Raw genomic sequence first — 144,179 nt, 5'->3', positions numbered from 1 at the left:
TCTCCCTACTCTGCTTGATTGCGGACTAGACTGATGAGCATGGGTGCACCTGGTCTTATATAGACCTGATGACGCCAATCACTGTAATGCCCACAACCAACATGGCTACGGCATTACAGTGTGTGGCAGACAATCACTGCATGTTCATTGGCTCTCTAAAGAGCGCCAAACAGGCAGGGAGGGGACCCGAACTCCCGCCTGAGCAACCCGTAAATACTTGCAGAGCTTGTCGAGCACAGTGATGCTGAGCAGTGGCGAGCACGTTCGCTCATCCCTAGTCGCTACAAGCACCATTTTGCTGAAGACCATTGGGAGATGAATATGCGCAGGCGCCACCTGTGGCAAGAGCGACGCTAGCGTGAACTTTTAAAAAGGAGGCAGGTACAAATGCAGAGGGGCCACAGCAGAGCAACAAACCCTTCCCAGTCCCACACCAAAGTCCCACCCTGATGCACGAAGAGGATATTGCACCAAGCCATCTAACGTGAATTAAACAAAAACCAGGATGCGGATTTCTTCCCTACCACTATCTATTAAATTAGGATAAAAGCGTCATTACGGCCATTCCTTTATTTTAACATACTAAATTGTGATGACAGGTTCCCTTTAACCCTGTGCACCTCAATGTGTCCCCACATGAGTGATACTCTGTTTAAATAGGTGAATTTAATAATTTTTATGTTTTTTTTTAAATTATTATTCCTGTGTGGGTCTGTGCCTCTCTGTCTCTCACACTCTGCTCATTCCTTCCTCCTACCCCTCATCTCTCCATAGACTTCAATAAGCAGCTGTAATCTGATCCCTCAGTGAGCTGGCAGTTTTTCAGCAGGATAGATTTTAGGTGTTTATTTTTAGAGTAAAAGATGATTTCAGTAGTAGAGGAAGTGAATAGAAAAGAAGCAGAATACTCTGATAAGATATATTGCAAAATGTCCAATGATCACTTTTGCTATTAATTTATGAAAAGTTTGCAAAACAACAAACTGAAATATATCCTGTTCTGCTCTATGTGGTGTATCACTCCTATATAAGAAGTTCAGAGCTGCAGCAACAAAAGTCCCTGGAATATTCTGTGTTTCTCTTTTTTTTAGCAACAAACAGCCTTGAGATTCCAACATTCATTAACACTATCAGCATCTGTGAAAAGCCCTATCTGCACATTGTTATGTCTTCTCAGTAATTAAAGGAATACTGCTGCTAAAGGTGAAGCTCCTTTATAGAGAAGCAGTAATGATGTCATAAGCAGAACTGATAAGCAAAGTAAAGTCAGGAGCAAAGAACAGACAGTAACAACAGCTCTATCTGCTGGGACTGCAGGAACTGGAGCTGCACTCGATAAATAGCACCTAAGTGTTGCTAATTACAGTAATTGGGTTATTGAGTTCCTGGTAAAATAAAAAGTCCCAAAATGTAAGGATGTTATGAACAATCACATTGTTACCATGATCCAATTAATTGTTGATGTGTGCAAGCGAAACTGAACAGAAACAAGATAATCTGATGGATCTGTAAGAAAATGAAGTGGGGTACAGAAAGGCACAAGTCAACCCATAATAAGGGCAAACAACCAATACATGGGAATAAAAAACTTTTATTAACCAGTTCATGACCCTGATGAGGGACATTTTGGGGGTTTATCATACATGGGCTTATATATAATGCCTCCATAATTTTTTTCTGGTTCAGATTTTTTTCACGATACATTCGGCTTCATTTTTATGTCATTTTTGTAATTTTTTTTTTATGATATCGAAGTGAAAATGTAAAAAAAAAAAGGAAATACGTGTCTACTTTCACTTTTTAATTTTTACAACCTCAAAGTACTGTTAAAAACGCATTCTAAATTACTTTCCCCTTTCTGTAAAAAATATTTTTTATTATTTTTTATATTTTTTTGATAGGGACAAGATAGAAACTGCCAGTGTCTTTTTTTGTAGTTTAGTTTATTTATTTATGATTTCTGTAATCACAGTGCCCCCTAAAATACCTTTTTTTGGGGGTGGGGGGCATTTTAACATATCTATACAGTTTTTTTTGGCTGATTTCCCTTGTAACTAGGGCTGATCTATTAGCCCCAGCTACAAAGCAATTTCAGCCTGCAGGCAGCAGAACAAAACTGTTTGGGTTTCCTAGGACTCAGTAGCTCCTGTTCCCTCCTTGCTCCCTACATAAACTAATAACATGTTCACTGAGTCTGGAGGAGGAAGCAGGGTAAGTGCTTCTGTGGCACCCCAGGGGTCCGGTTGCCACAGTGGCATTGCCTCCCTCAAAAGAGGTAATGCCATGCCTGGAAGCAAGCAGGGATTCCCTAGTCAGGGATACTAAACATGCAACACTTTCCTGGCTCCAGACCAGCAAGGGGAGTCCCCTCCCCTTGGCAACTGGATCTGGAGGCGGGGTTAGTCTTAGTCTAGGGTCAGAGAGTTGAGTCTAGGATGTCGAGGAGACAAGAGCTAGGGACTGGAGCTGAGGTAGCTCGTCCTAGCTAGAGAAACACAGAGGACCGGACACCGGAGTCCGAGGCTGTGGGGCAGAGAAAGCGCAGCTGCAAATACCGTAGGGCAGGAGATTGCAGGTCTCCTGGCCCCATCAGACGCCCGGAGGCTCAGCAGCACAGAGGGACAAGCACCGCTACGTGGGAGCAGCGCGTGAGTAAGGCCCGAGCTGCCTGCCATACGGGTGAGCACAGAACGTTACACTCAGGGACGTGGGCTATAGCACAGCTACAAGCAGCAAAGCCAAAGAGTATAGTGAGAAGTGGAGGCCTACAACTTCACCTAGCAAGGAGGACTCTATGTTTGCTTCCAGGCTGACCGGACTCTTACCTCTAGCCAGTACCCCAGTCCAGGCTTGTCTAATTGTCATCAGTAAAGACCCTGGAACTGCACTATACTGACTCTGTGGTTATTACTGCACTACAACACCCTGCACAACCACCAACATCCACACCCTGCCCTGAAGCTAACTCTTCCTGTGGGGAGTCATAACATCCTTGCTGCAATACCACCAGCTTCAGAGGACTGTTCCGCAGCGGCGGCCCCCTTTAGCCGCATTCCACAGGTGGCATAGTCGGACCCTTTAATAAAACCTATACATATAACTTCCCTTGGATTGACCGCCCTGGGTCACGGACCGGGTCACCGCCACAGTGACTACAACCCCCAGCATCTACCGGCCCGGCACCGGGTACCCCATGGCCCAGGGGGAGCGTCACTTCCTAATATATAAACAAAGCACTAGTTCAACATTGTGTATACAGTAATTGAGAAGGAAAACATGGTGATTAACCATGTTTATCTTCTCTTGTGGAAGTCTCGCTGTGTTTGACAGCCGACTCCCGAACCCCAGCTGACAATCTTGTGACAACTGCTTAGGCTGGATAAATGTCTATGGGGAGTCCAGAAAGAGATAAAAAGTGTAAATGAACAACTTATATTAAAAATAATTAAAAGTGGCAAAAATGTGAAAAGCAACTGACGCGCCCCCTGGGCCGTGGGGATACCCGGAACTGGGCCTGTTGTAGATGTTGGGGGTTGTAGTCACCGTGGCGCCGCTGCGGACCAGTCCACTGAAGCTGATGTTACGTGCAGCGAGGTGATGTGACTCCCCACAGGAAGAGTGTAGCTTCAGGGCAGCGGGAAAGGATGATGATGGTTGTAGTGCGAGGTATCAGTAATGACAACACAGAGTCTTTGCAGTGCAGTCCCAGGGTCTTTACTCACAGTTATCTACTTCCAAGTTACATACGTCCAGGCAACTTCCCACGTCGTGCTGTGCGTACTCAGTGAGGGGCTCAGTCCACCCTCAGATAACTCCAGAGCACTTCTCAGGACCCCGTTCAATGTACCTTCCTCTGGCCTCTTCCTGCACCTCACACCCAGCGCCACTTCTATCCGGTACACTCGGGCCTTAGCGGGCGACCTATGTCCCGTCCCCTGGTCCTATGTGGCCCCTTCTTAGGGCCACTGGTGTGGATTATGGTTACAGCACGTTAGACACTGTAACCGCCGGTTCCTAGCTGAGCCTTCAATGTTTCTCCACTAGTTGAGGGATCCGGTTCCCTATTCTGGCCTCGACCCCTATACATCCTGGTAGCAGCGGGCGTATGGGTGGCCTTCTGCACGGCCCGTACCCCTAGGGTCCCTTCTGGATTTCTGGAGCCTTCCTGCCCCTTCTCTCTCTCCCAGGCTCAGGCCTCCTGGATAGACCCGCCCATGGAGCAGAGCCTCTGCTCCTGTCTGCACCTCAGTCTGACTGACTGGACTGAACTGAACTGCGCACTGTCCTAAGATGGCTACTCTCTTTTATATCTCTCACTATGTGCTCCCCTTAACTACTTCCTCCACCCATCCACTACATAGTTCCCCCTAACTAGGTGGTTCCCCCCACTCCAGCCAAGGATCAGGGACAGTTGTGCTCTCCCTTAGGAGCATTGTCGCCCTGTCCCCCTGAAATGTGGTGTAGTGAATGCAGTGTTAGGGTCCTGAGACATACTCCTTCCTTACCTGAGAGTGAGATACCACACCTCTGGGTGAGATGCAATACCTCTGTGGCGACCGAACCCTCAGGGGCGCCACACAACCATCTAGGTCCCCGCATAAAATTGTATGTGGAAGCCCAAACCATTTCTCTAAGTGGTAAAAGCCCAGTCTTGGCATTTCAGCTTCTGTGTCGTGCTCAGTGGTGGTCGAGCTCAGCCTCCTCACCTTGGCTGTAAAAAATGCAAGAGGCAATAGGGTCGTGTATTTTTTTTTAAATATAATTAATTGAATGGTCTTGGGGGTAGCATATTATGAACCGGGAGTGGGGGGTGAGGAGAGCACATGATTTACTGAGATTGGGGGGTGGGCATTGCATATGATGACCTGGGAGTGTGGAGTGAGGAGAGAACATGATGAACTGGGAGTGGGGGGTGAGGAGAGCACAGGATAAACTGGGATGGCTTGTGGGGAGAGCACATGATGAACTGGGGTGGCTTGTGGGGAGAGCACATGATGAACTGGAGTGGCTTGTGGGGAGAGCACATGATGAACTGGGGGTGAGAAGAGCACATGATGAACTGTGAGTGGGGAGAGCATATAATGAACTGGGAGGGTGGTGAGGAGTGCACATAATGAACTGGGAGTGGAGGGGTGGGGAGAGCACATGATGAACTGGGACTAGGGGGTGGGGAGAGCACATAAGGAACTGGGTGTGGGGGGGTGAGGAGAGCACATGATGAACTGGGGGGTGGGGAGAGCACATGATGAACTGGGAGTGGGGGTGTGTGGAGAGCACATGATAAAATGGGAGTGGGGGGTGGGCAGAGCAAATAATGAGCTGAGAGTGGGGGGTGAGGAGAGCACATGATGAACTCGGAGTGGGGGGTGGGGAGGATATGATGAACTGAGAGTTGGAGGTGGGGAGAGTACACGATGAACTGGGAGTGGGGAGTGCAAATAATGAACTGGGAGTGGGGGTGGGGAGACCTAATGATGAATTAGAAGTTGAGGGGAGAGAGCAAATGAAGAATGGGAGTGGGGAGAGCAAATTATGAATGGGGGAAAGTGACTATAGTTAGTGGGGGCACAGTGGCGGATTTCAATTTATATTTGGAATGGTGGGTTGCATAATAATTAATTCTATATTAATGGTGCGTGCACATCTGTATTCAGCTGCATAGTGTAGACGTTGGGGAATGTGCTCTAGATAACTGTGTGTTATTTCATGCAGAGATGAGTCCTAGCTGGAATAAGTGATGGCGGTCTGCGCTGGATGAAGAAGAAAAGCAAAGATGAAGGACTTCAAGTAGAGATGTCACTGGTGAGTCAGGGAAAAAATATATATATATTTTTGTACCGTGCTAGCCAGTAGATAGAAAAATATTTAGATTTGAGAGTCCTCAGCGGTTGATAAATTTTAATGGCTAATTGAAAATATGGTAACAAGTTGCAAGCTTTCGAGACTACTCAGGTCTCTTCATCAGGCTAGTATAACACAAAATCTGAAGAGTCACATATTTATACACAATAGGACACAGAAATAATGCAATAGATGAGACAGGTGATGGAAAGCACAGCTATTATTATGGGAGAGATAAACAGTTCTGGCTATAAATATTTTAGTAGTTAATAGATAAGGAGTGTGAAAGTTTTATTGTCCTGTGACTTGGTCCAGGGTTGTGATGACCCCACAGGTCTAATGAGTACATTCCTTAGTTGATGTAGAATGAATAATAAATAATAATAATAATAATAATAATAATAATAATCATAAATGTCATTCTACATCAACTAAGGGGGCAAACCTGATTAGATAGCAGAATAACAGCAATAATATAATCATAATACAATACTGTATGATTCCCAAGTTGTGGGACATTACACTGCTGATCATAGGAGCTTACACTCCACAGAAGAAAAAGAGGACCTCACTGACCATAAGAGCTTACACGAATTCATGTGAAACTGCGACTTTCCTCTGCAGATCAATCTCCTAATCTCCACTAGAGGATCCTCTTGTGGACCTGAGCTTTAACACAAAAATAGGTCCTAAAGTTTCAGCAAAAAACAAGCCCTTTTATATGCAGTAAGGCCTTTGGTTTATGTTTTTTTTTACATATAAAGCTGGGTTCATATTGCCATTTTTTCCTATGGGCAGTGGCTCCATCTGGGCTTACGTCCGAACACCCCGCAAATTGGGATTTGGCTGTATGCCCCAACGTGACAATTGACTATAATGATGTGGACGGAGTCACAGTGTGGTCTTGTGTGCATCATTTTTGGTCATCTATGCCTGGTAGAAGTAGGCATCAAGCACAGTCTACTACATCTTGTTGCCCACCTCCAATAGGCATAAACGGTAAAAATAATTTTACATTTAGAGTGTCCAAATAGACTAGTTTACCAATTCAGTCCACACCAAAAATATTCAGCAGCTTATTTTGAGATGGAGAGGTGTTTCCAAGTTTATGACATGTTATTTTAGTGAAACAATGGTGTTGCTTATATGGCACCTAGCACCTCGCATGTTCAGTATACATGTCTGTGGAGATTGTGGGTTGGTTCATTGAAGAATGAGAGAAATAAAGTTAAAAAAAAAAATCTTTTTATCATCCCGTGATTCCAATATGGGTATGAACAGGGTCGGCCACTTGCCTGGTACATGAGGACTTCCAGGAAATCCCATGACATTCAAAAACATCAGAGCTATCAGCTGTTTTTTCCTACGGTGGTGGAAATCCCCTACAGTGTAGTAATTTTCCACATAAATAGGACAAATGCCATCATATTTATTATATGTATCCATAATATGCCAGATACTGAAGGATTAAAAGGAGCCTTTGCTCCCACTATGTGCATTATGATGTGCAGATGGGTTGGCTGAAAAGGTTCAAGCAAGTTTACGATAAAAAAAGCAAAACCTACACACCAAAACACTGGGGGAGATTAGATCATGTTCTCACATTTTTGTAGGTGCCAAAATTGCAATACTAAATACTAATCTGCTCTGTTTATTGCACTTTTGTTGCACTTTTTTACGTGATTTTCCCTTTTTTTGATGTTTTTGGTTCTGATTTGAATCAGCATTTTTTTTATTCATTTTAATGCAGAAACTCTGAGATTTTGTGCTTAAAAATATGGATACATTTCATACGTACATGTTATATGGCTCCCCATAAAAGTTTAAAGGGAAAAAAATGCTCCTCCACCCAAAAAAATGCACAGTTCCACAGCATATATAAATATGCAGTGGGAAGCAGTTTTACTGAAAACACATCCACTTTGCTGGAACTGCTAAACGTGAAAAATGCATTGTTTATGTGATGTGAAAACATGGCCTTAAACACTTTTGGCTTTAGGTTTCTGGCAGAAAAAGAAATGCAAATTTTAGCATGTGCGTATACTGCACAAAGATGTCACCTTGTTTTTAAATGAGCTCAGCAATTTTCCAAACACATAAATTGAGAGAGCTGCGCATGCGCGGCCACCTGTCCATTGAAAATGGCAAAAGATGAGACCCTATTCTTGAGATAGCTTTGGGGTTAAGTGCTAAAAATGTTCCACATGGGAACAAACCTTTACACTGTTTAGCATTCACGTGTGTTTTTTCTCCATTCCTTGGTGCTAGTCAGCATTTGGCTATCTTTCACAATTTGAGTGTAGAGATCGTTTTTTTTTCATATGACCAGACTTTCAAAAATTGGAGTTGGTCAACAAACCCTACTCACGGACAAACCACGAGGTCACTGTGTAGTCAGAAGGTCAGAGGTAAAAAGCCAAGAGGGTACATCATAGACAGAGGGATGAGACAAAGGCGTAGTCAGGTCACAGCCCGGAGTCGGAATTCCAAAAAGGTAGGGGATCATGATAAAAGGGCTAGGTAACGCAAGGTCAAAGGCAAATCCAAGGTCAAGCAACAAGGATCAGAATATATGAGTAGTAGCAAAGAGCACACACACACCTCTTTAGCAAAGCTACAGTTGGCAGAAATCTATAGATGGAGATGGAAAAGATTCCAACACTAGGCAATATGGGAAATCTAAAAAATTACTGTGCCATAACAACAAATAAGCATAATCATTGGGACCTAATCTTCTAAAAAGTCATCCAAATTGAAAACAAAAATAAAAAATCTTCTATTGGGTCTTATTTAATTGGTAAGCCCATTTAATAGCTCATTCTTGTCAGGTTTTACAGACTTTTACAGCAGATAAAATTATTTTCTAAAGGGAGTAGACTGCTTTTTTTTTTTAAATAGATGCAATACTCAATTTTTCTCAATGTTACCTCGTCATGATGCTCATCAGGTCCCAATTTTAATACCCAGTCCATGGTGGCTTCTATTTCCTGCTTCCAGAAATGGAAGGGAATGTCGTCTATCCCAATCAACTGGTCAAAATGATGAAACATTAATGAAAGTTTGTTTTGAGCAAATCTCTGCTAAACATCATTGTCATTGACTCATCTTGGTGAGCAAAAACATAAAATATTAAATTTATCTACAAGGTAAAAAAGCTCCCAAAACATATATGTGACGCGCCCCTGGGCCTGCTGTGTCGCGCAGCGTCTCGCGCACGGGGGCTTACCCGGAACCGGATCAGATGAGGGTTGTAGTCTCCGAGTGGCGGGGACCCGGTCCGTGCCCAGGGAGTCAGCTCAGTGTGTGGCAGTCTTGATAGATGTTATTTGAGTGTCGACTACGCCACCCGTTGATTTGCAGCTATGGAGCTGCCGCTGCAGGGCAGACCGCTGAGGCCGGTGTAGAATTGTGCAGCGTGATAGTATAACCCCCAACGGGAGGGGTATGGCCTCAGGGCAGCCGACGTGGAAGATGAGGGTAGCAGGAACCACTCAGAGACGGTGCGGTGTAATTCAGGGTCTTTACTGGTAACAACGATAGACCCTCCCGGAGTACTTGCTAGCGAACGGGGCCTGGTCAGTCCTTGAGCAGATGGGATCTCCCCTGGCCAGGCGGAGTTGTAAGCCTCCCAAACTGACTGTACTCTTCTGGCTACCTTGCTAGAAGCGGATATAAGTAGCCCACGTCCCTGAGTGTACTGTGTGGTGCTCACCCGTATGGCCGGTGACTCGGGGCCTTCTAATGGCTTCCGCTCCACGATGGCGGCGCTGGTCCCACGCGTGTGACCGTGCCTTCGGGTTTCTGGGCCTGAGGACCTGAAATCCCCTGCCGGTCGGCTTCTGCTGCTGGGTAAGAGTTAGTCCCCACAGCCTCGGACGCCGGGTCCGGTAAGAAAGCTTCTCAGTCAGGGCGAGCTCTGCAGCTGCCAGCCCCTGACTTGTAGTAGTATTGCTCCCACTGAGCTTCTGCTGTTTCATCCTGTGACTGTTTCTTGTCTCTACTCTCCTTGACTGACTAACCCTGCTTCAGCCCCGGGTTTATATAGGGGAAGGTCTTCCCCTCCCAAGACTGGGCAGGAGGTGTGGCATGCACAGGATCCCTGGCCAAGAGACCTCCCACCTGCTCTCAGACATAACATTGCTTGTTACTGTGGAAACCAGACCCCTGGGGTGCCACATTCCCCCCTAGTGAAATTTAGTACTCCGGGACTAAACATATTTTAGAAAAACATAACAAGATATAACAATAACAATACAATAAAGAAACACATAAAGGTGGTCACGGCATGTCCGTAACCGGGTGCAGTCTTTGAAGAAACAAAGGTGTCCATTTCACCAAAACAGGGAGACGTAACCAGGTAGCGGTCTGTCCTACCCCGAGTCCTTAACAGTCTCTAGTCCATCCTGGGTTACGCTCCAACTAATTGTACAAGGATTCCCGGTAGATCCACCAAGGATTCCTAAAAATAACTAGAAACACAAAATTATACACAAGCAACAATACACAGGTAAACATAAATAAAACAATTTATACACTTTAAATCCTCCAGCGTGCGGGTAACTGGCCTCTAGTGGCCCTAGTGGACCTACGGAGCTGACTGTCTAGCCCTGAACTACAGGGTGTAGGAGCTGTCAAGGGTAAACTGGGCAGCTGTCTACCGGCTCTTTGGCTCACTAGGGATATGGCAGGCTCACTGCAAGCAGAGGGTTGATCCTCCTGGTCTGCGGGTGTGGGGTCTTCTGCCTCCTGGACCGGCTGTTCTTCCAGCTCTACCTGTTGCTCCGTAGGTGCTTGGGATGCTGGTTGGAGGAAGGTGAGTACGGGTACCACAACTGCACCATTGACTTGAGTCCAAGACCGAGGGAAGTCTCCGAGCACAGTACTAACCATATCTTCCCTTTCCTCTACGGGTCGATGGTCTTCTTGTTCCTCTTCAGGGTTCCTCAGTTGTTCGGGACACTTCTTCAGGTGGTCCCGGGATACAATGGCTGTAGTTTCCCCTCCGTCTTTACTGATGGTACAAAACTTCGGGTTCTCGTGGCTTGAGGGCAGTACGGTGTACGGGTCCTTCTCCCACTGGTCGTCCAACTTGTGGAGCCGTCTCTTCCTCTTCAAGACCTGCTCTCCGGGTACCAGGGGAACAGCGGGAGCATACTGGTTGTAAGTTTTCTCTTGTCTTTCCCTAGCCTGACAGAGACTTCGCTCCACGCTCTCCCGTACTCTCCGGTACTGCTGCTGCCTCTCTGTGTCCCAGTCTGCTTCTGGTGAAGTGTCCTCGGGTGTCAGGACTCCCATTTCCAGGTCAACAGGTAACTTACCAGGTCTTGCCCTCATTAGGTAAGCCGGGGTACAGTTGGTGGAACCTACCGGGATGTGGTTGTATAGGTCCACCAGATCGGGCAGCTTCTCAGGCCACAGACTGCGTTCTTCCAGGGGCAACGTTTTCAGAAGATCCATTACCACCTTGTTCATTTTCTCACAAAGTCCATTAGTTTGCGGATGATAGGGTGTCGTCCTTATCTTCCGGCAGCCATACAGAGTGCAGAATTCTTGGAAGACCTCCTCTTCAAAGGCAGGTCCCTGGTCTGTCAACACTTGGTCCGGGTACCCGTGTGGACGGCAGAAATGCTGCTGGAAGGCTCTCGCTGCTGTTCGAGCTGTTAAGTCCTTGACGGGGACGACAACCAGGAACCGGGAGTAGTGATCCACGATGGTTAGTGCGTAGACGTAGCCACTTCTGCTTGGGGTCAGTTTTACATGATCCAAGGCTACCAGTTCCAACGGCTGCCGGGTGACGATGGACTGCAGGGGAGTCTTCTGGCTGGCACGGTCCTTCCTTCTTAGGTTGCACGGGCCACAGTCTCTGCACCACTTCTCAATGGTTCCCCTCATGCCTACCCAGTGGAATCGCTCGCGCAGCAGGAACTCCAGCTTCTTCCACCCGAAGTGTCCAGCTCCGTCGTGGTATGCCTCCATCACCATGGCTGCGTCTCTTCGTGGCACCACTACTTGCCAGAGTAGTTCATGCGTCCGGGAGTTAACCATTCTGCGGCACAACTTCCCCTTGTAAAGGAACAGTCGACTCCTCTCTGCCCATAGTTGTTTGGCTTCCTCCGGAGCGTCTGGTTCAAGGCAAGCCTCCTGGCGAGTCAGCATTCCTTCACCAGTCGGACGGCAGGGTCGCTGTCTTGCGTTTCCGCCCAGTTGTAGTGAGGTAAGGGGTTCAACGTAGCAGCCTGCTTACTCCTTACCTGGTGGGAGTACTGGATAGTCCCATGACGGTGGAACGCAGGGAGTTCAACTTCTTCCAGTCCCTCCGGATCTTCTCCTTCGTCCGGCAGGTTGGGCATCCTGGACAGGGCGTCCGCGTTGGTATTGGAGCGTCCGGCCCGGTATTTGATTGTGAACTCGTAGTTGGACAGACGGGCCATCCACCTCTGCTCCAGGGCACCGAGTCTTGCCGTGTCCAGGTGTGTCAACGGGTTGTTATCCGTGTACACGGTGAACCGGGAAGAAGCGAGGTAATGCTTAAAGCGCTCGGTGACTGCCCATACTACGGCCAGGAACTCTAGCTTAAATGAGCTGTAATTCTCGGGGTTCCTTTCGGTGGGTCGCAGCTTTCAGCTGGCGTAGGCGATTACTCGTTCCTTCCCCTGCTGGATCTGGGACAGTACGGCTCCTAGCCCGATGTTACTAGCGTCGGTGTAGAGGATAAAGGGCTGGCTATAATCCGGGTACGCCAGGATTTCGTCCCCCGTGAGGGCCATCTTCAGCTGGCGGAAGGACTCTTCTTCCAGCTCCTCCCATTTGAAGGGCGGCTTCTGGTTCTTGGCCTTCCGGGACTGGCCTATCAGGAGGTCCTGCATAGGTGCTGCCTTTTTGGTGAAACCGGGAATAAACCTTCGGTAGTAGCCTACCAACCCGAGGAACTGCCGCACTTCTTTTACGCTGGAGGGGCTTGGCCATTCCTTAATTGCGGTGATCTTATCAGGGTCGGGAGCCACTCCGTCAGCGCTCACCACGTGTCCCAGGTACTGCACCTTTGGTTTCAGGAGGTGACACTTGGAGGGTTTCACCTTTAGGCCGTAACTCGCCAGAGCTTCGAACACTTCCGCCAGGTGTTTCAGGTGGTCCTCATACGTCTTGGAATATACGATGACATCGTCCAGGTACAACAGGACCGTCTCGAAGTTTCTGTGGCCCAGACAACACTCCATTAGTCGTTGGAAGGTTCCTGGTGCGTTGCAGAGTCCGAACGGCATGCAGGTGAACTCGCTAAGTCCCATCGGGGTGGTGAATGCGGTCTTCTCCCGGTCCGCCTCTGCTACAGGAACCTGCCAGTACCCGCTAGTGAGATCCAAGGTAGAGAAGAAGTTAGCAGATCTTAAAGCAGCCAATGACTCCTCTATCCTTGGTAAGGGGTACGCATCCTTGTGTGTGATACCGTTGATTTTCCGGTAATCTACACACATCCTCATGGTGTTGTCTTTTTTTCTGACTAAGACTAGTGGAGCTGCCCAGGGGCTACAGCTATCCCTGATCACCCCAGCCTCCTTCATGTCTCTAAGCATCCCCTTGGCGTGTTGGTAGTGTGCAGGGGGTACGGGTCGATACCTCTCTTTTATGGGAGGATGGTCTCCCGTGGGGATGTGGTGTTCTACCCCCTTGACTCGCCCGAAGTCTAACGGGTGTTTACTAAACACTCTCTCGTACTCTTGAACCACCCGATAGACTCCCTGTTTCTGATGTGAGGGAGTGGAGTCAGTACCCAAATGTAGTTGCTGACACCAGTCCTCCATTGTTTTCTTAGAGCCGTTACCTTCCTCCGGGTGAGATGGAGGCAAGGGTTCCACAGATTGTATAGCATTTTGGTTAATGGTATATAATTTGGCTAGCGTGGCATACCGGGGCAGGTACACTTCCCTCTTCCCGATATTGATTATGCGAACGGGCACCCTCCCATGGCGTACATTAACCACCCCCCGTGCTGTCAAGATGGTGGGCCTACTGTCTGAGTAAACTGGTTCTACCATTGCCTGGTAATCTCTACCTCTCAGACCAATAGCTGCCCGGCACCAAATCATCATTTCACTTTTTGGGGGCATGGCAATAGGAAAAGGGTCACACATTCTTACGCTACCAATCTCACCGCCGGAGAGTTCCCCCTGTTGCCGTCGCATCAGTGCCCGGATCTCTTTCTGGAGCACCCGCTGCTCGCCGGAGCTGGCGTTCTTGGCAACCTGCTGTAAAAGGAAAATCACCTCTGCAAGACAATTTTCAATTACATTAGTTCCTAGAGTTATTTTTGGGTGACTCTCATGTTTGTCAATATCTACAATGATCAGTCCCTGTGCTGCCAGTTCGACTCTACCGATTTTGATGGTCACCTCTTTAAATCCGATCTGTGGCACGGGCTGGCCATTGCTGGCGATGATACTCAAGTCGTCGTCAGGGTAGCGGGTAATATCCGAGTCATTCCAGTACTGCTTAAAGAGCACGTACGGGATGGTGGTGACCTGTGACCCGGTGTCCAGTAGGGCACTCATGGGAATGCCATCCAGTACCACAGGCAAGACTGGACGTCCTCCCACATATCTGTCGCGCCAGTTCGATGGGCCTGGTGATATTTTTCCTGGGGGTTGGCCCTCTACCCCAGGTTGTGCCCGTTTAAAGAACAGTACCTTGCCATATGTCCGGGTTGATTGCAGCGGCGGCAGATGGGTCGTCCGTCTTCGCTGTATCGGTCACTGGGTCTTCCTCTGGCCGGTGGGGTCCTCCTTGGTCGACGCCACGGGATGTCCTCCGGTCCGGATGCCAGCTGGATCTTCCCTGGGGTGGAAACCTGTAAAGACTGCACAGTTCGGGTTAGCGCAGCAACGCTCTTAGCTAGCTCTTGGACCTGATGGTGTAGGTCTGGAGCCGGGTCATTGTCCAAAGCCTGCGCATCAGCTCCCACAGGCCCTGCCGACAAGGGCGCCGCCTCCTGGTGGTAAGTGATAGCTGGGCGCCTGTGGGTCACAACGCCACCCGGTGCCGGTTCTCGGAGCACCCGGATGGCTCTGTCCTTGAACTGTGCAAAGCCCAGATGGGGATCCTGTAAGGCCATCGCCCGCAACTGGGTTCGGTGGGCATTACAATATAGTCCCTCTATAAATTGTTCGGTCAACAGCCTGTCCTCGTTTCCCACTCCATCAGGGTCGGTCTGCTTAATGGCCCTCAGGGCCTCTTGTAGGTTTAGTGCATAGTCCCTTATACTCTCATGCGCTCGCTGCTTGCACCCGTAGAATCTAAGCTTAATCTCGGCTGAGGTGCGGGTATCAAAGGTATCCTTCAGCCGGGTTAGTATCCCTGCGACAGTCTTCCTCCCGGGTGGCCAGGATTTTACTTCCCTTTTGGCTGCCCCGGTTAGTTGGGCCACCAGGATGCTCACTTTTTGCTCTTCTGTGAGGGGGTACACCTGGAAGAGGCTATCCAGCTTTTCTCTAAAGTCATGCAGGGTATGTGACTCCCCTGAGTACTGGGGTAGCCAAGCTGCTCCCGGGATATAGGGCATGGTGAAGGGCATAACTGCAGCAGCGGTGGCGCTGGCGGGGGTTGAGGCAATGAAGCTCTCCTCTGCATCCGACATCTTCCTCCCCCCTAGTGGACCGTGGCCTACCTTGCGATGATCCTGTTCCGTAGGCCGCGGCTCCGCAGTAGATCGTCAGGGTTGAGGACCTTCCGTCGCGCTCCGGTGACGTCGGCGTCTGCTGGGCTCCTTCCAGGACCTTACGCAACGTCCGGACGTGAGGCGGGGCTTCAGTTCTCGCGCGCTTTCGGAGTCCACGCCCCTCTTCTTCCCGCGCGGCGTCCTCAAGATGGCGTCCAACGGCGGGAAAACTCCACGGATGGCGGGAAGAAGGCTGAAGATGGCGCCGGATGGCGGGAATCTTCACCGATGGCGGGAAAACTTCACGGATGGTAAGTTTTAAAAGTCTCTTTTTCAGGCACGCAGTACCCGGTGGTTGCGGGCACGAAATCCTGCCGACTACGCCAAAGTTGACGCGCCCCTGGGCCTGCTGTGTCGCGCAGCGTCTCGCGCACGGGGGCTTACCCGGAACCGGATCAGATGAGGGTTGTAGTCTCCGAGTGGCGGGGACCCGGTCCGTGCCCAGGGAGTCAGCTCAGTGTGTGGCAGTCTTGATAGATGTTATTTGAGTGTCGACTACGCCACCCGTTGATTTGCAGCTATGGAGCTGCCGCTGCAGGGCAGACCGCTGAGGCCGGTGTAGAATTGTGCAGCGTGATAGTATAACCCCCAACGGGAGGGGTATGGCCTCAGGGCAGCCGACGTGGAAGATGAGGGTAGCAGGAACCACTCAGAGACGGTGCGGTGTAATTCAGGGTCTTTACTGGTAACAACGATAGACCCTCCCGGAGTACTTGCTAGCGAACGGGGCCTGGTCAGTCCTTGAGCAGATGGGATCTCCCCTGGCCAGGCGGAGTTGTAGGCCTCCCAAACTGACTGTACTCTTCTGGCTACCTTGCTAGAAGCGGATATAAGTAGCCCACGTCCCTGAGTGTACCGTGTGGTGCTCACCCGTATGGCCGGTGACTCGGGGCCTTCTAATGGCTTCCGCTCCACGATGGCGGCGCTGGTCCCACGCGTGTGACCGTGCCTTCGGGTTTCTGGGCCTGAGGACCTGAAATCCCCTGCCGGTCGGCTTCTGCTGCTGGGTAAGAGTTAGTCCCCACAGCCTCGGACGCCGGGTCCGGTAAGAAAGCTTCTCAGTCAGGGCGAGCTCTGCAGCTGCCAGCCCCTGACTTGTAGTAGTATTGCTCCCACTGAGCTTCTGCTGTTTCTTCCTGTGACTGTTTCTTGTCTCTACTCTCCTTGACTGACTAACCCTGCTTCAGCCCCGGGTTTATATAGGGGAAGGTCTTCCCCTCCCAAGACTGGGCAGGAGGTGTGGCATGCACAGGATCCCTGGCCAAGAGACCTCCCACCTGCTCTCAGACATAACATTGCTTGTTACTGTGGAAACCAGACCCCTGGGGTGCCACATATGCACGGCTTGTGAAGATCTGAGTTTGTGGGTTTTTAATGATCACCTAGGCAGGTGAACTATGCAACAATATTTTATTCATTTCATCCATGGTAATACAGCAATTCCAGGTAAATGTCCAAAATACAAATGCCTCAATCCACAATCCTCCATATGACAGATAAAATGATGGAAGCACAGGTATCCAGTAGCACAGTCGTTTAAGAAAGTTTAAATCCCAACGGCATATCTCCCAACTGTAGCACGTTTATCCATAACCCAGGTCCTCAGTCTCAATCCTATTCCTTTGATGTCCTTCCACACCACTCCCCACTAAACATGTGGCTTCTTTTTCGTTCACAAGGATCAGCCCCCTGAATGGGCAGAACTGCTCTCACCCTCCCCCCGAAGCTAACTGTGCAATAGTGGAGGTATTTTTCTCAGGTCAAACCCATCACCTGGGTGCATGTGAGACTCCCTGTGGTGACGACTCCTCTAGATCTACATTAAACACTCACACAATGGGTCTAGTCCCTGTTTGAACAATGGTTTAAGGCTCCTGAGATATTAACAAGATTAACAGAATTTACATTTATCTTTAGCAATTTCTTGTCAGGCCTTATGTATACATAAGTTCCAGCCAGCATGTCTTTCTCTGCTTACTGTCACTGAATGGAAACATTGATTCTTGAAGCTGAACACTTTACAAGTAAAATTAGTGCACATAAACTGACGAGAAAGCAGAACATTAATAAAACAGAGCAAGCAAATCTCTAATAAAAACACTAATAATATTGACGAAAACATAGCTCCGTGATGGAAAAGTCTCATAGTCTTTAGTTAGTGGGCAGCTCCTCACACGGCTATTCATACGGTTTGGGTGGAAATCCAAATTGTTGCTTTTCATACCGTCCTGTGCTCTTTTTTTTCTGTCGTCATCTCTACCTTTCGCAGACTTTTATCTTCTTGTCTGCTTTACAGGAACATGTCCACAACTTGATGCTGCCACCCAGAGGATTTCTCTAGAGAAGGAGTGAGTCTCATATTTTATGGTCTCTTAATAGCTTTCGATCTCCAATTGGAAAATATTCACAGAACAAAATATAGATGGAGGTGTCCACATGATCAAAAAGAGTCACGGGAAAAGAGAATTTTATTCAATGCACATTAATAGAGAGCTGTTCATATAATGTCCAACCTACAAACAAGGAGTAAAAGACAGCTAAGGTCAACATCGGAGGGTCTCAAGTGTAGTGGATTTATAGTACAAGGTTCACAAAGGTCTCATAGAGGGTGCATCCTTGTGATGGCAAGGTCCCTAGGACTAATCCCAGACCATAGTGCTGTACAGAGTTAGGTAATTCCAGACCATTGCACGGTTTACACATTGGATGTACATGCTGGAGCGATATTAAATCACGATGTCACTAGAAAATATGATTCCCAATCAAAAACCCTATTTTGCCCTTATTCTGGCACGATAAATTTTGCAAGAAATGGTGCCGCTGCTCCCCAATGGCCGACCCTGCTACTCCATATCTGGGCACTTAATATACAATAAAAAAATCATATAGATACTGTAGCAAATAATGGTATACATGCATGACCCAGTTGGAGCACTTTTTGTATTTTTCCCCACTGGATCTCCTGCGGAACCTCTTATTTATGGAATGGATGAGGTTCACTATACTAGTTGCACTAGTTTGAGACACCAGGTTGCCTTATTTGTCTCTAACTCCACTTTGCTATGGTGACATCATAATAACTTTTTTTGTTTTGATTTCACAGAGTCCCAGCCTTTATAATTCACAAAAGTCCAAAAATCATTAAAACTTAAGTTTACCATTAAAACAACGATCTAATATAATGCATGCACCTAAGTATTAAATAGATGAAACTCCCCAAGGCCGGGATACTTGACGGCGGATCAAAGGTTGGGAATGGGCAGCTGTGTATATGCCTGATTGGTCGATGAGGGTGCGCCCCTAGTCTTTGATTGGTCGGTGGGTCAGTGGGCAGTACAAAGAAGGAGGTGCGGTATCCCGAGCTGCCAGCAATCTTGTGTGCACATGGGTCTATTAATCTTGTGAAATTTAATCCACTTGGATTCATTGTTAGCCCTTGATGAATTAAACCAGTTAGAGGGGTTGTATTATCCATACCGGCACCCACCTGGATTCAGCACAGGCTGCTCGGTGGTCTGCGCAGAGATGGTAAGCGCTGTTATAACCAGTGATTGGCTGTCACAATCTGAGAAGCACATCATCATAAAACACCCAATGACACGCTGCTCAAGTCACCTGACCGCTGCAGCCAATTACTGGACACACCGGTAAGTCAACTAGTGGAACGGTGCCATCACTGCTTCCCATCTCTGTGCACATTGTGGATCCAGATAAGTGCCAGTAGATGAATGTGACCAATTACATTTTACAGTTAATTATTAATAAACTAATTGTCAAACTTAATTGCGCCACTATTAAGTTAAATAGTCCCAGACTTTATGGTTACACCAGACGACTACATATATCTAGACCCCAGACCCAACTTATCCCCAAGGCACAAACTCCCTAAATTAAAGTGAATCTGTCATCAGGTTTTTGCTACCTAATCCGAGAGCAGCACGATGTACAGACAGAGACCCTGATTCCAGTGATGTGTCACTTCCTGGACTGCTTGAAGTTTTAATAGAATCACAGTTTGATCAGCCGGAGATTATCAGTAGAGGACTAGTAAACCTGCTGCCATGTTGTCCTCCATATACATCATCTCTGTATAACCTCAGCCCCACCACTGATTGGCAGCGTTTTGCTTATGCACAGTGTACACAGAAAGCTGCCAATCAGTGGTGTGGGCAGGGTTATACAGAGCTCAGTAGTCAGAGAACTGCTAGATTTGCAGCAGAGATAACTGCAGCAAATAGGCTAGTAAGTGATACATCGCTGGAATCAGTTTCTCTGTCTCTATATCATGCAGCTCTCAGATGGAGCAGCAAAAAGTTGGTAACAGAGCAAAGCAGTGTAGCAGATTTGGGTATGTCAGGTGGCTCAATGTTAATAGTGGTGAGGATGCTAATGCCTGAAGCTTTCTGTAAGGCCAAAGAATAAAGAGCATGACCTGAGAAGTAGGAGCATAAATATCGTGGTCACAGAGGAAGAGGGCTGGAGGGGGACATTACTGCTGGAAGGGACCAGGAGGGGACATTATTGCTGGAAGGGACCAGGAAGGGGACATTATTACTGGAAGGGGCCCAGTATGGGGGACATTTTACCAGGAATGGGCCCAGGATGGGGGACTTTATTACAGGAAGGGGCCCAGGATGGGGCACTTTATTGCAGAAAGGGGCCCAGGATGGGGGACCTTGTTATAGGATGGGAGGGCATTATCACAGGAAGGGGCCCAGGATAGGGAACATTTTTACAGGAAGGATACAGGATGGGGGACATTATTACATGGGGATCGACTAGGCATGCTATGGCTCAGGTCCGAGTTTTGCACCGTGGCCCATCAGATTCTAGTTACGCCACTGCTCAGAGGTGTACGTCCAATTATTATGGGAAACCCAAGCACAGAGGAATAAAAGAAACAGAAGGGGAATATAGGAGCTAGCGCTGGAGCAGGTGAGTGACACAGATACTAATAGACTTCAGAGGTAATCCAAATATTATAAATTATTTTGTTGGTGCGCTGCCAAACATGAAAAAATAAAATGTTAGAATTTTTTCATTAATTTTACATTTTATTTTTTCATTTTAATTCTTTTATTTTTTTATCTTTTCATTTTCCCTTCTTTTTTTATTTTGGTTTTAGAATCAATTTTATACTCACACATTTTGAAGGTTTTATACATATTTTTAACATGCTTAATTTGATATCTTTATGTAACTTATATAAATAATTATAAGCTATTATTTCTATTATTCCCAACAAATGTAGCATTTAAACAGCGCTCTGCGTGACCACTGTACAGTGGCATGTAAAAGTTTGTGCACCCCTGGTCAAAATTACTGTTATTGTGAACAGTTAAGTAAGTTGAAGATGAAATGATCTCTAAGAGGCCTAAAGTTACAGGTGACACATTTCCTTTGTATTTTAGATAATATAACTGTCACCTGTTAATTACTACAGATTCTATCTTTCTGATTTGTATTATTTTACAGCTTTTAAGATTCACTTACAATATAACCTTTAATGGTATGTTTAAAATCAATAATTATACCAAACTCTGGACATAATATTGGAAACAAATAGAAATTTCTTCTAGGTCCACTAATAGGTTTTAAATGCCCACATGTACAGTCAGAAGTAGTGTTGAGCCACCCCCGTAGTGTTCGAGTTCGGTTCGGTTCGTCGAACACCCGTGTGTTCGTCGAACTGTTCGTCGAACACCTTCGAACACCGTTAAAAACAATGGCAGGCAAACAAAAACACATAGAAACACATAGAAAACACCTTCAAAGGTGTCCAAAAGCTGACAAACTGCTCAGAAGACATAACTAACACATGGAAAAGTGACAAGTACATATAGTCATGCGAAAATAAAAGAGGTGGAGGAGTAAAAGGAGGGGGAGACACAGATATAGGCATGTCATGCCCTTCTAAAATCCAAAAAGTGAGAAGCCGACACGGCCAGTCCGCTCCTGCCCGTGCCACCTCCGTGTCGCCGGGTTTGTGCCAGAGCCGCGGTGAACCCTGACGGCCAGCCCCCCTCTCCCAATACTGGTGCCTGTCCGCTGGTGGGTCGAGCGAGCCCCCCTGTGGTGGAGGCAGCTCTAAGCTTTTTAATTTAAATTGTCTCTCTAATTTGAATGAATACACTTTAAATCCATTTACAAGGATCTATTGGAGGGCAAGTCTCATGCCAGCAGCCGCGTAATTCCAGCTCCAGTAGCGTCCACTAAAGCTGCTGCAGTTAAAAAGCTTTTATAAGGATCGAGCTCGGCTGTCCACTGCAAGGCATCCTACTGCCAGTCCCAGCCCCTATGCCTTGGGGTGCCTCCTGATGCTCTTCACTAAGTATCCCATGGTCCCGAATCATTTCCTTTGAAAAAATTAAGTGTCTAAACTACAGGTGGTGTAGCTTGCTTAACAGCCGGGATAATCCGCTGACTAGCAGACACTGCTACTAGGCACAAAGTATTTCCTGGGCTAGATGCAGTTAAAAATTTGTAATTAGATACTCTCGTTGGATGCTGAGAAAGCATTCCATAGAGTCTCCTGGCACGCCATATATGATTCTCTTAAAAAGCTTGGGGTAGGTGTCTAGGGGACCCTTTTATAGCCAAAATCACGGCCCTGTATCGCAATACGTCACCTAGGCTGAAGATAAATGGAACTGTAGCACCCTGAGGGCTCGGTTGCTACAGACGTATTGCACCTCACCCAGAGGTGTGATATCTCACTCTCAGGTAAGGATGGAGTGTGGATCAGGACCCGACACCTGCATGCATTACACCACATTGCCGTGGGGCAGGGCGACCAATATGCCCCTGAGATGGGCACGACAGTCCCTGTCCCTGGCTGGAGTGGGGGGAGGGAACACTGAGGAAGGGGAACCCTGTAGTGCAGGAGCAGGGAGGAAGCAGTTCCTGGGTGCATTGAGAAGGGAGTATAAAAGGTGGGCACCATCTTAGTTCAGTGCAGAGAAGTCTGAGCAGAAGTGGCAGGGAGCAGGGGCTCTGCATGAGCTCTGCTCCGGAGGCGGGCCTAGTAACAGAGGCCCAGGCCTGGAAGAGGGAGAAGGAAGGAAGAGGAGCGGAGAAGGCTCCAGGAACGAGGAATGAAGGGATCCCAGGGGTGCGGACGGGCGAGTCGCCACCGCACGCCCGAATCCACCTGCGTGGAGGGGTCAGGCCAAAGGGGGAGACCGGTCCCCGAACTAGTGGAGGCAGGAAACGACCCTCAGCTAGAAACCGGAGGCTCTGACATTTTATGTGGCGCAGCCCCTCGCTACACCCGCTAGGAAGGCACCACATAGGGTCAGGGAAACTGGCGCCAAGTTTACTAAGAGGAGGCCCGAGGCAGCCGGACAGAAGTGTTGGTAAGAAAGGCCAGACAAAGGACACACAAAGGGGGTCCTGTGAAGTGCTCCAAAGTTATCTGGGAGTTGTCTGAGCCCCTCACCTGGTGAGCACAGTACGACGTGGGCAGCCGTTACCTGCAGACGTGGTCTGGATAATAAGAACTGTGAGTAAAGGCCCTGGACTACATCACTGACTCCGTGTCGTTACTGCTGCTGCCCTGCACCATCACCCCCATCCTCCGCATACACTGCCCTGAGGCTATACTCCTCCCGTGGGGAGTTATGCTACGCTCTGCTGCACCCACAACACCAGCCTCAGCGGTCTGCCCTGTAGCGGTGGTTCACTCTGACCGCAATCCACGGGTGGCGTAGTCGGACATTTAAACATCAAAACCACATAAATAGTTCCGCCACTGGTTTGACCACCCTGAGCCACGGAACCGGGTTGCCGCCACGGAGACTACAACCACCAGCATCCACCAAAAAGGGTCCGGCTCCGGGTGTCCCAAGGCCCAGGGGGCGCGTCAGAACATTTTCATCACCTTTCACAATCACCAATGGGACAAGGCAGGGATGTTCTCTGTCCCCTCTCTTATACATCCTAGTGACGGAGCACCTGCTCTCATCAATTCGCCATAACCCCAATATTAGGTGGATTGAGGTGGGAGGCACCGAGTACAAGTGCTCTCTATTTGCTGATGATGTCCTAGTATATATCACTCAATCACATATATCCATCCATGCTGTTATGGCTGAAATAGATCACTTTGTTACATGGTAAAATTTTAAAATCAATGCAGCGAAGTCTGAGGCCCTCGATGTCTCCCTCCCCAAATCCATATAGGATTCCATCCAGTCCAACTTTCCCTTTGCCTGGCCCTCACAGGGTATCAAATACTTAGGAATTCCTATTCATAGAGACCTCTCCCATCTATGTTATCTTAATTTTGGGCCCTTTATTGAACAACTCCATACAGACCACGGTTGGCAGGTTACAACTGTAAGATTCACTACGTGAACCGTTGGTGTTTTGTGGAAAAGCACATGTACACTGCGTTCCAAATTATTATGCAAAAAGTGTTTAGGAGTGATAAGGGAAGAATTTGTTTGTTTGTCAGTTAAACTCATTGATGGTGATGTGTGTCAGGGCTCTTTATATCACTGTAAGCAATTGCAGACACCTGTGCTAATTAGTTTGGCAGGTGTGTCCAATGAAAGGCAAGACTACTTAAGAAGGCTCTCTCACATTATTAAGCAGCCTACATTTTCTGCCAAAATGGGAAAGAAAAAGGATGTGTCGGCTGCTGAGAAGCAACAAATTGTGGAGTGTTTAGGTCAAGGCATGACTACAATCAACATTGTGCGATGATCAGGATGAAGTGTCTTGGCAATCAAGAAGTATGTAGCTGATTCACAGTACACACGTGTGCGTGCTGATAAGGGCAAATTGAGGACTCTTTCCTACAGGCAATTACGTCAGGTTGAAAGAGCAGCGGCCAAAAAGCCTTGTCATAGCAGCAGACAAGTTTTTGAAGCTGCTTGTGCCTCCAACGTCCCCCGAACAACAAGATGCAGGGTCCTTCAGAGGTTTGCAGCTGTGCATACGCCATCCTGTCGACCTCCTCTATCCACTTCACACAAGCAGAAACGGCTCCAGTGGGCCAAACATTACATGAAGACTGATTTCAAAACAGTTTTGTTCACGGATGAGTGCCGTGCAGCGCTCGATGGTCCAGATGGATGGATTGGAGGATGGCTGGTTGATGGACACCCCACGCAAACACGGCTACAGCGCCAACAAGGAGGAGGTGGAGTAATGTTTTGGGCTGGAATCATGGGGAGAGAGATTGTCGGCCCCTTTAGGATCCCTGAAGGCGCTAAAGATGAACTCCATAATGTATGTGGATTTTCTCAAACAGCACTTCCTGCCATGGTTCAAGAAGAAGAACCGTGTATTTCACAGCAAGATCATTTTTCTGCATGATAATGCACCATCTCATGCTGCACATAAAACATCTGCATCTCTGGCTGATATGGGCATAAAAGGGGACAAACTTATGGTGTGACCCCCATGCTCCCCTGACCTCTACCCCATTCAGAACCTTTGGAGCATCATTAAAAGGAGTGTCTATGATGGCGGGAGGCAGTTCACATCTAAGCAACAGCTCTTTGAGGGTATTCTGTCCTCATGCAAAACAATTGAAGCAGAAACCATCCAAAACCTGACAAATTCAATGGACGAGAGAGTTCAGAAGCTCCTTTCGAACAAGGGGTCCTATGTGAAAATGTAACATCACCTAGAATAAAGTTTTGAGTTGAAAACTGTTTGATTTCAGTTTCTAACAACCTGCTAATGCTTATCATTTCAAAAATGACCATTTTTTTGGTCTTTATTAAAATGAAAAGGTTGATCGAAAAGTTTGGGGGATCTAAGAGTGTGGCAACCCAGTAGTCATGATTACTTCGAATTCTGACAATATGAGGGTCATGCTGCAGGTAGTGCAGCAAGAAGGCACTTATGTGTCTTGCGCATCTCGGAGCCCCAAAATTATTTTCCGGGCTAGATGCAGCTAAAAATTATTTTTAATTTTAAATCTGGTGAAGCTTTAGTATAGATGGCCTAATAGGATCAGTGCTGCACACTGCTACAAAGCCCAAATTATTTTCCAGTCAAGATACAGATAAACATGATTAGTAATTTGAAAGCTTAAAACGGTTGGTAGGGTGATTTTAACCAATCATCAAGCTTTTACTCTCCCCAGGATGACACAGGGGTAGAAAAGTCGTTTCGGATCCATGATTTGTTCATCTTTATGAACGTGAGTCTGTCTACATTATCAGTGGAGAGCAGCGTGCGCTTATCTGTCAGCACACCACCAGCAGCGCTGAACACACGTTCAGACAGAACGCTGGCTGCGGGGCATGACAAGATCTCCAAGGCGTAAGTGGCTAGCTCCGGCCATTTATCCAGATTGGAAGCCCAAAAAGAGCAAGGGTCCAGTGACACAGTCGTGGCTTCAATGTTTACTTGGAGATACTCCTGTACCATCGTCTCTAGGCGTTGACTATGTGTCAGACTTCTTGTCTCCTGTGGCCTTGCAAAGGATGGGCTAAAAAAGTGGTGAAATGATTCCGCAAAATTGATGTTACCAGCAGATACTGTGGTTCTGTTACGGTTTGAGTGCTGAACACTTGACGGTCCCACGGTTGGCAAGTTGGAACTGTGAGATTCACTACGTGCACCACTGGTATTTTGTGGAAAAGCACATGTAAGATTCTGCAACAGTCTCTGCTGATACTCCTGCATGCGTGCATCCCTTTCTATGGCAGGAATAATTTCTGCAAATTTACTTTTGTACCGGGGATCTAACAGTGTGGCAACCCAGTAGTCAGGATTATTTCTAATTCTCACAATTCGAGGGTCATGTTGCAGGTAGTGCAGCAAGAAGGCACTCATGTGTGTTGTGCATCCAGGAGCACCAAGTCCCTGTTGTGTTGGTGGCGAGGTAACAATCATGCTTCCTTCCTCTGTCCTCTCCCCCCAACCTCGCACAACAGAAATGTGATCAAGGTCTCCCTCATCTGATGAGTCTTCCATCAGTTCGTCCTCCACTTCTTCCTGGGCTCCTGCACCTTCCTCACCATGCTACCATGCGCCCTGGTAAAACCATCTCCCCCACCCTGCCGCCTTGGTGCTGCCGACCGTCTGGACCTTGCAGATGTTAGCCCTTCCGCATACAACTCCTCCTCCTCTACTTCCTCCACCTCCTCTTGTGCCACCACCTGACTCCGAATTCTGTTTAACATGTGCTCCAGCATGTAAATCACCGGAATAGTCATGCTGATAATGGCATCGTCAGCACTAAACATCTTCGTCGCCATTTCAAAACTGTGCAGAAGGGTGCATAGGTCCCTGATCTGAGACCACTCCTCCAGCGTGATTTGCCCCACCTCTGAATCTTGTTGGCCCAGGCTATACGTCAGAACGTATTGCACCAGGGCTTGTCGGTGCTGCCACAGTCGCTGCAACATGTGCAGAGTTGAATTCCACCGGGTAGGCACATCGCATTTTAGCCGGTGAAGTGGCAGGCCCAACGACTTCTGTAGAGATGTAAGTCGCTGAGCTGCGGGATGCGAACGGCGGAAGTGAGCACACAGCGACCGTGCCCTCTGCAGAAGGCCATCTAGTCTGGGATAGTGGGCTAAAAATTGCTGGACAACCAGGTTCAACACGTGAGCCATACAAGGCACGTGTGTGACATTGCCCCGGCGAAGGGCCGCACCCAGGTTTGCAGCATTGTCGCACATGGCCTTCCCTGGTTTCAGGTCCAGTGGAGACAACCATTCATGAAATTGGTTCTCCAGAGCTGACCACAACTCCTCAGCTGTGTGACTCACATTTCCCAGACATTTCAATGTAAAAACCGCCTGATGACGTTGAGCCCTACTGCCAGCATAGTAAGGAGGTGTGCAGGATCCCTTCTGCGCAGTTAGAAAGCTTGTGGCATGACCAGACAGGCTTTGGGTGCAGGTGGAAGACCGAGAGGAGGTTGAGGAGGCAGAAGCAGTGGAGGAACTTTGACATAAAGAGGATTGACGCACAATCCTCTTCATGGGACGGCAAGACTTGGACAGCAGCCCCTTGTCCTGCTGTCACCATAGTTACCCAGTGCCCAGTCAGCGACATGTAACGCCCCTGTCCATGCCTACTCGTCCAAGTGTCTGTGGTGAAATGCACCCTGTCACACACAGAGTTTCTCAAAGAAGCGGTGATGTTGTGTGCGACATGCTGGTGGAGCGCAGGCACACCTTTCTTTGAGAAGTAGTGCCGACTGGGCATCTGGTACTGGGGCACTGCGACGGACATAAGGTCTCGAAAATCCTCTGTGTCCACCAGGCGGAAAGGCAGCATTTCTGTAGCCAAGAGCTTGCAGATGGTGAAATTCAACCTCTTAGCTTTCTCATGGCTAGGAGGAAATGGTCTTTTACTTGTCCACATCTGAGGGACCGAGGGCTGGCTATTGTGCTTAGACGGGGTTGATAAGGGTGTCCCCGGCAAACTGCCGGTCTGTGAGGAAGATGCAGGCGGACATGTTAGGTTGCCTTGATCCAAAGGTGGTGCTATCGATGTCGGACAGCGCTCAACACCAGCTGGTGTTCCCACCTCCAAAGAAAATGATGACCTGCCAATCACGCTGGCTGTTGCGGGTAAAGAGGTGGCAGGTCTGCGCCCCAAAACAGGTGTGACTGCTGTCCCCCCAGTCACAGAGGATGAAGAGGCCGCGGATGCACAAGATATGGCAGACGGTGGTTGGCCCGGCCGGCTAGGCCGCATTGTAGCACACTGAGCTTCCCACTGCAACTTATGCTTCATGTCCATGTTCCGGTTCATGCATGAAGTACTCAAACTATGTATTTTTTGGCCTCTACTTAGCTTTTGCTGACAAATGTTACAGATAACACAAGTTGGGTCATCTTTATCGATCTGAAAAAATGCCCAGGCTATGCAAGGCTTAGCACCCATGCGACCTGAAGAGCCACCACGACTTGTGGTGAGAGGCAGAGTTGTGTTTGAGGATGCAGTTGTTGATGTGCTTCCAGTACTACGTCTCTGTCCAGGAAGGCGCAACCTGACCTCGTCGTCACTAGCATCTTCCTCGACCTCCTCTGCTGACCTCATCTCTTGGCTGACTGTGGGTTGACAGTAAGTGGGATCTCCAACCTCATCATCATCACCCTGTGTGTTATCACACCCGTCGTCCTCAGAGCCAACCTGTTCCTGCCCTGACAAAAAACTAAAGTTGTTGCTCCAATCAGGTATTTGAGTCTTATCATCGTCTTATCATCGTCTTCCTCATTGTCTCCACCAACAGGAGTTACAGTTTGGGAATGAAGGTCTACATTATGGTCAGAACCTTCTGCGTCTGGTCCTGGATCCGACTCATAAAGATTCTGGGCATCAGTGCAGATCATTTCCTCGTCTGGATTCACAGAAGCGCTGGAGTCGACCTCTGATTCCCAGGCTATAGTATGAGTAAACAGCTCTGCAGACTCAACCATCTGTTCTACCTCATACTCAGACGGGCAGCTGGAGATTTGGGAGCTGTGAGGAAGCAAGTGCGATTTGGGTGACACCTTTGAGGACTGGAGTATTTGTGATGTTGAAGTTGATGTGGAGGAGAGCCCACTTAAAGGAGCACTTGATATCCGTTGAAGCACCTGCTGTTTTTGTGCCTCATCTGGAATTTGTAGCGATTGGCGTGGCCGTAAGAAAGGGATCTTATCACATTGTCCGCTAAAAGAAGTAGACATTTTAGTTTGGCTGGAAGATGGTCTTTCTTCTGCAGATGTTACTGTTGCTTTAACACCTACCCCACGGACACAACCTTTTTTCCCCTTCCCAACACGCCTATTCCCCTTTCCACCAGCAGCAGGCCTTTTTCCACTCATTTTGGTGGTTAACTAATTCACAACTCTGGAGTTGTTTGCACAAAAAAACAATGGATGGTAACCGAGCAGAGCTGAGTGGCCAAACTGTGGTATTAGGCCAAAACTATTGGCTGGGTTAGATGCAGAAAAAAATTATATTCAATTTGCAACCTGATGGAGGTCAGTATAGATGGACTAATACAACAAGTCCCACACACAGCTAGAAGCCCAATATTTTTTCAGAGGTAGATGCAGAAAAAAATATATTCGTTTGCAACCTGATGGAGGTCAGTATAGGTGGACTAATAGAACAAGTCCCACACACTGCTAGAAGGCCAAATATTTTTTCAGAGCTAGATGCAGAAAAAAATTATATTCAGTTTGCAACCTGATAGAGGTCAGTATAGATGGATTAATAGAACAAGACCCACACACAGCTAGAAGCCCAATATTTTTTCAGAGGTAGATGCAGAAAAAAATATATTCAGTTTGCAACCTGATGGAGGTCAGTATAGATGGACTAATACAACAAGTCCCACACACAGCTAGAAGCCCAATATTTTTTCAGAGGTAGATGCAGAAAAAAATATATTCAGTTTGCAACCTGATGGAGGTCAGTATAGATGGATTAATAGAACAAGACCCACACACAGCTAGAAGCCCAATATTTTTTCAGAGCTAGATGCAGAAAAAAATTATATTCAGTTTGCAACCTGATGGAGGTCAGTATAGATGGATTAATAGAACAAGACCCACACACAGCTAGAAGCCCAATATTTTTTCAGAGCTAGATGCAGAAAAAAATTATATTCAGTTTGCAACCTGATGGAGGTCAGTATAGATGGACTAATACAACAAGTCCCACACACAGCTAGAAGCCCAAATATTTTTTCAGAGGTACTGTAGATGCAGATAAAAATTATTTTTAATTTGCAACCTGATGGAGGTCAGTATAGATGGATTAATAGAACAAGACCCACACACAGCTAGAAGCCCAATATTTTTTCAGAGGTAGATGCAGAAAAAAATATATTCAGTTTGCAACCTGATGGAGGTCAGTATAGATGGACTAATACAACAAGTCCCACACACAGCTAGAAGCCCAATATTTTTTCAGAGGTAGATGCAGAAAAAAATATATTAAGTTTGCAACCTGATGGAGGTCAGTATAGATGGATTAATAGAACAAGACCCACACACAGCTAGAAGCCCAATATTTTTTCAGAGCTAGATGCAGAAAAAAATTATATTCAGTTTGCAACCTGATGGAGGTCAGTATAGATGGATTAATAGAACAAGACCCACACACAGCTAGAAGCCCAATATTTTTTCAGAGCTAGATGCAGAAAAAAATTATATTCAGTTTGCAACCTGATGGAGGTCAGTATAGATGGACTAATACAACAAGTCCCACACACAGCTAGAAGCCCAAATATTTTTTCAGAGGTACTGTAGATGCAGATAAAAATTATTTTTAATTTGCAACCTGATGGAGGTCAGTATAGATGGATTAATACAACAAGTCCCACACACAGCTAGAAGCCAAATATTTTTTCAGAGCTAGATGCAGAAAAAAATTATATTCAGTTTGCAACCTGATGGAGGTCAGTATAGATGGATTAATAGAACAAGACCCACACACAGCTAGAAGCCCAATATTTTTTCAGAGGTAGATGCAGAAAAAAATATATTCAGTTTGCAACCTGATGGAGGTCAGTATAGATGGACTAACAGAGAAAGTCCCACACACTACTAGAAGGCCAAATATTTTTTCAGAGCTAGATGCAGAAAAAAATTATATTCAGTTTGCAACCTGATGGAGGTCTGTATAGATGGATTAATAGAACAAGACCCACACACAGCTAGAAGCCCAATATTTTTTCAGAGGTAGATGCAGAAAAAAATATATTAAGTTTGCAACCTGATGGAGGTCAGTATAGATGGACTAATACAACAAGTCCCACACACAGCTAGAAGCCCAATATTTTTTCAGAGGTAGATGCAGAAAAAAATATATTCAGTTTGCAACCTGATGGAGGTCAGTATAGGTGGACTAATAGAACAAGTCCCACACACTGCTAGAAGGCCAAATATTTTTTCAGAGCTAGATGCAGAAAAAAATTATATTCAGTTTGCAACCTGATGGAGGTCAGTATAGATGGACTAATAGAATGATGCTATGCCCAAAAGATTTTACTTCACTAGGTGCAGTAAAAAAATTGGTATTCTATACACAGGTGGTATATCTTGCAACACAGATAGGCTACTCCACTGACTAACACACTCTGCAATAGGCCAAAAAGGATTAGCTTTGCTAGATTCAGCCAAATGCTGTGAAAAAAACTTGCACAGCACTGGCACAGACCTGCCTGGCAAAAACTGATAGGAACTGATGTAACCTAGTCCTGAAAAGGACTCCAATTACAATTAGTCTTTACTCCCACAACCTATCTATTTAAGAGCACAGACCTGCCTGATAAAAGTCGTAGGAAATGCTGTAACCTAGTCCTTAAAAGGACTGCAATCACAACTATTCCCTACTCCCAAGCTATCTGTATATTTGTGCGAAAATTGGCTTGAAATTAACAAGGTATAGCGCACACAGCAACAGCGGTGCCGTCTAACACGCAGCTGCAGCAGTGAGAAAATGGTGGCGACGGGGAAAATGGCTTGGTCTTATAGGGCAAGGACATGTGACATACACTGCCAATGACACATGCCCTTGCTTGTGTGAAAAAAAGCACTTCGCTCCGTGTGTGCGCTGCTGATAGGCTGACAGATTGCACCTCCCCACTGTAAATGCGGGAAAGAGAAAAAAAATGGAGATCTTCATTGTTCCTGCAGAGATCCATCCCCTGCCCCTCCCCCCACCCCGCTGTACACTCAAACTGCGTATTAACATTAATTTTCATCATTACTGAGAAAAAATCCAGTTATGATTTTGGTGCACGAACAGTTATCGAACATAACCTCGAACAGCCGAATTTTTCTCAAATTGTTCGTGTTCGCCGAACGGCTCGAACACCGCCCAAAACAGCTCGAATTTGAGATTGGCGAACAGTTCGAGTAGAACAACGCTCATCTCTAGTCAGAAGGCCCTATAGGTGCTAATTATAAAGTATAGGCACTCCTAGTCCGAACACCAGAACAAACAATCGTGTTTACAGGTGAGATCACCTTAGCAATAAGTACCACAGGTAAGAATGACAAATAATAAAGTGTTTCAGTGCATAAAGTACTGCAAAAAAGTGTCAATCTCACCCATTTGGTCCATAGAGTGTTTCATTGTCGGACAGATTCTGGAGACTTCAAGGGAGATGTCAGAGTCTCCTGACTCTGTTAAATCTTTCTGAATGTCTTTTGCAGTCAAGCAGGGATTCTGATTTGCCTCTTGCTTGGTCTTCCAGACCTTATCTTGACCTCCACTGTTCCTGGTAACTGACATTTCCTAATTACATTTTGAACCGAGGAAAGGGCAACTTGAAAATGCTTTGCTATCTTCTTATAGCATTCTTCTGCTTTGTGGGCCTTCACCATTTTAGTTTTCAGAGTGGTAGGCAGCTGCTTAGAAGAACCCATGGGTGCTGTTTTTGGCAGTACCAAAGTATGGCCCTCAAACACTATGTCCCATAGTGTTTGAGGGCCATACTTGGGTTCTGCCCTTGTCAGGGAGGGAGCCCCTGCAGAGGGCATGACAGGAACGATAGACTCTAACATCTGTGCCGGAGTATCCTGAATCTTTCCTACATGGCAACCCTCTATGGACTAAATGGGTGAGACTGACACTTTTTGTGCACTGTTTTATGCACTTTGACACTTTATTATTTGTTCTACTTACCTGTGGTATTTATTGCTAAGGTGACCTCACCTGTAAACACAATTGTTTGCTATCTGTTGTTTAGACTAGGAGTGTCTATACTTTAGAATTAGTACCTATAGGTCCTTCTGATCTTTGTATTTTAGGCAAAAAAAAAAAAAAAAAAAAAAATATATATATATATATATATATATATTGTAATTTTTTACATTTTAAAAATTACAAAAAGGAAAATGGCCCGATGCAGAAGTTTGGGCACTCTTAAAGATTTGTGTGCTCAGATAACTTTGACCAAGTTTTCAGACCTTAATTAGCCTTTTAGGGTTATGACTTGTTCACTATCATCGTTAGGAAAGGCCAGGTGATGCAAATTTCCCAGCTTTATAAAACCTCCTCTAACCTTGTGCTAAAAACAGCAGCCATGGGTTCTTCTAAGCAGCTGCCAAGCACTGTGAAAATGGTGGAGGCCACAAAGCAGGAGAAGGCTGTAAGAAGATGGCAAAGCGTTTTCAAGTTGCCCTTTCCTCAGTTCAAAATGTAATTGAGAAATGGCAGTTACCAGGAACAGTGGAGGTCAAGATAAGGTCTGGAAGACCAAGCAAAATTTCATTGAAAGCTGCTGATAGGATTGCTAGAGAAGCAAATCAGAACCCCCCCCCCCCCGATCTGAACATCATTGAATATCTGTTGCTAGACTTCAAAATAGCAGTGCATGCAAGACGCCCCAGGAATCTCACAGAACTATAAGAATTTTCCAAGGAAGAATGGATGGAAATCCCTCAAACAAGAATTGAAAGGCGCACCAACAAAACAATTTATTGCGTTTTCTCCACCGTTTAACTCATTATACCTCGGATCTGATTGGTGCTGCACCTCACTCCTTCACTGCCACATGCTATACCTGCACATCAAAGGATTTGCTGGCCACATTAGCGCTACTCATTACAACTATAATCCAAATATTATGGAATATTCAGTATCTGAGGAACTCAGCCGATCCCATGAGAGGGGCCCTCACCCATTAAAAAAGAGATATTCCATCAGTTCTAACACTGTCTCATCCTTACTAATCTCTGAATAATATTAGCAATACTCTGTGTAGCCTAATGAGGAAAGTGAAAAGAGGATATAATCGTAATAAGTCTTACAGAAAGTTGGCTGGACAGGAAGTTCAATTATAAAAATAATTCTTTATTTCGGCTTTCTCTTTCTTCCCACAGCAGAATGAAGAAATGGAGCATCTGCAATCAGTAAGTTTTCTCATGGGTCTGGTTGTCTTGGACCTGGGAGCTTTATCCATAGGTAAGTCTTCTCTATCATTACAGAATATAGTAGCGAGGGTTACAAGTTTTAACTGAGTCTCATAAAAGTTGGTCAAAAGTTTGAGCCGCATCACTGCTAAAGTATTTTTACACTTCTGATGGTCGAAGAAAAACACGATATAGGTAAAATTAGTTCAAGATTTATATTAATGACGCGCATCGCGCTCCCCGTCTTCCTGGGGAGGAATATACAGCAATGGCATCTGCCAGAAAACCTAGAAGGAGAAGGCTGAAGAGGAGTTATTTTATAACTCTTTTTGGCCAACAGAATTTAACAAAATGTCAGCCAATTGGTGGAATCTCCCCAAATTTGTATTTGTTAAAATCTGAAATATTGTGGAAATTCATAGCGAAATCAATTTCTTTACAATTGTTTCGATCATCTCTAGTTTGTAATAATGGACAACTTACAACTTAACGTCTTCGATTTCCTTGCTGAGTTGTTTTCTTGTATGTACACTAAGGGCATTAAAATGCACAATCTGTTTGCCAACACTGACTACTAAGGTTATGTTCACACTGAGTCTTTTTACTGAGTTTTTAGATAGGAAACTGAGCAGAAACTCCAAATTTTTGAGAAGGTTTTGCATTTTGAGGAGGATTTGGAGAATTGACATTGAGTTTCTACTCCAAACCTCAGCAAAAAGACTCTGTGTGCACCTACTCTCAGTTTGTCTTTGACATCCTGTATCTTAGTGAAGAACGGTAAGATCAGGAGGACAGGGTCATTCAATTTTGGTGCAACGTGTATGTCTCCAACCTGCCCTAGATCTTAAATGTGAGAAAACTCATTATATAGATGTGACCGTCTTACAAGAGGTTCATATGGAAGAAGCTAGTGTGAATTGTCTACATTATCTGTGGATTCACTCTTTTTTAAGAGTGTGGGGGTAATGATGGATGGGGTGCCACTATGAAATCCATCGTAGATTTTCATGGAATACAACACCTGCTGCCTGTCTGCAGGTTTGCACTGATGTTGGGGAGAGTTCGAGCTGACAATCTCCAGTCTAGTTGTTGGATGGGGTTGAGGTCATGTTCTTCCCACCAAACTCCCCCAACCATGTCTTTATGGACCTTGTGCACTGGGCATAGTCTTGAGAAAAAGAAAAAGATCTTCTCCAAAAACTGTTTCCACAAAGTCAAAAGCTACAATTGTCCACAATATCTTGTGCTGAAGAATTAAGATTTCCCATCACTGGAAATAATTGGCCAAGGCCGAGCCCTGATAACAAGCCCACAGTATTGCCCCACCTCCACCAATGGGGGCACAATGCAGTCAGGCGGGCTATCATAGCTCTCACCTTAATCCCATTATTACATTTATGATCTCTATGCATAGCCATTCTATTCTTTGTCAGGATAGCTTTGGGTAATTTTACCTTTTCCTGGGGCAAATTACTGAATTTGTCTACCAGTGCAGCCGCTGAAATACTTTCTCCTGCTCATAGTACTCTGTACTCCAACATCTAGTGGTTAGGTTAGGTTTGGTAGATTTATGGAGAGGATAAACAGAAGACAATGGATTGTTCTTCTTCCCCTTTTCCTATGACTGACCTTCATGTATTGACTTGATTCTCTACAACCATAAAACTCATCCAGAGTTCCAGAGAGTGGAATACTTTGCATGCTCAATATCACTGAGCATTTCCATGGATTAGGGAGATTTCCTCCTTCCATCTCTCATAGATACTTTCACCCCTTATGGTTTACCCTAGTCTCAAGTTTTAGATAAAATCATGCTCCTAGAGTCAAAATGATTTACCACACCATACACCCTGACAAATAGACTTCACGCCTACGATGATTGTTCCTCATTCTGCAGGATGTCCATTCTAGTGTATGTCGAGGTGTCTTGATCCTAATAGAGTCATCATCAACTCAATTAATTGTTTCAGCTCCCCAAGTGGGCATTGGTCGAGAATGATTCATTTTGCTGACAAAGATTGGAAGTTAGCTTTGGGAACCCCTACTTTTGGAGTCCCCCAACTAAAATAAAAGGGATATAAAAACATATGGCAAGTTGCACTGAACTGTTTGGCTACGCCAAAGGGTGCCACGAGCGTCTGTGTTTGGTTGGAATAGTAATTTTGTGCCTCAGGCGATGTCACAATACACATGACGAGTGATAGTCATAAAGGCACAGTATGATTGTGTTTGAAGATTACAATAGATGGCTTTTTATACTTAATAGTTGCAATATGCTCTAGGTGACGCTCTTACACTTGTCAGTTGCTATTTACACTTGGTAGCGCAGAACACTTGAACATTCTGGAAACCCGTTTCAACAGTCTTTCACGCACAAAGACTTCAATTCCAGGCAGACCAATGTTTATCTCACAAGACCGCAGGTCAATGTTGTCTTCAATTGGCAAACATGACTTAAAAAAAAACATCATAGAAAAAATAGCAGCCATGCTTACAATACCATGACCAGACACAAATGCGCAACAGGATGCTGCAGCTCCCCCATGACCTTTATCATAAGGAACTCACAATGTTGATCAAGAGGAGCTGTTAATGTGTGATTGGTGAGGACATGTTGCAGAAGTGGAGTTTTTCCAAGGGTGGGCGATGGGACTTTGGAAGATTCGAGGGGTGGAGGCGGAGCTGGGGTGGAGCCTGGGCTGAGTCTTAAGGGGGCCTGAAAATTTTGCCAGTGCGCGGAGCCCTGAAATTCCTGGTGGCAGCCCTTCTAGGCAGCCCTTCTAGGCAGCCACCCCACGGATGTTTGGTGGGTTAGTAAGTGATTGTTTTATTAGTATTTTGCTCCTATGCAGCCCCCGCCTTTATCATGGGGGACCTGCTGCCTCTAGTAGTGTATTTGAGTCAGGACATGGTATTGCAAGTATTGCTGCTATTTTTTCTGTGATGGTTTGGTTGATTTTTGTCCTTTTTTCAGTGAATTGTTGGCAAACATGACTTAGCAAGAATAAACACACAAAAAATAACTTTACTAGCTTTCCAGTAGTAGTGGGTTACGTAAGATTGAGTCTAATACAGTCCAAACCACCTTAGCTTTTCTCTGGATTGTCAATATGGTCAACTCACTCTTCCTGAAGCTAAGCCTACCCCAGTGCTCTACTCTAAATTGGTAACAATTCCACAGTCAGCTCACCATCTGCTTCCCAGTGATGTTCTACAAGCCTTGTTTGGTGATACCACAATGACTAGGCCCCTTGCACCCCATTTTCTGGACCACCAGCCTACCAATATTTTTACAATGAACAAACCCACTGCAGACCTCCAGCCCACTGATATTTTCACAGTGGACAACTCTGCTCTGACCTCCAGTCTATATACATTATAGTAATGGGCAAGATCACACCTCCTAGCCTTGGAACTAAAACTACTGTTCACAGCTCTACAGGTAAATGGGGGTTCCAATTAGAAATACCTACCCATAGCTAATGCACAGCACATCCACAAGACTATAACACCAAGAAATATGTTTTCATTATGATATACTGTGCATACACAGACAACACACATAAAGCCTGTTGCTCGTAATACAGCTCACTGTTCTCCGGAGCCACAAACTCTCATTTTTGCAGGTGTATTTCAAAGGGGCTACAATGGAAGACTACTACAGAAATCAGATGTCTTGCTTTGCACTGAAGAGGGGCAACACCCCTAAACACGTATCTGCAAATGGAGTTTCTGGTTTGGCATCTTATTGTGTGACAAGGCTCGTTAAAGGGTCGATATTGACTTTTAGGATTGCTACAGGATTGCTAAATCCAATAGGTGGCACCAAAGATCAAGTCCTCTTCCTTATGAAGAGTCTATTTGCATTTATGCAGTTGCAGCATCCTTTACTAAATCCTCTGAAGGTCCTGATTTGTCAGGCCATTCTTTGAAAAGTGCTTCATATCTCTGGCCTATTTCTATCCATTCATCAGAAAGAAGGGTCCCCAAACTGCTTTCCGGTTTCAGCCTCACCCTGACTCGCTTTCTGCTTTCAGCTCTTTATATAGGCTCTCTAGTTTATGCAGCAGTGACATTAGAAATATTACAGTTAAACTGAAATATATATATATATATATATATATATATACACATATATATATATATACACTCTAGACAATAACAAGAAAGACAACAGTAAAGACATTTAAACAGAAATAGTCACATTGGTTATGGGTGGTAATGGTCTACCTTCCCTAGCACCATAGGCTGCACTGCCAATCTGATCTCTCATCTATACCCCTAAGAACTACTGATTACTTATCAACTTTCCAATACTTTTTCTAACTTTTTAGATGTGGTGAGGGTAAGAAGAGGCCGACTTATGGTTCTGAAGTGTGAGGCTGATCCCGGAGACTCATTACTATCATTTACATGGAAGCTTCATCTATATAATTCATCCTGTGTAATATCATATAAAATAGAGAAGGATAATACAAAGACGTCATACAGCTCCTGCAGCGCAAGAATGAGAAATGACCATTTATCACTGACGATCAACAATACTGAAATATCTGATGAGGGGACGTACACTTGTGAAGTTGTAAATGATAAAGGCACATTCATCAGAACTTCTTTCCTTCAAGTTTTAGGTGAGTGAAAATGCAAGTTGTTCCTTTTTCTACAAGGCTGTTATGTATATGTAGGGGGCTGTTGGGCGATGAAGACGTCGAGTTGAAGATGGGGTTAATAATATGTGTTAATGGTTATTTATGTGATAAAAGTGTTTCTTGTGTGAAATCCCTATTGACGATTATTGTATGCCAGTGCTCCTATAGGCTTTGCCTAAGGCTGTCCCTGGGATGTGGGAGGTCTGCCCAGTAGGGGGAAACATACAATAGAGATAGGGATTTAGTACATTACACTGCTTAGACACTAGGTATTAATACAGGGGTTACATCATTAGCTGGGAGGAATTACAGCCTTAGAGCGGTTTTTATAGAAAATCATTTCCTGGTTACAGACAGTCTAGTTGGGGGAGAGTGAGTAGTGAGGAGCATTAGGCAGTGTACGCCTGTTGTTAGGGGAGGCCTGTGTCAGGTCACCTCAGTTCTGGGTTTAAGACCCGAGTGCACAGAACTGGGGTAGGTTCTGTTCCATATACAGAGAGAAACGGAGTGTGGAGGACGACTGAGCAGATAGGAAAGCAGACTTCATCAGCAGTTTCAGCAGTGAAGAAGTGTTTTACTAGTGCAAGTTATCAGAACAGAATGAGGACACATTTGAGAGAGAATCTGGACTCTGGCAATGTCCTAGGCTCATGGCTTGTTAGAGGTGCTCAGTGCGAGGCCTCTGTTTCCCTAGAGGGGAGTTTCTCAGCCGGGTCGCAGAAGATGTAGAAGATGTTGAGTCTCAGGAAGGGACGAGAACAAACACTGGAAAGGCACATTACCAAGGGGGCTTCACTAACCAAAGAACTTTTCTTGATCAGTATACTGCAGCCGTGTATGGAAGAATTGTACAGTAAAAGTAAGTATATTAACCTGGATCTACGATCTCCTGTCTTGCTTGAAGTCATTGTCAGTCCTGGTTCAGGGGACAGTGTAACAGTGAGTACAGAAAATCCTCCATTGCAGCACACACTCCAGTCTCAGTCCTTATCACACAGAGTGATGGTGTTATGCACACGCCCGGGCTAAGCGGCGTGTGCGTGTGATTGGTAGTGATTCCACTGGACCGTGCCGGAGAGTGAATGCCTGGAGGGGCGTGACTAGGTATTCACCCGATCCGACCAGGGTCGCACGACGGCATACGACGCCAGTGCACCAAGGAGGAACCGAGCAGAGGGACCAGGTGCTACTCCAGGACAGACCCCGGACACGGCTGTTGACCCACACAGGGGAATACAGGAACAGGCTGGTAGGCTGGCACACAGACTGGTGGGTATAGGCAGGCACGACTGGTATGCAGGCAGGCGGGTATGCAGGCAGGGGGGTAAAGGCAAGCACAGCTAGAGTGCAGACAGGGAGGCACTAGCAGGTAGGAACACAGGCGGGATAGGACCCAGTACACACCGGGACACAGGAACAATACAGGCAAAGGGGTACAGGCAAGCACGGCTAGAGTGCAGACAAGGCTGAGCAGGGAGGACAGGGCTCTGTTCACACGGAACAGACAGGAAGGGAAAGACAGAGCCAGACACCCACAGGGTACTTGCAGTGAAGTAGCGAGTGGACCACAAACTCACAAACGGGAGTACAGAGACAACTGGCAGGAGTTAGGTACGAGTTCAGACTCTGCAGAAAAAGGAAGGGAACGGACATAGAGGCAAAAACAGGTAAAGGATAGGAGAGAGTTCAGACTGGAACTGAGTGTACGGAGGAGACCGACACTGCAGCGGGATACAGGAGCGGGTCTGGGAATACTGCCCCCAGAGAGGCGGGACGAACAGGCAAGGAGCGTGTTCAGACAGGACAGACAAGATACAGGAGCGGGTCTAGGTAATCGGCCCCTAGAAGGCAGGAGGAACAGGCTAGGAGCGTGTTCAGACAGGACAGACAAGAGAACACAGAAAGGACTCAGTTCAGACACGGGAACTAATACCGAAAAGCAGGAGACATACAGGACTCAGTTCAGACACGGGAGCTGAAACCGCAAAGCAGGAGAAATACAGGACTCAGTTCAGACACGGGAGCTGATACCGCAAAGCAGAAGACATACAGGACACAGTTCAGACACAGGAGCTGATACCGCAAAGCAGGAGACATACAGGACTCAGTTCAGACACGGGAACTGATACAAAAAGCAGGAGACAAGAGACGGGACCTGGCACCTTCAGAGTGCAAGCACACACTGAAGGAAACACTATGCTCAGGCAGGGATAGAAGGGAGCTGCTGAGCTATATACCAAGTGACAGACAGCAATAGGCTGAGGACGCACAAGGGGTGTGACCCACAGCAGGTACAAAAGGCAGGAAGTGATCGGGCGCCGCCCTTAAGCAGCAGAAACAGACACAAACAGACAGCATGGAGGGAAGCCAGAGAGACATTCTGGACAGGAGATCAAGTGCGCCCTCTTGCACAGTGGGAGATGGACCACCATGCAAGGACGCCGCCAGGTATGTTACAGTACCTCCCCCCTTACGCCCCCTCTTCTTCAGGCCTGCCAGAATCTTCTGCAGGGAATTCGAGGACCAGTCGTTCACTGGGTTGGAGGGGGACAGAGACTTAAGGGTAATCTCTGCTTCGAGGTACATCTTGTCAAGCTCACAGGAAGAAATAGACGGGTTATCAGGTACATAATGAGGAAAAGTCACTGTCTCTTTGTTATCTGGTGGTATCCCGGAGGATTCAGGAAACAACTGGAGGTCCTCCGCCGGGTCAGAAGAGTGCAGAGGCTCAGAGAAAACAACTGCTTCTGAGTACACTAGGTCGGACTCACTGGAGGAAGCAGGCGAGGTATCGGGTACCGAGTATAGGAAAGTCTCTGTCCATTCACCACCAGGTGGCACCCCGAAGGGTTCTGGAGACAGCTGGCGGTTCTCCGCCTGGTCAGAGGGGTGTAGAGACTCACGGGTAACCTCTGCTTCAGAGTACACTAGGTCGGACTCACTGGACGAAGCAAGCGAGGTATCAGATCCAGGATATAGGAAAGTCTCTGTCCATTCACCACCAGGTGGCACCCCGAAGGATTCTGAACACAACTGGAGGTCCTCCGCCTGGTCGGAGGAGTGTAGAGACTCAGGAGTAACCTCTGCTTCGGAGTACACTAGGTTGGACTCACTGGACGAAGCGAGCGAGGTATCAGGTACAGAGTATAGGAAAGTCTCTGTCCATTCACCACCAGGTGGCACCCCGAAGGATTCTGAACACAACTGGAGGTCCTCCGCCTGGTCGGAGGGGTGTAGAGACTCAGGAGTAACCTCTGCTTCGGAGTACACTAGGTTGGACTCATTGGACGAAGCGAGCGAGGTATCAGGTACAGAGTATAGGAGAGTCTCTGTCCTTTCGCTACCAGGTAGCACCCCGAAGGGTTCAGGAGACAACTGGAGATCCTCCGCCTGGTCGGAGGGGTGTAGAGACTCGGAGGTAACTACCACTTTGGGGTACCCATTGTCAGGCTCACAGGACGAAGCGGACAAGGTATTGAGTACCGGGTGTAGAGAAGTCTCTCTCCATTTGTCATCGAGTGGTATCCCGGAGGGTTCAGGAGGCAACAGGGGATCCTCCGCCAGGTAGTAGAGGTGCACAGACTCTGAGGTAACCACAGCTTTGGAGCATCCTTGGACATGCACACCGGTTAAAGAGAAAGAAGCATCTGATGCCGGGTGCAGGAAGTTCTCCTGTGTGGAGTCTGGATGGGCAGAAGTCTCTTCGGCCAGGAGAACTGGTGCACTACCCACGCACATTACCCATTGGGGTTTCTCCGGGATATTGGGAAGTGAAGCTTCAGTAGGGACTTCAAGGTTGGGGTCAGGAGGTCTCAGGGAGGACAGACCCTGGCGTGACGGCTTGCCTCTAAGTCTAGCACGTCTGGACTGCCTCTTGAGGTTGAGAGAAGTATTCCGGAAAGCGTAGTCACCCTGTGAGGATTCTGGGTGGGCAGTAGTCTCATTGGGCTGGAGGACTATTGCGCTACCCACACACATTACCCGTCGGGGCTGCTCCGGGATATTGGGAAGTGAAGCTTCAGCAGGGGCTTCAGAGTTAGGGTCCTCGAAGACCATACGAAAGGCCACCAGGAAGGCCTGCAGGTCAAGGATGACAGGATCCCATGCTTCCCATAGGGGGGTGACCCATTTCAAGGCATCACCCGCTAGGTAGTCAATCATAAAGGCCACTTTAGCCCAATCGGAAGGAAAATAGAGAGGGTAGGCCTTAAAGTGTAGCATGCATTGCTCCACAAATGCACGACACTGTCTTGGATCCCCATAGTAACGTGGCGGATCCGCAGGAACGAGGGCTGATAGATCCATCTGGACGGGTGCGTAATTCGCCTGGAACTCAGCTAAAGGGGGGAAAAAAAATTTATTTATTTATTTTAATGCATGTATTCGCTGGAAAAACTTCTCAAAGAGCGAAGGCCGTGGGGCTCAACGGGAACCATGGCCTGAGCATGCTGTTATGCACACGCCCGGGCTAAGCGGCGTGTGCGTGTGATTGGTAGTGATTCCACTGGACCGTGCCGGAGAGTGAATGCCTGGAGGGGCGTGACTAGGTATTCACCCGATCCGACCAGGGTCGCACGACGGCATACGACGCCAGTGCACCAAGGAGGAACCGAGCAGAGGGACCAGGTGCTACTCCAGGACAGACCCCGGACACGGCTGTTGACCCACACAGGGGAATACAGGAACAGGCTGGTAGGCTGGCACACAGACTGGTGGGTATAGGCAGGCACGACTGGTATGCAGGCAGGCGGGTATGCAGGCAGGGGGGTAAAGGCAAGCACAGCTAGAGTGCAGACAGGGAGGCACTAGCAGGTAGGAACACAGGCGGGATAGGACCCAGTACACACCGGGACACAGGAACAATACAGGCAAAGGGGTACAGGCAAGCACGGCTAGAGTGCAGACAAGGCTGAGCAGGGAGGACAGGGCTCTGTTCACACGGAACAGACAGGAAGGGAAAGACAGAGCCAGACACCCACAGGGTACTTGCAGTGAAGTAGCGAGTGGACCACAAACTCACAAACGGGAGTACAGAGACAACTGGCAGGAGTTAGGTACGAGTTCAGACTCTGCAGAAAAAGGAAGGGAACGGACATAGAGGCAAAAACAGGTAAAGGATAGGAGAGAGTTCAGACTGGAACTGAGTGTACGGAGGAGACCGACACTGCAGCGGGATACAGGAGCGGGTCTGGGAATACTGCCCCCAGAGAGGCGGGACGAACAGGCAAGGAGCGTGTTCAGACAGGACAGACAAGATACAGGAGCGGGTCTAGGTAATCGGCCCCTAGAAGGCAGGAGGAACAGGCTAGGAGCGTGTTCAGACAGGACAGACAAGAGAACACAGAAAGGACTCAGTTCAGACACGGGAACTAATACCGAAAAGCAGGAGACATACAGGACTCAGTTCAGACACGGGAGCTGAAACCGCAAAGCAGGAGAAATACAGGACTCAGTTCAGACACGGGAGCTGATACCGCAAAGCAGAAGACATACAGGACACAGTTCAGACACAGGAGCTGATACCGCAAAGCAGGAGACATACAGGACTCAGTTCAGACACGGGAACTGATACAAAAAGCAGGAGACAAGAGACGGGACCTGGCACCTTCAGAGTGCAAGCACACACTGAAGGAAACACTATGCTCAGGCAGGGATAGAAGGGAGCTGCTGAGCTATATACCAAGTGACAGACAGCAATAGGCTGAGGACGCACAAGGGGTGTGACCCACAGCAGGTACAAAAGGCAGGAAGTGATCGGGCGCCGCCCTTAAGCAGCAGAAACAGACACAAACAGACAGCATGGAGGGAAGCCAGAGAGACATTCTGGACAGGAGATCAAGTGCGCCCTCTTGCACAGTGGGAGATGGACCACCATGCAAGGACGCCGCCAGGTATGTTACAGATGGTAGCAGCACCGTGTGCTCCCCTCTACATATATATTTTCCTTTATAGGAGCATCTGTGAAATTGCATTGTGACATAATGTGTGTATTAAAGATGCACCCCCATCAAATTTGTTATCCTCTTAATATATTGCAGTAATCATATTATATGGCACTGTGTACTTACAATTGCTAATTTCCCCCTGCTACCCAGTTAATTCTTCTCTTTTCCACTAAGTCTATGACATCAAGTGATTAAAAACAGACCAGCTGAATCCATCTAAGCTCTAGGTAATAACAGGAAGTCTCGTTTCCCTGCATGAGTCATTATTAGAATTTCAATTCTTCATCACTGCAAAGTTCCTGATAGGGGGAGGAGCGGAGCAGCTAGGTCAGGAGTTGTGTTATGAACATGTACACACTCACACATGGGAAACGCTGCACCTACACAAAACTGGTCCTTGTACAGACTAGAAAGGCCGTAGCCACATAACTAAAAACACCACCATGGACCTATCTCAGCAAAAGGTCGTTAAGGGGATTCTAGCAATTCCTTAGGAACCAGAGGGGAGGATGCAACACACTGCCAACTAGGGGAAAGGAAAGTGTAAAGAGAGATACAAAAACTCAAGGTGAGAAACTAAGACACATAGAGTAGAGAGGGAAAGTTAGGGAAAACCAAAAATAAACAACAAGTATAACCTCCAATTGTACAGTGGTACAATGAAAAGGTGCCTTGTGGGAAAGCAAAGAGACGCACTGCAAGAATACAACTGGACATTATCAAACAAGGTAAACCCCTTTGCTGAAGAGATGGAACTCCTCCTGAACACACATCCACGAAGAGTTTAGCCAGCAAGGAAGTGCAGTGAAGGGTGGACATATAAAACCCCACCCAGAATGTGATAGGACAAACCAAAAACAGCAAAATGAAAAACACCTGGAGAGGAGCAAACCAAGAAAGGAAAACAAAGACAATAGAAACTACCGGCATATTGATCGGGAAGAATGGACAATATCTCAGCATAGAGAGGAACAACCAAGTCAAATCTTCAAACTGACCTATGAGAAGTTGAAGAGAAGGTGGAGCTTGGCTGCCAGGGACTTTGCAGTGATTAAGAATTGCAGTTCTAATGATGACGCATGCAAATATACTTCCTATTTCTATATAAAGCTAGTTAGAAGGATTCAGCTAGTTAGATTTTAACCACATGATATTATAGACCTAATGGAAAAATGGAAAAGAGCAGAATTAACTAGGTAGAAGGGCAAAATGAGCAATTTTAAGTACTAAGTGCTATATAATATAATGATTGCAATATACAGTATTAAAAGGATAAAAACTTAAATGGAGTGATTCCTTAAGTACAAGGACTTGTACATTTTTGATTGTTGACCTGCCACCCCAGCATCTAGTGGTGCATGCTCTTCTAGAGTCACACCAATTTGGGTATTGGTGTCATATCTGGACAAGGAGTGGCTATTTTTTCAACGTTCTTAAATTCTTCTCGGACTTTCAGATGTGGCGACCACGAGAAAAGGCCGGACGGCTCATCTGAAGTGTGAGGTTGATCCCGGAGACACATTACTAGCAGTTACATGGAAGCTTCGTCTATATAATTCATCCTGTGTTTTATCGAATAAAACAGAGAAAAATAATACGACAACGTCATACAGCTCCTGCAGCCCAAGGATGAGAAGTAATCACTCATCACTGACCATCAGTAATACTGAGATATATGATGAAGGGATGTATATTTGTGAAGTTGTAAATCATAAAGGCACATTCATTAGGTACACATTACTAAATGTATTAGGTGAGTAATATCCTATAAAATCAAATATTGTGGCTGTCATTGATGGCATGTTGAGGGTCTAATGATTGTGGCTTGGTTCCCGTGCTATGTGTCTCCTTTTTTGTCCCTCCTTCCTTTCTTGCATGTGTCTCTTCTACCGACAAAAAAGAAGTGGCAATGTAAAATAATGTGATTGATTTGTTCAGTTTAAGGTTCAGTGTCAGCACGAGGCATGGTTTTGGTGGCTCAGTGGTTCACCATGCTGCCTTGCAGTGCCAAGTCTCTGGGTTTCAATCTGAACAAGGACAACATCTGCATGGAGTTGATATGTTCTTTCTGTGTTGCTCCCCAGATGCAATTTTCTTTCAGGTGCACATATGTATTTGTTACATCATGGTGTAAGTGAGATGGTATATGAGCCCTTTGATAGGCACTATTAGATTATATGGATCGGACATTTAATGCAGGATATAATTTATATGCATATGAATAATCTATGCCTGTTGGATAAATTGACAGCTCAAATTTTTGCTCCGATTCATTGATATAATCTATAAAAGTGGACCATACCAAGCCAACTATTTGTCATTGGACTCATTTATGTGTAGAATATACAGCCATAGGCCACCACAATAAGGGACTGGGCTAGGCATTCCCACTGTGATTTTCCCACCTCACTACTGACTGGGTTTTGTGGGTCACTCACTACCTATTGATGGTGACCTTGTATGCATTTATTAATGCACGTTCTTCCAATTATCTATTTTTAAGAGTAATTTTCAATAAATATTATATTTTATTTTCTATTCACACCTTTTCCCCTTTCCATTTTATACTATTAGTTTTGAGGACCCACTATCAATCTCTATAAAAAAAATGCATGTTCAGTTAATTTCTAATTATCATTAAAGGGTACCTCTATTTTAATAGGGTTCTAAGAAGTGTAATGCAGCGGCATTACTGTAATGATCCAGTGTGTATTTTGGCTGAACATGTTCCTTTCCCTCAGGTGATTGGTCACATGACTGTGACATAGCTCAGATCCTGTGTGCACAGAATGTCTGTCTGATCACATGACTGTGACATCAGCAAGGTCCTGTCTGTGTGTGTATGTGTGCTACAGGATATATAAACCCTGGGTGATTTGAGACAGGTGTGTTGTGTGAAAGGCATGAGGCCTGCTCCGGTGAGAGAGGCGTGAGGCCTGTTCCCTGTGTGTGTGGGACACCGTGTGTGAGTGAGAGGCCTGGGGACTCCTGGAAGGTGAAGCCTGGATCTTGTGACTAGATGCCAGTAAGCCTTGGAGAGCCAGAGGCTTACTAAAATAAGCGTCCTGGAAGGCAGAGCCTGGATCTGTGCGTATGAGAGATGCCAGTGGCCTTGGATGGGATAAGGGCTGGAGAGCACGTGTGGTAAGCCCTAGAGCCACAGTGGTGGCGGGACAAAGCGGACTGAAGCAGCTACAACCCCTCAAAGGTAAAACACTGCTTGATATGGACATTGATGTGGACATTGATATAAGTGACTTTGTTGAGGGATGTAACTGGAGCCAAGAGGGCCTGTCTGCTAGTTGCAGGGCTCCTGGATATTATATGTGTAATATGCCGGTGAGCCACTAAGATGGACTGTGTGATCAGCAGCTTATGAAGGTTAATAAACTGCTGGTTGGTGAAATATTGGAAAATATGGCTGGTGTGCGTTAATTGACCCGGCGCAGCGAGTATCCCCCAGGATGATGACTAGCGCTGCCTTACAGAAGTTACATCCTTCCTTGTGGAGGGTCACATGCTTGTGTGAGGAGACTTATAGGCCATGCATTACTTCTCTGGGAAACTAAATATGCAAATTGCCTCTCCAGAGAGAAAGAGGTTTTGATCTCTAGTACTGCCTACTGGAAGTAGCAATCCTAAAAGCTAATATTGGACCTTTAACCAGACCTTACCCCTTAGATGCCAGTCAGAGGCCTGCCATCCTGCCAAATAAGACATCTTTCATTGCACTGATAAGAGGCAAAAACCCCAAAACAAGAAAATACATGCATGCAAACTGAGTGGTTTGGATTTTATCCTAAGTCGTGTGGTAAGGTTCGTTAGAAGGTCAATATTGGCTTTTAGGATTGCTACTTACAATAGGTGGCACTAGAGTTCAAGCCTATTGCTCTCTGAAGTGGAAATTCACATATCTATATTATTAGAAACCAATTATTGTGCAGGAGTGTGCATGTAAGGGTCACACTGGCCAAGGTGTTCTGTCTTGACCTCAACAACAGTGACTTGGGTTTCTCTGTGTGTGATGTAATTTGCTGCTCATGTTTCCAGCTTGGGCCACAGCCCCTCAGATGACTCCGGAACCCCATAAGTAAAGCGGTTATAGGAAGTTTCGCCCACAGCAATTTGTCCCCAGCAGTTCGTCCCCATCTATTCGCCCCCAGGTACATTTCGCCCCCGCACATTTCGCCCCTATCATTTCGCCCCCAGGAAGATTCGCCCCCCGCACATTTCGCCCCCGCACGTTTCGCCCCCAGAAGTTTCGAACTGGGGGCGATACGTGCCGGGGTGAGATGTGCGGGGGCAAAACATCCTGAGGGCCAAATGCTAGGGACGAAATGTGTGGGGGCAAAATGTACCCGGGGGCGAATTGCTGGGGGCGAAACATCCAATTCCCAAGTAAAGCAATAGCAAGGAAAGATTCAGTCCATTTTGTAAAAATAAGTTGCACGTTACTGATGTAACTGATGCAACATATGTACAGTAGGTAGTGTGGTGGGCCGCTGGGGAGGCGTCAGATGTTGCAGAAGGGCCAGCAGGGGTGTGTAGGCTCACTGGCAGCAGATAATGATGTCACGGTAGCTGAAGTGGGTCGCTGAACCCCTCAACACTTCCCTCGTGTCCACAACAATTTCAAAAGCGGGAGGTGGCACTTTTGGATGGTATAGGACCCCCCGGGGGCACTCCTGTAGCGGTGGTGTCTGGGTGCAGGGTTTGGAGTGCCCATGATGTTTGTGCAATCTCAAGCAGCCAGACACGCAGGTGAACTTGTAAACATAACAATTTTACTGAAGGCGGTAACGGGGTACAGTCTCTCTTACAGGCAAAGTTCACAGTATATTGTGCATACGAAAGTAATAGTTTTCTCCGCATGAGAAAAGCAAGGTTATGGCCTCTCAGGGCGGCTGGAGAAGAGTTCTCTTCACTTGCTGGTACAGGAAATGCTATGCACAGTTCAAGAAATATTACACTGATGGAGGGACCTTCGCAGATTGGCTCTCTGTGGAAAACGCACTAAAGTGTGGATGTGCTCACAGTTTTAGCCCACCGTTCCCTCTCGCAGGGGGTAGGTTTAAGCAAAGTCGGTGGCGTGGCAGCAATGTGGATCTGGTCCTGGCTAGAAGCGATCAGGGTAACCAGAGAGCAGGAGAGTCCATGTACAGCTTTCTTTCTCCTGACTGGAAGACACTTCACTCTTTTTGTGAAGAAGATTATGTGAGGAAAAATGGTCCCGTCAGCGTAGACTGGCATTGAAAACACTTCTCTGAGAGAATAAAGTCTCTTCTCTATCTCCGTTAGGCAGCAGGAGTCTCCCATAACTGGTCTGTACAGGTGTTCAGTCAGAGTGTGGCCTGAGCTGGGAGGCTCCTCACAGCTGTTAGTATGGCAGCTTGTTGTGTGGAGATTAATCATTACTTCATTTACACACATTGGCCAGCAGATGGCAGGAAAGTACAATTACAATGCAATATATTATATCCCCTAACTCAGTACACACAATGGAACAAATCTAGTACCCCACTACAACTGTCTCATTTAGCAGTAGTAGAACGGGTACTGGGATGCCACAGAAGCAGGTACAAAGCTTGATTTTCACATCTTCTCTTCTATGCAGAGGCACAGGCATAACAGTCACATCACTTAATAGTGTTTCAGCAATATGGCATGTATGGCTAGAAAAGACCATTCCACTTTCTATCCTTCACTAACAACAGCCCACTTTCAGTAGTGCCTATGCCCTGGCCTTGCAAGTCTTGTCTTGATCACTAACACTCTCAGGTCCGGCCTACACATTACCTCTTCAGCCCCACTTCACTAGCTGTCCAGGGTCTTCAAAAACCCACAGTTCTACCTTCCAGGCTCCTGGCCATAATCATAACAGCTGAGCTCTCCTTTCTTGTCTTTTCCTCTTCCCAGGATCCAGGATGATCTGGTTGTATTAAAATCCAGACTTCTACTTTATCTAGTACAGTAACAGGGCTTGCTACTTCAGAAAATCTCCTCCTTGCACACATACCCAGTATGTGGCCTAGTCTGTCACGCTCCCTGTGACTGACTTCACTTCGCTACTAACTGCTGACTCTTCTAACCAGGAAGTAACTCTCTTCTTACTTCCAGAAACTCCTCCCCACTGCAGATCTGGTTAACTTTAACTCTTATTTTTATTCTGTGCCTGCAATGTTACTTCTTTAACTTTTCCCTAATGATTTGCAAAGAGTAACAATGCCATGAATAGTTGCATCAAACATCACATACGGGAATGAATTAGTATAGCATATGTAAGGGGAAAAGATGGAGCCTCTGAAGAGTCCCTGCATGATGTGACATTAGTGAGGAAAGACTGCCATCTGCTGGCTGGATGAAACCAGGCAGAACTAATTTGCACCAGAAGAATTGCAGGAGGAACGAGTTCTTGTGCCAGACCTGGTCAGGTGCTTTTCATGACAAGAGTTCCTGGATATAAAAGCCCTGTGCGCCAAATTGCAGGAGGCTTTGGTACCAAGAGAGCACAAGGTTCAGATGTGCACAGGAGAAGACTCTGCAGCCAGAGTGACAGGCCACAGCAGAAAGCGTGTGCCAGGGTGCTAGCTGCTTGCAGACAGGACCCAGATGACACCAGATAAGATCCGGAGCCTGGACTATGCCGGGCAAGACCCTAGGACCCAATCTACGCCAGTCCAGACTCAGAGTCCAGACTGCGCCGGTCAAGGCCCGAATCCCAGACCTGCGCCGGTCAAAATACTGAACCCTGGCGACGCCAGTCAAGATCCGGAGCCCAGCCACCTTCTCCCCAGATCCGAGAGACAGCCGTCGTTGGTCAAGCACTGAAGACCCCTGAGAACGCTTGCGGTTATAGAAGGACTACACAAGTGACCTGGCCTGTCGCTTCCAGCACTGACGTACAGTACAGGGGTCAGGTTAAGCTAGGACAGCAGACAGGGTGAGGGTCATTTGGATAAAAGGAGGCTCAACATGCATTGGTAGCCTTTGTCAGGGGGACTTACGGCCTAGCGGCACAACCCCACGACCCCCACTAGGGCCTTTACTTCAGGTGGAGCCAACGTAGTAGCTCCCACCGAGACAGGTTTATCACCCCTGTCAGAGGACCACTAGTATAATCCCTGACAGACTTTTCTGCCGTTCTAATTGTATTTTAAAACTCATTATATGTTCTGCATTGTATAATCTACTTGTAATTACCCTGTTTACACTGTTTAACTGTTTCTTAACTACTGCAATTTCCCGCAATAGCAAGGGAAATAAATAGTTCTCTGACTGTTCCTGCCTCATGTCTATCTGTGCGTTGCATCCGGTTACCTGCTTTACACATACTACAGTAATGAAATCTCAATATCAACATCTTTCGGGGGTCAGCCCGGATTGGCCACAATCCTTGTTGCAGGATGCTTATACCATTTCACAAGGAGCATCCTGCTCTGTTTTTTATGACCTTTCATCCAGGAATGGAGTCAGTGCTGGAGAATGTAATGTGGTCCCATTGTGCTAGACTTTCTATTGGATACAAAATCTAATGAGGCAGGGGACTCAGCCTTCAGATGACCCTAGACATGACCTCCGAAACAAAAAACAAAGTCCATACCTTCTAAATGATTACTGAGCATCTAAATACAAGCCCTACACCTCCAAATAAATACAGACCCCTGAACTAATACAGACCCCCAGATGACACTCTTTCTAAATATACTTGTAGATCCCAGATGAAACTATCCCCAAAAAAACATAACTCAGACTACACATGGAATATATCACATTTTTAACAATCCTCTTGCACCCTGGATACCAGCACAAAAAAAGTCCCGATGCCTGGACATGGGAGTACAATATTAAAAAAGATGTGGCACCCATCATATTTTCCCCTCCCTTTTTTGCCATGAGTCTTCTGGACATTTCTGAAGTGTTAGCAATGTTATACACATGTTACGCACAAATATACACGATATAAACACATTAAAGAAACATACAAACTTTTTACACACACCTACTGTATATGGGCACTGAAACATACATTACTCACACATGCATATGTGACACCCCAGGGGTCTGGTTGCCACAGTGATAGAGATATTATGTCTGAGAGCAGGTGGGAGGTCCTTTGGTCAGGGATCCTGTGCATGCCACACCTCCTGCCCAGTCTTGGGAGGGGAAGAACTTCCCCTGTATAAACCCGGGGCTGAGGCAGGGTGAGTCAGACAAGGAGAGTGGAGAAGAGAAGCAGCATAGGAAACAGCAGAGTTACAAGGAGTCAGGGGCTGGCAGCTACAGAGCTCGCCCTGACTAAGAAGATTCTTTACCGGACCCGGAGTCCGAGGCTGTGGGGACTAATCTCTACCCAGCAGCAGAATCCGTCGGGCAGGGGATTTCAGGTCCTCTGGCCCAGAAGCCTGAAGGCACGGTCACACGCGTGGGACCAGCACCGCCATCGTGGAGCGGAAGCCATTAGAAGGCCCCGAGTCACCGGCCATACGGGTGAGCACCACACGGTACACTCAGGGACGTAGGCTACTTACATCAGCTCCTAGCAAGGTAGCCAGAAGAGTACAGTCAGTTTGGGAGGCCTACAACTACGCCTGGCCAGGGGAGATCCCATCTGCTCAAGGACTGACCAGGCCCCGTTCGCTAGCAAGTACTCCGGGAGGGTCTATCGTTGTTACCAGTAAAGACCCTGAACTACACCGTACCGTCTCTGAGTGGTTCCTGCTACCCCCATCATCCACGTCGGCTGCCCTGAGACCATACCCCTCCCGTTGGGGGTTATACTATCACGCTGCACAATCCTACCACCGGCCTCAGCGGTCTGCCCTGCAGCAGCAGCTTCCTGGCTGCACTCAACGGGTGGCGTAGTCATCAACTATTTACTACTAATAGACTGCCGTCTAGTTTGACTCCCTGGGCACGGACCGGGTCACCGCCACGAGATTACAACCCTCCACGGATCCGGCTCCGGGTAAGCTCCCGCGTGCGCACCGCAGCGCGACACAGGCCCAGGGGCGCGTCAACTTTGGCGTAGTCGGCAGGATTTCGTGCCCGCAACCACCGGGTACTGCGTGCCTGAAAAAAAAGACTGTTCAAACTTACCAGTGGTGAAGGTTTCCCGCCATCCGGCACCATCTTCTACCTTCTTCCCGCCATCCGCGAAGTTTTCCCGCCATCCGGCACCATCTTCGACCTTCTTCCCGCCATCCGTGGAGTTTTCCCGCCATTGGACGCCATCTTGAGGACGCCGCGCGGGAAGAAGAGGGGCGTGGACTCCGAAAGCGCGCGAGAACTGAAGCCCCGCCTCACGTCCGGACGTTGCGTAAGGTCCTGGAAGGAGCCCAGCAGACGCCGACGTCACAGGAGCGCGACGGAAGGTCCTCAACCCTGACGATCCACTGCGGAGCCGCGGCCTACGGAAGAGGATCATCGCAAGGTAGGCCACGGTCCACTAGGGGGGAGGAAGATGTCGGATACGGAGGAGAGCTTCACTGCCTCAACCCCCGCCAGCGCTACCGCTGCTGTAGTTATGCCCTTCACCATGCCCTATATCCCGGGAGCAGCTTGGCTACCCCAGTACTCAGGGGAGTCACATACCCTGCATGACTTTAGAGAAAAGCTGGATAGCCTCTTCCAGGTGTACCCCCTCACAGAAGAGCAAAAAGTGAGCATCCTGGTGGCCCAACTAACCGGGGCAGCCAAAAGGGAAGTAAAATCCTGGCCACCTGGGAGGAAGACTGTCGCAGGGATACTAACCCGGCTGAAGGACACCTTTGATACCCGCACCTCAGCCGAGATTAAGCTTAGATTCTACGGGTGCAAGCAGCGAGCGCATGAGAGTATAAGGGACTATGCACTAAACCTACAAGAGGCCCTGAGGGCCATAAAGCAGACCGACCCTGATGGGGTGGGAAACGAGGACAGGCTGTTGACTGAACAATTTATAGAGGGTTTATATTGCAATGCCCACCGAACCCAGTTGCGGGCAATGGCCTTACAGGATCCCCATCTGGACTTTGCACAGTTCAAGGACAGAGCCATCCGGGTGCTCCGAGAACCGGCACCAGGTGGCGTTGTGACCCACAGACGCCCCACTACCACTTACTACCAGGAGGCGGCGCCCTTGTCAGCAGGGCCTGTGGGAGCTGATGCGCAGGCTTTGGACAATGACCCGGCTCCAGACCTACACCATCAGGTCCAAGAGCTAGCTAAGAGCGTTGCTGCGCTAACCCGAACTGTGCAGTCTTTACAGGTTTCCACCCCAGGGAAGATCCAGCTGGCATCCGGACCGGAGGACATCCCGTGGCGTCGACCAAGGAGGACCCCACCGGCCAGAGGAAGACCCAGTGACCGATACAGTGAGGACGGACGACCCATCTGCCGCCGCTGCAATCAACCCGGACATATGGCAAGGTACTGTTCTTTAAACGGGCACAACCTGGGGTAGAGGGCCAACCCCCAGGAAAAAGATCACCAGGCCCATCGAACTGGCGCGACAGATATGTGGGAGGACGTCCAGTCTTGCCTGTGGTACTGGATGGCATTCCCATGAGTGCCCTACTGGACACCGGGTCACAGGTCACCACCATCCCGTACGTGCTCTTCAAGCAGTACTGGAATGACTCGGATATTACCCGCTACCCCGACGACGACTTGAGTATCATCGCCAGCAATGGTCAGCCCGTGCCACAGATCGGATTTAAAGAGGTGACCATCAAAATTGGTAGAGTCGAACTGGCCGCACAGGGACTGATCATTGTAGATATCGATAAACATAAGAGTCACCCAAAAATAACTCTAGGAACTAATGTAATTGAAAATTGTCTTGCAGAGGTGATTTTCCTTTTACAGCAGGTTGCCAAGAATGCCAGCTCCGGCGAGCAGCGGGTGCTCCAGAAAGAGATCCGGGCACTGATGCAACGGCAACAAGTGGAACTCTCCGGCGGTGAGATTGGTAGCGTAAGAATGTGTGACCCTTTTCCTATTGCCATGCCCCCAAAAAGTGAAATGATGATTTGGTGCCGGGCAGCTATTGGTCTGAGAGGTAGAGATTACCAGGCAATGGTAGAACCAGTTTACTCAGACAGTAGGCCCACCATTTTGACAGCACGGGGGGTGGTCAATGTACGCCATGGGAGGGTGCCCATTCGCATAATAAATATCGGGGAGAGGGAAGTGTACCTGCCCCGGTATGCCACGCTAGCCAAATTATATACCACTAATCAAAGTTCTATACAATCTGTGGAACCCTTGCCTCCATCTCACCCGGAGGAAGGTAACGGCTCTAAGAAAGACATGGAGGACTGGTGTCAGCAACTACATTTGGGTACTGACTCCACTCCCTCACATCAGAAACAAGGAGTCTATCGGGTGGTTCAAGAGTATGAGAGAGTGTTTAGTAAACACCCGTTAGACTTCGGGCGAGTCAAGGGGGTAGAACATCGCATCCCCACGGGAGATCATCCTCCCATAAAAGAGAGGTATCGACCCGTACCCCCTGCACATTACCAACACGCCAAGGGGATGCTTAGAGATATGAAGGAGGCTGGGGTAATCCGGGATAGTTGTAGCCCCTGGGCAGCCCCATTAGTTTTAGTCAAAAAGAAAGACAACACCATGAGGATGTGTGTAGATTACCGGAAAATCAACCGTATCACACACAAGGATGCGTACCCCTTACCAAGGATAGAGGAGTCATTGGCTGCTTTAAGATCTGCTAACTTCTTCTCTACCTTGGATCTCACTAGCGGGTACTGGCAGGTTCCTGTAGCAGAGGCGGACCGGGAGAAGACCGCATTCACCACCCCGATGGGACTTAGCGAGTTCACCTGCATGCCGTTCGGACTCTGCAACGCACCAGGAACCTTCCAACGCCTAATGGAGTGTTGTCTGGGCCACAGAAACTTCGAGACGGTCCTGTTGTACCTGGACGATGTCATCGTATATTCCAAGACGTATGAGGACCACCTGAAACACCTGGCGGAAGTGTTCGAGGCTCTGGCGAGTTACGGCCTAAAGGTGAAACCATCCAAGTGTCACCTCCTGAAACCAAAGGTGCAGTACCTGGGACACGTGGTGAGCGCTGACGGAGTGGCTCCCGACCCCGATAAGATCACCGCAATTAAGGGATGGCCAAGCCCCTCCAGCGTAAAAGAAGTGCGGCAGTTCCTCGGGTTGGTAGGCTACTACCGAAGGTTTATTCCCGGTTTCACCAAAAAGGCAGCACCTATGCAGGACCTCCTGATAGGCCAGTCCCGGAAGGCCAAGAACCAGAAGCCGCCCTTCAAATGGGAAGAGCTGGAAGAAGAGTCCTTCCGCCAGCTGAAGATGGCCCTCACGGGGGACGAAATCCTGGCGTACCCGGATTATAGCCAGCCCTTTATCCTCTACACCGACGCCAGTAACATCGGGCTAGGAGCCGTACTGTCCCAGATCCAGCAGGGGAAGGAACGAGTAATCGCCTACGCCAGCCGAAAACTGCGACCCACCGAAAGGAACCCCGAGAATTACAGCTCATTTAAGTTAGAGTTCCTGGCCGTAGTATGGGCAATCACTGAGCGCTTTAAGCATTACCTCGCTTCTTCCCGGTTCACCGTGTACACGGATAACAACCCGCTGACACACCTGGACACGGCAGGACTCGGTGCCCTGGAGCAGAGGTGGATGGCCCGTCTGTCCAACTACGAGTTCACAATTAAATACCGGGCAGGACGCTCCAATACCAACGCGGACGCCCTGTCCAGGATGCCCAACCTGCCGGACGGAGGAGAAGATCCGGAGGGACTGGAAGAAGTTGAACTCCCTGCGTTCCACCGTCATGGGACTATTCAGTATTCCCACCGGGTAAGGAGTAAGCAGGCTGCTACGTTGAACCCCTTACCCCACTACAACTGGGCGGAAACGCAAGACAGCGACCCTGCCGTCCGACTGGTGAAGGAGATGCTGACTCGGCCGGAGGCTCGCCTTGAACCAGACGCTCCGGAGGAAGCCAAACAACTATGGGCAGAGAAGAGTCGACTGTTCCTTTACAAAGGGAAGTTGTGCCGCAGAATGGTTAACTCCCGGACGCATGAATTACTCTGGCAAGTAGTGGTGCCACGAAGAGACGCAGCCATGGTGATGGAGGCATACCACGACGGAGCTGGACACTTTGGGTGGAAAAAGCTGGAGTTCCTGCTGCGCGAGCGGTTCCACTGGGTAGGCATGAGGGGAACCATCGAGAAGTGGTGCAGAGATTGTGGCCCGTGCAACCTGAGAAGGAAGGACCGAGCCAGCCAGAAGACTCCCCTGCAGTCCATCGTCACCCGGCAACCGTTGGAACTGGTAGCCTTGGATCATGTAAAACTGACCCCAAGCAGAAGTGGCTACGTCTACGCGTTAACCATCGTGGATCATTACTCCCGGTTCTTGGTTGTCGTCCCCGTCAAGGACTTAACGGCTCAAACAGCAGCTAGAGCCTTCCAGCAGCACTTCTGCCGTCCACACGGGTACCCGGACCAAGTGCTGACGGACCAGGGACCTGCCTTTGAAGCGGAGGTCTTTCAGGAATTCTGCAATCTGTATGGCTGCCGGAAGATAAGGACGACACCCTACCATCCGCAGACTAATGGACTTTGTGAAAAAATGAACCAGGAGAGTACAGGAGAGCGTGGAGCGAAGTCTCTGTCAGGCTAGGGAAAGACAAGAGAAAACTTACAACCAGTATGCTCCCGCTGTTCCCCTGGTACCCGGAGAGCAGGTCTTGAAGAGGAAGAGATGGCTCCACAAGTTGGACGACCAGTGGGAGAAGGACCCGTACACCGTACTGCCCTCAAGCCACGAGAACCCGAAGGTCTGTACCATCAGTAAAGACGGAGGGGAAACCACAGCCATTGTATCCCGGGACCACCTGAAGAAGTGTCCCGAACAACTGAGGAACCCTGAAGAGGAACAAGAAGACCATCGACCCGTGGAAGAAAGGGAAGATATGGTTAGTACCGTGCTCGGGGACTTTCCTCAGTCTTGGACTCAAGTCAATGGTGCAGTTGTGGTACCCGTACTCACCTTCCTCCAACCATCATCCCAAGAACCTACGGAGCAACGGGTAGAGCTGGAAGAACAGCCGGTCCAGGAGGCAGAAGACTCCACACAAGCAGAACAGGAGAATCAACCCTCTGCTTATAGTGAGCCTGCCGTACCCCTAGTGAGACAAAGAGCCGGTAGACAGCTGCCCAGTTTACCCTTGACAGCTCCTACACCCTGTAGTTCAGGGACAGACAGTCAGCTCCGTAGGTCCACTAGGGCCACTAGAGGCCAGTTACCCGCACGCTGGAGAATTTAAAGTGTATAAATTGTTTTATCTATGTTTTTCTGTGTCTTGTTGCTTGTGTATAATTTTGTGTTTCTAGTTATTTTTAGGAAACCTTGGTGGATTTACCGGGAATCCTTGTATATAGTTGGAGCGTAACCCAGGATGGACTAGAGACTGTTAAGGACTCGGGGTAGGACAGACCCCTACCTGGTTACGTCTCCCTGTGTTGGTGAAATGGACACCTTTGCTTTTCTTCAAAGACTGCATCCGGTTGCGGACACGCCGTAACCATCTTATGTGTTTTTCTTATAGTATTGTTATTGTTATACTTTGTTATGTTTTTCTAAATGTGTTTAGTCCCGGAGTACTAAATTTCACTGGGAGGGAATGTGACACCCCAGGGGTCTGGTTGCCACAGTGATAGAGATATTATGTCTGAGAGCAGGTGGGAGGTCCTTTGGTCAGGGATCCTGTGCATGCCACACCTCCTGCCCAGTCTTGGGAGGGGAAGAACTTCCCCTGTATAAACCCGGGGCTGAGGCAGGGTGAGTCAGACAAGGAGAGTGGAGAAGAGAAGCAGCATAGGAAACAGCAGAGTTACAAGGAGTCAGGGGCTGGCAGCTACAGAGCTCGCCCTGACTAAGAAGATTCTTTACCGGACCCGGAGTCCGAGGCTGTGGGGACTAAATCCTACCCAGCAGCAGAATCCGTCGGGCAGGGGATTTCAGGTCCTCTGGCCCAGAAGCCTGAAGGCACGGTCACACGCGTGGGACCAGCACCGCCATCGTGGAGCGGAAGCCATTAGAAGGCCCCGAGTCACCGGCCATACGGGTGAGCACCACACGGTACACTCAGGGACGTGGGCTACTTACATCAGCTCCTAGCAAGGTAGCCAGAAGAGTACAGTCAGTTTGGGAGGCCTACAACTACGCCTGGCCAGGGGAGATCCCATCTGCTCAAGGACTGACCAGGCCCCGTTCGCTAGCAAGTACTCCGGGAGGGTCTATCGTTGTTACCAGTAAAGACCCTGAACTACACCGTACCGTCTCTGAGTGGTTCCTGCTACCCCCATCATCCACGTCGGCTGCCCTGAGACCATACCCCTCCCGTTGGGGGTTATACTATCACGCTGCACAATCCTACCACCGGCCTCAGCGGTCTGCCCTGCAGCAGCAGCTTCCTGGCTGCACTCAACGGGTGGCGTAGTCATCAACTATTTACTACTAATAGACTGCCGTCTAGTTTGACTCCCTGGGCACGGACCGGGTCACCGCCACGAGATTACAACCCTCCACGGATCCGGCTCCGGGTAAGCTCCCGCGTGCGCACCGCAGCGCGACACAGGCCCAGGGGCGCGTCACACACATATTACACACATACACATGTTAAACACATGCACACACACATACATTAAACACAATATACATGCACAATTCCCACATTTATATTTATGCTTACACTTTTGCAGATAATTTAAGTCAGTCTTGCAGGCAGCACAGGGCATATCTGTTCCCTTCCTCATGACTGTTGAGCAATGACATGTTACAACAGCAAGAAAAAAATTCTGGCTGTTGTAACTTTCTGTAGCCCAGGATGCTATAGACAAGATTTTTACAGTGTCCTGCTTCTATAGAGATGCAATGCCTGGATAATTTTCATCTATACTAGTGGGCAAGGCTTCTAATTTTAGCATGGACTATAGCCAGTGCTGGCATATTAAGCTTTATTTTATTAAAAGATGAGGATCCACCAGAGAATCCCCTTGTCTTCCATCAGCAAATCTAACTTGGACAAGTCTTAAGCTGCATGACCATGCGGACATAGAGTCTAAAGGGTGCAATGATTACTACTTGAGGTGACTTGGGATCTGGTGTCAATGTAATTAATGAAAATGACCTAAATAATAATGTTTTATTGCACCTAGCTCTGAATTGACATAAAATGGACCTTTAGATCTTATTAGTAACAGAAATACGCAGACCATAATAGCTGACTAAATACATTTTCCTTAATTTTCAGCTGAGCCGTCTATATTCCTAAAACTAAACAATGATGGATCTCCAGAGTGTGGCGCCATCGGTGGGAATCCACCTGCAGAAATCTCCTGGATCCCACATTCAGATGATATCAACAATACGGTACTAAAAGACCTAGGCCAGATGGGGGCGGTAATCAGCACGTTCAGTAGAGAAGGAACTAATGAGACGTCGGTGACTTGCGTCGTGTCTCATCCATCGTTTATAAATCCATGGAAAGGAGACATTACACTGGGTGGTAAATATATGTGTATGTATTAAGGTGCGTTTACTGTACCCTTTAATATTTTACACCAGAAATCCATGTGAGAAATATGGAAGGGATTATCTCAGTAAAAACCCTGGAGGCAGATGCCTAGGACATGCCACCAATGTTTGATAGGTCTGACTGCTATGACCAAAGACAATTACTAGGACAATAAGTGCTTGGCAAGTACCGTACCATTTTGTCCCTAAATGGCTCCATTTTTTTTCCGAAGGATCTGTTGTTGGACAATTCTAGTCATTCACCACCCATGTGACCAGGGGATGACGTGGCATGGAGTTTTTCCACCATTTCTTCTTTGGGCATTATCGTTCTATACATACCACCTCACCATTTAGACATGCATGTGTTCTAAAAAAAAGAGTGGATTTAGTCACTGCCTGACACCTCGATGGTGGCGTATTTTCTGTGAGAACAATTGATCGGGCATGTTGAAATTTAACATGCTTTATCCTTTTTTTTTCCCTTGACATTTCAGATATTCACGTTCAATGACTGGCCAATACCACTAAATCTTCAATTCATCTGGTTCATCTAGCTCAAGAGTTAAAATGGGTTTTCAGCTTGAAACAATCACTTATCCCCTAGATGGCTGCTAAATGCTAAAAAGGTGTGAGTCTGAATGCTGGGTCTATTCATATAAACACTGGATAGAGTAGCAAGACGCATGCTCAATTGGCACTCCATTAAAACTTCCCCAAGCCACAGTTTAGTAGCTGGGGAAAATGGTGGACCAAGCTCCTCTTGGGGGTCCCAATAGTTGGAGCCACCATCTATCTAGCATTTACCACCTATTCAGTGGATACTTCATGAACTCTTTTGACTCGAGTATACTTTTACGTGTTAAGGTCACAAGTCTGATGCAAAATTATGAAAAAAAAAACATTAGTTGTATAAAGACATAGATGGAGACAGAACTTTTTGTTTTCTCTAACACAACCAGTAGGATATCACTAATCTTTCCATTCCTATATTAGACATTTTACACACAGAGACATAACTACATGGGGTGCAGAATTTGTAGACTTACTCACCCCCTTCAGCCTGAAGGGACCTTGCATCCCTTTGGCACACTATGGGTCACATGCACATGATAATTATAATTGGGCTGCCTTTTACTAATTTTGCATTAGGACCCAAGTGCGTAAAGGGCTTGTCTGGGTTAATGATAATGATGAATGACTAACCTTATGATAGATCATCACTATTAGATAGATGGGGGTCTCACACTTGGTACCTCACCGGTAAAGGTGTTCTCAACAATGGTCCCCACTCGGAGCTTTACTGCTCTACTCAGTACACTGGTTATGCCACTGCCAGAGCTGATAACATGTTATCCATGAACGTGCTGGGCATTGAGTACCCACCGATATGATATTGATGGCCTGTCCTGATGAAAATCTCTATTAAAATTACTCTACTAGTCACTTGGAAAAATTGTAAAATGTGCCTAACAAAAAAAAAAACCACTCCATTTGGATAAAACAGAGACTGGTGTCAGCATCATCAGTTCAAAGACAGTATTTTACGACCTGATGAATAACAGTGGCCCGACCCTCTGGATATTTCCACTACTTATAATGCTGTACAACATGAACCTGTTATTAAAAGGATATTTTGATCTTGTACATTTATATAATATTCTCAGGTTATGCCATATATGTGGGTCCCATCGATGGGACCTGAATCTATCTTGAGAATGGGACCCATCACTAGTGGAGAAGTTGTCAGAAGTCTCATTAATTTATTTGGAAATGATTACAATTTCTCCACAAACAGAAATGCACAATGGGGACCAGTATCTACTATACATTATTAGCATAGCCTTTGGATTTATTACAAAGTACAAGATAGGAATACCCCTTGAAGACCTGAAGCATAATCCTGTCTATTTAAATCCTAGTATACGTGTTCTTTTTGGGACATGTGAGTATAAGTCAACAATTGATCAAAGATCATACAAGGTCCATGTTTGGTGGATGATGATATATGGGTGGTATCCATTCATGTGGACAATCATATTTTTGTCCATATTTAGTGGTTGGTGATGTGTGTTGTCTGTGGTTTCCAATGTTATATTCCAAATATGTATTTGGTTAATAATCCAATATCTTATCCCAAAAAAATGACTACTCTGTGCGATCCACCCATGTGCTATCGTATTCGCCACCGGTCGTACCTCACTGTTAACTTTTGACAATGTAACTTTTCCTATGTTTCCCTCTAGGTTATAAACTTAGATTTGATAACATTGTGAGATTAATCATTACAGTAATCTTCACTGTTCTCCTTGCTGGACTTTTCATAAGCCTGAAGATCAAAAGACAGGTACTTTTTGGACTTTGTATTGATATAATGACGGCACATCCCGCAGCTCTCTGTTTATATTGGCTTACAGTATAGCGGGTGATGTTATATTACATTAATTCTGTTCATATTGATCACATAATATCACATATACCATGATATTCTTATTACATTTAAAGCACCACACCACATTATAGTAAACTTTCTATTTGGTATTTAGTTTACAGAGGTAGCAGCAGTCCCTTCTGTCAATTTTCTTCTCCTACTGCAATCTTACAGAAAAAGATGTAGCCTGTAAAATGGTTTACAATAGCTTACCCTCTTTGCTCTTTAATTTGTGAACTTTCAGCTATTTATTTAGACTAATGCTCACTGCATTTGTTTATTTTCTGATACTGGGAGGGACAGGGGTTATTTTTGGGCTGATTTCCCTCCATCCTGTGTCAGTTGCAGAGGGCATGTGGAGGGGTAGGTGCTTTACTGCCTTAGAGGCCATGACTTATAAGTGTGAATAGGACACATCTGAAATAGTTTTTTTGCCCCAAGTTATTGAGAGGTGATTGATCCTTTAATTTGTGAGCTTTCAGCTCCTTAACTAGACTTTATTTTTTTTATACTGGTAGGTACTGATGTTATTTTTGGACCGTGTCCCTCCATTCTGTGTCTGTTGCAGAGGGCATTTGGACAGAGTAGAAGCTTTATTGCCTCTTACAACCCATAACTTATAAGTGCTAATAGGACACATCTGAAATGGTGTTTCACCCCAGGTTATCAATGGGAGCTTGACCCTTTACTTTGTGAGCTTTTAGTTCTCACCTGGACTTATGCTCACTGCATTTCATTCTTTTCTGATACTGGGATTGACAGATGTTATTAAAGGGCTGATTTCCCTCCATTCTTTGTCAATTGCAGAGGGCATGTGTTTGGGGTAGAAGCTGCCTGTTAGAGCAAATGACTTATAAAAGTTAATAGGGCACATCTTAAAATGTGTGTTACCCCAGGTTGTGGAGAGGAGATTTCCTATGTGACTGTTCCTGGCAGAGGAATCCATGCCTGCCCATAAAGAGAGGAAGGAAACTAGGCCCAGAGAGCAAAAATTAGCAGTTTAGAAAGGATGCTATCTGACGTGAGGAGAGACTATTGAATGTCAGGGCACTGTGCACACCCTAGAAGTCTTTGTGTACGTGCATGATGAAAGAGTTGCCACAAAATTTGTAAATCCTCTTGTATGAGTGTCGTACAAAACCTACTTTTTCCAGAAGTGCACCCATCAGATGTTTCCTTCTTCAAGAAAGTGAGAGTGACCAGGACATGAAGGAACACAAGAGTGTCCTAGTATTGTGTGGCCAAGATGGGGCCTGAGTTTTGGTGCAGAATGGCAGAAACTCTAAATATATTGTTGCTGCAATGGCTAAGTCAAGTGCTGTTAAGAGATTGTGTAGTGTTCATTTGACTCTGGATAGTCACTTCTCACGGACAAACCTTAAAACATAGGAGTCCAGGGTCAAATATCAGGAAAGTAAGTCAAGGGCAAAGGAGCAAGACAAACGAATAGTCAAATGGCAAAGTCCAAGGTTGGGCAACAAAGATTAGAGTACGTCAGAGGCAAAGGGGGAAGACAAATGATTAGTCAAAAGGCAAAGTCCATAGTCAGGCTACAAAGATCAGAACAGCAGAACGCAGAACACAAGGGACACACACTACCAAGCAAAGCTACAACTGGCAATGTTCTGACTATTGGTAGCTAGCTAAATAGTCAGGCAATCACCAAGAAAGCTGGACACCTGGAGGAAATTCAGCAGGCCCCGGTTGATTGGACGGCTGGACAATCCTTAACTTGCATGGGGATTGCCAGGCATGCCCCAGCCCTTTGTTGGGCAGCTGGGCTATCCCATTCACAAAACTGACAGCCCAGCACACTTCTGAAATCTATAGGGCGGCTGAGCTGTCACTCACTGTGTCCATAGGACTCAGTGAGTGTCAGAATAGTGACACCCCAAAAGAAGAATCCCTAGTTGGAGCCATCCAATATTATTTAATAAGGTTGCAACCTGCTACGAAAGTTTCGGCATGTGTCTTACAATCCTAGAGCCCCTGAAGAGCAGTATGATCTTTATAACAAGACCACACACTTAACATGAGGAATTTACAATCCTCAATATTAAAATTGAAACACCAATAAAAAAAAAGTTGTGGAATTACATAAGTGTGGAGATTGATGCTCATATTCGATACTAAATAAATACAGATGGTTTGAAGATTTTGCATCCATTTTTTCACCATTTGCAGATCATTCACATGTCCACCCATCTTGTGATTTCCATAATTCAACTTTTCCTTCTTGGTGTTGCAATTTCAATGTTGAGGAGTGTAATATGCTAGTGGCTTATTATGAACCACTTCCCTGCCTCTAAATCCATGTGCCAGATGTAAATGCAACCTGTGCATCCTCATTTGTTATGTCCCTAAACCCATGTAGTGTTAATATCAGTTTGTTCAGAGCACACATTTTTTCTACATTTGTTTCTATTTTGTTCCTTTTATGTTCTTTTCAACAATTGTTTGCAAGTTAGATCAATTCAATATCTATTATACTGAAAAAGTCTATGTACCTTTAATTTTATATATTCTTGGATAATCTTTGATTGCTTTCACCTTTTTTCAAGGTACAAAACCTTCCTGAAGAGCAAATTAACAAAGACTGATGACAAGAAATATAAAAAGCTATTGTAAAGAGCGATTGGATCTGGGATGTAGCAATCTTTTACTATATCTAAGGGGTAACATTTCTCTTTGCGGAGAGCGACATGTTAAGCATGTCATGTTGAGGAGACTTTTAAAGTCCCAATGCTCCTCTAGGAAATATGCAAATTGTCTCTTCAGAGAGGAAGAGGACCAGAACTCTAGTGCCACCTACTTTTACTGAACTCTTTACAATTATTGTCTGGTTTTGTATGATATTTCATATTGTCCCATTATCTTTTTTTTTTGCTGTAAATTTTGTATTTTCCTTCAGTAAAGTTTTGTTAAACTATTTTGAATGTTTGGTCATTTTATCACTCATTGCCGGTCAAGAACCAATGGAATTTGAATAATGATCTTCAAATTTACTTTGTCTTACTTTGTCATTGACCGGGCCTGAATACAAATATCACATATTTTTTGCAAGCTCCTCATAAACCACTCAATTTTTCCAAAACTTTGCTAGCAGTGATCACTTTCACCTCCAGTTCACATGGACAAAATCTCCATCTCATTCAGAGTTGAAGAATCGCAGACAGACCACATAGTTGCTATTGGGCTTGTAAGTAGGTGAGGATTGGGGACCTGATGCCAAACAAATTCAACCCCTTAACCAGCATTTGCCCACCTCTGTAAACCTGGTCACAACTCCCAAGCTCCGGCATACCCTGTGGCCAGAAACATCAGCAGATTAGAGTCAGTTGACCAATAAGCAAAAGTGGAGAAGATCTTTTTGGGGAAAATTTGGACTGTTGGCCAAGATGTGTCTCCGATATTCACTTCATTACCAGTGTCTGAGCCAAACTGAACATTTCCCTTGACTTACATAATTCCCAACCAAACCCATCACCCCACTTGACTACAATTTTCCAGTAGAGTCAACCCTCTTCTATGCCTATCTTCACACTTTGATAATGACATCCTCAGACTCCGATAGGCACTGTCTTTTCAATTTGGTCTCATCTCAAATTGATCCCGATGTCTTCTGGACTTGGTGTTGGTGCATTTTGCCTTTCAAGCCTTTGCCATTCTTCTCCAAATTTCTGGAAGTCCGTTCTCATCCTCTGTGCAGTGAGACTGAAGCGGGCGTGGGTCATGATGTGGAGCTGTCGGATTGGTCTAATTCCAGTCCCACGGCTCCTGGTGTGTATATAGATGGGAGAATCTCTGCCAAGTGTTTTGTATCTCCAGCTTCCTCCACCGGACGGCTCCTGCTGTGTATATAGATGGGAGAATCTCTGCCAAGTGTTTCGTATCTCCAGTTTCCTCCACCGGACGGCTCCTGCTGTGTATATAGATGGGAGAATCTCTGCCAAGTGTTTCGTATCTCCAGCTTCCTCCACCGGACGGCTCCTGCTGTGTATATAGATGGGAGAATCTCTGCCAAGTGTTTCGTATCTCCAGCTTCCTCCACCGGACGGCTCCTGCTGTGTATATAGATGGGAGAATCTCTGCCAAGTGTTTCGTATCTCCAGCTTCCTCCACCAGACAACAGAAAGGTATGAGCAATTCCTTACACATAGGAAATATGTAAGATTATTTTGGTACAAGGGACCTAGTGTCATATTTATACCTTTATATCATTTCATGAGTGAATTTATGTTTTGTTTTACAGCACGTTCGTTGCCTTCATCTTTATGCACTAGGTGAATGAAAATCTAATACCCATGTGTTAACAAAAAAATGGGTGTTCTTACTTTTCACACGACTGTATCCGGGACTTTCTTACTATGGAACGCTCTCTCATTCCATTGAGTCTCAGAACCACCTCCTAATAAAAACTTATCATCTACAGGTTCAGAAAATTGCTCGCCCGGTGCTCTCTGGTAATGGAAAATTGTGTTTATGCCATCTTCCTAGAATATCACTCACAGAGATGCCCATTACAGGGTAAAACGCAAGTGACATTTTGTGATAAAAATGTGAGTGGCCTTTTAAGGGGCAGGACTGGCCTGATAGAGCATAGTTAAACTAGACCCAACTTAAACAACTTAAAGGAAAAAAAATACATAAAATAATGGATGGATAAAATATATAATATAATGGATACGCGGTCTAGCCATGAAAAAAAAAATGGATACAACACGTACTTGCAAGACAGATGTCTGAATGAGGCCTTATCTGGACCATTCCTAGATATTGCAATGGTCAGTGGTGAGTGAGGAGCTCCTTCTTCTACCCCCAAATAGACCTACGAAGAAATCATTAGGGGATGAAGACTTGGGTCCTTCTGGACCAAACTAGGATACATCATAAGGCCTCATTCAGAGGTCAGTATTTTTCTCATTCACAAAAAAATTGTACCGGTGTCATTAGTGTTTTGGATCCATATGTCATCAGTGTTTGGTCAGTGCGTAGTCAGTGTTTTTCACGTATGGATAAATAATGACAAAGCGTCTCCTATTTTTTGCAATGTTAAACACAAACAGCATGCAGATGGCACACGGACGTCTGAATGAGTCCTGAAGGATTTTATAAAAACATCTCTTCCGTAGCTTTTGAACATGAAGGGTCCAGTTCATTATGACAATTTTTTTTGTCTTTTTTGCAATATTTTGATGTTTTTCATCTGTTTTTAATTTGTAATGTCACAATTCCACCACTCACTGTGTCCTGGACACAGTGAGTGACAGCTCAGCTGCCAGTATTATGAGTGACCGTCCATTCACCAATCAGGGTAGGGGCGTACTGTGTATCTTCCAGGTATCTCTCATTTTGTGTGATTACTTGGCTATTTAGCTAACTGTCAATGTCTAATTATTGGCAGTCATAGCTTTAGCTCAGTGGCGTGTGTGTCTTGTTTTCCATTGCTCTGTTTCCGATCTTTTGCTGCCTGACCATCCGTTTGCCTAGCCCCTTTGTCTTGATCCATTACCTTCCTGGAATTCTGACCTCAGACTGTGACCTGACAATGTCTTTATCTTACCCCTCTGTTTATGACGAGCTCTCTTGGTATCTGACCCTGGACCTCTTGACTAACTGATCTCACGGCTTGATTTGTCAGTTATGACTCTGCGTCACATGCACCTTTTCTAAAGTCGATTTTTTTACATGTTTGCCTGTTTTTCCATTAATATTTGTAGCAATTGTGGGCAAGGTTTTAGATATTCATTTTTTTTTGGCCCAATTCATCAATTGGGACTTTTTAAAAAGTAGCAAACATATTTGCAGAAATGTCCTCCAGCACTTCCTTGGAACGATTTCATATACAACTGATTTTTTGTCTTTGCACAACATTCATGAAACTGGTGCACCATTTTGAAGAATTTGGAGCAATAAACTTTAAGGATTACCACTAGGCAAAAAAAATGGACTTCAAAGAGATCGTGCCCAAAAATTATAGAATTTAAAATGTTCTACTTTAGCAGTGCCAGATACCCATACAAATCACTGTTAGGGCAGGCACAGACAACCGTGAATTCTGTTGTCTGAGGGAATTGAATGAATTATGTTAATCACACGCTGATCAGAGTGTGGTCACAGTGTGCTCCGATTCTCTTGGAGGCGAAAAAAATGCAGAAAAATATGTCTCCCTCTTCTCCATTCTGTTAATCCATGAAAATCAGATGGCACTCAGATGTCATCCAAGTGCAGATTGATGGTTTACACAGATTCATTGACTTGCCAAATGCAATCCAATATTGGATCAAACTCGGTCATGCAGTGACTTTTAACTCAGACAGGTTTTGTCTGAGGGAAAAATCGGGGACAAGTACATGGCCCCACAGAATAACATTGGTCTGAGTGCGATCTGGATAACACTTGGACCTAAGATACGGTTGTCTGCACCTTCCCTAAGAAGCATTTGTTCCCGAGCATGCATAATGCTGTCAAAAGACTAAGGAGGGAAAAGTCAGCCAAGTATATCCATTGCCTGTTTCCATCAGCCCGATAGACATTGAAAAGAACATCAGGGACCACCACCCCATTCAAACTTACGATCTCCTCTCTTCAATTGGTGGGGTCCCAATACTCAGACATTTAACCCTTCAAGACATTGCAAAGCTAGGAGGAATAGCTAACACTAGAGAAAACAGAGAAATTATTTAGAAGGATTTAGATAAGCTGGAACAATGAGCAGCAATTAATAGACCGGTATTTAACAGGGAGAAATGCAAGATTCTACATCTGGGCAAGAAAAACGAAAATTACATCTACAGAATGGGAGGCATAGAACTAAGCAACAGCACGTGTGAAAAAGACTTTGGTATATACTAATAGATCACAGACTGCACATGATTCAACAGTGTGACGCAGCAGCAAAAGAAGGCAAAACACAGTTCTGGTATGTATTAACAGAAGAATAGAGTCTAGATCACGTGAAGTAATTATCCCCCTCTTATCCTCCTTTATCAGACCTCATCTGGAATACTGAGTCCAGTTCTGGACACCACATTTTAAAAAAGACATCGAAAAACTGGAGCAAGTTCAGAGAAGAGCGACCAGGACTGTGAGCATAAAGAAAAAGTGGGAAAAGTCTTCAGTAAAAATTAATTCTCACTTTATTTGTGCAAAATATTAAAATATATAAAGGTCCATAATAGCGGAGCTGCAATCTCGACGCCCTTAGTCAGTCACTGCCAGAAACGCGTCGAGATTGCATCTCCGCTATTATGGACCTTTATATATTTTAATATTTTGCACAAATAAAGTGAGAATTAATTTTTACTGAAGACTTTTCCCACTTTTTCTTTATGTATACTGGCCGAGAGTCACGGCATTGTGGGTCTGAGCCCAGAAGATATGAGCAGCAGGATGGATTAAATGCATGGTGAGGCATATATTTGTGTTTTTTTGTAAAGGACGGTGAGCAGACTGCAAACCATGTCCTACGATGAACGGTTAAAGGATCTGGGAATGTGTAGCTTGCAAAAAAGAAAGCTAAGAGGAGACTTAATAGCTGTCTACAAATATCTGAAGAGATATCACAGTGTAGAAGGTTCAGCTTTATTCTCATTTACACATGGAAACATGAGAAGCAATGGGATGAAACTGAAAGGGAGAAGATACAGATTAGATATTAGAAAAAACTTTTTGACAGTTAGGGTGATCAATGAGAGGAACAGGCGGCCACGAGAGGTGGTGAGTTCCCCTTCAATGGACGTCTTCAAACAGAGGCTGGACAGACATCTGTCTGAGATGGTTTAGTGACTCCTGCATTGAGCAGGGGGCTGGACACAATGACTCTGGAGGCCCCTTACAACGCTAACATTTTATGATTCTATGAAGACTTATGTTCAACCTTTTCTAATTTTTGTTATAAGAAAGATCACTCATACAGTGTCATAATCTTGTTGCATACAACTGAGCCATCTTCAGCTCTTCTATAGTCTTTAAATTGTGCAAAACAGCAAATTATGACCCTTTCTTGGAATCAAGTTATATTGATTCTCAACAATAATAAAAAAAAAAATACATAATGAAATCCTGTCCTTGATCCCCTTTAAGCCCTTTCATCTAACTGTTACAGATACTGATCATTAGGACTTACGCTTAGGGTTGCCATTATTATTATTATTTAGCAATCTTCGGCTTGATCTTGAGCCATGGTGACTTGATGAAACGATCTGTAGGAAGATCGATCTCGTGCAAGCCTAGATAGGTCCACCAGAGTTTTCTTTGCTCTCTTTTATTTTGATTGTATCAAGCCATTGCGTTTCTCATCTTCCTCTTCGCCTTGTTTCTACTATGCTTCCCATTATGATGTCCTTCTCCAGTGATTGCTGTCTTCCTATAATATATCCAAAGTAGGCAAGTCGTAGCTTGGTAATCTTTGCTTCAAGTGACATGTCTGGCTTGATTTGTTCCAAAACTGATTTGCTTGTTCTTCTTGTCATCCATGGTATTGATAATGTGGCGCCCCTGAGGGTTCAGAGGTACTGCACCTCACCCAGAGGTGTGGTGTCTCCTTCTCTCAGGTAAGGAGGGAGTGCTGCCCGGAACCCCAACACCTGCATCCAACACTACACTGCTCCAGGTCGGCTGGAGGGGCAAGATGCAATGTGTTTTCCTGCTGAGCCCTGTCCCTGGCTGGAGTGGGGGGAACTCATAGGTAGGGAGAACCAGTAGTGGGTGTGGGTGGAGGAAGGAGTTTAGGGGAGCACTATAGAGTGAGATATAAAAAGGGAAGCCATCTTAGGGTGGCAGGCTAGTAAGTGGAGAACAGTCTGGGAGCAGAGTCTCTTTAGGAGCTCTGCTCCACAAGCAGGGCCCACTCCTAGAGGCCCAGGAGGGGAGCAGAGGAGTAGGCTCCAATCTACAGAAGGGATCCCAGGGAGTACGGTGAGTGCGAGATGGCACCCGTATGCCCTGAATCTGTCAGAAGACAGAGGGATCGTAGGCCGCAAAAAGGGGACCGGCCCCTGGGCCAGCCGTGTTACTCCAAGTCTCGGCTGGGAAAACCGGAGGCTTCTGACTTATATAGTCAGTTGCCGAAGCCTCATTCTAATCTCCGTGAGGGTCCAGCAGGTCTGGGAACTCCGACAAGACAGGAAGCACTTCAGAGCACCCGAGCGGGATTGAGAGTGGGGAAGCGCAGGGCAGGAGGGAGAAAGACCCAGCGTGAAGACGGTCTAGCTAGGAACACAAGAAAGTGGGGTTCTGTCAGGTGCTCCTAATCTGCCTGAGGAAGAGCTGAACCCCTGCCTGGTGAACGCAGCGCGACGTGGGAGGCTGACACCTGTACAGTGCACCAGTGGAACTGTTATAAGAACTGTGAGTAAAAACTCGGATGACTGCACCGTACTGCCTCCGTCCATTCTTTCATCTGCGCCATCCTTCCCTCCCTGCACTACAACGCCCAGCGCAACTTACACATCCTATGCTGCCCTGGAGCTAGCTCTACCTGTGGAGAGCCACACCATCCCAGCTGCCGTAACACCAGCTCCAGAGGACTGCTCCGCAGCGGCGGCTCCCTTTAGCCGCATTCCACAGGTGGCGTCACGAACACTATCCCAAAAACCCCATATAAACAAAATTCCCCTTTTTGGTGACCGCCCTGGGCCACGGACCGGGCCAGCCACCGTGATATCCCCCACCGGCATCCATAGGCCCGGCTGTCGAGTACCCCACGGCTCTGGGGGCGAGTCAATAACATCCTTCTCCAGCACCAAATTTCAAAGGCATCAATTCTTTTTCTGTCTTATTTCTTTATCATCCAAGTTTCGCATCCATATGTTACTACAGAAAAGACAAGACTATGTACGAGCCATGTCTTCATCGCCAGTGAAATGTTCCTCGATTTGAAGACTTTGTCCAATGATTTCATTGTTGATTTGCCCATAGATATTCTCCTGTTGACTTCTGGTGTCATCGCTGTATCGAGTGATCATTTATCCAAGTAGGTTGAAGTCTTTTACAACTTCCAGTTCATTACCATCAATCTCAAATGTGCCCGGGTCGTACCTGGTAGTAGTCAATATATTTGTCATCTTTGTATTGAGTAGCATTCCCATATTTGAGATTTCCATCTTGACACTCCATGATAAGTTTTTCATTCCACGCTTGTTGCTATCAATGCTGTATCGTCTGCTTATTTGAGATTGTTGATGATTCTTCCAGCAATTTGGCTGGACTCATCAAAAAAGAAGAAGGAATCATGGTTGCAAACTGTCCAAAAATTCGAGAACAGTTGGTCAAAATAAGTCACTTTTTTGTCCTGTTAAGGCATCTGTGATTTTTCTGAAACTGAAAAATATTTAGATTTGAGAGTCCTCAGTGGTTGATACCTTTTAATGGCTAACTGAAAAGATGGTAACAAATTGCAAGCTTTCGAGACTACTCAGGTCTCTTCATCAGGCATAGTATAACACAAAATCTGAAGAGTCACATATTTATACACAATAAGACACAAAAATAATGTAATAGATAAGACAGGTGATGGAAAGCAGAGTTATTATGGAAGAGATCAACAGTTCTGGCTATAAATATTTTAGCAGTTAATAGATAAGGAGTGTGAAGGTTTTATTGTCCTGTGACTAGGTCCAGTGTTATGATGGCCTCACAAGTCTGAGGGGCACATTCCTTAGTTGATGTAGAATGACATAAATCCATGCGACACATTCATTCCTGCTCTGAAAGTGTCAAAGGTCATCATCAGTTTATATTCTGAGATTTCTCTTTCTCTTTGAGATTTGAAATTAGCTTTTAATACCAGTAATTTCATGTCTTTTATGCTGTGATCACGGGAACAAAAATGCTTGTCTACAGGTAGATCTATTCTTTTTTCTTTTATTGTGTGGCGATGATGATTCATCCTTGTCCTAAGTTTTTGCCCCGTCTTCCCTACATAAAGACCCCCAGCTGGACATTTAGTACATATACACTACATGAGATGTGATACAGCTGAACATACCTGGGATCTTGTAGTCCTGATGTGAATTGGGGATCTTTATCTTGTCTGTGGTCGTTATACATGGACAGGTTTTACATTTTTTTCTGGTTGCAAGGAAAGGTACCTGTACCTGGTGGAGATGACAGGGAGCTTCTGACAATGATGCTTCTTAGGTTTAGGGGCTGCCTGAAACACAGAAGTGGGGGGTCTGGAAATATGGATTGTAATCGGGCATCTTTTTGTAGTAAGGGTTGTAGTTTCTGTGCAGCTCTCCTTAGCGCTTCCAGATTTAGATTGTAGGTGACTACTAGAGGCACCCGGTTGCATTCTTGTTTGGTTTTGTAATGCAGATGATTCCTTGATATTCTGGTGGCTCTTGTAATCTGGTTCTCAATTGTTCTTGGATGGTAGCCCTGATTCAAAAAGGTCTTTCTGAGGCTATCAAGGTGTTTGTCTCTATCCATAGGGTTGGAACATATCCGATTGTATCTGATGGCTTGGCTGTAAACAATAGAGTTTTTTATGTGTTTTGGATGGAAACTGTCCCATTTAAGGTATGTAGGACGGTCAATTGGTTTCCGGTACAAGGATGTCTCTATTTCATTGTTCTGTAGCTTGATGATGGTGTCCAAAAAGTTAACTTCAGTACAGGAGTAGTTGAGTGTTAGGTTGATGGAGGGATGAAATCGATTAAAGTGTTCATGGAACGTCTTCAGCTGTTGCTCAGACCCCGTCCAGATGATTAAAATATCGTCAATGATACGATAGTAGGCCAGAGGCCTGATGGGACATGAGGACAAAAAGTCACTTTCAAGCTTGGCCATGAAAAGATTTGCGTACTGTGGAGCCATTTTACTTCCCATCGCTGTACCAGTCTCCTGTAGATATATGTTGTTATCAATTTCAAAGTAATTGTGGGTGAGGATGAATTCTGTAAGTTTGACCACAGCCAAGCCAAAAGATAAATCTGATATGTTCCAACCCTATGGATAGAGACAAACACTTTGATGGCCTCAGAAAGACCTTTTTGAATCAGGGCTACCATCCAAGAACAATTGAGAACCAGATTACAAGAGCCACCAGAATATCAAGGAATCATCTCCTACATTACAAACCCAAACAAGAAAACAACTGGGTGCCTCTAGTAGTCACCTACAATCCAAATCTGGAGGCGCTAAGAAGAGCTGCACGGAAACTACAACCCTTACTACAAAAAGATGCCCGATAACAATCCAGATTTCCAGACCCCCCACTTCTGTGTTTCAGGCAGCCCCCAAATCTAAGAAGCATCATTGTCAGAAGCTCCCTGTCATCTCCACCAGGTACAGGTACCTTTCCTTGCAACCAGAAAAAATGTAAAACCTGTCCGTTTATAACGACCACAGACAAGATAAAGATTCCCAACTCACATCAGGACTATAAGATCCCAGGTACTTTCAACTGTATCACATCTAATGTAGTGTACTTAATTATATGTACCAAATGTCCAGCTGGGGGTCTTTATGTAGGGGAGACAGGGCAAAAACTTAGGACAAGAATGAATCATCATCGCCACACAATAAAAGAAAAACCAATAGATCTACCTGTAGCCAAGCATCTTTGTTCCCCTGATCACAGCATAAAAGACATGAAATTACTGGTATTAAAAGGTAACTTCAAATCTCAAAGAGAAAGAAGAATCTCAGAATATAAACTGATGATGATCTTTGACACTTTCAGAGCAGGAATGAATGTGTCGCATGGATTTATGTCATTCTACATCAACTGAGGAATGTGCCCCTCAGACTTGTGAGGCCATCATAACACTGGAACTAGTCACAGGACAATAAAACCTTCACACTCCTTATCTATTAACTGCTAAAATATTTATAGCCTGAACTGTTTATCTCTTCCATAATAATTCTGCTTTTCATCACCTGTCTTACCTATTGCATTATTTTTGTGTCTTATTGTGTATAAATATGTGACTCTTCAGATTTTGTGGTATACTATGCCTGATGAAGAGACCTGTGTAATCTCGAAAGCTTGCAATTTGTTACCATCTTTTCAGTTAGCCATTAAAAGGTATCAACCACTGAGGACTCTCAAATCTAAATATTTTTCTATCTACTGGCTAACCCAGTACAAGAATACATATTTTCCCTATCTGAAACTGAAGAAACTGATACAGATTGTTTTGACTTTAATTATCATCATTTTACAGTTTACAGTGAATGCAGCTCATATCTCATATCAAAATTCTGGACTTGTAGACATGGATCTCTTGTAATAAGCATGATTTATTATAGTTTTTCAATGTATCCGGAAAAAATATTGTCTGTCTGTGATTTTTTGATAAACCGTCCAGCAAAAATAAAAAGTCAAGTTGGCAACCCTGTTTATGCTGTCAGTTGTCCTACTGTGACACATATCAACAATTTACTACAGCTATTGTACCTTCACAAAAATGTCAAAAAGTTTTCAGAATTGATTTTTGTCAGTGAGCTTTAAAATGTGACTAAGGAACTGAGAGCCGGATTTTTGATGCTCTGTGTGCAGCCATACCGTATTGTAAAACCATAATGAGACTTTGACATATGGAAAGTTTGCTGGACAGGAAGTTGAGCTACATACATGACTCTATATATCGGTTTCCTTTTTCTTTTCATTGCAGAATTAAGAAATGGAGCCTCTGCGTTCTGTAACTTTTCGGCTGGCTCTGGTTCTTTGTTGTCTGGGAGTTTTCTCCTCACGTGAGTGTTTTCTATATGCATGGGAGGAGATTAAAAGTTGTGACATTATTTCGGATAATGTGGTGTTGCCAAAATTTTACCTTAAGAATCCTAATTTTAGACTTTTACTGTATTTTATACTGTTTCATCTTGGACAAAAGAAAACTATATTTAATCTTGTGGGCTTCCAGTACCTGGGGTTAAGCAAATAACTCATTGATTGTTAGCCTTCGCTGAGTTCCTTCCACCAGTCCAGTATTGAAGCCCTTATCTCACAAGAACCTTTACTGAATTTTAAGAAATACTGACGTCATTGTAGTTTAACATTTATCCCTCTAGTTTTTTTTTTAAATTTCTACTGAAATTTGACATAAATGTTAAATAGAAAAGTTACACATTAATCTATTTTATTTTACTTTTCAATTTCTTAGTTTTAGTTTTTATACAACTATTTTTTTCTTTTTTGCCATAAGTCCAAACATATCCCTAGCTCTACAGCTAGCCCTAACTCTACTTAAAAAATATGTAAAAGCATAACATTTATTATAATGTTAGTGTATCTTTTAATTTACAGTGATTTGTTTTACATTTGGGAATTTGGGACAGTTCTCCCAGCAGGTCTTTGTTTCTCCTTTCAGTAAATTATAAAAGGAGAGGCGAGGAGCTGCGAGAGAGCAGAGTGCAGCACATGCCCATGATATAATGCTGTCTTGCTCAACTTCTGACATCTCAGCCACTGCCTATACAAAGTGCAGCAGTCAAGATGCGTTTTTCATTGCTGCTGCGCTCTGCATAGGCAGCAACAAAGATGGCAAAGTTTACTTCATGATCCTGATAGCTTTGGTATGTCAGTCACTTCCTATGCACAGTATAGCCCCGATAATAAACTCATCCTTGTGTGTGTAGAGAGATGGACAAGAGAGACTAAGTAACTGAAAGCAAACACCACGCTCTGCTGGAACAAACTGAAAATGAAAGTAAACAAAGAATTGTGCTAGCAGGAACTAAATGTTGCTTGCAGATAGGCAGGGGGAGATACTTTGTGGCTGGACCTGATCATGTGACCCAGAGAGTTTCCTGGGTATAAAGGCCCTGTGGGCCAGATTGCAGGGGGCTTTTGGCGCAAAGAGAGCGCAGGGTGTGGATGTGCACCGGAGGAGACGCTGCAGCTAGAGATTTGGCGCCGAGCTGCACAGTAGAGCAGACGTGCTCCAGATGGCTCTTCTCCCACGATTGCCCAGTTTGGCTGGACGGCCAGGTCTAGGAAGACTTCTGGTGGTCCCAAACTTCCATTTAAGGATTATGGGGGCCACTGTGCTCTTAGGGACCTTGAGTAATGCAGAGATTCTTTTGTAATCTTGGCCAGATCTGTGCCTTGCCACAATTCTGTCTCTGAGCTCCTTGGGCAGTTCCTTTGAGCTCATGATTCTCACTTTGTCTGACATGCACTGTGAGCTGTGAGGTCTTATATAGACAGGTGTGTGCCTTTCCAAATCAAGTCCTATCAGTTTAATTAAACACAGCTGGAGTCCAATGAAGGCGTAGAACCATCTGAAGGAGGATCACAAGGAAATGGACAGCATGTGACTTAAATAGGAGTGTCTGAGCAAAGGGTCTGAATACTTATGACCATGTGATATTTAAGCTTTTCTTTTTTAATAAATTTGCAAAAATTTCTACATTTCTGTTTTTTTCAGTCAAGATGGGGTGCAGAGTGCACTTTAACCCCTTTCCAACCCATGACGTCTTAGTACGCACATTTCGTACCCCCGGTTTAGTGAGGGCTGCTGCGCTGAGCCCTCAGTGAACCGAGCACATGTCAGCTGATTCTTACAGCTGACATGTGCCCGCAACAGCCGGGGGTGGAATCGCGATCCACCCGCGGCTGTTAACATGTTAAATGCCGCTGTCAATCTCCGACAGCGGCATTTAACGCGCGCTTCCGGGTTGCGCGTCATAAGCCCCGCCCATCGGCGACCCCGTCACGTGATCACGGGTCACCGATGGGTGGGCATGACAACCCAGGGTCTGCAGCAGACGCCTGCGGTTGTCATGATCTCGTCGCTATGAGCGCCACCTAGTGGTCGGCGCTCATAGCACAGGACCATTTCTGCTATATGCAGGGGATCTGCTGATCCCCTGTATGTAGCAGAGACGATCAGACAACTGCTGCTTCTAGTCTCCTATGGAGACTATTGAAGCATGCAGTAAGTGAAAAAAAAATGTTTTTAAAAATATTAAAATATATATATATATATAAAAGTTTAAATCACCCCCCTTTCGCCCCATTCAAAATAAAATATATATATATAAAAAAAACCCCACATACACATATTTGGTATCGCCGCGTTCAGAATCGCCCCATCTATCAATATAAAAAAAGAATTAATCCAATCGGTAAACGGCGTAACATGAAAAAAATTCTAAACGCCAGAATTACGTTTTTTGGTCGCCGCAAAATTGCAATAAAATACAATAACGGGCGATCAAAACATCGGATCTACCCCAAAATGTTATCAATAAAAACGTCAGCCCGGCGCGCAAAAAATAAGCCCTCACCCAGCCCCGGATCACGAAAAATGGAGACGCTACAGGTCTCGGAAAATGGCGCTATTTTTTTTTAGGTTTTTTTACCAAATTTTGCAATTTTTTTTCACCACTTAAATATAAAATAACCTACACATGTTTGGTGTCTACGAACTCGTAATGACCTGGAGAATAAGAATTGCAGGTCAGTTATAGCATTCAGTGAACGTGGTAAAAAAATAAATAAAAAACAACTGTGGTATTGCACTTTTTTTGCAATTTCACCGCACTTGGAATTTTTTTCCTGTTTTCCTGTACACGATATGGTAAAACTAGTAATGGCGTTGAAAAGTACAACTTGTCCCGCAAAAAATAAGCCCTCACACAGCCATATTGCCCAAAAAATAAAGACGCTATGGCTCTGGGAACAAGGGGAGCAAAAAACGAAAAAGCAAAAACGACAAAACCCAAGGTTGCGAAGGGGTTAATGAGAAAAAAGCATGAACTTTTTAGAATTTACCAAATGGCTGCAATGAAACAAAGAGTGAAAAATTTTAAGGGGTCTGAATACTTCCCGTACCCACTGTATACACACTGTATGTATATTATTTCCTTTGTGGGCCTATAATTTTATCTCCTGTCTACACTTTGTTCTTGATTTGTAGCATTTTAGTGCAGGTACTCGTGTGTGTGTGTAGTGCCACTATACCATTTGTTCAATAAAAGTTATTTTTCTCTTTTCTAACACTTGCCCTTTAATTATTTTTGGATCCAGTATTTAATGTTCCTCCTCGTTGATTGTGTTATACATTAGTGTGAGCGTAAGGAAGAAAACGTAGGCTGCACATAACCGAAAAAAGCATGCGAGCAGCCACTTGACCATCGACTGAACTGGCAATCAAAGCTGAATCCTAAGGCCACGGCCCCACTATCAGTATTTGGTCAGTGTTCGGTCAGTATTTTTTCTCAGGAGTGGGAGCCAATACCAGGAGTGGGTGATAAATGCAGAATTAATGACTTGTTTCTATTATACCTTTTCTCTGATTGTTCCTCTCCTGGTTTAGGCTCCCACTCCTGAGAAAAAATACTGACCAAATACTGATAGTGGGGCTGTGGTCCAACAGTATTAATATTAGGCACTCTTAGGATGCAGCATCATACAGTCACTGCCAAAGTTGCTGCCTGGACCCGGAAACCTCTTTAATTAAACAACATTTATTCTCACTTCCAGCCATGGTGAAGGTGAGAAGAGGTGATCCTGCTGTTCTGCAGTGTGAGGTTGATCCTGGAGACACATTACTATCAGTTACATGGAAGCTTCGTCTATATAATTCATCCTGTGTAATATCATATAAAATAGAGGAGGATAATACAAAGATGTCATTCAGCTCCTGCAGCCCAAGAATGAGAAGTGACCATTTATCACTGATAGTGTTGAGCGATACCTTCCGATATCGGGAAATATCGGATCGGACCGATACCGAAAAAGTATCGGATATCGCCGATTCCGATACCGGAAACCAATGCAAGTCAATGGGAGAGAAATATCGGAATGAAAATAAACCCTTTCTTTCCTTGTAGGTTAATTCTACATGAAGGAAAACAACTAAGAATAATGTAGAATGTATTGGGGGAGGTAGGGGAGACAATAAAGGCATAGAGGTTTAGCCCAATCAAATGGAATAGCAGGAATTAATATTTTTTTTAAGACGTTCTGAGTTACGGAAATATTGACTATGTTAAGTATTTTTATATTTTGTCAGATATTTATGTTTCACTACTTCCATGCTCTTCACCTTCTTTTTTACTTCTCCCACACTTTCTTCTTCATCATCCTCAGCATCTTTTTCATCCTCTTCTTCTTCACCTTCTTCATCTTCTTCTTCTTCACCTTCTTCATATTATTCTTTTTTTTTACATTCTTCATATTCTACTTCTTCATCTTCTTCATCTTCTTCATCATATTCTTATTTGTGACAGGCATTCCTGTAGTTGTTATCTATAAAAGGTTGGACATTACACCTTTCGTTCTGCCCGTCACAAAAGATTTACAACAGGATTTGTCCGCGTTCAGTTTGGCCTGCAGCAGCAGGTCTTTTCCAGGGGCACCACGAAGAGGAACGGACTCACCCCCATACACTGCTTAGTCATCTTCTGCTTATAATTTAGATATTATCTTTTGCTCTGATTTTTAGTCTTATGCTTAATGTTCTTCCGCTTTTTGTTCTGCAGCTTCTTGTATTTCTGCTTCTTGGTTTTCTGTCTCTTGTTCTTCTGTATCTTGGTGCTTGTCTTCTCTTCTTTGTCCTCTTGGTCAACTTCTTCAGGGTCATCTTCTTGGTCTTCTTCGGGGTGGTCTTCAGGGTCGTCGTCTTCGGGGGTCCTCGTCTTCGGGGTCCTCGTGTTCTTCGGGTTGGTCTTCTGGGTCCTCGTCTTCGGGGTCCTCGTCTTCTTCGGGGTGGTCTTCAGGGTCCTCGTCTTCTTCGGGGTGGTCTTCAGGGTCCTCGTCTTCTTCGGGGTGGTCTTCAGGGTCCTCATCTTCAGGGTCGTTGTCTTCGGGGTCCTCGTCTTCTTAGGGTTGGTCTTCAGGGTCCTCGTCTTCAGGGTCCTCGTCAGGGAGATCCAGAGTGATTACCAAGAACCATTTCAAAAAGCTTGAACTTGGAAATGTAGCAGAAGGTACAAGAAAGCTGAGGAACTACCGAGAACCAGCTGACGGTACTGGAACCCGGATGGGTAGCAGAAGGTACAAGAGCCAATGGAACTACCGAGGACCAGCTGACGGTACTGGAACCCGGATGGGTAGCAGAAGGTACCCATGTAAAAAAAAGTTCAAGGCCGCGAGCCGGCTGCAGTTACCAAAACCCACAGTCCTACAGGGGGTGCTTGTCCTATTGGCACTATGGAACCAGCCTTCATTGCCTGATCCCGCAGCCCACATAGGAGCCACCTAAACTGCAGGCACCATAGAGGCGGCTAACCCGACCGCAACACGACAGGACAACGCATTGGAGGCAAAGTGACGTTGACACTACCCGGAAACAGCTGGCGTGCTGGAACCAGGCTGGGCAGGAGGGAGTACCCGTGCCAAAGTCACTGCCGAGAACCAGCTGACGGTACTGGAACCCAGATGGGTAGTAGAAGGTACAAGAGCAAATGGAACTACCGAGGACCATCTGACGGTACTGGAACCCGGATGGGTAGCAGAAGGTACAAGAGCCAATGGAACTGCCGAAGACCAGCTGACGGTACTGGAACTCGGTTACTAAGCAGGAGGTACCTGTGCCAGAAAGCACTACCAAGGACCAGCAGACGTTGGTGGAACTTGGATACCGAGAAGGAGGCACCTAATCCAAAGGCACTGCCGAGAACCAGCTGATGGTACTGGAACCCGGATGGGTAGTAGAAGGTACAAGAGCAAATGGAACTACCGAGGACCAGCTGACGGTACTGGAACCCGGATGGGTAGCAGAAGGTACAAGAGCCAATGGAACTGCCAAAGACCAGCTGACGGTACTGGAACTCGGTTACTAAGCAGGAGGTACCTGTGCCAGAAAGCACTACCAAGGACCAGCAGACGTTGGTGGAACTTGGATACCGAGAAGGAGGCACCTAATCCAAAGGCACTGCCGAGAACCAGCTGACGGTACTGGAACCCGGATGGGTAGCAGAAGGTACCCATGTAAAAAAAAGTTCAAGGCCGCGAGCCGGCCGCAGTTACCAAAACCCACAGTCCTACAGGGGGTGCTTGTCCTATAGGCACTATGGAAGCAGCCTTCATTGCCAGATCCCGCAGCCAACATAGGAGTCACCTAAACTGCAGGCACCATAGAGTCGGCTAACCCGACCGCAACACGACAAGACAACGCATTGGAGGCAAAGTGACGTTGACACTACCCGGAAACTGCTGGCGTGCTGGAACCAGGCTGGGCAGGAGGGAGTACCTGTGCCAAAGACACTGCCGAGAACCAGCTGACGGTACTGGAACCCGGATGGGTAGTAGAAGGTACAAGAGCCAATGGAACTGCCGAAGACCAGCTGACGGTACTGGAACTCGGTTACTAAGCAGGAGGTACCTGTGCCAGAAAGCACTACCAAGGACCAGCAGACGTTGGTGGAACTTGGATACCGAGAAGGAGGCACCTAATCCAAAGGCACTGCCGAGAACCAGCTGACGGTACTGGAACCCGGATGGGTAGCAGAAGGTACCCATGTAAAAAAAAGTTCAAGGCCGCGAGCGGGCCGCAGTTACCAAAACCCACAGTCCTACAGGGGGTGCTTGTCCTATTGGCACTATGGAACCAGCCTTCATTGGCAGATCCCGCAGCCCACATAGGAGTCACCTAAACTGCAGGCACCATAGAGTCGGCTAACCCGACCGCAACATGACAGGACAACGCATTGGAGGCAAAGTGACGTTGACACTACTCGGAAACAGCTGGCGTGCTGGAACCAGGCTGGGCAGGAGGGAGTACCCGTGCCAAAGACACTGCCGAGAACCAGCTGACGGTACTGGAACCCGGATGGGTAGTAGAAGGTACAAGAGCCAATGGAACTGCCGAAAACAAGCTGATGGTACTGGAACTCGGTTACTAAGCAGGAGGTACCTGTGCCAGAAAGCACTACCAAGGACCAGCAGACGTTGGTGGAACTTGGATACCGAGAAGGAGGCACCTAATCCAAAGGCACTGCCGAGAACCAGCTGATGGTACTGGAACCCGGATGGGTAGTAGAAGGTACAAGAGCAAATGGAACTACCGAGGACCAGCTGACGGTACTGGAACCCGGATGGGTAGCAGAAGGTACAAGAGCCAATGGAACTGCCGAAGACCAGCTGACGGTACTGGAACTCGGTTACTAAGCAGGAGGTACCTGTGCCAGAAAGCACTACCAAGGACCAGCAGACGTTGGTGGAACTTGGATACCGAGAAGGAGGCACCTAATCCAAAGGCACTGCCGAGAACCAGCTGACGGTACTGGAACCCGGATGAGTAGCAGAAGGTACCCATGTAAAAAAAAGTTCAAGGCCGCGAGCCGGCCGCAGTTACCAAAACTAACAGTCCTACAGGGGGTGCTTGTCCTATTGGCAATATGGAACCAGCCTTCATTGCCAGATCCCGCAGCCCACATAGGAGTCACCTAAACTGCAGGCACCATAGAGTCGGCTAACCCGACCGCAACACGACAGGACAACGCATTGGAGGCAAAGTGACGTTGACACTACCCGGAAACTGCTGGCGTGCTGGAACCAGGCTGGGCAGGAGGGAGTACCTGTGCCAAAGACACTGCCGAGAACCAGCTGACGGTACTGGAACCCGGATGGGTAGTAGAAGGTACAAGAGCCAATGGAACTGCCGAAGACCAGCTGACGGTACTGGAACTCGGTTACTAAGCAGGAGGTACCTGTGCCAGAAAGCACTACCAAGGACCAGCAGACGTTGGTGGAACTTGGATACCGAGAAGGAGGCACCTAATCCAAAGGCACTGCTGAGAACCAGCTGACGGTACTGGAACCCGGATGGGTAGCAGAAGGTACCCATGTAAAAAAAAGTTCAAGGCCGCGAGCGGGCCGCAGTTACCAAAACCCACAGTCCTACAGGGGGTGCTTGTCCTATTGGCACTATGGAACCAGCCTTCATTGGCAGATCCCGCAGCCCACATAGGAGTCACCTAAACTGCAGGCACCATAGAGTCGGCTAACCCGACCGCAACATGACAGGACAACGCATTGGAGGCAAAGTGACGTTGACACTACTCGGAAACAGCTGGCGTGCTGGAACCAGGCTGGGCAGGAGGGAGTACCCGTGCCAAAGACACTGCCGAGAACCAGCTGACGGTACTGGAACCCGGATGGGTAGTAGAAGGTACAAGAGCCAATGGAACTGCCGAAGACCAGCTGATGGTACTGGAACTCGGTTACTAAGCAGGAGGTACCTGTGCCAGAAAGCACTACCAAGGACCAGCAGACGTTGGTGGAACTTGGATACCGAGAAGGAGGCACCTAATCCAAAGGCACTGCCGAGAACCAGCTGATGGTACTGGAACCCGGATGGGTAGTAGAAGGTACAAGAGCAAATGGAACTACCGAGGACCAGCTGACGGTACTGGAACCCGGATGGGTAGCAGAAGGTACAAGAGCCAATGGAACTGCCGAAGACCAGCTGACGGTACTGGAACTCGGTTACTAAGCAGGAGGTACCTGTGCCAGAAAGCACTACCAAGGACCAGCAGACGTTGGTGGAACTTGGATACCGAGAAGGAGGCACCTAATCCAAAGGCACTGCCGAGAACCAGCTGACGGTACTGGAACCCGGATGAGTAGCAGAAGGTACCCATGTAAAAAAAAGTTCAAGGCCGCGAGCCGGCCGCAGTTACCAAAACCAACAGTCCTACAGGGGGTGCTTGTCCTATTGGCACTATGGAACCAGCCTTCATTGCCAGATCCCGCAGCCCACATAGGAGTCACCTAAACTGCAGGCACCATAGAGTCGGCTAACCCGACCGCAACACGACAGGACAACGCATTGGAGGCAAAGTGACGTTGACACTACCCGGAAACAGCTGGCGTGCTGGAACCAGGCTGGGCAGGAGGGAGTACCCGTGCCAAAGACACTGCCGAGAACCAGCTGACGGTACTGGAACCCGGATGGGTAGTAGAAGGTACAAGAGCCAATGGAACTGCCGAAGACCAGCTGACGGTACTGGAACTCAGTTACTAAGCAGGAGGTACCTGTGCCAGAAAGCACTACCAAGGACCAGCAGACGTTGGTGGAACTTGGATACCGAGAAGGAGGCACCTAATCCAAAGGCACCACCGAGAACCAGCTGACGGTACTGGAACCCGGATGGGTAGCAGAAGGTACCCTTGTAAAAAAAAGTTTAAGGCCGCGAGCCGGCCGCAGTTACCAAAACCCACAGTCCTACAGGGGGTGCTTGTCCTATTGGCACTATGGAACCAGCCTTCATTGCATGATCCCGCAGCCCACATAGGAGTCACCTAAACTGCAGGCACCATAGAGTCGGCTAACCCGACCGCAACACGACAGGACAACGCATTGGAGGCAAAGTGACGTTGACACTACCCGGAAACAGCTGGCGTGCTGGAACCAGGCTGGGCAGGAGGGAGTACCCGTGCCAAAGACACTGCCGAGAACCAGCTGACGGTACTGGAACCCGGATGGGTAGTAGAAGGTACAAGAGCCAATGGAACTGCCGAAGACCAGCTGACGGTACTGGAACTCGGTTACTAAGCAGGAGGTACCTGTGCCAGAAAGCACTACCAAGGACCAGCAGATGTTGGTGGAACTTGGATACCGAGAAGGAGGCACCTAATCCAAAGGCACTGCCGAGAACCAGCTGACGGTACTGGAACCCGGATGGGTAGCAGAAGGTAAAAGAGCAAATGGAACTACCGAGAACCAGCTGGCGGTGCTGGAACCCAGGGTAAATACTAAAAACAGAGTGGAGCCAGAGGTGTAATTGGAGCAAGTTTTAAATCAGTAGTACAGTGGATGTGGACAAAGCAGGAGAATTTGCCGGACACACAGCAGGGGAACAGCTGACGTTACTGAACCCCAATAACACTGGAGCAAGCGTTGACTGTGCAGACGGCACTTCTGAGCAGCAACTAGCGGTATTGGAGCCCAGGGTAAATACTAAAAACAGAGGAGCCAGAGGTGTATTTGGAGGAGGTTTTAAATCAGTAGTACAGTGGATGTGGACAAAGCAGGAGAAAGTGCCGTCCGCACAGCAGGGGAACAGCTGATGTTACTGAACACCAATAACACGGCAGCAAGTGTTGACTGTGCAGACGGCACTTCCGAGCGCCAACTGGCGGTGTTGGAGCTCAGGGATAATACTGAAAACAGAGGAGCCAGAGGTGTAATTGGAGCAACTTTAAAATCTGTAGTAGTGAGAATGTTGACAGAGCAGGAGAAATTGCCGTCCGCACAGCAGGGGAACAGCTGACGTTACTAAACCCCAATGACACGGCAGCAAGTGTTGACTGTGCAGACGGCACTTCCGAGCGCCAACTGGCGGTGTTGGAGCTCAGGGATAATACTGAAAACAGAGGAGCCAGAGGTGTAATTGGAGCAACTTTAAAATCTGTAGTAGTGAGAATGTGGACAGAGCAGGAGAAATTGCCGTCCGCACAGCAGGGGAACAGCTGACGTTACTGAACCCCAATGACACGGCAGCAAGTGTTGACTGTGCAGACGGCACTTCCGAGCGCCAACTGGCGGTGTTGGAGCTCAGGGATAATACTGAAAACAGAGGAGCCAGAGGTGTAATTGGAGCAACTTTAAAATCTGTAGTAGTGAGAATGTGGACAGAGCAGGAGAAATTGCCGTCCGCACAGCAGGGGAACAGCTGACGTTACTGAATCCCAATAACATGGCAGCAAGTGTTGACTGTGCAGACGGCACTTCCGAGCGCCAACTGGCGATGTTGGAGCTCAGGGATAATACTGAAAACAGAGGAGCCAGAGGTGTATTTTGAGGAGGTTTTAAATCAGTAGTACAGTGGATGTGGACAGAGCAGGAGAAATTGCCGTCCGCACAGCAGGGGAACAGCTGACGTTACTGAACCCCAATAACATGGCAGCAAGTGTTGACTGTGCAGACGGCACTTCCGAGCGCCAACAGGCGGTGTTGGAGCTCAGGGATAATACTGAAAACAGAGGAGCCAGAGGTGTATTTGGAGGAGGTTTTAAATCAGTAGTACAGTGGATGTGGACAGAGCAGGAGAAAGTGCCGTCCGCACAGCAGGGGAACAACTGATGTTACTGAACCCCAATAACACGGCAGCAAGTGTTGACTGTGCAGACGGCACTTCCGAGCGCCAACTGGCGGTGTTGGAGCTCAGGGATAATACTGAAAACAGAGGAGCCAGAGGTGTAATTGGAGCAACCTTAAAATCTGTAGTAGTGAGAATGTGGACAGAGCAGGAGAAATTGCCGTCCGCACAGCAGGGGAACAGCTGACGTTACTGAACCCCAATGACACGGCAGCAAGTGTTGACTGTGCAGACGGCACTTCCGAGCGCCAACTGGCGGTGTTGGAGCTCAGGGATAATACTGAAAACAGAGGAGCCAGAGGTGTAATTGGAGCAACTCTAAAATCTGTAGTAGTGAGGATGTGGACAGAGCAGGAGAAATTGCCGTCTACACAGCAGGGGAGCAGCTGACGTTACTGAACCCCAATGACACGGCAGCAAGTGTTGACTGTGCAGACGGCACTTCCGAGCGCCAACTGGCGGTGTTGGAGCTCAGGGATAATACTGAAAACAGAGGAGCCAGAGGTGTATTTGGAGGAGGTTTTAAATCAGTAGTACAGTGGATGTGGACAGAGCAGGAGAAATTGCCGTCCGCACAGCAGGGGAACAGCTGACGTTACTGAACCCCAATAACATGGCAGCAAGTGTTGACTGTGCAGACGGCACTTCCGAGCGCCAACTGGCGATGTTGGAGCTCAGGGATAATACTGAAAACAGAGGAGCCAGAGGTGTATTTGGAGGAGGTTTTAAATCAGTAGTACAGTGGATGTGGACAGAGCAGGAGAAATTGCCGTCCGCACAGCAGGGGAACAGCTGACGTTACTGAACCCCAATGACACGGCAGCAAGTGTTGACTGTGCAGACGGCACTTCCGAGCGCCAACTGGCGGTGTTGGAGCTCAGGGATAATACTGAAAACAGAGGAGCCAGAGGTGTAATTGGAGCAACCTTAAAATCTGTAGTAGTGAGAATGTGGACAGAGCAGGAGAAATTGCCGTCCGCACAGCAGGGGAACAGCTGACGTTACTGAACCCCAATGACACGGCAGCAAGTGTTGACTGTGCAGACGGCACTTCCGAGCGCCAACTGGCGGTGTTGGAGCTCAGGGATAATACTGAAAACAGAGGAGCCAGAGGTGTAATTGGAGCAACTCTAAAATCTGTAGTAGTGAGGATGTGGACAGAGCAGGAGAAATTGCCGTCTACACAGCAGGGGAGCAGCTGACGTTACTGAACCCCAATGACACGGCAGCAAGTGTTGACTGTGCAGACGGCACTTCCGAGCGCCAACTGGCGGTGTTGGAGCTCAGGGATAATACTGAAAACAGAGGAGCCAGAGGTGTATTTGGAGGAGGTTTTAAATCAGTAGTACAGTGGATGTGGACAGAGCAGGAGAAATTGCCGTCCGCACAGCAGGGGAACAGCTGACGTTACTGAACCCCAATAACATGGCAGCAAGTGTTGACTGTGCAGACGGCACTTCCGAGCGCCAACTGGCGATGTTGGAGCTCAGGGATAATACTGAAAACAGAGGAGCCAGAGGTGTATTTGGAGGAGGTTTTAAATCAGTAGTACAGTGGATGTGGACAGAGCAGGAGAAATTGCCGTCCGCACAGCAGGGGAACAGCTGACGTTACTGAACCCCAATGACACGGCAGCAAGTGTTGACTGTGCAGACGGCACTTCCGAGCGCCAACTGGCGGTGTTGGAGCTCAGGGATAATACTGAAAACAGAGGAGCCAGAGGTGTAATTGGAGCAACTCTAAAATCTGTAGTAGTGAGAATGTGGACAGAGCAGGAGAAATTGCCGTTCGCACAGCAGGGGAACAGCTGACGTTACTGAACCCCAATGACACGGCAGCAAGTGTTGACTGTGCAGACGGCACTTCCGAGCGCCAACTGGCGGTGTTGGAGCTCAGGGATAATACTGGAAACAGAGGAGCCAGAGGTGTAATTGGAGCAACTTTAAAATCTGTAGTAGTGAGAATGTGGACAGAGCAGGAGAAATTGCCGTCCGCACAGCAGGGGAACAGCTGACGTTACTGAACCCCAATAACATGGCAGCAAGTGTTGACTGTGCAGACGGCACTTCCGAGTGCCAACTGGCGATGTTGGAGCTCAGGGATAATACTGAAAACAGAGGAGCCAGAGGTGTATTTGGAGGAGGTTTTAAATCAGTAGTACAGTGGATGTGGACAGAGCAGGAGAAATTGCCGTCCGCACAGCAGGGGAACAGCTGATGTTACTGAACCCCAATAATATGGCAGCAAGTGTTGACTGTGCAGACTTCACTTCCGAGCGCCAACTGGCGGTGTTGGAGCTCAGGGATAATACTGAAAACAGAGGAGCCAGAGGTGTATTTGGAGGAGGTTTTAAATCAGTAGTACAGTGGATGTGGACAGAGCAGGAGAAAGTGCCGTCCGCACAGCAGGGGAACAGCTGACGTTACTGAACCCCAATCACACGGCAGCAAGTGTTGACTGTGCAGACGGCACTTCCGAGCGCCAACTGGCGGTGTTGGAGCTCAGGGATAATACTGAAAACAGAGGAGCCAGAGGTGTAATTGGAGCAACTTTAAAATCTGTAGTAGTGAGAATGTGGACAGAGCAGGAGAAATTGTCGTCCACACAGCAGGGGAACAGCTGACGTTACTGAACCCTAATGACACGGCAGCAAGTGTTGACTGTGCAGACGGCACTTCCGAGCGCCAACTGGCGGTGTTGGAGCTCAGGGATTACAGTTCAGGTGGTAGAATCATGAACAGAACTTGAGACCTGGATACTTTTGCCAACAATTATTTATTCTGGAAGAGGACTGGCAAATTCATGAGAGATCCAGGCCTTGTTCATTTTGAGAAAAGTAAGCCGGTCAACGTTATCGGAGGATAGTCGCATGCGACGGTCTGTTAGTACACCACCTGCGGCACTAAAGACGCGTTCCGATAATACACTAGCAGCAGGGCAAGCTAGCACCTCCAATGCATACTGACTTAGCTCTGGCCATGTATCTAGCTTACAGACCCAAAACTTGAAGGGAGAAGAGCCGTCTGGGAGTACACTAAGAGGGCAAGACATGTAGTCTGTCACCATCTGACGGAAACGTTGCCTCCTGCTGACTGGAGCCGTCTGTGATGGTGTAGACATTTGTGGCGGCGGGGACACAAAACTTTGCCACATTTCGGCCATACTGGTCTTGCCTTGTGCTGAGGCGCTGCTTCTGCTCCCTCTTTGTGCAGAGCTTCCTCCACTGTCTCGACGCACTGAGCTGCTTTGTAAAGCACTAGCAGCACTGCTCTCGGTTGGAAAGGAGAACATGATGGAATGCACCAGTGCGTCTTGGTACTCCCGCATTTTACGCTCCCGGTTCAACGGTGTTATGAGGCTTTGTAAGTTGTCCCGGTAGCGAGGATCTAGGAGGGTGGACACCCAATAATCAGCCGTGTTGAGAATGTGGGCGATGCGGCGGTCGTTTCTCAGGCACTGCAGCATGAAATCAACCATGTGCTGCAGACTGCCAACTGGCCAAGAAACGCTGTCCCCTGCTTGAGGCGTGATCTCTGCCTGCTCTGCATCTCCCCACCCTCGCTCTAGATACTGACTACTAGAGCATTGTGTACCTCCCTCCTCTGGACAGATGTCTTCCTCATCCATTGACTCTTCCTCATCCTCCTCACAAATTGTCCCCTGCCTAGGCCTTTGTGAGGAACCACGTTGCGCAGACTGTAGAGAAGCAGATGGCATTTGTGACTCCTCATCCTCCACCTCTTCCAAAACCTTGTCCCTTAGTGCTTGCTGTGTTTTTTCAAGCAGGCAGATAAGGGGGATAGTCATGCTGACTAGTGCATCATCTGCACTCGCCATCCGCGTGGAATAATCGAAAGCACGCAAAACGTGGCAAATGTCCTTCATAGAGGCCCACTCAGTGGTGGTGAAGTGTGAACGGCGCGCACTGCGACTTGTTTGCGCCTGCTGCAGCTGGTACTCCATTACTGCTGCCTGCTGCTCACACAACCTCTCCAACATATGTAACGTTGAATTCCACCTGGTGGGTAGGTCACATATGATGCGATGTTCCGGAAGACGTAATCGGCGCTGCAGAGCTGCAATGCGTGATCTTGCATTGCTGGAACGCCGCAAGTGAGCGCACTCTATGCGGACCTTGTGAAGCAGTGCATCAAGATCCGGATAGTCCCTCAAAAAACTCTGCACGACCAAGTTGAGCACATGTGCCAGACATGGGATGTGAGTGAGGTTGCCTAGGCCCAGAGCTGCCACCAGATTTCGGCCATTGTCACACACTACCATGCCTGGCTGGAGATTCGCTGGCACAAACCACACGTCGCTCTGCTGCTTGATGGCATTCCAGAGCTCCTGCGCTGTGTGGCTTCGATTCCCCAGAGAAATTAATTTTAATACGGCCTGTTGACGTTTGGCCACGGCTGTGCTCATATTGGTCACCATAACAGGTAACCGTTCACGGGTCGATGTGGAGGTAGACCGTGACGGCTCCTGCAGCGCTGATTCAGAGGAACTGGAGTATGAGGAGGAGTCAATGTGTACAGACTGGATTCCTGCAATCCTTGGAGTTGGCAGAACACATACAGCGCCACTCTCAAGATCTGTACCCGGCTCCACAACATTTACCCAATGGGCAGTGAGGGAAAGGTATCGTCCCTGTCCATGCTTACTGGTCCACGCATCGGTGGTCAGGTGGACCTTGCTACTGACGGCGTTTTGTAGCGCATGTTTAATTTTTCCCTCCACATGATGTTGCAGGGCAGGGACGGCTTGCCTGCTGAAATAAAATCGGCTGGGCACGTTGTATTGTGGGACTGCCAATGCCATAAAGTTACGGACTGTGTCAGTCTCCACCAGCCTGAATGATAGCATTTCAAGGGCCAGTAGTTTAGCAATGCCAGCATTCAGAGCCTGTGCTCGGGGGTGGTTTGCCGAGTATGGGCGCCTTTTCTCCCATGCCTGTGGTAACGATGGCTGTAGACTGGCCTGGGAGTGTGAGGATGATGGGGAAAGTGGTGCTGTGGGTGGAATTACACTGTGTCCCTGTACAACAGTGCCAGAGATTCTTCCATGGCGATCCTGTGAGGAAGCCGAACCAGCTGTGTGTGAGCTGGAGGAAGAGGCTACAACACGAGCTGAAGAGGTGGTAGGTGGCGCTGTAGGTTGGCCTAGGTCTTCAGTGTGTTTTTGTAACTCCACCACGTGCTTGGTCCGCACATGTTTCCACATATTTGTGGTATATTGAGGTTGCTGACACTTTTCCCTCTTTTCACCTTCTGATTACACAGCTTGCATTTGACAAAGCAAATGTCATCTGCAACTGTGTCAAAAAAGGACCAGGCACTGCAAGTCTTGGGAGCGCCCGCTTTGGATTTTGGAAGAGCCATGCTCCTAATGGGTGCCGAAGTGGAGGCTACAGGCAACCAAGTCTGCCCCCTCCCTCCTTTTTGGGCTGTTCGGGGAATCTCTTCCTCAGAGCTGCTCCCACCACCTTCCTGTCCCTCACGCCATGATGGGTCAAGGACCTCATCATCTACACCACCCTCTTCAAACAACTGCTTCTCCTGGGTAGTCTCGACAGCACAGTACGCACCAGAAAGTGGCACCTGAGTCTCATCATCAGATGCGTACTGAGGTGTGCTGCTGACCATAGGCACTGTCCCACCCGCCTCTTCAGATTCAGAGAGACAAAACGGTTGCGCATCACTGCATACTACCTCTTCTTCAAATTCTAGAATTCTGCTTGGCTGGCCCCCTCTTTCCAAGCCAAGAGATTCAGAGAACAGAAGTAGAGATGGCTCCTGTCCAGGGCTCTCTGACTGCCTGGGCAATTTGGCAGGTGGTGAAGAGACAGATGGGTGCTCTTCAGTGCTCAGGACCTGAGAGGATCTGGAACTAATTGAAGTCGATGCGTTAGCTGCCATCCATCCGACAACGGCTTCAATTTGGTCCTCCCGCAGCAGTGGGGTACAGCTAGCTCCTACAAAGCTGCGCATAAAGGACTGTTCCCTGGTAAAACTGGGGGATGCTGAGTCACTGGTGCCCACAGCAGGCACAGAATCCCCACATCCTCTCCCTGCAGGCACAGAATCCTCACGTCCTCTCCCTGCAGAAACTCCACACCCACGCCCACGACCACATGCCTTACTCCCTGCCTTCTTCATCTTGGTAGACTGATAAAGATAGGCAGAAAAGTACTAAGGGCTTAGTGTGCTTATTCCTGAACAGCTGCTAACAGGTATAAGAAACACTAATTTTATAAAGTGTGGACTAGACTTTAATATGAGCTAATGTGGCCTACACAACTGTAAAGTGGAGTGTTTGGTGAACTTTATTTAGGTTTTTTTTGTCACAAAAAGACACTGGATGTGCCTAAAGATGTAATAACGATAGTATCACAAACTTTTTGTAGCTATTACAATGTAGGAAGGTAACCTACAATGCAATAGATGAGGCTACAAAAAATAGGCTAATACTAATCTGGCTGGGGCCACAGGGCCCAATGCTGCAGAAAGGCTCCTCTAACTACTCCTATATAGTGTGTTTGGAACCAATTTAGCTGAATACGGATGGAACCACCACACTAATAGGAGATATCAGGAAAAATTATGAATTGGCAAAAAAGGACAATGTATGAGGCAGTGACACACACTGAGTGCACTACAACCAGACGTGGCTGAAGCACACACTACAGGGTGAGCTGCACTCACACACCAGACCTTGCAGAAAGCGGTGAACAGCACAGAGAACTGTGCACTAGCACTGCAAGGCACAGCGATTTATAAAGTAGCTTGGGTAAAGCAGTATAGAGCAAATAGGTAGCTAAAACTGTCCCTCAGAACAACAGCGTCCTATCCCTAACTGAATTCACAGCAGAGTGAGCTCAAAATGGCGGCGGCGGCTTTTATAGTGCATCATGACATCATTTCAGCAGCCAATCACAGCCATGCCATTAGTTAAGATGCCTACATGCCTAACAGGATGTGCCCACACTTCTTAGGATCCTCATTGGCTGAATAAAATGAAAATGGCTCATTGCATTATGGGAACTTCCGATTCCGGTATACAATATTGCAAAAGTATCGGAATTAAGTATCGGAATTCCAATACCGCGAATATCGGCCGATACCCGATATTTCAGTATCGGAATGCTCAACACTAATCACTGATGATCAATAACACTGAGATATCTGATGAAGGGACGTACACTTGTTATGCGGTGGGTGAAAACAACGTAATAGGCAGAGAAACTTTCCTACAGGTATTAGATGAGAACCCTTTGCTATTACTTTTACTATAAATCTGAATATTTTGTACTGTTGTCATTTCTATAAAAACCCTCACCCCAACTGTTACATGAGATCTGTCCAAGAATATCTTAACCTTTAAAGTTTGCTGTTTGGTAAATGACCCTTTATAAATTGTATTGTAAAACAATCGGAGGATTATAAAAAATAAAAAAAACTGTAAAAATAGTTACAAAAGTGAAAAATAAAGTCCCAATAAAAGTCTAGCAATTTGCTCATATAAAGTCTTTATAATATTTTTCAGTTGAGCTGGTTCTATGTTGGAGCAGAAAGCCCACAATAAACTCCGCAATAGGCAAAAAAAAGAAAAAAAAAAAGGCCCAAGCAAAAAAAAATGTTCAAACCATCAGTTTTTGCATTGATACTTTGACCAGGTGATTCTTTTAATCAGGCAGCATCCATTAGGATAAAGGTTGGCTTTACAACTGGCAATTGTTCTCAACACTCAAGATGTTCTTTTACAAATAAACGACATGGTTCCCTATAAGGCCATGTTCACACTTTCAGTATTTGGTTAGCATTTTATATCAGTATTTGTAAGCCAAAACCAGGAGTGGGTCATAAATACAGAAGTGGTGACGTGTTTCTATTATACTTTTCCTCCAATTGTTCCACTCCTGATTTTGGCTTATAATTACTGATGTAAATTACTGACCAAATACTGAACATGTGAACCTGGCCTAAATTAGTGAGTAGCTAAAACATCACTGATGTGTATTTCAAAATGCAATAAGCATACTTAAAAAAAGAGCAGAGAATATCCAGCACCTTAATATAATACAATTTCAGAAAAAATATATATACGCTCAGTGTTTTGCCCATCCAAGGGTTTTGCTCTTTTGGCTTCTTTGTGATGAGTATGCTGCAACAAGTGTGTGACAAATCGAGTGAAGATCCACATGTCTGCTGCAGAAATCGGTGATATGTGAGCCAATGTATAATATGTGAGAAACGCTCCAGGTCTAACATGCCCAGACAGAGTGTTACTAGGTAGGAATAGCAAGTAAGTAAGTGTGAAATTCAGAGCATAAAAAGTTAATACACTGAGCTTTCTGTGTAAAATACAGAGTCATTGTGAGGTTATTATTACATATCTCCCAACCATCCCGGATTCAGCGGGACTGTCCCATCACATCAGAGCATTTGTCCCACTTCTAAACTCACCTCTCCAATGTCTTCATTGCTCCATAGCTCCTCTTCCTTGGGTGGGCGCTGCTCTCTACTAAGTGCATGAATTAAATTGTATTATTCACTTTTTCTCTCTCCTGTGATCCGGTCTCCCCAGGACTTGAATGTGCTTTTTGCAGGCTGTTGCTCTATCCAGGAGCCATAGCAAACAATAATGTAGATAGGAGAATTTGGTAATCTTGACCTCTATTGCAGGCAGTAAATCCAGAAACAGGTTATACATGTCTATAGAGATACATTGTGTATAGCAATGTATTTCTATGGTGCCGGTATACTGAGGTGAAGAAAAATAATTGTTTTGTTCGTATAAAAGTAGTAAAAGTAATTAGCAATTACAAAAATGTATTTTTTTTTTTCTGAGTCTCCCCAGGTCTCAAACCCCCAACCTTATCAGTACATACAGGTGCTTAAGCTACTGAGCCACAAGCTCTGATGATGTTGTGGGGAGAATTTTGTGTATTTGATCTGTACTGCAGCCTCTGACTCCACAGGCAGATTATACACACAACACAGCGATCAGATTATTTACAGGGATTGGTACATGATGTAAATAAAAATGGTGTGATTGATATTTTTTCTCTGTTAAACGCATAAAAAAGTACTAAAACTGTAATGCTGCGCTATTTCAGTTTTTCTTTTTTAATAAATTTGCAAAAATGTCTACATTTCTGTTTTTTTTTCAGTCAAGATGGGGTGCAGAGTGTACTTTAATGAGAAAAAAAATTAACTTTTTAGAATTTGCCAAATGGCTGCAATGAAACAAAGAGTGGAACATTTAAAGCGGTCTGAATACTTTCCGTACCCGCTGAATCAGAGTCTTTCTTTCTACAATTAACAGCTGTTAGATTGGGTGGCTTAGACCCAATCTTTGCGCGTATCTTCAAGTGAAGCTTTTAAGTGCACATTAGAAATGTTTCAGAAATGTACCAGAAGTGACCAGAATGTAAGAGTTACAACGGTTTATTAACTGTGCTTATCTCTTTAACTTCCCACACTTACACTTTCACCATGCTTACCTATGCCCTTACAGTTTTTGCTCCACAAATCTGTCTGCAATAAGCTCCAGGTCATTCACGACTTCTTTACTTCTCACAACCTATCCTTCCTGGGCCTCACTAAAACAAGGCTAACACCCTCCGACACAGCCTCACCTGCCGCATTGTGTTACAGTGGCCTTTACTCACACTCCTTGCTCTGGCAATCAACATGGTGGAGGAGTGGGTCTTCTTGGTTCTAACAACTGCATCTTCAACCCAATCTCACCTCTATCCTTCCTCATCTTTCCTTTTTTTGAAGTGCTACAAGTGTGGAGGTTTCACCAATTTAAGATACACTAGGTAACTGCTCTCCTCCAAATTAAAGATGTCCGAGTGCATGCAAAGAAGCTAATTAACCACATTTGCTAATCTGGTTGAAAAACTTCACTCAGAGACTGAACCACACAAAATGTCATACTTTATTACGTAGACATGGGGTTAAATAATATTCTACTTCTAGGTGGGATTAGTAAAATTCATTGCTTTTTCTGATAACTTGGCACACTGCAATTTGCTCATCCATGTATCTTTTGGCCTCAGTAACGCTTAAGAAATTCTGATGGGAGGGGTGAGTTTGTCTCTCAGCGCCATCTTTGCCAACTCGACATGAATCTCTCTGTTATCAGCCATGCACGTGCATACATCATTCTCAGGAAATCATTTAGTTGTTCCTGTCTACAATAAGAATAGAAACTGTTAGTTATATATTCATTAACTATTAGCATAATCCATGTGCATATACACATTTGCATACATACATACACATAGATTATTCCATCATCTCTATATTAATTCACACTGATTAGGTAATCTATTAAAAGAAACTAATTGATTTTCTATAATATATATATTTTACCTTGACACAAGTGGCCATCATATACCAACCCCCGGGCCTGACCACTGCCTTTATAGAGCACTTCTCCACCTGGCTATTACACTTTCTCTTTGCTGACATTCCCACCATAATCATGGGTGACTTCAACATCCCCACTGACACTTGCCAGCCTTCAGCCTCTAAACTCCTGTCCCTTGCTTCATACTTTAGTCTTACTCAGTGGTCGTCCACAGACACTCCCACAGATGGACATACATTAGACCTTATCTTCACCCGCCTCTACTCCTTATCCAGCCTCACAACCTCACCTCTCCTCCTATCTGTCCACTATATACTCACTTTCTCATCCCTGTTCTCCTCACCTGCCCCCCATGTTCATAAACTAGCACACCCCTGCAGAGACCTCACACACCTAAACATTCACACACTCTCTGACTCTATTCTACTGCTGTCCTCCATATCTTCACTCCGCGACACAGACAGTGCCACTGCTTTCTACAACACCACACTGGCATCAGCTATTGACTTGGTTGCCCCTCTTCTGCATGGCAGAGTGCAGTGAATCAATAGGCAACCCTTGCTCCATAACCTCATTAAAAAGCTTCGGCTAGTGTCCTGGGTTGCGGAGCAGGGTTGAAAGAAAACACACTCGCAAAAAGACTTCACAGAATTAAAAACAGCAACTTTCACATTCAAAACGGCCCTCACCTCTGCTAAACAGTGTTACGAGTCCGGGTGGTGGAACCTCTGTGCTGCGGTGCAAGGAGGGACCCAGAGGGGCGTAACTAAGTATCAACTTGGCCCGACCCAGATCGTACGGCGGCTAACGACTCCGTGACCTGGGAGGGACCGAGCAGAGGGACCAGGTGCTACTCTGGGGACGACCTTGTAAGAGAGCAGGTGACTCCCACGGGTCAGATGGCTGGGACTGACCGGTATAGCAGATGGGCACAGCAGGCAAGCTGACGAGTGGTCCTGGTGGATGGACTGGCCGACACGGCAGGCGACAGGCGGGAGCCTCCAGGTAGGCTGTCAGGTGGTCACGGCAAGTGACAGGCAGGAAACAGGCAAGTGCTCCCAGGTGAGCGGGCTGGCAGGCACAGCAGGTAGCAGGCAGGTAACAGGTGAGTGCTCCCAGGTGAGCGGGCTGGCAGGCACAGCAGGTAACAGGCAGGTAACAGGTGAGTGCTCCCAGGTGAGCGGGCTGGCAGGCACGGCAGGTAACTGGCAGGTAACAGGCGAGTGCTCCCCAGGTGAATGGACCGGCTGGCACGGCAGGTGACAGGCAGGTAACAGGCAAGTGCTCCCAGGTGAGCGGGCTGGCAGGCACGGCAGGTAACTGGCAGGTAACAGGCAAGTAACAGGCTGGCAGGCAGGACAAGTAGTCAGGCTAGCAGCGGGACCTGAGGGCTGAAGCAGAGGTCAGAAACACTGTGCAACAACTTTTGCTCGGGCACCTCCATTTTGGAGGAGGTGCCTTATATATGGGAGGACCCACGGCTATTGGCCGGGGACTCCTTAGGACGGCGCGCGCGGCCCCTTTAAGAGGGAGGGAGCGTGCGCGCGCGCCCTAAGCACAGTGCCCGGGGAGCCGCATGCGCCGGCAGCAGGAAGAAGAGCTCTGGAGAACGCAGAGCGGGGAGCGCGGGGAGCACGGAGGTGAGTGGGACGGCGTCTCTGCCTGGCAGGAGGCAGAGACGCCGATGCTACAAACAGGACAACTTCGCAACCCTTGTATCTTTATCGCACAACCCTAAAGCATTATTCAACATTTTTAACTCCTTCTTCCACCCTACACTGCCTCCTTCAGCCTCCCTTATCTCTACAGAAGACTTCTCCACACATTTCAAAAATAATGTCGACCTAACAAGGCAAGTCTTTACTGCCCATCCACCAGAACACCTATGTATAAAAGACCACTGCCCCTCCCCCATAACTTTCCTCCCCACCATCAATGAATTAGAGCTCACTCATCTCCTCTCCAATTCACACCTCCCCACTTGTACACTTGACTCTATCCTATCCCACCTCCTTCCCAATCTCACCACCACACTTATCCCGGCCCTAACCCATCTTTTCAACTTATCACTAACCTCTGGTACCTTCCCTTCTGCTTTCAAACATGCCGTGATCACACCTATGCTGAAGAGCCTTCCCTTGACCCGACTTCTACATCCCGCTATTGTCCCATATCACTGCTCCCGTTAACCTCCAAACTCCTCGAACAGCATGTCCGTGCTGACTAACCTCTGGTACCTTCCCTTCTGCTTTCAAACATGCCGTGATCACACCTATGCTGAAGAGCCTTCCCTTGACCCGACTTCTACATCCCGCTATTGTCCCATATCACTGCTCCCGTTAACCTCCAAACTCCTCGAACAGCATGTCCGTGCTGAACGTTCCTTTCATCACTCATTTAACTCACTCTTTGATGACCTACAATCCGGCTTCCATCCCCACCATTCCACTGAAATGACCCTGACCAAAATTACTAACGACTTACCAACAGCCAAAGCTAACAGACAATTCTCTATACTCCTCCTTCTAGACCTGTCCTCTTCCTTCCACAAAGTCGATCACTCCCTCCTACTAAAAATCCTCTCTTGCCTTCGCGTCAAAGGCCTTGCCCTCTTCTTGATTTCCTCATACCTCTCCAACTGCAAATTTAGCGTCTCCAACTCCCATGCTACCTCCTCATCCCACCCTCTTTCTGTTGGTGTCCCTCAAGGTTCTGTTCTGGGACCCCTACTTTTCTCAATCTATACCTTTGGCCTGGGACAACTTATAAAGGACCATGGCTTCCAGGACCATCTATATGCTGATGATACTTAGATCTACCTCTCTGGCTCGGACATCATCTCTCTGCTGTCCAGAATGCCAGAGTGCCTGTCAGCCATATCCTCCTTCTCATCGTCATGCTTCCTAAAGCTCAATATGGACAAAGAAGAACTCATCATCTTTCCACTATATCACCTAACCCCCCTAACTGATCTATCTATCACAATAAATGATATCACATTTTCCCCTGTAATGTCCTGTCCTTCAAACTGCACATCCAAGCTCTCACCACCTCCTGCCGCCTCCAACTCAAAAATATTTCCAGAATCTGTCCTTTCCTCAACCATGAATCTACTAAAATCTTACTGCATGCCCTCATCCACTCCTGCCTCGACTACTGCAATTTTCTCCTCTGTGGCCTCCCTACTAACACTCTTCTACCTCTCCAGTCCGTCCTTAACTCTGCCGCCCGACTAGTTCATCTCTCTCCTCCGCTTGTCCCCTCTGCAAATCCAGTCTTTGGCTCCCAGTTCCCCAATGTATCCAGTTCAAACTATTAACACTGACATACAAAGCCGTTCATAATCAGTCTCTTCTATATATCTCCAAACTAATTTCCCATTACTTTTGCACCACATACTCTCTGGTCCTCTCAAGACCTCCTTCTCTCCACACTTATACGTTCCTTACCCAATCGCCTCCAAGACTTCTCTCAAGCATCCCCCATACTCTAGAGTTCTATGCCCCAACACGTCAGATTATCCGTCACAATCAGAATATTCAGCCGGAACTTGAACCCAAAACTTTTCAAGAAAACTTACAGCCTGCAATAACCCTGAAGCCACCTAACCACCACCGAAGCTGCCGCGACCCCCCTTACCAACTGTCTCCTTCACATTATACTGAAGAATTTAAGCCCCAAAGGAGGCCCTCCCTCCCCCCTTGTACCTGTCTGTCATTGTTAGTTTGTTCACTGTAATTTATATTTATATTTTTTTATGTAAAACCTCTCATGTACAATAGCCGGGAATCGATGGTGCTCTAAAAAGAAATAATAATAAATAAAAAAACCTGGTGACAGATCCCCATTAAATGTAGGTAAAAAGTAATTATATGTGGAGATGAACTCACGATAGTTTAAAACTCACCGAGATAATTTTCTAACTTTCAGATGTGGTGAAGGTGAGAAGAGGTGATCCTGCTGTTCTGCAGTGTGAGGTTGATCCCGGAGACACATTACTATCAGTTATATGGAAGCTTCGTCTATATAATTCATCCTGTGTAATATCATATAAAATAGAGGAGGATAATACAAAGACGTCATACAGCTCCTGCAGCCCAAGTATAAGATGTGACCATTTATCACTGACCATCAACAATACTGAGATATCTGATGAAGGGACGTACACTTGTGAAGTGGTGAATAATGAGGACACGTTCTTCAGAATCTATTTACTAGAAGTATTAGGTAAGCAATTAATTTTATTAGAAGGCATGTTTTTGATGTGCCCCTATATAGAATCATTTCTGTAAATCCCTACATTATATAACATATCAGACATGTTATATCTAAGATATATATTATAATTTGGGTCCAATAAATTGCTAGTTGTCTTGTATGTAAAAAAAATGTTTGCAAAGCTTTAGTTTCAGATTATTTTTTTGCCTATGCTTTGGGTTTGAATGATTTTATGGGCATTTAAATGTTGCTGGGAGATGAAATCTTAACATACAACATCACTTTGAAGACCATACAAGTAAGTCCAGAACTGATAAGCTTCAGGCAGAAACAAAATATTTCCAGTACGGTGAAGTTAGTATTAGCATTGTTTTGCCAGAACTCAAAAGGATTTGCAGACAAGCTGCAGGTAGAAGCAAGGAAGTAGAAAGCCTAGATAGAAAGCTAGCAAGTAAAGAGTGACCGACACTTACCAAATGGTGTGTCATCCCAATAGCCTAGTTAGATCCAAAGATGAGCATGTCAGAAGCTCTTCTAGCCTACAATGCAGTTGATGTAGTATGCCTTCCGGGAAGGAAATTAGGATTCCTAGATGAAAGAGCCACCATTTCAAAGTGACGGCACCACAGAAGGGAACAAAGAGGCTTATTCCTTAGTGAGCATTGCCGTACAAGAAGTGTCTGAGTGTTGAGGCTTGAATGAGAAGAGAAGTACTACATCAGAAACAGTCAGAGGACAAGTACCAGTGTGTGAGGAACTGTAACATGGTAACTAAGTGAGAAGACTACAAGTTGCCAAACAAGCCCTTGAGAAGGGACCATAACCGGTAATGTGGATGTATTCTGCGCAGTATTTTGATGGGGCGAAATAGATTTTGTCTCAGTTAGGGAAGTGCGGCTGAGGGGTTTGCCATCAGACTGTACCAACTACAAAGTGCCGCCAGTGTTGGTTCGTGGCTGAATACTAACCATCTACCTCTCTTCAAGCCTTTTACTTCTTATAGAGCAGTGTTTCCCAAACTCCAGTCCTCAAGGACCCCATCAGCTCATGTTTTCCGGATTTTCTTAGCATTGGCCAGGTGGTGGAAGTATCATCAAGGCATCAGTAATTCTCTTAGCTGTGCAGCACTATGGAAATCCTGAAAACATGACCTGTGGGGGGCCGTGAGGACTGGAGTTTGGGAAACACTGTTATAGAGTCTTTATAACCATCAATCACATTTCCTCCCAGAGAGTACAACACACTTGAACTCTTACTGTTATCTGTCTGCATTCCTTTTGAAAATCTATGGACTCAATTCATCATTGCATGTGCACCTTTGGTGCCTAGATTTGTGTACTTTGCACCTTTTTATTGCTTGCATCCAATTCACTATTTTAATTGCACTTTTCTTAAATCTATGTTATATGTGCTCGCCTGTTTTTGTTTTACAATTTGTGGACGGAGTCTAGCAATTCTAGATGTTTTAGCCTGATTCATCGATTGCGACTTTTTAAAAAATACCCCCCTTTCCCCCGGTTTATTTTTGTGTATGCCAAATTTGAATGCGGTTTTTCTGACTTTTGGAGCCAATGTGTGCCAAAAAAGTTATTTTTACTTTGCGCCAAATTAATCAATTGCTTACTCCGTTTTGATAAATTTACGGCAACTAAAACCACATAAGACAAAAAAGGAAAGTGACTTAAAAAATGCTAATGATGAATCAGGGGTCTAATATGTACAGATCAGACTTCAGATGCCAAAGAAATCCAGAATTTCAAAATTCTCCACTGTAGCTGTCGAAACAATATCCTGACTTTGGAAGGCATCAGGACGCTGTGAACAGCAGTGCCCAGAAGCAAAGCGGACAATGGGAATAAGAAGAAGTAAGTTTCTAGACAGAAGATGATTGCTACATGGAATGTAAATAAAATCTGACAGTACCACCATCATTCGATACCGATCTGTCCCATATTTGAGTTTCATTGGATTTACCAATATCTAAAATGGTCTTCATTGAAAAAAACGACTGAATGGTGGAGGAGCAGATATAGGATCACAGTTCTAAGGTAGAGCAGGGAAATCTGCTTTGCGTAGTCAATACAAGAAGGAAAATTATTTTCAGAGATTAGGTGTCGAAAGATCAGGTGAGACAGTTGCTAAGAGTTTCCTTTTTTAGCTAATTCTTTGCTGCTCATTAGCATTAGTCTTAATAAAAAAAATAGCTAAACAAAAAAAACGTTTTATTCCTTTTCAGCTGAGCCGTCTATATTCCTAAAATTAAACAGCGATTTATCACCAGAATGTGGAGCCATCGGTGGGAGGCCACCCGCAGAAATCTCCTGGATCCCATATTTAGATGATATAAACACTACAAAACTGGAAGATCTGGACGGGACGTGGTCAGTGATCAGCACTTACAGGAACTGGAGAACTGAGATATCGGTGACTTGTGTAGTGTCTCATCCAGTGTTTGCAAATTCATGGACAGGAGACATTACGCTGAGCAGTAAGTATATAGTATGTGTGTGTGCAGTGTTGTAACTAGAGTCCAATGGGCCCCAGTGAAAAGTTTGGACCTGGGCCCCCTCTGCATGTTGGTCATATGTATGGGTCCTTGTAGCGTTCTATATTCTTTAAAGACATGCGTGTTTGTCCCCTCCCTCATTATGTAGTAATAGCCCACATCCTCAGCCCCTTCCATGTATATATGTCCCCCATGCTGGTATATATGTCCCCCTTCCTGGGACCCTTCCCATATATATGTCCCCAATACTAAGCCCCTTCCTGATATATAAATCCCCCATTCTGGTAGATACACTGTATGTCCCCCTTCTAAGTATACATGTCCCCCATACTTTTATATACTGTATGTCCCCCATCCTGGTATATATACCCCCCACCCTGGGGCCCATCCTGGTATACATGTCCCCCATCCTGGTTTTTATGACCCCCATCCTGGGCCCCTTCCTGTTATATATGTCCCTCATCCTAGTATTTATGTCCACCTTCCCAGTATATATGTCCCCCATCCTGGACCCCTTTCTAATATACAGTACAGACCAAAAGTTTGGACACACCTTCTCATTTAAAGATTTTTCTGTATTTTAATGACTATGAAAATTGTACATTCACACTGAAGGCATCAAAACTATGAATTAACACATGTGGAATTATATACTTAACAAAAAAGTGTGAAACAACTGAAAATATGTCTTATATTCTAGGTTCTTCAAAGTAGCCACCTTTTGCTTTGATGACTGCTTTGCACACTCTTGGCATTCTCTTGATGAGCTTCAAGAGGTAGTCACCGGAAATGGTTTTCACTTCACAGGTGTGCCCTGTCAGGTTTAATAAGTGGGATTTCTTGCCTTATAAATGGGGTTGGGACCATCAGTTGTGTTGTGCAGAAGTCTGGTGGATACACAGCTGATAGTCCTACTGAATAGACTGTTAGAATTTGTATTATGGCAATAAAAAAGCAGCTAAGTAAAGAAAAACGAGTGGCCATCATTACTTTAAGAAATGAAGGTCAGTCAGTGCGAAAAATTGGGAAAACGTTGAAAGTGTCCCCAAGTGCAGTTGCAAAAACCATCAAGCGCTACAAAGAAACTGGCTCACATGAGGACTGCCCCAGGAAAGTAAGACCAAGAGTCACCTCTGCTTCTGAGGATAAGTTTATCCGAGTCACCAGCCTCAGAAATCGCACGTTAATAGCAGCTCAGATTAGAGACCAGGTCAATACCACACAGAGTTCTAGCAGCAGACACATCTCTACAACAACTGTTAAGAGGAGACTTTGTGCAGCAGGCCTTCATGGTAAAAAAGCTGCTAGGAAACCACTGCTAAGGACAGGCAACAAGCAGAAGAGACTAGTTTGGGCTAAAGAACACAAGGAATGGACATTAGACCAGTGGAAATCTGTGCTTTGGTCTGATGAGTCCAAATTTGAGATCTTTGGTTCCAACCACCGTGTCTTTGTGCGACGCAGAAAAGGTGAACGGATGGACTCTACATGGCTGTTTCCCACCGTGAAGCATGGAGGAGGAGGTGTGATGGTGTGGGGGTGCTTTGCTGGTGACACTGTTGGGGATTTATTCAGAATTGAAGGCATTCTGAACCAGCATGGCTACCACAGCATCTTGCAGCGGCATGCTATTCCATCCGGTTTGCGTTTAGTTAGACCATCATTTATTTTTCAACAGGACAATGACCCCAAACACACCTCCAGGCTGTGTAAGGGCTATTTGACCAAGAAGGAGAGTGATGGGGGGCTACGCCAGATGACCTGGCCTCCATAGTTACCAGACCTGAACCCAATCGAGATGGTTTGGGGTGAGCTGGACCGCAGAGTGAAGGCAAAAGGGCCAACAAGTGCTAAGCATCTCTGGGAACTCCTTCAAGATTGTTGGAAGACCATTTCCGGTGACTACCTCTTGAAGCTCATCAAGAGAATGCCAAGAGTGTGCAAAGCAGTCCTCAAAGCAAAAGGTGGATACTTTGAAGAAGCTAGAATATAAGACATATTTTCAGTTGTTTCACACTTTTTTGTTAAGTATATAATTCCACATGTGTTAATTCATAATTTTGATGCCTTCAGTGTGAATGTACAATTTTCATAGTCATGAAAATACAGAAAAATCTTTAAATGAGAAGGTGTGTCCAAACTTTTGGTCTGTACTGTATATGTCCCCTGTTCTGCAAAAAAAATTCTAAAAAACATGACGACGCATGATGTCACTGTCATGTGACGCCAATGTCTGGCATGCCAACGTCAGCTGCTGATTGGCTGGTGTCGCGTATTGCAGCTTAGGGAGACAGAGGGAGCCTGTGCTGCAATTCACTTCAGCTGGATGTGCGTCTGAGGATGCTGAATTGTAGAGATTGCAAAATGGTTTAAAAAAAACATTGATACCTCGCTGCTCACCTGTCCCGCCAAATACCAATGTCTAGTGTACTGCTCCATCCGGCCTCTTCTTTGTTCTGACATGTGACATTCTTTTCGGCATCTGAACTCTGGGACTTCCAGCACTGACCTCATGATGCACATCTTGATGTCATAACGTGCTTCGCCCAAAGCTTAGCCAGCAACTGGGGCTACACATGTCATGGCATCATGATATCAGAGGCCTGCTTGATATGGGGAACCACAGCGCAGAGTGAAGATACCAGAACAGGATGTTGAAAGAAAGAGCCTGGACGGATAGGAGGACAGGACGGTGGGCTCCGGAGGGACAGGTGATCTGCAACATAAGTGTTATTTTTCTTTTTTGTTTACACCCTACCAATATTTTGAGAAACCCCAGATTATGATGAGGATTATTCTGTTTGCATTGAATAACTTTGATGCAAATCAAATTTTATGGGAAAATTTGAGCAAAATAATTTTCAGATTTTCTCATCACTATCCACTAGCATAACTGGAAAGTGGCTGAATTCAAGCTGTTCACTATAGAAGCCGTTCAGCGCTCTCAAGTTCGTGGCCGGCTATGGACACACACGTGGCTGGTCTTCTTGGTTGCAGACTCACTTGCCCTCCCTACATCTTTTGATGTGCAAAACTACCATGACGTGCTCAATTTTATATGGTTTACGAATTACCACTTTAGCACTTTTTTTGTAGATAACCAACACCATTCGTTTCTCTCTGTTTATCTCTGACTATGTAAATTTTTTTATGTTTCTTTCTAGGCTATAGATTTAGATTTGATAACATCATGAGATTAATCATCACAGTTAGCATCACTGTACTCCTCGTAGGGCTTTTTCTGTACTTGAAGATCAAGCGTCAGGTACCTATATTGTACTAAATATTGGTGTAATGATGACACATTTCCCATCTTTCTATTGCATTAATCCTTTAAAAATCAGAATGTTTAGAATGTCGATTGACAGATGAGTTCACATTGAGAGCTCATATTTGTCAAATATTATATTTATATTTTTTTTTCGAGATGAGCGCTTAGATCCAAGGCAAATCAAATTCGCTTTGCATGCCACAAAAAAAATTGGATTCAACAAAACCTAAACTTTTTAGAATTAAATTTTGACCGAATCAAACAAAATGGTCGCCTGTTACTACCATTTTGCATCATTGGTTTTAAGGCTGAGAAGGGGTTAACAACAAACAAACAAAAAAACCCATTCCACTCACTTTGCTCCTCACCTGTTTGGGCACCATAGTTCCCTACCCAGTCCACAAATTGCTTGTTTCCTCCTTGCAGTCTTCTTTTCTGTTTTTTGTCTTCTCCAATCTTCAGCGCCTTGTTCTCTGGCCAAGGCCTCAGGTGATGTCATCACATACCAGGACGACACATGATGATGTCACATGACACCCAATGAGCCCTGGAGGCTGTGAAGAGGTGAGACATGGAGACAGAAGTGAAGACTGGAGCCGAAGCAAGCAAATGGAGGACCAGTGGTGCCAGGACAGGTGACGAGCTAGGTGACTATAATGTTTTTTTTTTTTTTTTTTAATCCCTCCCTTCAGTTTGTGTAGAATAAATTGCCCACAAATCAAATTTCCTGGCCAAAATTTTAGTGAATCTTGTGATTTATATTTTGGTAGATTTGCTCATCTATGATTAATTATTATTATATTTATAGCACTGGAGAGATTACAAGATTTCCCAAAAATATATTATTACAAGCTTTGTAACTCACTGTCCCTCTGCTTCATTCTGTCTGCAGTGATCTCTGCGGGTAGGATGTCGTGGGAGCAGTGATCTCCACAGGTAGATAACCGAGGGAGTAGTGATCTCTGCACGTAGAATTACAGAAGAGCAGTGATCGCCTCGGGTAGATTAACCAGGGAGTAGTGATCTCTGCAGGTAGAATTACAGAAGAGCAATGATCTCTGCCTGGTAGGATGTCGAGGGAGCAGTGATCTCTGCAGGTAGAATTCCGGGAAAGCAGTGATCTCTGCAGGTAGAATTCTGGGGGAGCAGTAATCTCTGCAGGTAGGATGCTGGGAGGGAGCAGTGATCTCTGCGGGTTGAATTCTGGGAGAGCAGTGATCTCTGTGGGTAGGATTCCGGGAGGGAGCAGTGATCTCTACGGGTAGCATGTCAGGGGAGCAGTGATCTCTGCGGGTAGGATTGATGTCCGTGGGTAGAATACCGGGGGAGTAGTGATCTTTGCAGGTAGAATTACAGAAGAGGAGTGATCTCTGCAGGTAGGATGTCGAGGGACCAGTGATCTCTGCAGGAAAAATTCCGGGAGAGCAGTGATCTCTGCAGGTAGAATTCTGGGGGAGCAGTAATCTCTGCAGGTAGGATGTCGGAGGAAGCAGTGATCTCTGTGGGTAGAATTCTGGGAGAGAAGCGATCTCTGTGAGTAGGATGCCGGGAGGGAGCAGTGATCTTTGCGGGTAGAATGCCGGGGGAGCAGTGATCTCTGCGGGTAGAATGCCGGGAGGGAGCAGGGATTTCTGCGGGTAGAATGCCGGGAGGGAGCAGTGATTTCTGCGGGTAGGATGCCAGGAGGGAGCAGTGATCTCTGCGGGAAGGATGCCGGGGGAAGCAGTGATCTCTGTGGGTAGAATTCTGGGAGAGAAGTGATCTCTGTGGGTAGGATGCCGGGAGGGAGCAGTGATCTCTGTGGGTAGGATTCCAGGTGGGGGAAGGGGGAGCAGTGTTCTCTGCGGGTAGAATGCCGGGAGGGAGCAGTGATTTCTGCGGGTAGAATGCCGAGGGAGCAGTGATCTCTGCAGGTAGGATGCCTGGAGGGAGCAGTGATCTCTGCGGGTAGGATGCCAGGAGGGAGCAGTGATCTCTGCGGGTAGGATGCCGGGGAAGCAGCGATCTCTGCGTGTAGGAGTGATCTCTGCGGGTAGGATGCCGGGGGAAGCAGTGATCTCTGTGGGTAGAATTCTGGGAGAGAAGTGATCTCTGTGGGTAGGATGCAGGGAGGGAGCAGTGATCTCTGCGGGTAGGATGCCAGGAGGGAGCAGTGATCTCTGCAGGTAGGATGCCGGGGAAGCAGCGATCTCTGCGTGTAGGAGTGATCTCTGCGGGTAGGATGCCGGGGAAGCAGCGATCTCTGCGTGTAGGAGTGATCTCTGCGGGTAGGATGCCGGGGGAAGCAGTGATCTCTGTCGGTAGAATTCTGGGACAGAAGTGATCTCTGTGGGTAGGATGCCGGGAGGGAGCAGTGATCTCTGCGGGTAGGATGCCAGGAGGGAGCAGTGATCTCTGTGGGTAGGATGCCGGGGAAGCAGCGATCTCTGCGTGTAGGAGTGATCTCTGCGGGTAGGATGCCGGGGGAAGCAGTGATCTCTGTCGGTAGAATTCTGGGAGAGAAGTGATCTCTGTGGGTAGGATGCCGGGAGGGAGCAGTGATCTCTGCGGGTAGGATGCCAGGAGGGAGCAGTGATCTCTGCGGGTAGGATGCCGGGGAAGCAGCGATCTCTGCGTGTAGGAGTGATCTCTGTGGGTAGGATGCCGGGGGAAGCAGTGATCTCTGTGGGTAGAATTCTGGGAGAGAAGAGATCTCTGTGGGTAGGATGCCGGGAGGGAGCAGTGATCTCTGCGGGTAGGATGCCAGGAGGGAGCAGAGATCTCTGCGGGTAGGATGCCGGGGAAGCAGCGATCTCTGCGTGTAGGAGTGATCTCTGCGGGTAGGATGCCGGGGGAAGCAGTGATCTCTGTCGGTAGAATTCTGGGAGAGAAGTGATCTCTGTGGGTAGGATGCCGGGAGGGAGCAGTGATCTCTGCGGGTAGGATGCCAAGAGGGAGCAGTGATCTCTGTGGGTAGGATGCCGGGGAAGCAGCGATCTCTGCGTGTAGGAGTGATCTCTGCGGGTAGGATGCTGGGAGAAGCAGTGATCTCTGTGGGTAGAATTCTGGGAGAGAAGTGATCTCTGTGGGTAGGATGCCTGGGAGGGAGCAGTGATCTCTGCGAGTAGGATGCCAGGTGGGGGAAGGAGGAGCAGTGATCTCTGCAGGTAGGATGCCGGGGGAAGTAGTGATCTCTGTGGGTAGAATACTGGGAAAGGCGTGATCTCTGTGGGTAGGATGCCAGGAGGGAGCAGTGATCTCTCCGGGTAGGATGCCGGGGAAGCAGCGATCTCTGTGGGTAGGAGTTATCTCTGTGGGTAGAATGCCGGGGGAAGCAGTGATCTCTGCGGATAGAATGCCGGGAGGGAGCAGTGATTTCTTCGGGTAGAATGCTCTGAGGGAGCAGTGATCTCTGCAGGTAGGATGTCAGGAGGGAGCAGTGATCTCTGCGGGTAGGATGCCGGGGAAGCAGCGATCTCTGCGGGTAGGAGTGATCTCTGCGGGTAGAATGCCGGGGGAGCAGTGATCTCTGCGGGTAGAATGCCGGGGGAGCAGTGATCTCTGCGTGTAGAATGCCGGGAGGGAGCAGTGATTTCTGCGGGTAGAATGCCGGGAGGGAGCAGTGATCTCTGCAGGTAGGATGTCAGGAGGGAGCATTGATCTCTGCGGGTAGGATGCCGGGGAAGCAGCGATCTCTGCGGGTAGGAGTGATCTCTGCGGGTAGAATGCCGGGGGAGCAGTGATCTCTGCGGGTAGGATGTCAGGAGGGAGCAGTGATCTCTGCCGGTAGGATGTCAGGAGGGAGCATTGATCTCTGCGGGTAGGATGCCGGGGAATCAGCGATCTCTGCGGGTAGGAGTGATCTCTGCGGGTAGAATGCCGGGGGAGCAGTGATCTCTGCAGGTAGAATGCCAGGGGAGCAGTGATTTCTGCAGGTAGAATTCCAGGAGAGCAGTTGATTATAGTTCATTCTATCACAATTTAGTGTGGGCCGGCACTCAATAACCAGCAGCTCAGTGGTGCCTCATTTGAACATATGGTAATGGATGTGGTAATATAAAAAAAAAACATCCGTACCACATCATCCGCCAATAAAAATGTGAGACGATAAAAAGTCTGACAGTGCAGTATGTTATTAAACAGACTAAGGGGAGAGTCAGAACGCCATATAACTCAAACGAGGATCGCAATGCAATGTTCGGACTGGCTCTCTGCCGAACCGAGTGTAACATCTGTCTAGTAATACCTGCACATGCTGTCATTGCATTACGATATTTGTTTGAGATACATGGCCCTAATGGTTATCACCTTTTGGCATCCATTTACAGCGATATGTATGTTGCGGTCACTTTGACATTGCTAAGTGTTAATTCAGACGCCAGTAATTTTTTTAATACGCAAAAAATGGACCAATTTCCATTCTTGTGTTTGGATCAGATTTTCATTCTTTTTGGTCAGTTTGTCAGTTTTTACCATTAGAGTTTCATTAGATTTTTTTTTTTAGTACTAGAAGTTTTTTTAAGCTTCTTCTATCAAATATGAAAATTTTACAGCAAATAGATAGCAAACAGACGGCATCCGAGTGATGTCCAATTTGTAAATAAATGCAGAAACTTGCATTAGTAAATTTGATCCACTACTCAGATTTTTTATTTTAGTGCTGACCACTCAGACTGGAAAAGAAAAGAAAAACACGTGGAAATGCAAACACCCGTATAGTCTATAATAGGTGCAAGTTCTATCCGTGAAAAACACTGTAAAGCTTGTATTTGAAAAATGGACGTCTGAATGAGCCTGGAGACTATTATTGCATTAACGAGGTTAACAGGGGTTGGAGACCTCAGAGTGTCATGCCGTCTTTTCAGGGCAATTGGAGGCTTTGTAGCACCTTCAGTTACTGTTGGATTACTTTAGTCCCAATGGAATTTTTAGGCTGATTTGGACGAATCAAACTCAAAACAAATTTTGGGAAATTTTCTCATCTCTTAGTTGCTATCTTCCACTACTTAATACAATGTAATAAAGAGAGTTCTGAAAAATGGACCTTATGTTTTTACTGTTCGTCTAGTTGTACAAACACTTAATTATTATTACATTCAGTGACCAATATACTTTTATTTCAATAGGGACAGAATATTCTCAGAAAACAAACAAATGAAGACTGATCACAAGAAATACCGAATTACTTTGCATCGAGCATTTCGATTATCTGGAATGAAGTTTTTGGTGTTTGTTTTAATACTTTTTTTTGCTACATTTTGTATTTTCCTTCAATAAGTGCTTGAACATTTGGTCAATCATCAGAGGTCAATTGAGAATGCATTTTTTAGTAACAATCTTACATTTTTCCTCTATGGAATAGGAATGATTTCCATTTGATGAAATCCAAGTATGACGCAAAAGCTTGGAATTAAGCCTAGACACAATCTGCTTCTTCTCTTCAGGATATATCTGTAAAAATAAAATTGTTGATGATGCCCACACAATTGTTTCATACAGTGATCCAAAATTTACAATATAACACTTTGTGCCAGCTATGTAAATTAGTAGCTTCCAGTCAAGGGGGAGGCGATGGATCCTGGAACAGTCAATCATCGGTCCCTGTAATCATGCCCACGAGGGAATGATTGGAGATTTCAAACTGGAAATTGGAAGTTGGGTACTTCTTGATGCGAAGCCCTATTCTGTGTACTAACATGAAATTTTGTTATAGATCATACATCTGTATCCCAGATTGACATTGTCTAACACACAATAACATCTTCATCAATGTAGGACCGACTACTATTGTGACACTTACATCCTGTGTTGTCTGTACACTTTAACCCTTTCGCAACCTTGGGTTTTGTCGTTTTTGCTTTTTCGTTTTTTGCTCCCCTTGTTCCCAGAGCCATAGCGTTTTTATTTTTTGGTCAATATGGCCGTGTGAGGGCTTATTTTTTGCGGGATGAGTTGTACTTTTCAAAGCCATTACTAGTTTTACCATATCATGTACAGTAAAATGGGGAAAAAAATCCAAGTGCGGTAAAATTGCAAAAAAAGTGCAATACAACAGTTGTTTTTTTTTTTTTTTTACCACGTTCACTGAATGCTAAAACTGACCTGCCAGTCTTATTCTCCAGGTCATTATGAGTTCGTAGACACCAAACATGTATAGGTTCTTTTATATTTAAGTGGTGAAAAAAAATTCCAAAATTTGGTAAAAAAAAAAAAAAAAATAGCACCATTTTCCGAGACCTGTAGCGTCTCCATTTTTCGTGATCTGGGGCTGGGTGAGAGCTTATTTTTTGCGCGCCGGGCTGACATTTTTATTGATAACATTTTGGGGTAGATCTGATGTTTTGATCGCCCGTTATTGCATTTTATTGCAATTTTGCGGCAACCAAAAAACGTAATTCTGGCGTTTAGAATTTTTTTCTCGTTACACCATTTACCGATCGGATTAATTATTTTTTTATATTGATAGATGGGGCGATTCTGAACGCGGCGATACCAAATATGTCTATGTAGGTTTTTTTTTTATATATTTTATTTTGAATGGGGTGAAAGGGGGGTGATTTAAACTTTTATATTTTTTAATTTTTTTTAATATTTTTAAAAACTTTTTTTTTTCACTCACTGCATGCTTCAATAGTCTCCATAGGAGACTAGAAGCAGCAGTTGTCTGATCGTCTCTGCAACATACAGGGGACGAGCAGATCCCCTGCATGCAGTAGAGATGGTCCTGTGCTATGAGCGCCGACCACTAGGTGGCGCTCATAGCAACCAGATCATGACAACCACAGGCGTCTGCTGCAGACCCTGGGTTGTCATGCCCACCCATTGGTGACCCGCGATCACGTGACGGGGTCGCCGATGGGCGGGGCTTATGATGCGCAACCCGGAAGCGCGCGTTAAATGCCGCTGTCGGAGATTGACAGCGGCATTTAACATGTTAACAGCCGCGGGTGGATCGCGATTCCACCCGCGGCTGTTGCGGGCACATGTCAGCTGTAAGAATCAGCTGACATGTGCTCGGTTCAGTGAGGGCTCAGCGCAGCAGCCCTCACTGAACGGGGGGTACGCAAATGTGCGTACTAAGACGTCATGGGTTGGAAAGGGGTTAAAAAGCGGTTCTCACTTCTCCGGTGCTGACAGAAGGAATAAATAAATGAAAAAAATTACTTAGGTTCCCCCCCCCCATTTTTAATAACAAGCTAAGGGAAAGCAGACAGCTGTGAGATTGTCTTATTATGCTGGGAAGAGCCAAATATCCTTCTCAGCCTGATAATATCAGCTCACAGTTGTCTGCTTTTCTGGATATAAAGATGGGGGATCCCCCCATCTTTGATAACCAGCAAAGGCAGAGCAGACAGCTGTGAGCTGATATTAAAAGGCTGGAGAGCTCTATGGATAGCTGACCCTTCCCAGCCTAAAAATACCAGCCCTCAGCCACCCCAGAAATGACGCATCAAATTAGATGCAGCAATTCTGGCGCTTAGCCTCGGATTTCCGGGTAGTGTTTGAGTTGATTTCAGCAGCTACGGCTATGTTCACACATTGCTTTTTTATGCTTTTCTTGCATCCATAACCTGCTTTCTTGGCAGTAAAGAAACTGCCTGCAAAAAGCAGATTTTGCTGCATTTTTTGTGTAGATTACATATGTCATTTTTCTACAGTACATGTTTAATAAAACTAGGCTATATTCACATGTTGCACTAAAAAGAGCAGCAAAACCTGATTTTGTAGGCAGCTTCCTTACTGCAAAGAGAGCAGATTTTGGCTGCAGATAAAGCAACATAAAAATAAACATATGAACGTAGCCTTTGGCTATGTGCACACGTTAAACATTTGATTGCTGAAATTTCTGCACCATTTCTGCATCTCTTGGCAGGAAAAATGCAGCGTACAGTACTCGCTTTTTTGATGCATTTTTCATGCGTTTTTTTTCAACCATTTTTGTAAAGTAATGGCTGCTTTTTGTAGCTTATTAAACCTTGTTGAAAAAAAATGGAAAAAGCCTATATAGAGAGATAGATAGAAAATTTCACAACCTCACAACACTTTATAACATTGCACCCTTTAATGACTTGTGTGTGGAGCTTGTCCGGCAGCTGTTACGATAAATTTAAATAAATAAATGAAAAAAACAATGTGTGGTCCCCTCTATTTTTGACAACAAGTCAATGCAGATAACAAGGCAGACAGCTGCCGGCTATTATATTATCAGGTTGAGAAGGTCTCTGGTAGTGATGAGCGAGCACTAAAATGCTCGGGTACTCGTTGCTTGGGTCGAGCAAATTGGAATACTAGGTCCGAGTAACGAGCCCAATATAAGTCTATGGGAAACTCGAGCATTTTTCAGACGGCTCCCACCGGCGGTCTGCAGAGGGCCTAAAAATTGCCCAAATAGATGAGAACAGTGCTCAAATGACATGGGGACAGCATGGGGAAGACCCCTGGAAGCAATTCTGACTTCCAGATCACTGCTGTCAACAACGTTGTCAGAGTATTATGCCACTTTTACGGACTCACAATAAAACCTACAAAAAACAACCAAAATGGATTTTCCTGGGAAAAATGTTAAAGAACATCCTTTCCAGGGTAATGACTTGTATATAAGGCAAAATAAATAACCAAAAACAATTTAGGAAAACCCCACTAACAATTTAAAGACACATAGAGCTGGGCCACAGTAACAACATGTTCCCATTAAAAAGGAGAGGGTCTGCTATTAAGTTATAGGGTATGCAGTGAGTGCAATGGCTGCCAAAATTTTGGAAAAACCCTACTAACAATTTAAAGACACATAGAGGTGGGCCTCAGTAACGATATGTTCCCATTAGAAAGGAGAGGGTCTCCCATACTGTTTGCCTATGCAGTGAAGCAACAGCTGCCAAAAATTTGGAAGAGCTCAAATGCCCCTTGCAAGATACGTAAAGGTCGGATGGCCTCCTGAAAACAATGTTCCCATTATTAGGAACGGTGTCTCCCATACTGTTTGCCTATGCAGTGAAGCAACAGCTGCCAAGAATTTGGAGGAACTCCAATGCCCCTTGCAAGAGATGTAGATATGTTGATATGGTAGATATGGTGGTGGAGGATGCGGAGAAGGAGGAAGACAAGAGCAAATATATAAAATCAGGAAGCGTATACCCATGTCTGGGAATAGAGTTAGACCTCCCCAAAAAAATACACTGTATTTGAGTTTATGTTATGCTGCTATCATTCGGTGGTGTTGAGAAATCCAGCCCTTGTTCATTTTAATAAGAGTCAGCCTGTCAGCATTTTCAATTAACAGGCGGATGCACCTATCAGTTATAATTCCACCGACGGCACTAAAAACCCGCTCTGATAAAATGCAAGAGGCAGGGCAGGCCATGACCTCCAAGTCATAGAGAGCCAGTTCATGCCATGTGTCTAGCTTGGATACCTAATAATTATAAGGCACAGAGGAATGACGGAGGACGTTGGTACGGTCGGCAAGGTACTCCCTCACCATCTTCCGAAACTTTGCACTCCTTGTGAGAGTACCCCCAGCCTCAGGGCCTGTGCGATGGGAGGGTCTGAGAAAACTCTCCCAGAACTTTGACATTGTTTCCCTGCCTCTGCTGGATTGTGTTTGTGTCTCTCTTGCCTGTACTCCTTGGTTGTCCAACGAACTGTGACCTCTTCTGCCAGCGTTTTCAGATGGGAATTTTTTAAATAATTCCGCAACAAGGGCTTTCTGGTACTGTCATATTTTATTAGGCCTATCCTGCAAAGGAATAAGAGACATAAAGTTCTCCCTGTAGCATGGGTCTAGAAGCATCACCAACCACTACTATCACCCAAAATTTGGACAACGCGAGGGTCACGGGAAAGGTAGAGTAACATAAACTCAGACATGTGTGCCAGACTGCAAAGAGGCAAGACTTTCGTGTCCTCACCAAGAGAATGACTGACCATGCTCTCCTCCTCATTCTCCTCTTCTTCCTCCTCCTCCCTGTCCTCAGGCCATCCACGCTGAACAGACGGTATAGCAGTTGTGCAGGAAACTAGCTCCTGTTCTTCCTCCTCCTCTTCCTCATTGTCACCCAATCCACATTGGGATGAGATGAGGCTGGGCTGTGTGTAATCACCCGGTATGGTTCCTTGCTCCATCTCATCGTGCTCTGCCTGCAATGCATCCTCTTTGATTGAGAGCAGAGAGCATTTCAGATGACAGAGAAGTGGGATGGTGCCGCTCACCATCTTGAGCTCCTTCAAGATTGTTGGAAGACCATTTCCGGTGGCTACCTCTTGAAGCTCATCAAGAGAATGCCAAGAGTGTGCAAAGCAGTCATCAAAGCAAAAGGTGGCTACTTTGAAGAACCTAGAATATAAGACATATTTTCAGTTGTTTCACACTTTTTTGTTAAGTATATAATTCCATATGTGTTAATTCATAGTTTTGATGCCTTCAGTGTGAATGTACAATTTTCATAGTCATGAAAATACAGTAAAAATCTTTAAATGAGAAGGTTTGTCCAAACTTTTGGTCTGTACTGTGTATATATATATATATATATATATATATATATATATATATATATACACATGTTGTGGAATACCTTTACTAAAAGGATGTTCAGTGGACCCTCTTGTGCTGTATCATGCACTGCGTTCTGCCACATACCCTGCCTGCCTACCTAATTACTGCTTTCACCACTAATTATATGCAGCTGGATTAGTCCTCAGAGGGACTGTTAGTTCAGATGGATATATATGTATGTTGTGGAATACCTATACTAACTATAAACAAGCAAATCTCTCCCTAGCTCAGCAGCAGCTCTCCCTATTCTGCCTGATTCTGGAGTGTGATTGTGACGAGCATGGCGGCGCCAGGTCTTACATAGACCTGATGATGCTGTACGGCCAGCCAATCACTGTAATGCCCATAACCAACATGGCTACGGCATTACAATGTGTGGCAGACAATCCCTGCATGTTCATTGGCTCTGTAAAGAGTGCCAAACATGCAGGGAGGATACCCGAGCTTCCGCCGAGCAACCTCGGAAATACTCGGCGAGCGCTGAGCATCTCAAGAAGTGAGATGCTCGGGCGAGTACCGAGCAGTAGCGAGCATGCTCGCTCATCACTAATACTGACCGAATACTGACCAAATACTGATAGTGGCGCCGTGGCCTTAATGAAGACCTCAGGCAGATAGAGTTAATGATGACTTCGGGCAAATAGGAGGTGACGCGCCCCCAGGGCTGTGGGGTACTCGGCAGCCAGGCCTCTGATAGCCGGGGGATATCACGGTGGCTGGCCCAGTCCGTGGCCCAGGGCGGTCACTCAAAAGGGGGGAATATATAGGGGATTTGGGAAAGTTCATGACGCCACCTGTGGTGTCTGGTGAGGATCACCAGCACTGCAACAATTCTCTGAGGCAGATGTTAGGGCAGCTTGTGAATGGGACAACTCCCCACAGGTGGAGCAGGCCTCAGGGCAGTGAAGTGAGGGAGAGTGGGTTGCGCTGGGCGTTGTAGTGCAGGGGGAACAATGGCGCTGATAAAAGAATGGACGGAGGCAATACAGTGCAGTCATCCAAGGTTTTACTCACAATTCTTGAGACAGTCCACAGGTGCACCGTACAGGTGCAGGCCTCCCACGTCGCGCTGCGTTCACCAGGCAGGGGTTCAATCCTTCCTCAGGCAGTTTGGGAATACCTGGCAGAACCCCACTTTCTCGTGTTCCTATTTTGACCGTCTTCACACTAGGTCCTTCTCCCTCCTGCTCTGCGCTGCCCACTCTCAATCCCACTCGAGTGCTCTGAAGTCCTTCCTGTATGTCAGATCCGGGACCCACTTGACCCTCCTGGGGATTAGAATGCTGCAACGATCCCTCTGTCTTCTGACAGATGCGGGGCATACGGGTGTCGTCCTGCACACACCGTACCCCCTGGGATCCTTTCTAGAACGGAGCCTACTCCCTGCTCCCCTCCTGGGCCTCCTGACTTGGCCCTACTTGTGGAGCAGAGCTCCTAATGAGACTCTGCTCCCGGACTGTTCTTCTGAATTGTCCCGAGCTGTTCTTCTGAACTGCTCCCTAGAACTGACCAACTTAACTGCCACCCTAAGATAGCTTCCCTATTTTATACTCCTACTAAAGTGCTCCCTCTAACTACTTCCTCCACCCACACCCACTACTGGTTCCCCCCTACCTTTGGGTTCTCCCCACTCCAGCCAGGGTCAGGGCTCAGCAGCTGCGCTCTGCATGTTGCCCCTCCAGCTGGCCTGGAGTAGTGTAGTGGTGGATGCAGGTGTTTGGGGTTCCGTGCAGTACTCCCATCTTACCTGAGAGAAGGGAGACACCACACCTCTGGATGAGGTGCAGTACCTCTGTGGCGACTGAACCCTCAGGGGCGCCACAGAGGCGTCATGGAGACTCAGACAGGTAGCAGACAAAACTCAGGAGTAACAAGAAAGTCTGAATATCTTGGAAACTGAAGACAGCCAGGAAGACATCCTGGAAACTGCAAGCAGGTAGGTAAAGTCCTCCACTGGCAGGAAGCAAGGTTACTGGAAAGTGCAGTCAAGTAGGTGAGCAAGGTTACTGGAAACTGCAGACAATTAACACATGGACTGGAGACTTCCTGATTAGTGTTGAGCGAGCATGCTCGACACTGCTCGGTACTCGCCCGAGCATCTCGCTACTCGGGATGTTTGTCGAGCACCGAGCATTTCCGGGTTACTCGGGCGGGAGCTCGGGTCTTCAACCTGCACGTTTGGCGCTCTTTACAGAGCCAATGAACATGCAGGGGTTGCCAGCCAGTCACTGTAATGCCGCAGCCATGTTGTGGCATTACAAGCGTCACCTCGAGTATTTAAAACCGGGCGCCGCCATCTTGGACACAGTCGCCCGGGATAAGACAGTGTAGGGTCAGTGCTGCTGAGTTAGGGAGAAATATATAGTGCGAAATAGTTAGTGTAGGGTCTCTAAAGCCTGCCAAATAAAACAAACAGTCCTTCTCAGGACTAATATCCATCCCAGATATCAGGCAGGCAGGCAGGCTGTATAGGAGACGCAGTGGTTATACCAACAAACGCTGCATTACAGTCCTGTGTGCTCCTGCTGGTCAAATTGCTAGACTTATCCCCCGGTCTCAGGGGCAAGGAAAATCCTTTTTTTTTTCATCTAAATCCTGTATTTTATTTTTTTTCCTCAGTCAGACTGTACAAATATGCGTCTTATTAACCTTTTGGTATCCCACCCCCCAAAAAAAAAAAAATTGACTGTTCAGACACCAATATATCTGATTAAAAGATTCTGGTGTAGGCAGATAACTATAACTGTGGTTTTGCAGTTCCACAGTTCAAATCTCTGTATTATCCAGCTTTTGGCCTTTTTTCCGTAAAGAAAACAGTAATAGTGTCACCCTGACTGTTCAGACACAAATATATCTGTTTAAAAGATTCTGGTGTAGGCAGATAACTAGAACTGTGGTTTTGCAGTTCCAAGGTTCAAATCTCAGTATTATCCATCTTTTGGCCTTTTTTCCGTAAAAAAAGCAGTAATTGTGTCTCGCTGACTCTTCAGACACAAATATATCTGTTTAAAAGATTCTGGTGTAGGCCAGATAACTATAACTGTGGTTTTGCAGTTCCAAGGTTCAAATCTCAGTATTATCCAGCTTTTGGCCTTTTTTCCGTAAAAAAACAGTAATAGTGTCTCCCTGACTGTTCAGACACAAATATATCTGATTAAAAGATTCTGGTGTAGGCAGATAACTAGAACTGTGGTTTTGCAGTTACATGGTTCAAATCTCTGTATTATCCAGCTTTTGGCCTTTTTTCCATAAAAATAAACAGTAATAGTGTCTCGCTGACTGGTCAGACACCAATATATCTGTTTAAAAGATTCTGGTGTAGGCCACATAACTATAACTGTGGTTTTGCAGTTCCACGGTTCAAATCTCTGTATTATCTACCTTTTTGCTTTTTCTACATAAAAAATAGAAAATTGAGTGTCTCGCTCAGTGTTCAGACACAAATATATCTGTTTAATAGATTCTGGTGTAGGGCAGAGAAATAGAACTGTGGTTTTCCTTTTCCACGTTTCTAATCTCTTTTTTATTACCCTTTTTCCATTGATAGTGCGAGTGTAAGCTATTTTACTTCATTTACAATGGGCAAGGCGCGTGGTAAGGGACGTGGAACTGGACGTTCTGGTGATGGTGCGTGTAGAGAACGGGGCCATGGCCAAGGTGAAAATGTGCCACAACCAACAGCCACATCTTCTCGCTCCCACTTCTTGACCGAATTACTATTGAAGCACACGACAACACCAGTATTGCGAACGGATCATTGTGAACTGGTTATTAATTGGATAGCAGATAATACTTCCAGTTACCTGGGCACCACCACCTCCGGTCTGTCTTCCACACGTTCAAGTTTTAGTAGCCGTGAGTCTCGACTGCATACTCCTCACCCTGATGACCTGAGGAGGTTGTGGATGATCTAGTAACTGACCCAATGTGGCAGGAGGACACGCAAAGCGAGGCCAGCAGCACACAGGGGGAGGGAGGCAGAGTACCCCAACAGGCAGGAAGAAGCAGTGTGGTGGCCGCACACAGAAGGCGGGCAACAGTTCCCCGTAACGCCAACACGAGGGTCGTTGCCAGTACAACCGGTAGGTCTACCAGAGTCTGGAATTTTTTTAAAGACTCTGCTGATAACCCCAAAAAGGCCATATGTACCACCTGCCATGCCAGCATCAGCAGGGGTGACAAAACTACCAGCCCGACCACCACCAGCATGATCAGGCACATGTCAGCAAAGCACCCGACTTTGTGGGGAGAACCCCAGGGACAACGACTAGTGTCAGCGGGTGTCACCACTGCTTCTTCCTCTCAGTCTTCACTTGTTATGGCACTTTCTCAAGAAACAGCATCAACGTCCACGTCCACGTCCCATCGCAGCGTTCAATTGTCCATATCCCAGAGCTTTGAACGAAAATGCAAATTCGCAGCCAACGCACCACAGGCCACAGTCCTAAATTCGCACATTTCACGACTGCTTGCATTGGAAATGCTGCCTTTTAGGCTGGTGGAGACGGAATCCTTCCGCGTCCTTATTACGGTGGTCGTCCCTCGGTACTCGGTCCCCAGCCAACACTAATTTGCCCGCTGTGCCATCCCCGCACTACACAAGCACGTGTCCCAAAACATCTGCTGTGCCCTCAACAACGCAGTTACTGGGAGAGTCCACCTGACAACGGACACGTGGACAAGTGCTTGTGGCCAGGGACGGTACATCTCCCTGACGGCACACTGGGTAAACCTAGTGGAAGCCGGGACCCAGTCGGACCTTGGGACGGAACACATCCTCCCCACACCGAGGATTGCGGGCCCAATGTCAGTGAGAGGTGCCCCCACAGTGTACAGCTCCTGCGCATCATCCTCCTCCTCCTCCTCATGTTCAGCCTCCATCTCAGATATCACCACATCAGTTACAAGCTGGAAGCACTGCAGTACTGCCTCAGCCAAGCGGCAACAGGCTGTGCTGAAACTCATATGTTTAGGTGATAAACCTCAAACTGCTTGTGAGTTGTGGACAGCTCTGAAAGAGCAGGCAGATCTGTGGCTGAGACCGCTGAACCTACATCCAGGCATGGTCGTGTGTGACAATGGCCATAACCTGGTGGCGGCTCTGAGGCGAGGCGAGATCACACACGTACCATGCCTGGCTCATGTGCTAAAACCTCGAGGTTCAGCGGATGCTTAAATCGTACCCCGAGTTGCCAGATCTGCTCGTCAAAGTACGCCGCCTGTCAGCTCATTTTCGGTAGTCGGCTACAGTTTCCGCCGCCCTTGCTGTGTTGCAGCAGTGTTTGCAGCTTCCGGCACACCGACTGATGCGTGATGTCCCCACACGTTGGAACTCTACCCTCCACATGTTGCAAAGGATTTGTGAGCAGACGAGAGCAGTTGTGGAGTACCAGCTGCAACAAGGCCGTCGATATTCAGGTCAGACTCCACACATAAGACCATAGGAGTGGACCTGGATGTCTGACATATGTACCATCCTGACAAACTTTGAGGAGTCCACAAAGATGGTGAGTGGCGATGACGCCATCATTAGCGTCAGCATCCCACTTGTCTGTCTTTTGCAATGCTCTCTGCAGAGAATTAAAGAGGAGGCATTGCAGCCAGAGTATGATGAGATGATGAAGAAGCCGTAATGGGCGATTACACACAGCTCAGCCTCATCTCATCCCAAGGTGCATTGGGGTACAATGAAGGAGAGGAGGAGGAGGAAGAACAGGAGCTGGTATCATGCGCTGTAGACGGTAGTACCTGTACAAGTGTCATACCGTCGGTTCAGCGTGGGTGGCCTGAGGACAGGGGGGAGGAGGAGGAGGAGGAGGAGAGCATGGTCAGTCATCATCTTGGTGAGGACCCGGAAGTCTTGTCCGTTACCAGTCTTGCACGCATGGCTGACTTTATGTTACGCTGCCTTAACCATGTCAAAATGTTGGGTGACAGTCATTACTGGTTGGTGACACTTAGACCCCCACTACAAGGAGAACTTTCACTCTCTTATTCCTTCCTGAGGTGGAGAGGTCTACAAAAATGGGGCAGTACCAGAAGGCCCTTGCTGCAGAACTGTTAAAAAATTCCCATCTGAACACTCTAGCGGCAGAGGTCACAGTTCGTTGCCCAACCAATGCGTACAGGTAGGCGTACAGGCAGGGGAACACTGTCAAAGTTCTGGGACAGTTTTCTGAGACCCGCTCAGCTTACAGGCCCTGAGGCACGGGGTACTCTCACAAGGAGTGGAAAGTTTCAAAAGATGGTGAGGGAGTACCTTGCCGACCGTACAAGCGTCCTCCGTGATTCCTCTGTGCCTTTTAATTATTGGGTATCCAAGCTGGACACTTGGATTGAACTCGCTCTGTATGCCTTGGAGGTCCTGGCCTGCCCTGCAGCTAGCATGTTATCGGAGCGTGTTTTTAGTGTGGCTGGATTAACTATAACTGATAAGCGCACTCGCCTGTCAACTGACAATGCTGACAAGCTGACCCTTATCAAAATGAACAAGGGCTGGATTGGGCCAGACTTCTCATCACCACCAAATGACAACAGAGTAACATAAAGTCAAATCCACTGCGTTATTTCGAAAGTTGTATTCCCATGCTCCGCTTCACACATACACATGGGTATACGCTTCCTCATTTCTGCTGTATTTTGCTCTTCTCCTTATCCTCAGCCTCCACCACCACTATACCACCAGGGAGACCGTGGTCCGTGTTGCCAGCATTGCAAGTTCCTCCGTCCTAATTTTTGGCAGCTTTTGCTTGGAAGGCATAGGCAAAGACTATGGGAGACCGACTTCCCAATAATGGGAATAATGTTTTAATATGCTGTACTGCATGGCTCTTGTTTGCCAGCATTGCAAGTTCCTCCATCCTATTTTTTGACAGCTTTTGCTTGGAAGGCATAGGCAAAGAGTATGGGAGACCCACTCCCCAAAAATGGGAATAATGTTTTTAATATGCTGTACTGCATGGCTCTTGTTTGCCAGCATTGATAGTTCCTCCGTCCTAATTTTTGGCAGCTTTTGCTTGGAAGGCATAGGCAAAGACTATAGGAGACCCACTCCACAAAAATGGGAATCATGTTTTTAATATGCTGTACTGCATGGCTCTTGTAAGGAGCATGAAAACCGTCTTGTTAAACCACTCTGAACTCCACAGCTCTTCCAAGGGGCATTAAAACCGTCTTGTTAAGCTACTGTGACCTCCACCACTCTTCCAAGGGGCATTGATATTGTTTTTTTATACCACTGCGACCTTCACCACTCTTCCAAGGTGCATTGATATTGTCTTTTTATTCCACTGCGACCTCCACCACTCTTCCAAGGGGCATTAAAACTGTCTTAAGCTACTGTGACCTCCATGTCTCTTCCACGGGGCATTAAAACTGTCTTGTTAAACCACTCTGAACTCCACAGCTCTTCCAAGTGGCATTAAAACCGTCTTGTTAAGCTACTGTGACCTCCACCACTCTTCCAAGGGGCATTGATATTGTCTTTTTATTCCACTCCGACCTCCACCACTCTTCTAAGGGGCATTAAAACTATCTTGTTAAGTGACTGTGACCTCCATGTCTCTTCCAAGGGGCATTAAAACTGTCTTGTTAAACCACTCTGAACTCCACAGCTCTTCCACAGGGCGCTAAAACAATCTTGTTAAGCTACTGTGACCTCCACGTCTCTTCCAAGGGGCATTAAAACCGTCTTGTTAAACCACTCAGAACTATACAGCTCTTCCAAGGGGCATTAAAACCGTCTTGTTAAGCTACTGTGACCTCCACCACTCTTCCAAGGGGCACTGATATTGTCTTTCTATTCCACTGCGACCTTCACCACTCTTCCAAGGTGCATTAATACCGTCTTGTGAAACCACTCTGAACTCCACAGCTCTTCCAAGGGGCATGAAAACCGTCTTGTTAAACCACTATGAACTCCACAGCTCTTCCAAGGTGCATTAAAACCATCTTGTTAAGCTACTGAGACCCCCACCACTCTTCCAAGAGGCACTGATAGTCATTTTATTCCATTGCAACCTCCAACCCTCTTCCAAGGGGTATTAAAACTGTCTTGTAAGCAACTGCGACCTCCACGTCTCTTCCAAGGGGCATTAAAACCATCTTGTTAAACCACTCTGAACTCCACAGCTCTTCCAAGGAGCATTAAATCCATCTTGTTAAGCTACTGTGACCTCCACCACTCTTCCAAGGGGCATTGATATTGTCTTTTATTCCACTGCGACCTCCACCACTGTTCAAAGGGGCATTGATATTGTCTTTTTATTCCACTGCGACCTCTACCACTCTTCGAAGGGGCATTAAAACGGTCTTGTTAAGCTAATGTGACCTCCACGTCTCTTCCAAGGGGCATGAATACCGTCTTGTTAAACCACTCTGAACTCCACAGCTCTTCCAAGGGGCATTAAAACCGTCTTGCTAAGCTATTGTGACCTCCACCACTTTTCCAAGGGGCATTGATATTGTCTTTTTATTCCACTGCGACCTCCACCACTCTTCCAAGGGGAATTAAAACTGTCTTGTTAAGCTACTGTGACCTCCACGTCTCTTCCAAGGGGCATTAAAACTGTCTTGTTAAACCACTCTGAACTCCACAGCTGTTCCAAGGGGCATTAAAACCGACTTGTTAAACCACTCTGAACTCCACAGCTCTTCAAAGGGGCATTAAAACTGTCTTGTTAAGCTACTGAGACCTCCACCACTCTTTCAAGGGGCATTGATATTGTCTTTTTATTCCACTGCGACCTTCACCACTCTTCCAAGGGGCATTAATACCGTCGTGTGAAACCACTCTGAACTCCACAGCTCTTCCAAGGGGCATGAAAACCGTTTTGTTAAGCTACTGTGACCTCCACCACTCTTCCAAGGGGCATTGATATTGTCATTTTATTCCACTGTGACCTCCACTATTCTTCCAAGGGGCATTGATATTGTCTTTTTATTCCACTGCGACCTCTACCACTCTTCGAAGGGGCATTAAAACTGTCCTGTTAAGCTACTGTGACCTCCACTTCTCTTCCAAGGGGCATTAAAACCATCTTGTTAAACCACTCTGAACTCCACAGCTATTCCAAGGGGCATTAAAACCGTTTTGTTAAGCTACTGTGACCTCCACCACTTTTCCAAGGTGCACTGATATTGTCTTTTTATTCCACTGCGACCTCCACCACTCTTCCAAGGGGCATTAAAAATGTCTTGCTAAGCTACTGTGACCTCCATTTCTCTTCCAAGGGGCATTAAAACCGTCTTGTTAAACCACTCTGACCTCCACAGCTCTTCCAAGGGGCATTAAAACCGTCTTGTTAACCTACTGTGACCTCCATGTCTCTTCCAAGGGGCATTAAAACCATCTTGTTAAACCACTCTGAACTCCCCGTCTTTTCGAAGGGGCATTAAAACCGTCTCATTATTCTAGTGTGACCTCCACGTCTCTTCCAAGGGGCATTGATATTGTCATTTTATTCCACTGTGACCTCCACCACTCTTCCAAGGGGCATTGATATTGTCTTTTTATTCCACTGCGACCTCTACCACTCTTCGAAGGGGCATTAAAACTGTCTTGTTAAGCTACTGTGACCTCCACGTCTCTTCCAAGGGGCATTAAAACCGTCTTGTTAAACCACTCTGAACTCCACAGCTATTCCAAGGGGCATTAAAACTGTTTTGTTAAGCTACTGTGACCTCCACCACTCTTCCAAGGTGCACTGATATTGTCTTTTTATTCCACTGCGACCTCCACCACTCTTCCAAGGGGCATTAAAACTGTCTTGCTAAGCTACTGTGACCTCCATTTCTCTTCCAAGGGGCATTAAAACCGTCTTGTTAAGCCACTCTGAACTCCACAGCTCTTCCAAGGGGCATTAAAACCGTCTTGTTAACCGACTGTGACCTCCATGTCTCTTCCAAGGGGCATTAAAACCATCTTGTTAAACCACTCTGTACTCCCTGTCTTTTCCAAGGGGCATTAAAACCGTCTTGTTAATCTAGTGTGACCTCCACGTCTCTTCCAAGGGGCATTGATATTGTCTTTTTATTCCACTGCGACCTCCACCACTCTTCCAAGGGGCATTAAATCTGTCTTGTTAAGCTTCTGTGACCTCTATGTCTCTTCCAAGGTGCATTGATATTGTATTTTTATTCCAATGCGTTCTCCACCACTCTTCCAAGGAGCATTAAAACTGTCTTGTTAAGCTACTGTGACCTCCATGTCTCTTCCAAGGGGCATTAAAACCGTCTTGTTAAGCTACTGTGATCTCCACGTCTATTCCAAGGGGCATTGATATTGTCTTTTTATTCCACTGCGGCCTCCACCACTCTTCCAAGGGGCATAAAAACTGTCTTAAGCTAATGTGACCTCCATGTCTCTTCCAAGGGGCATTAAAACTGTCTTGTTAAACCACTCTGAACTCCACAGCTCTTCCAAGTGGCATTAAAACCGTCTTGTTAAGCTACTGTGACCTCCAACACTCTTCCAAGGGGCATTGATATTGTCTTTTTATTCCACTCCAACCTCCACCACTCTTCCAAGGGGCATAAAAACTGTCTTAAGCTAATGTGACCTCCATGTCTCTTCCAAGGGGCATTAAAACTGTCTTGTTAAACCACTCTGAACTCCACAGCTCCTCCAAGTGGCATTAAAACCGTCTTGTTAAGCTACTGTGACCTCCAACACTCTTCCAAGGGGCATTGATATTGTCTTTTTATTCCACTCCAACCTCCACCACTCTTCCAAGGGGCGTTAAAACTATCTTGCTAAGCGACTGTAACCTCCACGTCTCTTCCAAGGGGCATTAAAACCGTCTTGTTAAACCACTCTGAACTCCACAGCTCTTCCAAGGGGAATTAAAACAATCTTGTTAAGCTACTGTGACTTCCACGTCTCTTCCAAGGGGCATTAAAACCGTCATGTTAAACCACTCAGAACTGCATAGCTCTTCCAAGGGGCATTAAAACCGTCTTGTTAAGCTACTGTGACCTCCACCACTCTTCCAAAGGGCATTGATATTGTCTTTCCATTCCACTGCGACCTTCACCACTCTTCCAAGGGGCATTAATACCATCTTGTGAAACAACTCTGAACTCCACAGCTCTTCCAAGGTGCATGAAAACAGTCTTGTTAAACCACTATGAACTCCAGAGTTCTTCCAAGGGCCATTAAAACCGTCTTGTTAAGCTACTGAGACCTCCACCACTTTTGCAAGGGGCATTGATAGTCTTTTTATTCCACTGTGACCTTCACCACTCTTCCAAGGGGCATTAATACCGTCGTGCGAAACCACTCTGAACTCCACAGCTCTTCCAAGGGGCATGAAAACCGTCTTGTTAAACCACTCTGAACTCCACAGCTCTTCCAAGGGGCATTAAAACTTTCTTGTTAAGCTACTGAGACCTCCACCACTCTTCCAAGGGGCATTGATATTGTCTTTTTATTCCACTGCGACCTCCACCACTGTTCAAAGGGGCATTGATATTGTCTTTTTATTCCACTGCGACCTCTACCACTCTTCGAAGGGGCATTAAAACGGTCTTGTTAAGCTACTGTGACCTCCACGTCTCTTCCAAGGGGCATGAATACCGTCTTGTTAAACCACTCTGAACTCCACAGCTCTTTAAAAGGGGCATTAAAACCGTCTTGTTAAGCTACTGTGACCTCCACCACTTTTCCAAGGGGCATTGATATTGTCTTTTTATTCCACTGCGACCTTCACCACTCTTCCAAGGGGCATTAAAACTGTCTTGTTAAGCTTCTATGACCTCCACGTCTCTTCCAAGGGGCATTAAAACCGTCTTGTTAAGCCACTCTGAACTCCACAGCTGTTCCAAGGGGCATTAAAACCAACATGTTAAACCACTCTGAACTCCACAGCTCTTCCAAGGGGCATTAAAACCATCTTGTTAAGCTACTGAGACCTCCACCACTCTTTCAAGGGGCATTGATATTGTCTTTTTATTCCACTGCGACCTCCACCACTCTTCCAAGGGGCATTAAATCTGTCTTGTTAAACGACTGTGACCTCCACGTCTCTTCCAAGGGGCATTAAAATCGTCTTGTTAAACCACTCTGAACTCCACAGCTCTTCCAAGGGGAGTTAAAACAATCTTGTTAAGTTACTGTGACCTCCACGTCTCTTCAAAGGGGCATTAAAACCGTCTTGTTAAACCACTCTGAACTCCACAGCTCTTCCAAGGCGCATGAAAACCGTCTTGTTAAACCACTATGAACTCCACAGCTCTTCCAAGGGGCATTAAAACCGTTTTGTTAAGCTACTGAGACCTCCACCACTCTTCCAAGAGGCACTGATAGTCATTTTCTTCCACTGCAACCTCCACCCCTCTTCCAAGGGGTATTAAAACTGTCTTGTAAGCAACTGCGATCTCCATGTCTCTTCCAAGGGGCATTAAAACCATCTTGTTAAACCACTCTGAACTCCACAGCTCTTCCAAGGGGCATTAAATCCATCTTGTTAAGCTACTGTGACCTCCACCACTCTTCCAAGGGGCATTGATATTGTCTTTTTATTCCACTGCGACCTCCACCACTGTTCAAAGGGGCATTGATATTGTCTTTTTATTCCACTGCGACCTCTACCACTCTTCGAAGGGGCATTAAAACGGTATTGTTAAGCTAATGTGACCTCCACGTCTCTTCCAAGGGGCATGAATACCATCTTGTTAAACCACTCTGAACTCCACAGCCCTTCCAAAGGGCATTAAAACCGTCTTGCTAAGCTATTGTGACCTCCACCACTTTTCCAAGGGGCATTGATATTGTCTTTTTATTCCACTGCGACCTCCACCACTCTTCCAAGGGGAATTAAAACTGTCTTGTTAAGCTACTGTGACCTCCACGTCTCTTCCAAGGGGCATTAAAACCGTCTTGTTAAACCACTCTGAACTCCACAGCTGCTCCAAGGGGCATTAAAATCGTCTTGTTAAACCACTCTGAACTCCACAGCTCTTCAAACTGGCATTAAAACTGTCTTGTTAAGCTACTGAGACCTCCACCACTCTTTCAAGGGGCATTGATATTGTCTTTTTATTCCACTGCGACCTTCACCACTCTTCCAAGGGGCATTAATACCGTCATGTGAAACCACTCTGAACTCCACAGCTCTTCCAAGGGGCATGAAAACCGTCTTGTTAAACCACTATGAACTCCACAGCTCTTCCAAGGGGCATTAAAACCGTCTTGTTAAGCTGCTGAGACCTCCACCACTTTTCCAAGGGGCATTGATAGTCTTTTTATTCCACTGCGACCTTCACCACTCTTCCAAGGGGCATTAATACCGTCGTGTGAAACCACACTGAACTCCACAGCTCTTCCAAGGGGCATGAAAATCGTCTTGTTAAACCACTATGAACTCCACAGCTCTTCCAAGGGGCATTAAAACCGTCTTGTTAAGCTACTGTGACCTCCACCACTCTTCCAAGGGGCATTGATATTGTCATTTTATTCCACTGCGACCTCCACCACTCTTCCAAGGGTCATTGATTTTGTCTTTTTCTTCCACTGCGACCTCTACCACTCTTCGAAGGGGCATTAAAACTGTCTTGTTAAGCTACTGTGACCTCCACGTCTCTTCCAAGGGGCATTAAAACCGTCTTGTTAAACCACTCTGAACTCCACAGCTCTTCCAAGGGGCATTAAAACCGTCTTGTTAACCTACTGTGACCTCCATGTCTCTTCCAAGGGGCATTAAAACCATCTTGTTAAACCACTCTGAATTCCCCGTCTTTTCCAAGGGGCATTAAAACCATCTTGTTAATCTAGTGTGACCTCCACGTCTCTTCCAAGGGGCATTGATATTGTCCTTTTATTCCACTGCGACCTCCACCACTCTTCCAAGGGGCATTAAATCTGTCTTGTTAAGCTACTGTGACCTCTATGTCTCTTCCAATGTGCATTGATATTGTATTTTTATTCCACTGCGTTCTCCACCACTCTTCCAAGGGGCATTAAAACTGTCTTGTTAAGCTACTGTGACCTCCATGTCTCTTCCAAGGGGCATTAAAACTGTCTTGTTAAGCTACTGTGACCTCCATGTCTCTTCCAAGGGGCATTAAAACGGTCTTGTTAAACCACTCTGAACTCCATGTCTCTTCCAAAGGGCATGAAAAATGTCTTGTTAAGCTACTGTGATCTCCACGTCTATTCCAAGGGGCATTGATATTGTCTTTTTATTCCACTGCGGCCTCCACCACTCTTCCAAGGGGCATAAAAACTGTCTTAAGCCACTGTGACCTCCATGTCTCTTCCAAGGGGCATTAAAACTGTCTTGTTAAACCACTCTGAACTCCACAGCTCTTCCAAGTGTCATTAAAACCGTCTTGTTAAGCTACTGTGACCTCCACCACTCTTCCAGGGGGCATTGATATTGTCTTTTTATTCAACTCCGACCTCCACCACTCTTCCAAGGGGCATTAAAACTATCTTGTTAAGCGACTGTGACCTCCACGTCTCTTCCAAGTGGCACTAAAACCGTCATGTTAAACCACTCAGAACTACACAGCTCTTCCAAGGGGCATTAAAACCATCTTGTTAAGCTCCTGTGACCTCCACCACTCTTCCAAGGGGCACTGATATTGTCTTTCTATTCCACTACGACCTTCACCACTCTTCCAAGGGGCATTAATACCGTCTTGTGAAACCACTCTGAACTCCACAGCTCTTCCAAGGGGCATGAAAACCGTCTTGTTAAACCACTATGAACTCCACAGCTCTTCCAAGGGGCATTAAAACCGTCTTGTTAAGCTACTGAGACCTCCACCACTTTTCCAAGGGGCATTGATAGTCTTTTTATTCCACTGCGACCTTCACCACTCTTCCAAGGGGCATTAATACCGTCGTGTGAAACCACTCTGAACTCCACAGCTCTTCCAAGGGGCATGAAAACCGTCTTGTTAAACCACTACGAACTCCACAGCTCTTCCAAGGGGCATTAAAACCGTCTTGTTAAGCTACTGTGACCTCCACCACTCTTCCAAGGGGCATTGATATTGTCATTTTATTCCACTGCGACCTCCACCACTCTTCCAAGGGTCATTGATATTGTCTTTTTATTCCACTGCGACCTCTACCACTCTTCGAAGGGGCATTAAAACTGTCTTGTTAAGCTACTGTGACCTCCACGTCTCTTCCAAGGGGCATTAAAACCGTCTTGTTAAACCACTCTGAACTCCACAGCTATTCCAAGGGGCATTAAAACCGTTTTGTTAAGCTACTGTGACCTCCACCACTCTTCCAAGGTGCACTGATATTGTCTTTTTATTCCACTGCGACCTCCACCACTCTTCCAAGGGGCATTAAAACTGTCTTGCTAAGCTACTGTGACCTCCATTTCTCTTCCAAGGGGCATTAAAACCGTCTTGTTAAACCACTCTGAACTCCACAGCTCTTCCAAGGGGCATTAAAACCGTCTTGTTAACCTACTGTGACCTCCATGTCTCTTCCAAGGGGCATTAAAACCATCTTGTTAAACCACTCTGAATTCCCCGTCTTTTCCAAGGGGCATTAAAACCGTCTTGTTAATCTAGTGTGACCTCCACGTCTCTTCCAAGGGGCATTGATATTGTCCTTTTATTCCACTGCGACCTCCACCACTCTTCCAAGGGGCATTAAATCTGTCTTGTTAAGCTACTGTGACCTCTATGTCTCTTCCAATGTGCATTGATATTGTATTTTTATTCCACTGCGTTCTCCACCACTCTTCCAAGGGGCATTAAAACTGTCTTGTTAAGCTACTGTGACCTCCATGTCTCTTCCAAGGGGCATTAAAACTGTCTTGTTAAGCTACTGTGACCTCCATGTCTCTTCCAAGGGGCATTAAAACGGGCTTGTTAAACCACTCTGAACTCCATGTCTCTTCCAAAGGGCATTAAAAACATCTTGTTAAGCAACTGTGATCTCCACGTCTATTCCAAGAGGCATTGATATTGTCTTTTTTATTCCACTGCGGCCTCCACCACTCTTCCAAGGGGCATAAAAACTGTCTTAAGCTACTGTGACCTCCATGTCTCTTCCAAGGGGCATTAAAACTGTCTTGTTAAACCACTCTGAACTCCACAGCTCTTCCAAGTGGCATTAAAACCGTCTTGTTAAGCTACTGTGACCTCCACCACTCTTCCAGGGGGCACTGATATTGTCTTTTTATTCCACTCCGACCTCCACCACTCTTCCAAGGGGCATTAAAACTATCTTGTTAAGCGACTGTGACCTTCACTTCTCTTCCAAGTGGCACTAAAACCGTCATGTTAAACCACTCAGAACTACACAGCTCTTCTAAGGGGCATTAAAACCATCTTGTTAAGCTCCTGTGACCTCCACCACTCTTCCAAGGGGCACTGATATTGTCTTTCTATTCCACTACGACCTTCACCACTCTTCCAAGGGGCATTAATACCGTCTTGTGAAACCACTCTGAACTCCACAGCTCTTCCAAGGGGCATTAAAACCGTCTGGTTAAGCTACTGAGACCTCCACCACTTTTCCAAGCGGCACTGATAGTCTTTTTATTCCACTGCGACCTCCACCACTCTTTCAAGGGGTATTAAAACTGTCTTGTTAAGCAACTGTGACCTCCACGTCTCTTCCAAGGGGCATTAAAACCATCTTGTTAAACCACTCTGAACTCCACAGCTCTTTCAAGGGGCATTAAAACCGTCTTGTTAAGCTACTGTGACCTCCACCACTCTTCCAAGGGGCATTGATATTGTCTTTTTATTCCACTGCTACCTCCACCACTGTTCAAAGGGGCATTGATATTGTTTTTTATTCCACTGCGACCTCTACCACTCTTCGAAGGGGCATTAAAACGGTCTTGCTAAGCTACTGTGACCTCCACGTCTCTTCCAAGGGGCATAAAAACCATCTTGTTAAATCACTCTGAACTCCACAGCTGTTTCAAGGGGCATTAAAACTGACTTGTTAAACCACTTTGAACTCCACAGCTCTTCCAAGGGGCATTCAAACCATCTTGTTAAGCTACTGAGACCTTCACCACTCTTTCAAGGGGCATTGATATTTTCTTTTTATTCCACTGCGACCTTCACCACTCTTCCAAGGGGCATTAATACTGTCATGTGAAACCACTCTGAAATCCACAGCTCTTACAAGGGGCATGAAAACCGTCTTGTTAAACCACTCTGAACTCCAAGCTACTGTGACCTCTATGTCTCTTCCAAGGTGCATTGATATTGTATTTTTATTCCACTGCGGTCTCCACCACTCTTCCAAGGGGCATTAAAACTGTCTTGTTAAGCTACTATGACCTCCATGTCTCTTCCAAGGGGCATTAAAACCGTCTTGTTAAGCTACTGTGACCTCCATGTCTCTTCCAAGGGGCATTAAAACCGTCTTGTTAAACCACTCTGAACTCCATGTCTCTTCCACAGGGCATTAAAAAAGTCTTGTTATCTCCACGTCTATTCCAAGGGGCATTGATATTGTCTTTTTATTCCACTGCGGCCTCCACCACTCTTCCAAGGGGCATAAAAACTGTCTTAAGCTACTGTGACCTCCATGTCTCTTCCAAGGGGCATTAAAACTGTCTTGTTAAACCACTCTGAACTCCACAGCTCTTCCAAGTGGCATTAAAACCGTTTTGTTAAGCTACTGTGACCTCCACCACTCTTCCAAGGGGCATTGATATTGTCTTTTTATTCCACTCCGACCTCCACCACTCTTCCATGGGGCATTAAAACTATCTTGTTAAGCGACTGTGACCTCCACGTCTCTTCCAAGGGGCACTAAAACCGTCATGTTAAACCACTCAGAACTACACAGCTCTTCCAAGGGGCATTAAAACCGTTTTGTTAAGCTACTGTGACCTCCACCACTCTTCCAAGGGGCACTGATATTGTCTTTCTATTCCACTGCGACCTTCACCACCCTTCCAAGGGGCATTAATACCGTCTTGTGAAACCACTCTGAACTCCACAGCTCTTCCAAGGGGCATTAAAACCGTCTGGTTAAGCTACTGAGACCTCCACCACTTTTCCAAGCGGCACTGATAGTCTTTTTATTTCACTGCGACCTCCACCACTCTTTCAAGGGGTATTAAAACTGTCTTGTTAAGCAACTGCGACCTCCACGTCTCTTCCAAGGGGCATTAAAAACATCTTGTTAAACCACTCTGAACTCCACAGCTCTTTCAAGGGGCATTAAAACCATCTTGTTAAGCTACTGTGACCTCCACCACTCTTCCAAGGGGCATTGATATTGTCTTTTTATTCCACTGCGACCTCCACCACTGTTCAAAGGGGCATTGATATTGTCTTTTTATTCCACTGCGACCTCTACCACTCTTCAAAGGGGCATTAAAACGGTCTTGCTAAGCTACTGTGACCTCCACGTCTCTTCCAAGGGGCATTAAAACCATCTTGTTAAACCACTCTGAACTCCACAGCTGTTCAAAGGGGCATTAAAACTGACTTGTTAAACCACTCTGAACTCCACAGCTCTTCCAAGGGGCATTCAAACCATCTTGTTAAGCTACTGAGACCTCCACCACTCTTTCAAGGGGCATTGATATTGTCTTTTTATTCCACTGCGACCTTCACCACTCTTCCAAGGGGCATTAATACCGTCATGTGAAACCACTCTGAACTCCACAGCTCTTACAAGGGGCATGAAAACCGTCTTGTTAAACCACTCTGAACTCCACAGCTCTTTCAAGGGGCATTAAAATCGTCTTGTTAAGCTACTGAGACCTCCACCACTTTTCCAAGAGGCATTGATATTGTCATTTTATTCCACTGCGACCTCCACCACTCTTCCAAGGGGCATTGATATTGTCTTTTTATTCCACTGCGACCTCTACCACTCTTCGAAGGGGCATTAAAACGGTCTTGCTAAGCTACTGTGACCTCCACGTCTCTTCCAAGGGGTATTAAAACCATCTTGTTAAAACACTCTGAACTCCACAGCTGTTCCAAGGCGCATTAAAACTGACTTGTTAAACCACTTTGAACTCCACAGCTCTTCCAAGGGGCATTCAAACCATCTTGTTAAGCTACTGAGACCTTCACCACTCTTTCAAGGGGCATTGATATTTTCTTTTTATTCCACTGCGACCTTCACCACTCTTCCAAGGGGCATTAATACTGTCATGTGAAACCACTCTGAAATCCACAGCTCTTACAAGGGGCATGAAAACCGTCTTGTTAAACCACTCTGAACTCCAAGCTACTGTGACCTCTATGTCTCTTCCAAGGTGCATTGATATTGTATTTTTATTCCACTGCGGTCTCCACCACTCTTCCAAGGGGCATTAAAACTGTCTTGTTAAGCTACTATGACCTCCATGTCTCTTCCAAGGGGCATTAAAACCGTCTTGTTAAGCTACTGTGACCTCCATGTCTCTTCCAAGGGGCATTAAAACCGTCTTGTTAAACCACTCTGAACTCCATGTCTCTTCCACAGGGCATTAAAAAAGTCTTGTTATCTCCACGTCTATTCCAAGGGGCATTGATATTGTCTTTTTATTCCACTGCGGCCTCCACCACTCTTCCAAGGGGCATAAAAACTGTCTTAAGCTACTGTGACCTCCATGTCTCTTCCAAGGGGCATTAAAACTGTCTTGTTAAACCACTCTGAACTCCACAGCTCTTCCAAGTGGCATTAAAACCGTTTTGTTAAGCTACTGTGACCTCCACCACTCTTCCAAGGCGCATTGATATTGTCTTTTTATTCCACTCCGACCTCCACCACTCTTCCAAGGGGCATTAAAACTATCTTGTTAAGCGACTGTGACCTCCACGTCTCTTCCAAGGGGCACTAAAACCGTCATGTTAAACCACTCAGAACTACACAGCTCTTCCAAGGGGCATTAAAACCGTTTTGTTAAGCTACTGTGACCTCCACCACTCTTCCAAGGGGCACTGATATTGTCTTTCTATTCCACTGCGACCTTCACCACCCTTCCAAGGGGCATTAATACCGTCTTGTGAAACCACTCTGAACTCCACAGCTCTTCCAAGGGGCATTAAAACCGTCTGGTTAAGCTACTGAGACCTCCACCACTTTTCCAAGCGGCACTGATAGTCTTTTTATTTCACTGCGACCTCCACCACTCTTTCAAGGGGTATTAAAACTGTCTTGTTAAGCAACTGCGACCTCCACGTCTCTTCCAAGGGGCATTAAAAACATCTTGTTAAACCACTCTGAACTCCACAGCTCTTTCAAGGGGCATTAAAACCATCTTGTTAAGCTACTGTGACCTCCACCACTCTTCCAAGGGGCATTGATATTGTCTTTTTATTCCACTGCGACCTCCACCACTGTTCAAAGGGGCATTGATATTGTCTTTTTATTCCACTGCGACCTCTACCACTCTTCAAAGGGGCATTAAAACGGTCTTGCTAAGCTACTATGACCTCCACGTCTCTTCCAAGGGGCATTAAAACCATCTTGTTAAACCACTCTGAACTCCACAGCTGTTCAAAGGGGCATTAAAACTGACTTGTTAAACCACTCTGAACTCCACAGCTCTTCCAAGGGGCATTCAAACCATCTTGTTAAGCTACTGAGACCTCCACCACTCTTTCAAGGGGCATTGATATTGTCTTTTTATTCCACTGCGACCTTCACCACTCTTCCAAGGGGCATTAATACCGTCATGTGAAACCACTCTGAACTCCACAGCTCTTACAAGGGGCATGAAAACCGTCTTGTTAAACCACTCTGAACTCCACAGCTCTTTCAAGGGGCATTAAAATCGTCTTGTTAAGCTACTGAGACCTCCACCACTTTTCCAAGAGGCATTGATATTGTCATTTTATTCCACTGCGACCTCCACCACTCTTCCAAGGGGCATTGATATTGTCTTTTTATTCCACTGCGACCTCTACCACTCTTCCAAGGGGCATTAAAACTGTCTTGCTAAGCTACTGTGACCTCCATTTCTCTTCCAAGGGGCATTAAAACCGTCTTGTTAACCTACTGTAACCTCCATGTCTCTTCCATGGGGCATTAAAACCATCTTGTTAAACCACTTTGAACTCCCCGTCTTTTCCAAGGGGCATTAAAACCATCTTGTTAATCTAGTGTGACCTCCACGTCTCTTCCAAGGGGCATTGATATTGTCTTTTTATTCCACTGCGACCTCCACCGCTCTTCCAAGGGGCATTAAATCTGTCTTGTTTAGCTACTGTGACCTCTATGTCTCTTCCAAGGTGCATTGTTATTGTATTTTTATTCCACTGCGGTCTCCACCACTCTTCCAAGGGGCATTAAAACTGTCTTGTTAAGCTACTGTGACCTCCATGTCTCTTCCAAGGGGCATTAAAACCGTCTTGTTAAGCTACTGTGACCTCCATGTCTCTTCCAAGGGGCATTAAAACCATCTTGTTAAACCACTCTGAACTCCATGTCTCTTCCACAGGGCATTAAAAAAGTCTTGTTATCTCCACGTCTATTCCAAGGGGCATTGATATTGTCTTTTTATTCCACTGCGGCCTCCACCACTCTTCCAAGGGGTATAAAAACTGTCTTAAGCTACTGTGACCTCCATGTCTCTTCCAAGGGGCATTAAAACTGTCTTGTTAAACCACTCTGAACTCCACAGCTCTTCCAAGTGGCATTAAAACCGTTTTGTTAAGCTACTGTGACCTCCACCACTCTTCCAAGGGGCATTGATATTGTCTTTTTATTCCACTCCGACCTCCACCACTCTTCCAAGGGGCATTAAAACTATCTTGTTAAGCGAGTGTGACCTCCACGTCTCTTCCAAGGGGCATTAAAACTGTCTTGTTAAACCACTCTGAACTCCACAGCTCTTCCAAGGGGCATTAAAACCGTCTTGTTAAGCTACTGTTACTTCCATGTCTCTTCCAAGGGGCATTAAAACCGTCTTGTTAAACCACTCTGAACTCCACAGCTATTCCAAGGGGCATTAAAACCATTTTGATAAGCTACTGTGACCTCCACCACTCTTCCAAGGTGCACTGATATTGTCTTTTTATTCCACTGATACCTCCACCACTCTTCCAAGGGGCATTAAAACTGTCTTGCTAAGCTACTGTGACCTCCATGTCTCTTCCAAGGGGCATTAAAACCATCTTGTTAAACCACTCAGAACTACACAGCTCTTCCAAGGGGTATTAAAACCATCTTGTTAAGCTACTGTGACCTCTACCACTCTTCCAAGGGGCACTGATATTGTCTTTCTATTCCACTGCGACCTTCACCACTCTTCCAAGGGGCATTAATACCGTCTTGTGAAACCACTCTGAACTCCACAGCTCTTCCAAGGGGCATGAAAACCATCTTTTTAAACCACTATGAACTCCACAGCTCTTCCAAGGGGCATTAAAACCGTCTTGTTAAGCTACTGAGACCTCCACCACTCTTCCAAGGGGCACTGATAGTCTTTATATTCCACTGCGACCTCCACCACTCTTCCAAGGGGTATTGTTAGAACCTTGCTGTTAGGTTTTTTTTCCTTTGCTGGTCACATGACCTTGTTGGCCTATTTAATCCTGCTCCGCCCTTCTGGCTTTGCTGGACTTCTTTGTATATCTACTTTCTAGCTAGCCTGTGCTCTGTATCTAACTCTGTTAGTTTGCTTGGTCTACGGACCTCTATGTTCTATCTATTTTGTTTGTTCGTCTGTCTGCTACTATTTCTGTTAGGAGGTGTCCCATATTCCTCCCAGTCCTTAGTACTTGTAGGGATTCCCTCCCCACATCTATAGGTCTCCGTACAGACTAGATTAGGACTTTAGCAGGTCTGATCGCAGGATCAGGTTCCCTGTTACATCGTAGGGATTCAGCTGAGTCCTATAGTAGGGACAGATCTCCTCTCTTTCCTTAGCTTTGGTAGCAGAGCATAACAGTAAGTCCAGCCAGCAAATTCTCTAAGGAAAGATTTTTCTGTTCCATCATGGTGTCGGTTCAGGATTTGGCTCATCGCCTGCAGGGACTCTCTCTGGAGGTGGCCGAGCTCCGTCAGCACGTGAGTAACTGTCCTGGAGCACATTTCTTGGAGACTAAGGTATGTTTGCCGGATTTATTTTTTGGTGAACACCGAGAATTTTTTTCATTTAAAAATGCTTGCTTATTGTATTTTCGTTTGAGACCTAAGTCCTCTGGGGATGAATCCCAGCGCGTAGGGTTCATAATGTCACTTTTGCGCAAAGAGCCTCAGGAGTGGGCCTTTTCTTTGCAACCTAGTGTTTCATGCTTCAGATCAGTGGATAGTTTTTTTCTGCTTTGGGACTATTATATGATGATCCTGACCGTGTCGCATCAGCTGAGACTGAGTTGAGACGTTTAAAACAAGGATCGGGTAATGTGGAAAAATATTGTACACATTTTCGTCGTTGGTCCACTCAAACAGGGTGGAACGATTCTGCTCTGAAAAGTCTATTTCTTGCTGGGCTCAGTGAAAGGGTTAAAGACCTGCTAATTGCTTATTCTACACCTGAGGATTTGCAACAGGCTATGCAATTAGCTATACGGGTGGATAGAAGACTGCGTGCTAGGGTTAATGAGAGCAAATCCTCTGCTATGTCAGTTTCTGGTTATGATAATGTGTGTATTAACAGTGGTGAACCGATGGAGATTGGATCGGTGGCACCTCGCTCTCAAGAAAAAGACCGTCGTTTTTCGGAAGGCTTGTGTTTCTATTGCGGAAAATCTGGTCATTTGATTAAAGGCTGTGAGCTTCGTATGAAGAAAGAAAAAAAAATGGTCAGTCACGCCCGTATTGCCTGTTTAAATTCCAAGGGTATATTTTTAGCTGCTTCCACGATTGCTCAGGAAAAATTGATGGAATTTCGGGTGTTTGTTGATTGCGGGTCTACACTGAATTTAATTGATGGGGGATTCGTGGAAAAACTCAATTTAAAACCTGAACCTTTATCATCCCCCATTGCTGTGGTTTCTGTGGATGGCTCCCCTTTGAAGAATATTACTCTCAAGGTCAGTGAATTTCCTCTCACTATTAATGGTGTTCACCATGAGAAATTGGATTTGGTAGTGTTGAATAACTTGCCTTCTCCAGTAATATTGGGTTTGCCCTGGTTAAAATTTCACAATCCTGTACTGGATTGGTCTACCAGTGAAATTAAATCCTGGAGCCATAAATGTTATGACAAGTGTTGTAACGGGCGTATTGCAGCTTTGGATAGGGGAGAATTGCCTGTTCCTATTCAGGATTTTTGGAGAGTTTTTTCTGAGAAAGAATCGCAGGTTTTGCCTCCCCATAGAGACTATGATTGTTCTATTGAATTTGTCCCTGGAGCGACTCTTCCTAAGAGTCGTTTATTTAACCTTACTATTCCTGAGAGGAAGGCTTTG

The 144,179-nt window shown here is 46.2% G+C and overlaps 2 protein-coding genes across 4 annotated transcripts; both read left to right on the top strand.

The window, feature by feature from the left end:
- The first annotated feature begins 34,332 nt into the window (after nucleotides 1-34,332).
- On the top strand, nucleotides 34,333-66,903 carry LOC141239432 (cell surface glycoprotein CD200 receptor 5-like). Of its 3 annotated transcripts, none has more exons than XM_073668538.1 (6): nucleotides 34,333-34,435; nucleotides 38,718-39,014; nucleotides 46,434-46,730; nucleotides 61,281-61,535; nucleotides 63,790-63,890; nucleotides 66,536-66,903. In XM_073668538.1, the coding sequence occupies exons 1-6, from the start codon at nucleotides 34,366-34,368 to the stop codon at nucleotides 66,572-66,574; spliced, it is 1,059 nt and encodes a 352-aa protein (XP_073524639.1). In that variant the 5' UTR covers nucleotides 34,333-34,365; the 3' UTR covers nucleotides 66,575-66,903. The 3 variants fall into 3 exon arrangements, with proteins under 3 accessions (XP_073524639.1, XP_073524638.1, XP_073524640.1); XM_073668537.1 differs by having other exon boundaries at nucleotides 61,281-61,547; XM_073668539.1 differs by lacking the exon at nucleotides 66,536-66,903 and having other exon boundaries at nucleotides 61,281-61,559; nucleotides 63,790-63,889.
- Nucleotides 66,904-77,585: 10,682 nt separating this feature from the next.
- Nucleotides 77,586-109,993, top strand: LOC141239416 (cell surface glycoprotein CD200 receptor 5-like). Its single transcript, XM_073668535.1, has 4 exons — nucleotides 77,586-77,675; nucleotides 103,287-103,583; nucleotides 105,811-106,062; nucleotides 109,245-109,993. The coding sequence occupies exons 1-4, from the start codon at nucleotides 77,606-77,608 to the stop codon at nucleotides 109,361-109,363; spliced, it is 738 nt and encodes a 245-aa protein (XP_073524636.1). The 5' UTR covers nucleotides 77,586-77,605; the 3' UTR covers nucleotides 109,364-109,993.
- The last annotated feature ends 34,186 nt before the right edge of the window (nucleotides 109,994-144,179 follow it).

Source organism: Phyllobates terribilis, unplaced genomic scaffold, assembly GCF_046119375.1.
Source record: "Phyllobates terribilis strain yellow unplaced genomic scaffold, ASM4611937v1 Scaffold_2__4_contigs__length_985480577, whole genome shotgun sequence".
Classification (NCBI taxonomy): domain Eukaryota; kingdom Metazoa; phylum Chordata; class Amphibia; order Anura; family Dendrobatidae; genus Phyllobates; species Phyllobates terribilis.
This window is presented reverse-complemented; position numbering and strand designations above follow the sequence as displayed.

Coding starts and splice junctions, on each gene's coding strand:
- LOC141239432 (XM_073668537.1), top strand. CDS start 34,366: ATGGAGCATCTGCAATCAGTAAGTTTTCTCATGGGTCTGGTTGTCTTG. Junction 34,436..38,717: donor CCTGGGAGCTTTATCCATAG/GTAAGTCTTCTC, acceptor CTAACTTTTTAG/ATGTGGTGAGGGTAAGAAGA. Junction 63,891..66,535: donor GCCTGAAGATCAAAAGACAG/GTACTTTTTGGA, acceptor CCTTTTTTCAAG/GTACAAAACCTTCCTGAAGA.
- LOC141239416 (XM_073668535.1), top strand. CDS start 77,606: ATGGAGCCTCTGCGTTCTGTAACTTTTCGGCTGGCTCTGGTTCTTTGT. Junction 77,676..103,286: donor TCTGGGAGTTTTCTCCTCAC/GTGAGTGTTTTC, acceptor TCTAACTTTCAG/ATGTGGTGAAGGTGAGAAGA. Junction 106,063..109,244: donor AGGAGACATTACGCTGAGCA/GTAAGTATATAG, acceptor GTTTCTTTCTAG/GCTATAGATTTAGATTTGAT.